The 143566-nt window shown below is 40.8% G+C and overlaps 2 protein-coding genes across 2 annotated transcripts; both read right to left on the reverse strand.

Annotated features, from left to right (window-relative positions):
- Positions 1-38056: 38056 nt before the first annotated feature.
- Positions 38057-55753, reverse strand: ints2 (integrator complex subunit 2). The gene is made up of 25 exons (XM_026372871.1): positions 55424-55753; positions 54357-54665; positions 54085-54223; positions 52738-52840; positions 51815-51928; positions 50609-50739; positions 49326-49496; positions 48443-48663; positions 48181-48306; positions 47986-48057; positions 46530-46644; positions 45987-46055; positions 45683-45817; positions 45402-45578; positions 44396-44501; positions 43568-43672; positions 43299-43463; positions 42452-42653; positions 41435-41560; positions 41056-41248; positions 40574-40855; positions 39934-40041; positions 39575-39680; positions 39224-39400; positions 38057-38852 (listed from the first exon to the last, which is right to left on the reverse strand). Exons 2-25 carry the CDS (start codon positions 54647-54649, stop codon positions 38671-38673), a joined length of 3618 nt encoding a protein of 1205 aa, XP_026228656.1. The 5' UTR covers positions 54650-54665; positions 55424-55753; the 3' UTR covers positions 38057-38670.
- A 978-nt stretch (positions 55754-56731) lies between these two features.
- On the reverse strand, positions 56732-119745 carry med13a (mediator complex subunit 13a). The gene is made up of 30 exons (XM_026372870.2): positions 119141-119745; positions 112151-112385; positions 101387-101555; positions 85919-86064; positions 81233-81433; positions 80955-81149; positions 80691-80853; positions 79353-79463; positions 76352-77101; positions 74965-75181; positions 72781-72811; positions 72210-72331; positions 71737-71827; positions 70727-70938; positions 69980-70176; positions 67048-67970; positions 66542-66709; positions 65764-65987; positions 65187-65376; positions 64482-64884; positions 63659-63890; positions 62669-62860; positions 61747-61970; positions 61085-61227; positions 60783-60941; positions 59697-59885; positions 59028-59164; positions 58763-58927; positions 58297-58397; positions 56732-57860 (listed from the first exon to the last, which is right to left on the reverse strand). The coding sequence occupies exons 1-30, from the start codon at positions 119204-119206 to the stop codon at positions 57728-57730; spliced, it is 6489 nt and encodes a 2162-aa protein (XP_026228655.1). The 5' UTR covers positions 119207-119745; the 3' UTR covers positions 56732-57727.
- Between the last annotated feature and the right edge of the window lie 23821 nt (positions 119746-143566).

Genomic DNA, 143566 nt, shown 5'->3' on the forward strand with positions numbered 1-143566 from the left:
AAAATCACACCGTCCAACAAAACACACTTTGTTTTGTGTAATTAATGTAATTAACAATTTTTTTTAACAATATTTTCTTTCTTTTTTTTGGTTTTGCATTATCTCTGTTCCATGATCTATTTTGAGTGTATAGCAGTAGATTCCCGCTGGCTGTGGCCACAGAGAGTGGGTTCACCTACCCCTTGTTAGTTAACGAGGAATATAACTGGCATAGACTATAGAAAACATATTTTCTAATTTTTGAAAAGTTTAGGATTCCAAGTTTGAGGTCTTTGTATTCATGTTTTAGGTTGAACAAAATTACTATTGGCAAATAATACTGTGAATCTTGTGTGATGTGATTACCTACAATCTGTACTTTCTCTGAATGAAAGCTCACAGTTACAGCTTTTATTTGAATGTATTTACACCTAGACACATTAAACATCATAGACCTTTTGTATGTAGACATGTGACTGACAGATGTTTGGAAGAGTGAGGCAAGTTCTTTTTTTGCAGCCAGATCTGCTGCAGACTGAAAACATTTAGGTTTCCCATCAAATGATGAATATGAGACAAGAGATCAACAAATGTTATTGGAAAATTGAAAATGCTAAATAATTAGTGGGAAACTGCCCATGTAATTTGTCACATTTACACTTAAAGATTGTGCTTCAGTAAGTCATAATTGACCTGTAGCTCACAAAGAAACACTGTTACTTGGACAAGTGACTGGCCAATCAACCTGTCCAACCTACTTTTTAACCGGCCCCAATGTGCATTAAGCCAGTATGGTGAACCCTGCAAAGTGGTAACCCTTTTACGTCGCAGTTGCATTCATTTTTGTTTAATCTCTTACTCTTTATACAGTTCAGTATATAAGTCACATAGCATAACACGTCACATAGCTTAACACGTAATAAGAAAAGCACTGTCTATTCTCTCCAGTCTGCTGTACTACATGTAGAGTCAAGTGTCTTGTTCTATGATGAAAGTACATGAAAAGAGAGAATGTGGATAATAACAGGCCTGCAGGTGAACATCAGTGTGTTGAAGATATACAGTATTCAGTGATTCCACATGGCAGCTGTGACTGCTGCCAGTGGGCCCAGATAAAGTATGGGGTGCAGAGTAATTGTTTTCTTAATGACATAAGACAGGTGAGGAATGCTCAACATGCTGACATGGAGAAAAAGTAAAAGTACCATGGCCTCTGAGCTTAAGAGCCATATACCAAGAATAAGGGCTGATTTTCTGGTTGGGCACCAGTGTAACCAGAAGTTGAATGCATTTGCACCTCTGCTCTCTCAGTCTATGAAGACATTTTATTTCCTGACAATTCTATTACAGAGCTATACCAACATACATACCAATTTACTGGGACGGATGTGTACCCTCTGTTATATATTACTGGCTCTCCAACTCCAGCAACAGATAAATAAATTTGATTTCCTTACTATACAGACGTACAGCTCTGACACATTATTTACAGTATCCTACTGAGTTATTGTATGGTATATGGACATTATTTCAATAACTTTTTCTTGACCTCAATATTGTTCATTGCGTTTACATGCAAGTTTGTTTGCATGAGAATAAATGTTATCAACTTTCATCATTCATGCTGCTATGTGTGACTGCACACAAAATGCTCGTCAACACTGGCAAAACAGGGAGCAGACAGAGTGGGCCCATAAGCTGGGCCCACTCTGTTTCTAGGTACAGTGGGCAAAAAAAAAAAAAAAAACAGCAGGTAGAGGTACAGTGCAGTGAACACAAAGTAGTTGGCAATAGCTGGACTCTGCATATTTGGGGGTATATAAGGGTATATTTGGTATTTATTTTCACTTACTGTTAATAACATTCTTAAAATATAAAGATACATGGCTTGTTGTAAGTTATACAAGTTTTAATGTCACTCCAACATCGGCACCTAACAGAGTGATGTCGGTGAGCAGACTATCAACATCCATTCATTCCACAATGAGTCAGCCCAGATAACCAGATGACCATCACATTGAAGCCCCAGACCCCTCTAAGCTGACTCCCATTAACCTAGACACAGGCTCAGTGAGACAGAGAAAAAGAGAGATCACAATCATTACCCTCTATCAGCACTATCCTCATGTCCTATCACTCATGTCTGGCCAGGGAAATATCACTCGCTCTCTCTCTTTCACTTTTTCTCTAACCTCTGCATGACTCTGTAAAATCGGGCCTGGTGGTTGGGTGAAGGCCAATTTGGTGGGTCAACTCCTCAAACTTCTCTCCCTCCCTCGTCTGTATAAAAAGTAAATTGTTCATATTTTGTTAGCCAAAGACTCATCTTTTCTCATATTACAGATATCTCATGTGGTGTTGTTACTGTGTGTGATGTGATCTGTGCATCTTAGAAGATTGATTCTAGGTAGGTACTAGAACTGCAAGAGAGGTCTGTTGTGAATCTGAGTGTATGTGGAGGCCTTTGCAGTATATAAGATGTTAGTGGCCAGTGATTTGTCAACCAACCTCCCACAAATTACACTCATTATGCATAGAAACTGTATTTATGCTCATGCAAGCCTTACTAAACACAGCATGCAGAAGAAAGGATTGTATCAGAAAATGAAATACAAACCATTATAAACTTGAAACTGAACTGAAAAACTGACAGAATGCTCAAAAATGTGTTTTTCATTTGCTATAAGCTCAGCCAGCCCACACAACTGAGAGCAGGCCATGTGTCTATATATTGTTAACAGGCACTTCTCTTACTCTGCCCCTCAGTGACCCTACTTAACAAATGAAGTTCAGTGCTAATGAACAGGCAGATGGTGGTGCTTGTTGACTTAGCATATAAGTTGTTTGACCCCACTCATCAAGTTAGAGAGTGTAAATGAAGGTTGCTTACTCTAAGCGGTGTCCTCTCTTCTAGAAACACAAGTGAGGGGAGGGGAGTGCCGGTTGCTTGACATGCTTGCTGTTTTGCACCTAAATCTGTCTCTATAGGTTTATTATTGTGCATCACTGACATGCAAAAAAGATCAAGTGACTGCACTAACGATTAACAGTGTTCAGTTGTTTTAAATACAGTATTGTATTACTATTCTTGCTTAAAGTGATAAACTCAGAGTTTATTCTGAAAATGTATACGATTTTCAAAGATGTACCATAACATTTTGAAGGAGAGCGTTCAGCCATCAGTTTGTAACCTTAAGCTCAGGAGCACTTGGTTTATGCAGCAAGTCAGTGATCTGAAATACACCAGCAGGTCCACCTCTGAATGACTATAAAAGATCTGTTTCCTATTGAAATGTTTGGCTTATCTTGAAGAAAAGGATCACACAACAGTGACTCTGGACTGTTGAGCAGCAGAAGTCTCGTATCTAACAAGAAGGGGCAAATATTCAACGTATAAATGAAATAATCAGTATCCTCAACTGATTAGAAATTGAACAGAATGTCCTGAAGGAGTGAGTGGTTAGTTTGTATTGCACCTTCTAATAATAGTAGCATTAATGATTAGGAAGCAGTAAATGTACATTTTTTAATTGGTGTTCCAGGTAATAGCATGAAATCAGTCAGAGAGTATGTCTACATGTAAATGTAATAAATTACTGGATATGCACACTTGTTTTTTTGTTTCCTGTCCTTCAGCTCTTGTCAGTTGCTAAAATAATTAAAAAAAATAATTATAATCATTTATTATTATTTATTGTTAAAGTAAATATACATTGTCTTTTTTTCAAGATATAATGGAAGATGTGAAGCAATATATTCAGAGCTGATACAGCTCCCTCTCCCCTCTGTCTTAATCTCTCTTCCTCCTTTTCTCTCCCACCTCCATTTGCAAGGACATACCCACACACTTGATCACTGTAACAGTTGTGTACATGTATTAAAATCTAAAATAAGTAGTTATGTTTATGTCTTATTAATAGTTTTTATGTAATCTGTTGTACAGACAGAAGTCAATTCAAACATTGGAATCAACTATTGCTACTAAGCTGCATTTTGTTAGCATCATCTAAATCATCTAAAAGTATACTTTACAGTAACAACTGTAACAAATGACTGCGCATTTACAAAAACTGTATTTGACAATATTTAATCGATTGCGCTACAGATTCACCAGATTTCTAAAGTTCGAAATTACCTGGGTGAGCCAACAAAGACATACCCCTCTACCACCAGGAAATGTTTGAATGTGATCTTCACTGTGTCATGTCATGAGTCCCGCTCACTTTACACATGCAAGTTTCTCTCCACGAGAGAACGTGTCTGACTTGGACAATAATCCACAGCTCTGCACAATTACCAGACCTGATTTTCCCAACAATATCCACAATTTCAACAATTTAACTTACTGAAGCCTTTACGTATGACCCATAATGTCCTGGGTTTCCAGGATAAGAAATTGTGATCACTTATCTGTCTCTAAATACAAATTCTAATTCTAGTTTACACAAATCAGTATATTGGTGAAGTGGAGCCTGACTGAAAAAAAAAACATATTTCATGGTCTGGGAGGAAAAAAGGCAAGGTCCTAGAAGAAACTGGTCAGATTACACGGGCTTTTGAATGGGTAACAATCTCCATGTGTGTTTGTCTCTATGTGCTCTCAGCAGAGACTGGTAGGAAATGGGATCCAGCAGTGACTTTTCACCACAGGAATGTTGAGGTTCCTGAGGAGAGGCATTAAAAACTGTTTGAAGGAGGACAGAGATGAGAGAAAAGACAAAGGACGAAAAGGCTACGCTCATCAGTTTCTCACTTTTTTTACTGTCAACAGGGAAATACAGCGTTTAAACCAAGCTCTCGTTTAAGCCTGGTTCCTTGATCTCAGATTTCCTGGAGTCGTTCTATCTTTAAATCCCTCCATCCATTCTGAACATCCACCAGGTCGAGCCAGGCTGTACAGATGGAGAGGCTTAAAGGAAGAATAAACTAAAAGAAGAGGAAAACAGTTCAGTAAAATATGTAAAATGAGAACATGTAAAATTTGATTTAGGTCTAATTAGTTTCATTTGAGACAACTGGAAGTGGTCTGTTCCAATATCCTGCCCTGTAATCATTCACAATTTCCTCAGTAATGTCTCTGAGAGGTTAAGCCACGTTACGCTTCGATCTAGACAGACACAAGTCAACCTGAGGTTATATACAACACAACGCTGACTATCACATCAAAGAACTCAGCATACCATTGTATTGCATAAGTCAAATGTAAATTATGAACATGTGATTTAGAGAAAATTCATCACATGCTAGACAGGACTTACAAGGAATATTTAGGAAGAAATCTATCCTACCAAGCTTGTTTCTCATTAGGAACCAAATGCACTGCAGGTAAAGCCTTTTGAAAATCCATTTGTGTGCATCTCTTTCCATCTAGCACTGGCAAACTAAATGTATGTGCTCTCTGTAAGTACTGGAGTGCACTGGGGTCATGTTTAATAAAACAAATTTTACACCTGCCCAACAGCAATGTGTGGTAATCAGAGGAGAGATGCCTCAGATTAGCTAGGGAACAGCACAACATATATGAATGGTTATTGTGAACAAAGACGAAAACCGGCCCGCCATGACAAACACTGAACCAGACCATGCTTACTCTCGCCCACTTCCACCTGTGCAACAGACCCGCATAAGAAGAGATTGCATAGCTTGTTCTGCTTCAAATAGGGGAAATTCCAGACTCACAATCTGACTCAATTACAGCCATAGCTATCTTCACAGCTGAAGGGGAGGAAAGAAGGCAAAGGATATGGTAAAAGTAAGTACAGAAAGGTGTGTCTGTCCTTTGGTTGTTTGTTAAAATGTCTGACCAAAATGCATTTCCTTATTTTAAAAATAATAGCTGTTCAAATATAGTGTGTGTTTACAATACACTTGACAATACTGCAGATTGAATCTATGCTGCAATGCCTGGCAACTGGAGGACACTTTATTTTGTGGTGTCTCTTTGCTTTGATGAAAATAAAACAGAATTGACTTTTTTTAAGGTTTGTTAAGCAATAAAGGACACATTTCAAGAAAGATATAAACATATGCCAATCAATAAACAATGCTGTTTTGCTGGAGTGGATGCTTCAGTCATAGGTTTTGGTTCATTTTATAAAATGCATGTGGAACTAATGTCAGAGTAACAATTCCCTAAACCTAAACATGTAACATTAAGCTTAGGCTTAAGACTTATTGACAGATAGCCAGCCGTCATTACCAAGACATTTCAGGATGAGCTCCACATGTGAACTATCTTTCAGATTAAAATAGGTTATTTTGAACAACCATTTTCGCTGAGATCATGCAGTTTAGTGGTACTCACTTAGTTATTTTCTGTTAACGGTGTAAGATAACAGGATCAAGTATCTTGAAACTGCATTGAAAAACCAAATTAACTCAAAGTGCAAAGACTTGTTTTTCAAACATGGCTTAACTAATTCAGCCTAAAATGATGTTATCAGGCAAAAAATATGCTATTTGAAGACTAAATTGTCAATCCTGGATACAGTTTTCTTAACTCATATGACAGACCAACATTATTATTACTGGTATTATTTTCTTCCTCATTGTGCAACACAAGGTTTTTACTGCGTCTTTATTGTCCAACAATTATATATTACTTGCAGATGAAGCTGAAACTGTGTCATTTGTTGTAATAGTGTGACTCACTGGTTAGTTTTTAATGGTTTTTACACAGCAATGTGGCACAGATGAGTAAGCTAAATCAGGTTTTTGGGTTTGTAGTTTGTAGATGTAATTGTTTTGAATGTGTTTAAATGTTAAAATAAATGTTGTAATTTCTGGCTCTACTACTTCAATGACTTCATTGAAGTAGTAGAGCCAGAAATTACAACATTTGTTGCTCTCACAGTATTTCTAGATTAATTTGAAAGCTTTGAACAACTGTCAGTTTTATGACATGGATAACTTGAAAATCGCATACAAGGAATGTAGCCCAGAGTCAATTTTACTCTGAACGTGTTGACAACTGTGGGCCTCTGTTGTGGCAAGAGGAAACATGGAGACCCAGCGTGGAAGATGCCTGCTGCATGCCTCTGCAGTAAACAAGTCAGCAAGTGAAGGGGGATTATGGAGAGGTTCGACGTGGAGGATGGAGGTGTGACAGGTGGTGCAACACTGCCCCCATGTGAAAAGATCTAGATGGTTAAGCGTGCACAATGTGACTCATCCTGTGACTCTTATTCTCTCCTGGCAGCCCTGTGTCTTCCTATCAGCAAAGAGCCATTACATGCATCTTCCTTGCTCAACAGGTGCTACGAAAAGCCATGCCCTTTTATTAGTAAGGCTTTATTGGGCTTTCAGACTAGATCCCTTGTCAAGCTTAAAGCCCCATTTCTTCAACCTTTGACACATTCCCCCCTTGAGGAAGCCTCTGCCAGTAAATTTAATGTCAGTCAGCAAAATAAAAGCAATAGGGGTGCCAAGAGTCTGTCAGGGCAAGAACAGGGAGGAGAGACAGCACTCACACATTACTGTAGAACTGATCCTTCCTTAAGAGTTACCTGCACAGATAGAAATAGATGGATGTCTTTGTTGGATGGTGGACACAAGTGGAAAAGAGGCACTGAAGATCTTTAATATTATTCAGATCCTGCTGACCTTTCTTGTAGCATGTTTGCTGGCTTTTTGAAAAGGGCAACCATGACAAATAGGAGCAACACTTTCTACACAGGCTGGAAGAACAGAGCTTTCATACGCTGACAGTATTTGCCATGCTTGCAGAGATGATTACAACACTGTAAAGTGACGTATGATTACACAATAAACATGTCATTACAGAAAAACATAATCACAAAGCAACCTATTTTTCAGTGATTGGAATAAAGGAGATTTCAACTAAATGGAACAAGTGCAGGTATAAGAGCAGACTTTCTTTCTCAGATACCCATATTTACATTGACACAGTCTGTGATAGGCATCTTATTTAAGATTTAAATGAACTATACTAAACTATGGCCACCTTAGGTAGCAGAGAGGGTAGAAATAAAAAAAGAGAATACAGGTATGAGCTGATTAAGAAGTGGTATCAGATGTAAGGATGAATAACTCTGAGAGGAGAGAGCCTCCCAAGCATGGGCCAGTGCTGTTGACATCTGTTGTAAAGTCTTCAGAATGTAATTAACTACTGTATAGATCATGCGGTCCTCAATAGCCTGATAGCATCCTGCAAACTCTGAGGGTCCATAAAAGCATGCACAGATCATGCTTACTGAATAAGCTCTGCCCCTTGAAGTAATGTACTCTACATGGCTCAATTGTTAGGAAATAGAAATAGAAATTAACATTTACAATTGACGCTGTGTTTATTTATTATTATGCACAGTAATTACTCCTATTAAATGTTTTTCTTTCACTGCATATTATCTAACTGTACAGCTATTACTGCCTTCTTATCTATTATTATATATTTCTAATCTCAAACGTTTTACATAGTAATAGGACAGTATTATGAGCACAACCCATGACTAACCTTACTTATTAATGTCACATGCTAATACACATTGTTTTTATATACATTAATGCAATGAACATCCATGCATGTCTATTATGAATAATTCAATAACCAAGAAAATTACTAGCATGTCTAAACATCTTAGTTGAAAAAGACTTGTCACAAATTATTCACCTGAAAGTCACAGAAGTAAAAAAAATCCATCACCAATAGCTTATTTCACTGCATATGTCCACAAGTGTCATTTTTGAAATGATGATGTGATAAAGTTAAATGACATACTAATAAATACACCTTCCCCAAATGTCTAGCAAATTTTATTCTGACAGGATACTAGGAGAAATAAAAGTGAGCTCCTCTTTTCCCTTGTTCAGCATGATGGCAGCTTTGTTCTTAAAATAGTCCGCCTTGTGATTTAAATTCAGACTGGAGTACTGAGAGCAATGAGACAAGATCAAAGAGGTCTCTTTAGACTCACTTACTGCAGAAGAGAGAGGGGGCGAGAGAAGAGCGGAGAGAAAATACAAGTCTCGCTGGATCACACAGGGAAATTGTTCTCTGTACACTTCTAGCAAATCATATTAGATAGAGTCACTGTGGCAACTAGAGAAGATAATCTTTAATGTGCTCTTTAATGAGAGGGAAAATGTTTGTCTCTTGTGATTGAAGCTCTCGCTGTGCAAATTATATCCAAATCAGTTCACCAGCATGGGCTCTCACTGATGAAAAGTGGATGAGGAATAGCATTCAATTAGCACACTAGATTGACACAATCAGATCTAATGGATTTTAAAGTATAATTTCAGTTATTCAGTTATTTGAATATTTTGCATAAAAATGGCTTTTATGGTGCTATGGGTTATGTTAACTTTGTACTCGCCACCACTGTGATAGAGATCAGACGAAAAGAAGATGCAAAATAGCGTCTATCAGGGCAACCAGAATGAGCTTCCTACAGATGTCCAGATAAAAAAAGATTTTTACATGAATCATTTCAAGAGGCGGTCTGGTGACGCTGCACAGTTACACCAACAAGCAGAGAATCTTGATCACAATAAGAAACATCCTTCTATCATTCTTCTCCATGGAGTGAGGAAGAGGAAGAGATCTAAACAAATAAAAACAACTAATCAGGTGTAAGAAGCTGGAACACATTACTTTGTTTTACTGTATATCATGTGGTCATTGAAATTTTATAGCCCCATGGCACTATTTCTTCTTCTTGAAAAATAAATATGCTATATTGTAACATGTAAAACCTTCTGGCTGTGACGTGAGGCAAACCAGGAATGCTTTGGATATGACTTTTTCGCTCAATTTTTATTTAGCATTTTATCAATGCTATATCTCGGAAACGCCTGGAAAGAATTTCATTACATCTGGGACAAACGTACGCTTGGACTTGTGTACAAGCTTATCAGAAAATGAATCTGGACAGACATATGTGTAAACTACAAAGTCACTGCTTTGCAGCAGCATAAGACTCTAGTTTTATCTGCTGTATTTCCAGTTTAGTCTTATAACTTCAGGCTGCCATTGTTGGATCTCCTATACAAAGTCTCAGTCCAGATCAGTGCAGGTTCTCAGTGCTGTGAACACCATGTTCGTGGGGAATACATTTGATCTGACACCAACACATCCACCACAGATGTCTTTAAGAATTGTGAATTCTGGGAATGAAGACTCAAGCTGTTGTGGAAAACAGCTAAACTCACAATTGATTAGACTGATTTACTCGTTTACGTAAAATATGAGGACAGTGAAGTTTAGGTTTTGAATGCAGTTGCTTTAGCTAGGTCATGTTCTGATCTGCCTCTAACACAAGCTTGTTAAATCTCTACAATTATCAAAATGTACATAAATCTACTCGGAACAGATGTGTGCACACATGAACAAACAAATGCACTCTGTTTACAGCAACAACAAAGCTCCAGCAATTATGGATCCTCTACACAATGCCTAATTAAAGCTCTTCAAATGTTGTTCTATCTGTTGTTTTTCTTTTCATCTCTAACATCGAAATTATGCAAATCTGGCAAATCAAACACCTCCTCAAACAAACTTGCACAAATAGAGACAATTAATTTAGATGACTTTATGACTATGGAATAATCATGTCAAGAGACATTTTTTACTCCTTGGCTCATGGTTTGAGCTTAGTCAACTGTAATGTGCTGATCAAAAGTAATGAGATTACTGAAGCAGAATTGTGCTGCAAAGAAAATACAAATATTCTGAAAGAGGTTGTGGGTGTTCTTCCAGTCGGCCATCATTTTGTGTCCAAATAGAAGACAAATAACCTTTGAGCACTCTGAAGTAGACAGTCACCTCTGAGAAAGCAGTCCGATTCCTGGTAAAAAAAAAAAACTTAAACAGCCTGACCAGATTATCCATCAGAAAGGTGTCAATACGTTTGGTTATCTATGTGACAGGTGAGAGCTTTTCACGGTAATGCTGGATGATATCAGTTCACCCGAGATGATTAACAGCAAGCTGTCAGCACAGTGCAATAATAGAGTGAAATCGATGCCTCACAGTTCGCCCTCTTTTGTCTTTGCCTGCGTCCTATTCTGCAGACCAGTCTTACAGGATAGTGACTTAAACACCACTTCAGTTTTCTGAAAGTATTTAAGTGCTGTGGTCAAGCTGTGCTGGCGGTGCTGGAAGGCTTTCAGATAATCAGCTTTAGGTTATTTCATGTCAAGCACACACAATCTTTACATTACATTATTTTCTTAACTTGCCATCAAGCTTATTTCACACTGTGCGCTACTACATTAAAAATTCATAGTGTCTGTTAAACCCCTGCTGTGACAACAGTGCCTAGAGCAGGGCATGAAAAGCTCATTTCTAGTTTGGATTGAGTGCTGAACGCGAACAAATACAATTCTTTTCATAAAGGCTGAGCATATCAGTGCTTAAATGAATCTCATCATACCAGCAGCTTTAGCCATCACTATTAATAATATCCACTTTTCATAAAGCTGCTGATTTCTTTTATTTACGCTCAGTCGTCTCTGCTGGCCGCCAGTGGAAAGTCGGCCTGCATAATCAATGCTAATAAATTAAGCCCAATAGAACTGTCACATCTCATTTGGACCCATTTGCACACGATTGTGTTTGTTTATATTCAGTCTGCGTGAAAAAAGAAGCTGCTTTGACTGGCAAATCGCTGGAATTAATGAATTTCACTGCGGTCTCTCTTCACCCTCCCCTCTCTCCCCACGCTGCATGAAAAAATCAAATGCTTTCTCTCAGTTTCCTCTGGCAGTAACTCAACATGGTGGAGTGATCCCGAGTCGAATACAGCTGTCAAATGCCAACAGACGTCAACAGACTGTGTGTGTGTGTGTGTGTGTGTGTGTGTGTTTGTGTGTCTTTCTCCTGAATTATTAGTGTGGCGCATGCAATAAAAAGCAATTAGCTGCCAGGGGAAAATGATTAGGCTGAAGATGATGACAGGCACTGAGCTGAACAGTGAATGACAGTGATCGTCAGCTCCTAACCACTCTCCCTTTATTCTCTCTGTGTCACACACATCTTTTTTACACACACACACACAAGTGTTTTATTCTAGCACCCTACTTGATGTCATTTTACTTTTTAGTCACATTCAGTTACTTTTACTCCAGTTTTAGCCAATAAAAACTAAAGATGTACTCTAGCTTTCATCTCACAAGTTTAATATTTATATCTATATCAAATAATTCAGAGACTACAGCTGTCTTCGTCACTGCTGTGTACTAGTGATGGGAAGATGAACTGATTCGTGTCGCTAAACGATAACATGCGCAGGCTTCATGCGAGTGCATTGGTAGAGCAGCTGTGAAAAGATGCATTTCAATTCATTCGTTATTACATGTCTGTATCAATCCAATTTGATATATTTGATTTTTAGATGTTTTATATATTTATTTAATGTCAAATGTGATGGATCCAATAGTTTCATATTTTAATATTTTATTCCTCATAAATTAGACCTACTTTACTTTTTTACACTGTGGATTTATACTATTGTATGAGGGCCACAGTTGAGCACAACAAATACATTTCCCATTTAATTGCAGTGATAAATCAGATTATGTTGAATCACATTGAATCTTGATTGGGGTGTTAATTGCATGGCACCAGAAGTTTCTGCATATGTATCTTTAATGTGTCAGATCAGAGATCGAGATACGAAACATATCAGCCTCACACCAGAGCTTGATTGTTAGAGTTCTAATCAATCAGCTGTGCTGAGACTTTGCCTCTTCTACATCTCCACAAATAACTTCTGAAAGCTGAAGAGCAGAGAGCATAAGCACAACTTACCACTGATTCTGAAAATAACTGATTTAATTCATAACTTAGTTCAATATATATCATATTTTGGTATTTGTTTTATTTGAGCACAGTAATTTGTGCTAAAACAATGTCTGAAGTGGCATTTATTATCTTTGCTTCTCAGTAAATAAACACTAGACTTGGTGAAATATTTATTTACACACTTATTTAATTATTTATTATTATATAATTATCATTTGAGGAACTGCTCTTTAATTTACTCAATGAAAAAGACAGACATTATCTTACTACTTTTGTCATCACAACTGAATCAAAGGTACCGTTACCAGACACCAAACCCTCCATACACTAACATGAAATATACATATTGTATATACAAAACATATACAAAACATACAGCCAACAAACTAAGCCCTGGATTATTAAAATAATAGAGCATAAGTGCAATTAGTAACTGAAATGTATGCTAAATATATTTTTTCGTTTGAATCTCCAGTCTCCCTAAATGTCATCCGTTTTTTTCAAAACATCAAATATCTTTTTTGAAGTACCATGAGGTTTATCAGAGTGTGGTGCTTCAGAAATCCTGCTTGGTGAAATGGTGGCAGAATCTTGCCTTTTATGACTGTTTATCAACTGTTCAGGTAAGACACAAACTGAAGCGACTTACTGTTGTGCTTCTTATTCTCAGAAAGGTTTTGGCTGTAAAGAAAAACATAATAATGTAATGCTTCACAACGTGAGGCATGTTTCCTGCCTAATCAACATGACTTCCTTTGATAGCTGACTATGTCAACAATCTCGCCTGCGCTATAAGTCTCGCTCTGCTGCTACATCTTCCTACGCAACACCTTCCCAATGCAGCATGGAAAAGCGAGAGACAAGATTAAAGAGGCCAGGAGAGAGAGGAAGCAGCGTTTTCCCTTAAAGGAAGGAAAACTGTGTTAATGAGCAGAAGCCCAACAGTAGATTCTCATTAGGATGTTGAAACCTCTGTAGCTTGTAAAGCCCTCCAAAAGTCCTATCCTCTATTTCTGCCTTGATTCTCCTCTGCTCTGCTGCCTGCTGGGCTGCCACACTGTGGGTAACAGCAAGAAAGCATTACTCAATCATTTTAAGGCAACATAGGACTTACCATAGATAAACTAAAGCACTGTCCTTAAGACTGAGAGCCAAGCTTCTACATCATTTTACATTGTGTGCAGCTGATATCATCTTCTGCTTGTATGTAAAATCTGATACTATTCCAAATTTAACAGTCATTTGACAGATTATTGAAAATATAATAAGTAAGTGTAAGTAACAGTCATAGAACTTGCATATGTCGATTTGGTAAAATAAAAAAAATTTAAAAATGCTAAATATAGTACCTTAAAATAACCAAGGTCCACTCAACATAAAACGGTGGGTACTTTTTGAAACAGATGCAAAGAAAGTGACAAGGTGCAACTACGATAGCAGGATAGTGTGTTTTGTTAAATCTGTGACAGAATTGTGTCAGAATTCATACTGTTTGTGAAGACCTGGCAGACAGATCCATCATATTGCAGATATCTCCCATCTCCTATCCAAAGATAGGTGGTACGTCTTTGAGGAAATCTTTAGAAGACTGTAAGCAAATGCTAATGTGTCACTGTCTTTAAATCTTATAAGTGTGGGGGACCTGTCACCACACAAGAAAAGAGCCAGTTAAGGTGTATCCCCAAGTGTGGTGGGGCTGGAAACTGCAACGTGCAGGGCTGTCATGCTCAGTTTAGGCTTTAGAGTGAGGCAGTATATGTTGTGCAATGGCAGGGAAATATGCCTTTTTCTGGTTAAGGATCACCTTGATCTCACTAGTGATCCAGGGTTTGAAACAGTGCACATACTTTGTAGGTATAAGTGTCTCTACAGAACTTGATGTAATCTGTGAAACAGTCAACCTGTCTGTCAATGTCTATGCTCTTCCCTTCTGCCCACAGCAATATGATCCAATCTGTGCATTTAAAGCAGTGTCTTAGAGACTCTGCAGCCTCAGGTTTCCTGACTGTGAGGCAGTAGAGGTACAGGCCTCCTTGACACTTGCATAAAGTAGATCCAGTGTTTTACCTTCTCTGGTAAAATCCAATAAGGTGTTAAAATCTCCTGATACTATAATTAGGGTATCAGAATGTTGAGTTTGTATCCTGGCAATAGTCTCATTGATGACTTCTCATGCAACATTAGTATTTGCTCTTGGTTAAATGTAAACAAATATTCCGATGATATGGCTGAATTTCCTGGGAACATAATACAGTCTGAGATCAACTGCCCAAAGCTCAATGTCCTGGCAACATATCCTCTCCTTGACAGTAATTACTTGCCAGTAAGAAAGCAAGAATCCCTATAAGTCCTGGGAGAAAACAAAATCTATTAACCAGAATCATGACATTGTATTGCTCACATGTTGAGTTTAATGAAACTGACAAATTCAAAACCTGAAGCCAAGTAGTAATACATTAACCAACTACTGACTGGATGGTTTGTAGTCTAAGCAAGTACTGTATCATTACACAACTGGACCTATATACACAATATACTGTACAGAGGGCAGTGGGTGTGTCAGTAGGTCTTCTCTTGTTAATTTAGAATACACCTGAGCAGATTGTCATCATGTGTAATCACAGAATATTCACAGGCAAACATCACCACCCTGTGGCCAAGGACAGGCTCCGCTCAGCAAAAAAGTAGGTAAATGACAGTAGAGAGAGTGGTTCCCACACTACATTACTCTATTAACAGAAAAGCACAGTCTTGATTGAGATTAGCTACTGCATCTTGCTGTAGGATTTCAGTTTGAGCACACATTCTGTGTATATACAGTAGTTATATGTGCTCTAGGCTCTAGGCTATAGTTATGATTTGTGTGGGTGGTTGTGTGTAACGGGGGGAACGGGAATTTAAGGTCAACATGGCCTTACTTTAAATTGATGAGAGCCTTCGGTGCTTTCCCAGCTGGGAGCTTTTGAGACATCTGCAGCTATGAATCAGTGCCACTGACACAGTCATTTGACCAGAAATGAGACATAGCTTAATGATAGTCTGGAAGCATTTAATGGCTAATGGAGACACTACTAAAAGATAGTTTAAACGATGACTCATTTTATGTGTGTAAAGTGCTAATTTTCTGTCGTGAGGGGAATGTGTTTAACAATGCTAATACATTCCTGTGATGTGGAAGATGAAATCAACTATTGATTTCACCCACCATCCTCACCTCTGTCAATTTAATCACAGGTTAAGGCACCAGAAAGCACATTTGAGCAGTGATTCTCATTCACTTGTTTCTACATTTCTTCACCATATGCTTTGGTTTAGCCAACTCACCAGTCAACACCAATATGGATATATTTGGTATATTATGTGCATGAGTGAAGAATAAACCTAGAACCTTGTGCCTTTAAGGGAGCAGGAGATGGAAACAAATAATTTGATAAGTATATTTGTGAGAAAATATCGATACACTTACGCTTATTAAAAACAATTAATTTTTAATTAATAGCTTTCACACAAAGAATTATGTCAGTGGTTCATAATGTGTTGTGTTTAAACCCCTCCCTGCTAGATGACAGTGTTGTACAAACAAAGTTTAACTAAGGTAAACTGAGATTTTTGAGTAGCTCAGGTTTTCCACATTTTTGAACTATGTGGTTTCTAAGTTGTTTTTTTTTTTTATCGCAAAATAATACTTTGCTTACAAAACCCATGGTGATACATGTAGCTAGATTCTGCCATTTAGACAACAGACAATTTGGACAGAATAAGATCTATGAACTCATCATGCCCCTCCCCCCAAAAAAAAAGGAAATAAAAAACTTCTACAGCATTTTAAATATCTCATAAAAAAACTTATTATGGGCTAAATAAGAGGTAATCATTTTTCATGTTAGCTTTGAACTAGTTTTTAATCTAGAGAATTTTGTGTTTGTCTTAACTGTAGTACTATCAAATCCTCTCTGAACCTTAACATATTGCTTTTTGTCATTGAGTAGCAGCACCTTCATTACACTCAAGGTTGTTCTCATGCTTTCATGAAATTAAGGTGTGTAAAATGTAAGTGAAACACCACTCCATCACACCATTTGTCAAAAGGACAAAGTGCTCTTTGATTAACACTGCTGTGAGTGATGCATTACAGTTGACAAATGGCCTCCCACTCGCCCCTCTGCACCAGCACTAAAGCTCCTCACACAACTTCCAACAGAAGCCACCGTCACTTTATAAAGATGCAATTTACCACATAATGTGTGGTGTAAATTGAATGATGATGGCTTTCTGACGGCCTTACAGTAATCCTAGTCTCAACAATCCCTCTATTTTGCTTTTTTTGTCGTGATCTGTGACTGTGGTGTGTTGGAATAAACTCAAACTCTAACATTTTATTAGCTTTAAACAGGAACAGGTTTTCCCATGTGTCACTGATATAAAAAAACAAGCAGAAAGCCGTGCAGTAGATTAGACAGAGAGTTTGTGTGTATTGATCTGTGTATTGACAGCCTTGCTTGTCATAACAGCAGAGGTGAAGAAGGATGGTGGAGAGCCGATGGGTGGAAGGTGACTGTTGTTATGAGTTTTACTGCTCAACTCCTTTATCAGTTTCCGTCTGTCTGAGTTTTTTCAGGTTATCTTAGTTGGCTGGAAGCAATGGAGACTGAGAAGTCAGATGGCAGCAGGGCCTGGTTTGTCTGTTCATCAGCACTGTATTCTTTTAGCCATGTCCTGTCTGGTCCACGATCAGCACGAATGACTCCTCCCAGTGGCTTTTCTCAGCACTTTTCTGCTGCTCCACTTCCACGTCCTCAGCTCCTGGTGGATTTCAGGTCTTCTACCTTAGATCAGACCTGTGTTCTGCAGGGCTGAAAGGTAGTACCTACTGTAATAGCGGGCTAGCTGTTGACATGTCCAAACATTGCCGTTTCCATGGTAATATATGCATACTGACAAAGTCACCAAAAGTCCTCTCACAAACGCAGGAGATCAGAAAGATCCTAGAAGATTTACTTCTGCCCATCACCCACCTCAGAAAAGCACACAATACAAGATGGTTGCGTTTCTATATCATCTTTTTTGCATAACAGAGCTTTAACTTACATTGTAAGTTCTGGGTTCTAGTAAAGATTTGTCTTGCAGTGCCTAATATTAAAGGTCATGCTCCACCATCAGGGCAACCTTAAATAAAAATGGTGTACATGGCAGAGCTGCAAGGACGCAGGAACTATTCTGAAAGATTCATGAATTGAATGAATCAAAGATTCAAAATACTTTTTATATTTATTAATCCCAGAAAAGTTATGTGTTGTTACAGTTGCTCTCAACTCAGACAGAGAGAAAGGAACCACCACCAGAATGGATCCACACCAACACAAATACTGAATGATATTAGGCACTGCAAGACCTGAGCCTCCTCAGAATACAGGGAACTCTGTATATATACAGAATATGTAAGATGGATGAAAATAGATGAATGAAAATGGGTCAATAGTCCAGGGTGGAATGACAACAGATATATGACAAGAAAGTGTCAGTTCCTCCTGGCCTTACAGAGGGGGGAGATGTATGGCCACAGGTAGAAAGGACCTCGTGTGACGTTCTATGGAGCACTTATTGTTGATCAGTCGGAAGATTACACAGGAGCCACAGACTCGTTGTTGAAGGACCTGAGCCTCCTCAGAATGCACATCTGTCTCTGAGCCTTTTTGTTCAGTGCTGATGAGTTCTTTGACCAGTCCAGTTTCACATTGCTGCCCATCTACAGTTTATTCAAAGAAAAGTGCATAAGTCAGCACACTATCAGAAGAATGTTGTGTGGAAGGACAAGGCTAAAATACAACTTTTTAACTTGAATAAGAAGCATTATTTTGAGAGATGAGCAAACACTCTCTCTGCATCTAGATCAGGACAGCTTTCCATTAATTGTAATGAAACTATGTTGTACAACACAAGTAGTACAAGGAAAATGTCACCCTAAACACACAAGTTGTTCTACCAAAAAAATTGTAAAAGCAGAGGAAATACTGTTTTTGCCAATGACCAAGCCACAGTTCAGACCTTAATCCTAGAGAAATGCTGTGAAAGGACCTGCAGGCAGTTCTTGCATCAACATCCCTGAGTTGAAGCTGATGTTGATGTAAGGAGAATGTGGTGTGCTGACAGTTACAGACAGTGTTTAGCTGAGTCAGCTGCAAAAGAGTTACAGCAGTTACCAAAGGGATTTCAACACATATAAATATTTAGGATTAGATCATTTCCTTCCTCCAAAAAATAAATGAATATGTTATGCTTTTGTTTGGATTATGTAATAGTAATTCCTTTATCTAGTTTTAGAACTTGGATTACATTTTAGCTCAAAATTTCAGGCACTGTGTATTATATGGTCTATAATTATATTGTTTTATTATTTCTGTCCCCTCTGTGTCTCTGTGACTAAGAGTGGGGCTCAGCTCCTCAACACAGAGCAGACAGCAGGCAGGACAGAAAAGGGAGCCCAGACTTCGTTATACCTAAATTATTTCTGTACACACGATAAAAGTGAGTAAAAAGCCAATAAAATGACTAATCATTATGAGCGACCGTATGTAGATCTGTACGGTAAATGTTCAGTCTGATTTGTTGCATAGCTGAAACTGAGCAAGTTCTGGTGGACTGCGTCTGACTGCAGCCCCACACACTGCCAGTTTGTAGGCCACCTGAGTAGTAGACAGGAGGATCAGTGAGTACAAACTTAAAAATTTCTATGTACTTTATTTGTTTTTAAACTTCATCCAATTCTTAACGTCAGGACTATTATGTGTTTTACTGAAGTGAGGATTTATTACACTGGATTATTTTAGCTATGTGTACCTAAAATTGTCAACTTAGTGTATTTGTCAGATATTCCTATATTTATGTTGTCTACAAATAATCTTTTTTTAAAGTGCAACAGAAACAGAAATGCTCAACAGAAGCACAAGCTACAGTGTGTAAAAATGACTGCAATTGAATTGAAAAAACACCTCTCAGTGTGAAAAACAAAACAAAACAAAACAAAAAAAAAACTAAATTATCACTTTCTTGAAGGATGTTTATTGCAGAATAGTTGTATTATAGTGCATTAGTTGTAAATTACAAAAACAGAACAGAACAGATTCTGTACTGTTCCCTAACACAAGGACACATTTGTTTCTATTAACAAAAAATGTTCAGATCATAATTTCTCTAAAGGACATGAATAATTAGTAATGAAGATAGAATCAGTGAAAATTTTCCCCACTCCCCACTCTCTCTCTCTGAACTCAGAGACCAGAGCCACAGGTGAAGATAGCTGTCACCCTGATCTACAGCCGCTGGCAGCCTCAGAAATGTAGGGCAAATTGCCTGAGTCTCTGCAAATCATGCAGTCATTGTGAAGGAAATTGGAAATCAATTCTTGTCATCACTGAACATAAATCCTTTTTCATAACAGCCAGGGCTCAAATATATTTGTATAGGCTACTGACGTTCTAACAAAAGGTACCACTAAGCTGCAAAATAGAAGTGGACAGGAGACAGATAAAGAAATGATAAAAGAAACAGTTGGAGGGATATCACAGTAACAGTCCTGAGTGGATGTACACATCATACATTACTAATTTAGCACATAAAATTATAAAAAAAAAATACTGATCACTTTTCATAAAAGTAAATAAGTGTATGAAGTATGAAAATTTAATGTCACAATTGAAGTGACTAAAATTATGATGGTTATCAGTATTATCAAAATATTTTAATGAATGTGCTGAAAATATTAATTTAGGGCTGTTATTATTATTCACCATCATACATATTATTATTACTAATAATAATAATAATAATAATAACAACAACAACATTTGTTCTTGTTATCTCTTGCTTAATCAAAAACACCTGTAAAATGTACAACTACGTGCAGCGCAGGTCACACTAGTATGACGTCGCTGTCTCAAGTGGAAATTAGACAATATGCATAATTACCCTCCTTAAAATGTAAACCAACATGTACAGTGAGCTAATATATTATTAATTACTTTAATCACTCAGCTCAACTGTGTTGATGCTTGATGTGGATTTTTACATAACAGTAAATAGAAATAAATAAATATGAATTAATAATTAAATAGATCTACCAGACTGTGTTTCACAGTTTGAAATGTTAATACTAAGCATCTAGAATTTCACCATTGTTTACTAGGAAAACAGTAACCATTCTTGTTTAGGTGCGTCACAAATTAGGAGGGGAACGAGGCAGGTATGAATTGAACACAGGATTTATTAGTGAAAATTACAAAACAGGGAAACTAAGGGGGGTGTCAACCGACACTACAAAAACAGGCAGAAAAACAGTCCAGGGGGGAAGCAGACAGGGCTGAGGAGGACGAGCAGGAGCAGGAGCAGGCAGGTTCAGTAACAGGCATGGAAGACAGGCTGGAAACAGGTTGGGGAATGATGACGATCAGACAGGGGAAAAGGACAGAGGAGAGTTTTATAGTGAGAGGGGGACACAGGTGAGTCCCATGTGCAGCTGATTGCTGGGAGCAGAGGGAGAGAAGTGGCTGGTGGGCGGAGTCCAGAGGGAGACGGAGAGAGGAAAATCCAAGGCCAGGGCCAGGCCGAAACCGTGACAAGGTGCTCCTTGTCTTCTGTTCTCCAAATCTCTGCACTGCAGTCGTACAAGAATTGTACATGAAGAGAGACATTATAGTAGAACAGCACAAAAACCTGTGGGTTTCGGAAGAACACCTATTCACCAAAATTAAAGAAAACGTTTGTGTTGTAACATCTATTACAAACTGAAACGTCCATAAAAAAAATATTTTTACTACAGTGAAAACAAAGTCTGTTGCATATTACATGAATTAAACTCAGCTTCGAGCTTTCTGTACAGTTATGTCCTGTAGACAACACTCAGTGGAGTGAGAGTTTCTGTGCACCACAACAGCAGTAGTTCATGATTCATTCATGATCATTAATTTGCTCAAAACAGTTTTTTTGTTGTTGTTTTAACATTTTCAGCAAAGATAGTTGACATCAATGAATTAAATGCAATGTTGTAACAGGTACTGTCAATGTGAATGCTAAAAAAGCTAAAGCAGACTATAATCACTTTATCTATTCTAATCTCTAAACCTCTAAAAAACTCAGAAATGCTGAGTAAGGGGAAGGAGGATGGTACACATCAACAAATAGAAGTCACATCTGGTGGCCCACATGAGGAAACATTTCCACATAGCCCACAACACACTGTGTGACCTGACCCCTGGTTTGGTCTGAGCAGAAGTCTCAGTGGTCAGTAATGACTTCAGATTTGCAGACTGCTCTAAGGCCGGTGGTAGTTTGTCGAAGGTCATCTTCATACAATTTCTTCAAAAAGACCGATACCGAATACCGATATCTAAACAAGAATGTTTTTATGGGGACAGTTACGTGGTAATATACTGCATATGTAGGTCATAGCATAAGGCATGACACAGTACGTTGATTCTGCATGCAAAGCACTTCCTAACAACATTCCCGAAGGCGCCTGGGCTTAATAACAAGCAATCAGCAAGCAACAGCAACACGCCCTCTCCAGCTCTCCTCCATCTTCCCACAAGACACTGCTCCGAATCAGCCCCCATCCATTATGCATCAAAACCTGCACTACAAATCTCCTCAAATAGAACAGAGTGTCAGGCATGATAAAGAACAATCGACTAAAGGGAGGGAATCAAAGCACCAGAATTCCCAGGATGAAAAATATTCCACTTTGCTTTTTGATGTCATTCTTTGTTTTTCTTTGTTTATGTTGTTATTCGACTTGTATGTTCATGTCTCTCATGGGATGCTTGACAATGCGCAAGTCATCCATCATCCTAATTGGTTGTGTTTAGAGAGCAACTATTGTGTGTGATAGTAAAGTTTTTTTCCACTGAGTCTGGTCAAAAATAAAGCTGCGGTTCTGCTATGAGACGTATAGCTATCTGTATGTAAATTGAAGTAGCCACAGATGTGAGTTTGAAAATCTTAATGGTTGGTTGCATCTGTGTTTTACACTGTTCTAATCTAGCATCTTTCATATATATATATGTCTGCAGCAAATATTCAGCTGGATGGAAGAAAGTAGTCACTGTAGCTGATTTAATGGGATTACATTAGTTAAGATGTAACTGGGTAAGAGTAACAAAACACAGAAAACAGTGTTAAATGCTGTAAAAATAGATTCCAAGAAGGTGAGAAAGTCAACAGGTAGGTAATAAACGGGACAAAGGTACTGTGTAGTTAGAAAGTTAGATCCCACATAGAGAAAATGTCATTCCTATGACAGCTCACACAGCCCTGCAAGGAAGACAACAATGTTTAATTAAAATAATATTTGTTCAAGAAAAAAATGCTTTTAAAATATGTCTAAATGTCAAGAAGCATAAATAAAGTGGAAAACATAACTAAGCAGATATTATTATTGCAAAAATGCAAACATTAGAATAGCAAAGTAGTTCAAATATTTCAATTAACTAAATAATTTTTTTGAACACAGTATGTGTGATGTTGGTCTTTAAGGTAGAGTGTACTTTACAGTTTACAGTGAAGAACAAAGTCAGCCCCTGGTGATACATTAGATAGCAGGGAACTATGGAAAATCCATCTTTGTCAGTCTACTACTTTACATTGTAAAAGTATTACTCATGATGGCCCATTTTTCACTCCATCTAATCTCTTCACATCTTCCATTTCCTCCCACCCTCCCTTGTCAAATGGACATTTAATGGCACTGACCTATCATCATTCATATTAATGTGTGTTATCAGAGAAATCACAGCAGTTTTCACAACCTGACTCTCATTTGGAGATTGAGAATTTAGGTTAATTCAGGTTTGGGAAAACCTTTATAAAATGTTTGGCAACTTGATAATAGTACAGACCATCACCATCAAATCTGTTTTCAGAATATCTGGTACATTTAGAGAATTATTCATTCATTTGCATTATCTTTACAATAGGTCACATCCTGGACTACTATCATGGACTTGCTCTCCCTCCTGATTTCCCATAGGTATATGGCTGAGCAGTATGGGTTGGCTGAAACTCCAGCCAGAACATGAGTACAAACAATTCTCATAATACACCTATGGGTGCAAACTCACAAAATGCTCCCCCAACACTCCCTGTTCATTCTGTAATGAATTAAAAAGGCTTGTTAGCCTTAGTGTATTACACTTGCATATATCCTCTTGCCTGCTAGCTGGCATAATAATGATTCATATTGTTTAATTTACATTTGATACAGGCATATTATGTTGTTGTGAACTACACTCTTGAAAGGTGTGCAAAGGTAAGCAGTGTTTCCCACAGATAGACTTTGCTTGGGAGGGCCACCTAGGTATTTAACAGCTGCCCAAGTACATTTGGTCACCTATTTTTTTTTTAATCTGTCCAAAAGAGTGACGCTAACAGTAAGCAACAACTAGAGTACAAATACCTCTTTACCTCTGTGCTTACTCTTAATTATGGACTGTAGAGGCAAAAGTCTGCCATAGTTTCAAAATGAACTGAAAGACAGACTGTACATAGATATCTACACCTACAGTAGATGCCACCTGACCCACTTCTGTCCATTGGTGTAAATGCATCAAGTCGGCCGCCCCTTAATGTATGTGTATGGAGGAATAGGTTTATCCACAACTAAAATCTTAATATAGTTAGCTTAACTTAGTATTCACTGTCACTAAATGTAACATCTGCCACTTGACTTAACAATTACTTAATCTGCTATATCGGTATATCAAATTCAACATGTTCTTAATAGCATGTTTGGCTTTGAAAAGACAAAGACAACAATTTTTTTCACCAAATGCCAAATAATGACAGAACACACAGAATATGAAGAACACAAAAAGCTTCAGGAGTCAGCTGTCCACGACAGGTCTAAACTAGCCAGTGTCCTGTAACAAAAACATACTAAGCCAATTGGAGCACAACCATTCTGCAAAAAAGTCCCTAATAACAAAAAGACAACAGATAGCAAGTCATAAATGCTGCCCTTCAGTGATTACATCACAAAGGACATGATGCCATTTCAAGATGGTTTTTAACAACTTTTGAAAACTTTATATACAAATTACATACTGACCAAAATATTAGTGAAGCAACTCTAATAACAACTAAATCTGTTAAAATGGTTTATGTTACCAAATTCTTGCAAATAAGCTGCTGAAGGTGTAAGTAGACTATAATGCTCTTTGCCAGTATCACCTACTAATTGTTATCGACAAAATGCAGGAAAGTCCTTTTTTGTCAATATCACATAGCTATCTACCTATCTAAGTCCTATCTAAATCTAATATCTAATAGGGATATTATATTGAAAATGCATTGTATTTTAAAGAGATAATTAAATGTTTTGATATTTTGTCATTTATATATATTATTTACATATAAATACACACACAAACACACACATACATTTATATAGTGGGCAACGAAGCAGACATTGAGGACAGCTACAACTACCTTGGAATCCGACAGGAAACCATGGCCAAAGAGGCCACAAAGGAAAGCAGCAACCACCAAATAGTGGTGCACAAACAGAGGAAGAATTCAGTAGTGATACATGTAACAACCCTCTTGAGCAATGATATTTTTCTTTTGTCAAATCTCAGTTTTATCATCCAATCCACACTGTCCAAACTGTGTGTTCTAGTTTTGCAACTTAACAACCACCTCATTTCTTCAGTCCACCCTGTAACTGACATGTAAAGTAAAACAGCAGCAGCCATCATTAGAGTGTCACACAAATGCAAAGCAGAACATCTGGAAAGCCACAGCAGTCATCCAGTTGAGTGTGACAGGTGTGTATGAAAATGCACATATAAAACAGAGAGAGAGGGGTTTAACACTGAAGCACTGGGGATCAAGGCCTGACTTTCCACCCAATATCACACACTCACACACACCACTGTTCGTCCTACCTATCCCAATCATCCTCCATCTGCTTGGCCTCATCTGCAGCTGCAGGTAAGAGCCACAGCAGCATATGTCAGTGTTTGAATTGGAAAGCTGAATCAAACTCCGTGGGTCAGCCTTTCATCTGGTCCTTTGATGGCCTAACTGGCTTTGCAGCTGTGGATGAGAAGGTGGATGGCACAGACACTTCTTCATACACTTCACAGGCACACACTGCACTTCACAGGCCAAATTATACAGTGTCCATCCAAAAAAACAAGTCACCACCTGGATTTAACTAAGCAAATAGGTAAGAGGTAAAGGTAATTACTGCATGGATGATTATGTTTCAGCTGGCAACAAGTTATTCAGCCCTAACTGACGCAGTGAGTAACTTCTCATTTCTTAAACAACCATGTCAGACACGTAAGACACATCCTGTTTTTGTTGTGGAAAAGATGTTTCAGAAGGGTCAAATTATTTGCTGCATCAAGCAAAGAAAACGTCTAAGGAGACTGATGAAACTACTAAAACTGGGTTAAGAACTGTTCAGATTTACCCTGTTCCAGAGTGATGGGTGCATCAGGGTAACAAGCGAGGTGGGGGAAGTGATGCACCCATCGGGCTCAAATTGTGAAAGAGTGGTTCAGGGAGCATGACACATCATTTCCACACATGGATTGGCTAACACAGACCTTAACCCTATTGAGAATCTTTGGGATGTGACTCTCATCATCAATACAAGATGTTGGAGAAAAATGAATGCAACTCTGGACAGGAATAAATGTTGCGACATTGTAGAAGCTTATTGAAACGATGCCCGGGGAATGTGTGCCGTAATCAAATCTAAAGGCAGTCCAACAAAATACTAGTGTGTGATTTTTTTTTTAACGGGCAATGTATCACATCAAAATAACTTTTCCTCGATATAACTTTTAGACATGGTCAGTATAACAGTCCAACGTTCAAAAGACAAAGGTCAAAGAAAAAGAATAGGTCAATTTAATAGGTCATCATTTTACTATCTGAAGCAGTATCATCCTGTAGAGCACACAGCAAGTGCTGATGGTTCCCCTAAAACAACTAGTCTGATATTAGCACAATAACAACAACAGACGTGACAGTGTCAACTTTCCAGTGGCACAACAAAAAACAAAAACCAAAACAAACAAAGAGACACAGTGATATCACACATATAAGTAATAGTCTGATTATTTTTAAAACACAGAAAACCTGTAAACACAGAAAACAATGACCACCTCCACATCTCACTTAGCAGTAAAAGGGTAGGTTTATAGATATGGATTGATATCAACTGATATGTAAAAATGTATTGTAATAAAACATTTTTCCATGTTGCATAGCCCTATGTTACAAAGTATTTCTCCATACATTTTGTTAATCCTCATCATAACTGCAGGTATGAAATATAAAATGAGTGCAGCTGAAGGTCACAGCATCAAAAGAGCAATTACACACTGGCCTGATTCATAATGGTAAACGCAGAGATGGGTACCAGAGACCGTGAACATGGTTTCATTGCGCCAAGGTCCCTGAATTCAATTAGTGACACGAGCATGCTCTCATGTTGTTGGTAGCTCAATCAGGTGGATCTTGCTGTCACTAAAAGAGCACAGTTCCTCTGTGTTGTGTCGCATAACGTCAGTACGCGTCCAAATTTACTGTACTCAACACACCGAGCTGTTACTCAGCCATCTTCTAAACCAACACTCTCATGTAGTGAGACACCTAGACAGAGTCTCCTGTCTTTCCTGAAGCTGCATTCCATTTAAGTGAGTTGTGGTTTCCTTCCAGATCAGAAAGATGAAAACATATAACAAACATCTTCAACGTTCTCTTGTGCAATTTGGATCTCTGAGTCCTTCTTGATGGACAGAACCATTTCATGTTTTATGCGCAAGGATCCAGGAATGATTGTTTAAGGGAACTGAGATGTACCCCTAGTGTACACTGAAACAATCTGCAGCTGAGTAGGAAGTGGGTAAACGGAGTTAAAACATTGTGCCATGTTTTTATCTGTAGGACAACAGTAGTGTTTCACGTAAATGTAGAAACTGATTTACTAAAAAAGTAAATAAAGTCTTTCTATAATCCTCCACTCAAGGCCAATTGTGATCCACTTTCATCCCTTGAGAAGGCAGAGAATACAGTCCTACCAGACCTAAAAGCTCAGTGCCATGATGAAAAACACCATCTGATTTACTATTGCAGCTAATTGGAACTCCAGTGTGCTAATTAAATCAAGGAGCCACCTGGCGTGTGACGATAGTGTGTGGCCGTACTAACAGATAAAAACTTCCCACTCCTGTTTATGTAGACTTTCCAGATGATATTCCATCTGAGTTTTTTATCCTCTCCATATGCACAAGCAGGCTGTCCCATACCTCATTTAAAAGCAACCGATAACATAAGAGCCTCAGCTGCCTGGGTGTTCCGAGCGTCCCACAATCAAGACCATTTAAAAATGTCAGGCTCCCTTGTTAGCAATTCCAGCAGGCAAAGAGGCAATTATACCATTTTCATGTTTCCACCAAGGCCCTGCTGCCGCAGACATCTCTGACACCATGCCTCTATGTTTTAATACAACTGACAGGGACATTATATTCCTCAGCTGCTATGAAAAACTAACTGAACTATATTAATGCCCCCCTAACCAACCTCCATTCCTGCCGCCTCTCTGTCCTATCTCTCTCAATCACCCTTATCTCCCTCTCTCTGCAGCCCTCACCTCCTCTTTCATTTCCGAGACAGTCTATCATTTGGGCAACATCGCTGTGTGATTGTGGCTTCTGCTAGAGGGGAAGAGCCGAATGCTATCATCACTCCCAGGGCCATAATCAATAGTGTCAGTAATGGCGATGGCGGGAGGGGAACAGTGGATTGCTAAGGGGTCCTTAGAGATCATGTTAGAGGGCTTTGTCTTTTCTCTGGCTCTCCACACATCCCTGTTAAATTATTCTGCAGGCAGTTCTGCTGTCAGCCTCATCCCACTGAGGGCTACAGGATTGGAAACAATATTCCATCATAAAGGATATGGAGCTTGTGCTGCTTGTTGAGAGGCATCCAAACACATAAAGTACTAGTCAAAAGTCTGCACACACCTTCCCCTTAATTTATTATTTTCAACATTGTACATCAATATTGAAGATGCTGAAATGATGACAATTATGAATTCCATAATGTTATAGGAAAATCAAGTGATGGTCTGAAGCACCTTTAGAAGGGGAGACATTAGGGCTGTTGTTATAATAATCTAGGATTCTTCAGTTATTACAGTAATTATTTATGGAATCAGATAATAAATCTTTTTACTTTATTAGGGGCACCAGTAAATATACAGTACAAAAAAGAAAATAAGACCTTTTTTTATGAATTAGACTAATTGGAAAAACATTTGTATTAAATTGAACTCTGTGTTAAATTTAGTGTATATAAGGGCCATTTTACATTTTGGGTTTTGATGAAAACATTTTTTAAAAAGTAATTAATAACTTCGGCTCAGGCATAACATGAGTTTACTGTCTCCTTGGATGCTTTGTGGCATGTGTAGGAGGCAAAAATGATTAAAAATGAAGGTTGCAACAAGACTCAACACAGACCGGAGTCACACACTGTACCCATTAATCGAGCTTATCTCTACATCAAAGTTGCACCCGGCTCATACACCAAAGTTAGTTAAACATGAAGGCGGTAAGCAGTTTATAGCAAGAGTTGCAGAATAAAGCTTCATTTTTACTCATAGTGAGATGTGAAGATATGATAAGTTTATTTCAGCTGCTTAAATCAGCAAAAATATCCCAAGTTACCATACCAAGCTCAACCTCACAAAGCCTGAACAATGTGCTCACTCTACCTTGTGATGTTAACAGATGGCACCTTTCTGCCATGTTTTTGTTACATCTCAGTTCAAATGTCCCCAGCTTTGGTTTTCTTTGAGTGTTCATCACAAAATGACATCAGCCCAGTCACTCAGTAATGTGAAGTCAGTCGCTCCTCTCATTACAGCAAAATATAGCTGATGTACTGCTTCCATGTCAAGATGTTTCTGCCGTCTCTTGTTATTAGCTGTGAGTGAGCCACGCAGAAGAATGCATCTGATTAATGTGGAGCAAAATGGACTCCCACATTCTTTTAAGACAAGGAAAAAATGCTTTGCCATTCTATCAGAGGATGAGGAAAGAAGCTTGTGGGAGAAGGTGGAAGGATCATAAAAGATACAATTTCACAGCTGAGCACACCCGCTTGGGTCTCCTGCATGAGCGAGGAAGGATCTCACACCTGAGGTAATAACAGAGTTAATATAAAAGAGGGGATCAAATTTTTACACTGCTACTCATCTGTTACTCTTCATCAGGGAAAACTGTGTTATCCTTTACATTGTCTTAAACTCGCATATGTTGGACCTTCGCACACACACCCATATGCACACATATACTGGTTTGTCCGCTTGTGTGAGGGCCGCTCCATCAAAAACAAATAAATCTACAGTTTGATCAAATCGTGAGAGATTGGAAGGAAGAAGAGAGACTTCTGTTTTCATCAATACACTCAAGTAAGAAACAATGGCTGACAATGACTATGAGTTTTGTTGTGTGGGGTGTTTGGACCGAGCCTGAGGAGAGATTGGGTGGTTTCAAGTGCAAATTGTGAATGGACTATTTGAGGACTGGTTTCCACAAAACAGGAAAATATCTAACATACTAGGTGTGTGTCTACAAACACCAGAGAGTCATGTGTACAAAAATGACCAAAAAGTGGATTTTGCATAATGGGATATATATCCCATTATGGGAATATGGGAAGTTTAAAAAACAAGTAGCCAAATATTCTTAGGTAGCCCGCCTGGAGTGAATTTCTTACACCGTGGTCTGCAGACGAGTCTCCAAATGTTTTCTTTATTAATCACCCAGCATGAGTGCAGACATTAAGTAATTAGCACTAGTCAATCGGTCAACCACTAATCTAGGCTCAAAATGAAGAGATAAACATCGCAGAGCATGTGTCATGTATGTACTTTCTGGTTTGGAGAGTGCTGTCCAGATGGCGATGGATGACAATAAACAGTCCAAGTTATGATAAATGCATGACAGCAAAAGAGCTGTCCCTAGTGTAGCAGGATAATGGACACCATTAGTAAAGAAGGACTTCAGAAATTGACACAACCTGAACAAGTGAGACCTGTTTTACTTATATCTGTGTTGAGCAATACAAAATCATCAGTAACTAGTGCATTTTCTTTCTGCTTTTTAGGGCATGTGAGGTAAAACATATTATTCTACAATACCTCTGAACAGCATATCATGTCAATAATCAACTGTTCTGAATCACAACCTTTGGTGCTTTAAGCAAATAGCTATTGTTAAATAATGTTTGTTAAAGTCCAGGTCCAATGAGTCCAACATTCTAAGAGCGAAGGCTGGGGAGGCAGGCACAGATCCAAACCATTAAACACAAACGTAGTACCAAGGGGCCAGGCAGAGGAAAGGACCAGGTCTGAAGGTGAATCAAATAACATGTTACACATTTTTGTGCAAATATATGCTTCACCGCCCCATTAGCACCTAAAGTGGTGAAGTCTGTGCAGGCAAACACAACCTGTAAGTTGATTCTTCAGTTTACCCTGAAAATGCACACATAAACACACAATCAGAGTTTTGCATCCACTCTCAAAAACAATAATGCATTTATGACAATCTTCATATTCTCATCTTTCAACATTTGATCCTGCTCCCTTCCATCATTATGCAGAAGCCATTTCAACTCATTAGGTGTCAGCCAGCAGGCTAAATACAGTCCTCAATGTGAGGAATTAATCTGCCATCTCTATGGGCCCACTGTCAAAGCAACACACACACACACACACACACACACACACACACACACACACACACACACACACACACACACACACACACACACACACACCTTATAGTTTGAAGAATAATCAAAACCCATAATTGTTTTTTTAAACAATTCGTTAATGACAAGATCTCTCAAATATAATGCATTGTAATCACACTATTGATATGGATATGACTGCAGCATTGTGGGCCATCTGTTAGGTGGAGGCAGCCCTGGACATTTTCCAACAGACCTAGCAATTTCAAGCACTGTATTTTGGCCAGCAAGCCCAGGCAACATAATCAATGTGAATGCTGCCACCAGCGCTGGGAAACGGGGGACCTAAATTGATCCATCAATCACCTATTCAGACAATATTTATTCAGCTTTGACTCACTTCACAGTTATTCACACTCGCAGATGAAAGCACCAATAAAAAAAGATGGCAAGGACTGGAGAGCAATAGCACGGCACAAAAACAAGCGCTCTTTACACAGGGATTTAGTGTTCGCTTTGGTGAGGTAGGTGATTGCCTTGGGTTACCTCTGGGTGGAATCAATTATACAAGCTTTTTAAAAGTCCCTCTTTGGTCTTCACAGGAGAAGCACGAAGCGAGCAAGCTCCCGAGGTATCTAGCATTATTCCTTTTTATGTTTTTACATCAAACTTTCTGTTTCTTCTCAAAGTTTTTCGTACTTACTGCCAGAGTGTAAATGTGGGGCATTTGAGATGTTATTGCCAAACTTCAATTGACCCCTCCCTTTTCCTCCCCTTATGACTAATGCATTGCCAGTACAAAAGCATATGTTGCTTTTAAAGACGCTCTGCAGAAACTCCTTGTTGCTGTCATCGTGTTTGTGGTCGCTCAGGGGAGAGGAGCCGACACAAAAATACTCCTTTTTTTCCCTTGGGGGATTTCTGACAGCTTTACTCTACAGTATGCTTAGCATTTAATGAATGAGAAAGCCTAAACTTGCTTTGTTCTGATTTGGGTATTCCATTGGCATTGATGCTCATACATGCTCGCTGTGAAAGTCTGGGGAGGCTAAGGCAGGGTAGAAAGGTGCATGGGTTGTTAGGGGCATGCTAAAGGAAACAAAAAAACAAAGAGTCCATCAAACTGTGTTTATCTAAAGTCTTCAGGACTCCAACTTATGAGAGAGGTATCAAGGAGATTTTGCCAAACAACCGTGCTTTATTGCATTGTTTCTTATACTGAAGTTTTACAATGTCTGTGTGCTTGTCTTTTGTTGATGCCAATGTTATAAATAGTCTAAGAGTCCAAACAGGGGAGGCTGTGTGATGTGAATGTAACTGCTCCCTTGATGATAATGATGAATGTCAGACTGACTACATGCGACTATAGACATGTTTTTCTGCTTAGTTAAACACTGAAGCAAAGCTCATTTGGCAACAAAAGCAGAAGCAATAGGAGCCTTTACTGCATATGGCACTTACAGTTTATGCCTTCCCTGCACCTAATTTGCAATACTTTCCTGGAGTTACAAAACTCTTGAAAGAGAACATTTTGTTAAATCTTCCTAGTCTAGCTTGAAGCACAAGAGTATGCAAACCACATGCTACTGTCTGTCTATTACATCTCCTGCCAGGCAATTTAAATGTGGGCCTTTTTACCTGCTGAAACATTGGAGCTTTGGGTCTTTTATAGTCTGTCGTTAATTGGCAAACCTGCCTACACTCCCTCAGAGCAGAAGACGGTCTGCGGGGAGGAGGGCAACCAACGCAACACATTTCATCTCTCTGCAGATTTCTTCATCTCTTGTAATTAATTGCATCTTTAAAAGAACAAAATGTAAATATGCTGCTGACATGCTGCCAATTAATTTCCAATAGCCGTCTTCCTGACGCTTTCTGCTCAACCAAGAGGGAAATCAAAAGTTTTAGAGGGTGTTACGAAAGCTTTAATAGTGTCCCTTTGTTCCTAACAACACATTGTGAAAAATGCATTCAGGCCTGACAAAGTGCTCCTGTTCTGTGTAATCAATTCCCTCAGCTTCTCCCAGCCAAAGAAGATGAGGTGGGGGAAAGATCTGAGAGAAACCAGCACCTCACTTGTCTCTTATTGTTCTTTGATCAGGCAAAACAAGCTTCTTCTTACATCGAAGAAATGTAGATAAAGAGAAAAAACATTTTATGTATGCAGGACAAAATTAACTTACTTAGTGGTGTAATTAAAAACCCAGTAACCATTTCAGCTGATTCCATATTACCAAATGTTTATATGTTCACTGCCCCACAACACCCATCAAGTACAGCACAGCACAATAACTTTGGGACAGACACCGTAGGAAGCAGCAGACTAACAATACTAGGTTTGCATTCATATTACAGGCTTTAATGCTCAGTTAAGTCTTTGTCAAGTGCAGTTTTTTATGGTGATGATTTACATTCATGTTTGTAAGTGACATGTCCGGCTACAGTGTGGATGCCACTGCATTCCCACTAATGTGTAGATTTAACTGTGAGCTACACGTTTACAATGACAACAACAGTGTAATTTGCAATTTCCCCAGTTTCCTGGGTTATAATATAATTTCCTTCCATTTTGGCATCTGTCCATCTGAAACTTCCTCTTTTCAACATTCACCTCTGTTATTGCTCTCCTGTTTATTTAACAATAACAATAATAAACAATAAAAAAGAAAAGATGGTGCAAGACAACAGGCATAGACTCAGTAGTGACACTGATTCTGTCTTTGGCACTATGGTCACCCTGGTGTGATGGTCCAAACACCACTTTAAGACCCAGAGTATGGAATAAGGGGCTCAATATTCGATTTATGACAGTTTATGATTCATTTTCTCCTGGTCGATATTTTACAACTATTTCTTGAGGTTGAGATTGTGTTTTTCAATCATTCACCTACTAATCACATCCAACAGTTACTGTTAATCAGTTAAGTTACTGCGCCACCCAATCGAAACAATCCACCACTCAGGTGACACTCTAAACGACATATTCCCTTAACTAGATGACTTCCCACCCATTTTACCAACAGTACATGGTCTAACCTAATCAACAGATCATTAACACCTTAAAATCCATATGGAAAATGATACAGTTTGTTCATACATACATGAAAAAATCTTAATCTTAAAATATAAAACTAGGTGAAAATGCTCCTGGGATGTTCATTTCAGATTAGGCATCTGGTACCTTCGTCTGTGGATGATAGACACTCCTTCCTTGATAAGTCCAAAATGAGATGCTCGAGACAAAGACAAAGATTGTTACTGTTGATGGCTTGGCAGTAGTCACAGCAGTATGTGGGTGTGTGTGTGTAATGGTGGGGTCTGTAGCGCTGCATTATACCTGAAGCTTTTCTCTGAAAGTGCTGATAAGGCCAACAGAGAAAGAATGCTCTGCTAACCTCAATGACTCTTGTAACAAGCTGAAGTGGGATTTTCTTGTGCCTCTTAAGGGCTTATCTATTTTGCTAGCAGGTAAACAGAAGCAACAGCAGCACCCATGATGTCAATTGAAAATGTTGAAGGAAAGGCTAAATGCATTAAGAACACGTTTGAGTGTTGCTTTTTGGAAAGAGACACATGTTGTTAAACTGCTTTAAATAGGTAAGTGTTCATATACCATTGGCTAACGCACAATACCTGGGACAAAAAAATGACACACTAAAAATAAGAGGTTTGGCTCAAAGACCCCACTACACTGAGTCCCAAATACCTAATAATCATAATCACATAATCATGTGTCCAAACAGATTTCCCTAATAATGAAATGAAGGTGTGGGTAATGCTGTGGACCTCAAACAACACTATCCCATGTTCTGCTACAGTGACAAGATTCAAGTAGACGGTTTTATCCAAGGCCACTCACAAGCGAGCAACGCATACACAGGAGAAACTCGAGGTTCATTGTCAAGGACACGTTGACATGTGGCTTATAGATGACTGTCCTCTGATGCACAACCACCACAAAGAATTAAGTTACATTTGATTAGAACACAGCACTATTACTGTAAGATGTTTTTAGATTATATGTATTATGTCTTTGTCTCTTACCTCTAAAGAGATATGTCTGTGCTGTTTACAGCAGGGAGTGACACGAATTTCACTTTTCTCTGTTTCTGCATAAAAGTGACCTAAAACATATCAGATTTTGACTCAAGTTCTAACACTAGATAAAAGCCTAATTAAAAAATTGAGACAACAATTAAATTTGAGAGAAGGGATGTTCTAGGCTGGTTTACAGGGTTGGTTCGAATGTACAAGGTACAATAAATAAACAATAAAATCAAGATCACTTTAGCCTACGGAAGCTGTTTTTATTTTCTTCGTGTTTTTTAATGCTGGGTACACATATCCTATATTTTCAAGTTGTATTCTAGTGAAGACGCTAAAAATATAATAAGTATATATATAGTCATAATAGCATTACCAAAACAAAAAATCTAATGGTGGTCTAAGGCTTTTGCACAGTATTTCATGTGCGCCTCTTGTTTTCTTGTTCTATCTTCATACCGAGTACACACAGTATATATTTAAGTTCCTTCTGTCTCCTCCTCAGCACTATTTCTGTGCAGGGGGTTGTATTTTGGGTGTTGGATGTTAGACGCACAGCAACAATGCAAGAAAACAAAACTGCTCTGTGATTTCACCCTCGCTTGCTTCAGGCATCTCTCACAGCACTGGAAAACCTCAGCAGCACAACAAACTCCTGCAGAGTGCTTCAAAAATGCCTCCACAACACAGACAAAGAAAGAGATGAAAAATCTACCTTGGATGTGAATGGAAGTCACTAGAACATCTTCCCATTAAAAACTAAAAATATGTATATTTTGGAGCAATTCAGATTTTAAAACATTAGCATTGGGAAGTTCAACACTAATGTTACATTAATAAGTAATATTAATGTAATTTAAGTATTAAATTAAGTAATGTTCATCATTACTTATTAAATTCACTGGTGATTATTCTTCAGCGTGTACAGTTCCAGAGAGATACATTAAATGTGAATGTAAAATATTCTATGTTATGTTGACCCTTGAATGTTTTTTAGTTAATGGTTTCAGCCTTTCAGAATGAATCTGTTATTTTTAGTGTGGCAAGACTGCCCTCTGGTGAATTACCAGGATATCTCGATACAGGTTTGTGAAGCCGCTACAATAATTTCTGTGGTAATAATAAGTTGAGTGAGTACAATATAAGAAAATAAGTCAGTTGTTTCAGGTAGGCTCTATAACTGTTAACAGGCTCAGTTATAGCAATGATTTGTATTTTTGACTGTGAGTACTGATTGACAATCTCAGAAAGACATAGCCCTTAAAAGACTTCAGAAGACAGTGTGCCCATTGTTAAAAAAGACCATACAGAATACAAACAGATAAAAAGGTTGCTGTCTTTCTTGCAGCAGATCATACCAATATGGAGTTGAAAAAGATGAATCACTGATACTGGTCCTTTAACAGTATTAGGCATTTTGGATGAAGCAAATTTAAGAGTTATAATGAGTAATGCTACAAATGAAAAAATAATTTCAAAAGACTGATTTGTGCAATAAGCTTTACAGTGTAAGTCTCAGGGATAAACAGAGGTTCTCTCTCAAGATGTCGAAAAGATTGTATTACACACAAAAACCGTTGTGTACAACCATCAAAACAGACCTCCCTTCCACACAACAACGACTGTCTATTTAAAATGTTAACATGAGTGGAAACAGTGACTGTTGGTTACCAGAAGGGCTGTAGACAGCACCAAGTTAAGTCTAAGTCAAGTTTACCACAGTGTGTTTGTTGACCACACACTCTCCAAAACAGAAGTCTCTCCAGACCAGACCAAGCCTGGGAAACTATCTTAGCTGCATCCATTCAATGTTTTTGTTGCTCCTCTGAGGTTAGTAGAAGTGTGAAACAATGTAAAGACTCTTTCAAAATAATGCACTGTGTGTATTTTTAAATTACAGCATTAACAGTGGGGTGATCTACTTCATAGGAAACAGGCTGTCAGTTTATACTTCATAAGGAAACTCTACTTCCTTATAAAATTCTAGCAACACAAGCTGCCCTGGAGAAACCACTACACATAGTCCTAAATAAATATACTGCAATGTGCAGGCAGTAGGTCATATTTTTGACATCGACATTATTTGAAACTATACGTTAGGTTAGTTATAACCTAACCATTTGTCTTTTAGTTAATTCTTAACTTTTATTCCTTGCTGACGTAAAAAATGACCACAGGCCTCTTCTCACCTGAACCTCTCACCAGCTCTGCTCCTGGTTTGCAGTGTTATTTCTCACGTTAACCATTGTTAGGTCTGTCTAACACTTCATTATAGTCCCATTGTGTTTAAATTCAAGTAAAAAAAATTAAAGCTTCAGATATGTTTTCCTAACTATTTCTTTATTCTGTTTTCTTCTTGGAGTTCATGCCAATTCGCGCCATTAGAAATTAGAAACAATTATGGCACAATAGCAAAAACAACAATGAACTAATTATTATATTATTCATGGATTCGTTCAGTGACACCATCAAATTCTTCTTAATCATCTGTAGGTCAGATCCAAAAATGTTTACAGACTAGATTTCTGACCAAAGTAATAAATGACTAGCATTAGAAATGTCATCTGTTTCCCATTTGTCTCAGAAACATTGCACCTGTGAAGGGTTTTCTTTGTTTTATTACAAACAAATACAGTACAAAAGCTATACATATATTTCAAGGCTAAATTCAATTGCTGAGGAAAATGGTTGCAGCATTTACAGCTTAGAAAATATGCCAGTAAGAAAATTGATCCTCTAACATTTTCAGTATTTGACTTTCTACAAACTGTAACACAGCATTTAAACAGTTTCAAAATTAAGTGGAAATTGTGATGTATTTACAGGGTATCAAAAAAAGCCTGATAAGAGATAATGTGTTTATCAATACTTGACTGCAGGGCAGATTGAACACATCAACTATAATGAATAAATAGTCCATGTCCCATTATGTGCTCAGAATAAGAGCAACAACCTTGACAATATGTATCAGTCCGAGTCCATTTGTTGAAGATAAACAGATATGTATTGACAGTACCCCTTGTCAGGACTGGAAATGTCAGAGGCTGTGCCTAAAGTTGTTGGTTTAAGCTCAGTCTCCCATGTTGCTCTAAAATGTATGCATGTGTGTGTGGGGTCTATAGTCCATGAAGGGTGGTGCTGACAATATCCATGAAGGTGGCTTCTACACAATAGCAGAGCTGAACATCAGGGTCAGTTCCACCTAGTTCTTGTGCTGTCTGCTGGGGAAGTGTCAGCTTTGAGGAACCTCCTCCTAAAGCTAGAGCCTCCTGAGGCTTCTCTTTCATATACTGCAGGCCTGAGGAAAAAAAGGGACAACTGCTTAAACATTTTATTGAACACTGGTAGATAATTTCAACAACTGTAATGGACCCAACAACTAGTGTCAAGAGAACACCAAGGGTGAAAATGTTGCACAAAATGAATCTGTAAGAAATTACAATTATTTAGTATTATAGAGTTGCATAAGCTTAATCTAAATGTAAAGCAGGCCTGCATTTGCATTACACAGTAACATTTCAAATCTGCAACTGAAATCTAAATATTAAAAAACACCAGTTGAGGGAAGAAGAGTTTCTACAATTCTTACTAATTATGTGCACTGATAAGTATAACATTAATAAAACTTCAACAGTGCCATTTAACAATTTATTAACCAACTTTACTTACGTGCAATGAGAGGGTCAATATCCCTGGCTTTGGTTGCTACATCAGAGGCACAAACTTGGCCCACTTGTACCAACAGAGCTGCTACGTCATCATAGAGTGGAGGAAAGGCCTGACAGAAGGCCACCAGACATGGCAGGGTGGGCATGAAGAAGGAGAAACGCTTGGGACGAGTCAGCACTAAAAAGCAGAACACACAATTACATAGACTGGTAAGCCCTTCTATGACACAGAAAGCTGCACTGACAGCCAAAGGCCAGATGGTGGCAGCCAAATATAGGGAGAGAAATGCATTGCTTGAGCTTGTGACAGCTTAAGCATATAAACTGTAAAGTTTAGGAGAGCTGCTCTAACCTGTGAGGAGCGTGCCCATCACGCTGATGGCCAACCTGGCCACAGTTAGGGACTTAGGTAAGGCATACTGGGTACAAAGGTATGACAGCAACTGGATGGCAAATATCTGTGGGGGCACAAAATCACAGCAGTGAAGCTTAGAGGAGAGGAGAGGAGAGGAGAGGAGAGGAGAGGAGAGGAGAGGAGAGGAGAGGAGAGGAGAGACTGTAGAGGAGAGGAGAGGAGAGACTGTAGAGGAGAGGAGAGGAGAGGAGAGACTGTAGAGGAGAGGAGAGGAGAGGAGAGGAGAGGAGAGGAGAGGAGAGGAGAGGAGAGGAGAGGAGAGGAGAGGAGAGGAGAGGAGAGACTGAAGTTGTCACCTGCTTTTCTAGCTGGGGCTGGGCCAGCAGCTCTGGGATGAAATCCAGACAGATATGGATGGAGGGAATGCCTGCCACAGTTAGAGGCAGCAGTGCTTGAGGGTAACCCTGAGAGAGAAACAGTGAATAGAGAGAACAGGAAAAGTAAAGCGTATTATAAAACCTGAACCTAAAGGGGAATATAGAGAAACTATTCAAAAAGTAGCTGAAGCACAGAATTAACAGAAATGTGTACAAATGCAAATTCACACAAGCAATGTTGACAAAGGTGGAATAGATTGACTGAGGAAACCTGGTATCATGACGTCAACCATATGGCCATCTGCTACTTGTGGGGGAGCTGTCAAGCCAATTACCAACTAAAGCCACATCAGAGTGTGATGATTAATAGAGTTGATATGACTTGATACCTTCTTGAAAGTGACTTTTCAGCAATATGGCACAGACAAATAAAGGGATTTGCATGATTACTGTCATGGCAAAATCAAAAAAAGGAAGAAAATCTATTTATGTTGGAACATTATACCCAAGCACCCACCCAAAGTGTTGACTAAAAACACAAGCTAAGGAGTACCTCTACATATATCTGAGACCGCTGTCTGACTCTTTAAACATGCTGCCCTTTCTCCCATTTTATTACCTGAAAGTGAACCAACTTGGCAATGTTGGGATCAGCAATGAACATCTGATGTAGCAGACAACAGATGAGACACTGCACCTCCCTCAAATCACTGAGCAGGCCGCCCTCTGGCTCAGCATTCTCCACATCCCCGCTCTCTCTTGGCACAAGGCTTCCCAGTTTCAATTTCCCTGGCATGGAGCCCCTGATGCTCCTTAGCAGGCTCTCTGTGTTGGTCCCCAGTTCCTGCTCTTCTGAGGTTGGCAGACACACCTCTAGGAGAATCTGGACTGCTGCGCTGTCCTGGGGTTAAACAGAAACGTGGTTACCATGGCTGTGTGTAAAGGTCCTCTCTTACATCTACATGTGTACTTTCCAGCCATACTATTTCTACATTCATTCTTTGTGAATCTCCAATAAAAATAAGAAAAATAACAGTTTTCCTTCTAATAGTGTGTGTGTGTGTGTGTGTGTGTGTGTGTGTGTATCAGTGGTTAAAATACCTGCGCAGCTAGAAGGGCATTCTTTAGCTCCTCTCTTGTGACTTCAGGTGTATCTGACACTCCCAGGTTTGAGACTGACTGGTTCTGCCGATCAAAATCAGCAGTCTCTTTCAGGTGACAGTGTAAGTAGGCTTTTGAGGCCAGCAGGTAGCCATTCAGCATGTGTAGGACAATGTCCATCAAAGGAGGACACCTGGGTCAAAAAAATTCAAGTTAAACTTCAATATATTTCTTTTAGACATCTGCCTGCAATCATCTGGTGCAATCTGAACTGTACAGTCAGCTGCACATTTACAAAACCTTCAAAAAACTAAAAGCCCCTTTTCTACTGTACAGCATGTGTCCCTATGAGTGTATTCCACTTTTTAGCTGTGGTTACCTGTATACCCTCTGATCACAGCGCAGGACAATGAGAGGATCCACCATCAGGTCATTCTGAGTGTACCTTTGCTGCCTAAGCAGCTTGGGTGAGGGCTGGAGGGCATTTACTGTCATCACCCACAATCTGTAACAAACATTTTTGCCATAGTTTTATCATTCATTTAAATCACACAAAAAATTTAAATATTGATTTTTTTTCTGTAAGTGAACTAACAAAAGTATTTGTGGAAGAGGAAATACAAAAGTCACAGTAAAGGTAACATGAAACTCTTCAGTAGATGTTTAATAATTAAATTAGTAACACAAATCAGTCTGTGGCTGCATTTCATCATCAAATCAATCTCTCTTATCAGGCTAATGTTAAGCTATAAAACAGCAGTGTACTCTCAGGGCTTGAAGTCTTCCTGCAGGTAGCGCACTAGCATCAATCAGTTGATCCGTGTGAAATCTGACACCACTGACCTCCTATACTTTGTACTTTGCCAGAGACTCTTGCCTAGCCCTCTACAACACCCAGTGCAATAGAGGAGAAATGAAAAGAGGGTGAGGGCAAGTATCCTTTACATCTCCCTCATGGTAAGTCTCCCTCAGTTTTTCTGGGCTTGAGCTCTTCTTATTAGAGCTTTTAGATCAATAGGATATCAGGTCAGAGATTTGGTAACTGCTCCTGCAGGTCTTGGTGCAGAGTGAGGGTCACTTTCCTCTCTCCTGAGTGTTCACACATGCTGACAGCGTTGCCTGCCTCAATATCTCTGATCTATTCACACAATAATCACTTAACAAGCAGCTTGGGTTTAATGGCAACAACTTCTTTTTTCATTTTAATTCATTTACTAAGTCCCACAACAACTTTACAGATATTTTGTAGAGGTGTCATGAAGTCAAGTACTGCTGTTGACCTATTACTGAAAAGAAGATTAAACCAGCAGCCAGAAAGACTTAAACTATGGATTCATATTTAGATTTTATTTTTTGGACTTTGTATTCAGATTCTAATGTGTAATCGGGTATGTACCTGCGGGGCATCACAGTATTGAGGCCCATCCAGAGTTTGTTGAGGGTCTGCAAAATGCGACGAGGCACAGCGGGCTCCAACAGCAATGCCATGCTGGCTGTGAGAGCCTCTGCATAAGGGATCAGGTCTCCAGGTGAAAGCAACGTTAGGTGCTCCAGGATGCGCATTAGCCTGTGACTGCTTGATGGCAATTTCTGGAAGGCTGTAGTCAAAACAAATAGTTGATTTAGGAGCTGTGAAGCTTTGTTGAGTTCTATAATTCTTCCATCACCAAATCCAGAAAGCCTGCATTTATATTTTTTACCATACTTTCCTATTCATAATGAATCCATTCATTTTCTTTGTCACAATTTTCCTTAAGATTAAAATGTAGAGGGATTCTAAAATCACACTCTCAGTTGTATTACAACAGTCTGGAATATATGCATAAATACATAAAATTATACATTTGTAAGGTTGTATATTGAACATGTTCAACCACATAATTGTGTGTGAAACTGATTATCTGTTACAACTTTGTATTTTGACAAGGATCTCTATTAAAGAATAGCCAATTGCAGCATAATCCTCTAAACCCCTTAGGGATTAACTACTGAGACAAGATTTCAGTTTTTACCCATCAATGTATTATACAGAGTTCCCATTTCTTCCCCTCTTCTGCCACCATGCTGCAATCTTTTTAGATTCACCTTCTCATGATTTAATCTAATTTATTTTCAATCTAAACTTTTTCACCATTCATTTTGACAGAAGTGCACAGGAGCTCTAAACTTACAACTCCTGGCTTTGACATTGTGCCCTAATCCTATTTGCTATTTCATCTAACCCTTATTGCCATCCTGCTTACCCTGGTGGAGCTGGCTTTGGGTGTATCTGCAGGTGTTGCTGGGGAGCATCATCCTCCTCAACAGGGGTAGGGTGCCTGTCACCTCCTCCTCACACACCCAGTCCTCCACCAGACATAGGTGGGGGTAGTTGGTGGCCAGCAGCCTCAGCAGGGCAGAGTGTAAACCTGCAAAGGAAAAGATTAATTAAATTGTAATTTATTAGCTATATCTAATTAGTAAAACATAACATGGATATACAAATGTAACCAAACACTAAACCAGCACTCACCCCCTAACTCCTGCTGCAGTCCCTGGGCCTGGGTAACCAAGTACTTAATGGGGATTTGGTCCATTAAAGCTGCTGAGTAGGACTTTGGCTTCCTCTGCATCAGGGCTTAAAAAGAGAAAAAGATACAAAATGATAGGATACTAAATACATAGGGTGAGAATATGAAGCAAGAATAGGACAAGAAAGAGCGTAAGTGTTTTATTTGGCTGTGTAAGGACGCCAGACCTAGTGTTCCGACGCATTCGAGGAGTGGAGGTGATTTTTCATTAACTTGGGTTCATTACCACTGCTGATGGGCACCATTACTCCTTCCTTGAAGGCTGAGGGAGCACTTGGGTAAACACAGCAATTAAAGAGATGGGCATAAAATCTCACATAAATCTGGCCTAATGAAGGACAAGAGGAGAGCTCATCATGGGAGAGAATAAACACTGACTAGGCTAACTGCTAATGCTCAGTCTAACCTAGAGCTGTCCTAGTTAGCTTAGCTCCCACAGCCACTGTACTTGGCTCTTTGTCAGCTATCCATTTATTCTCTACAAAGCGGCCAACTTTCGGTGCCAAGAGAGAAAAGAATGAATGACTGCACATCCAGAGTGAGAGTGTCTCCTACAACTTAACAGAGGACAAAAGCTGCCTTTCTCCTTTCATTGCCAGATAAATCCCCTCCATATCACATACAATGCCTTCTTCAATGGAGGAGATGACAATGGATGCACTTTAGGAATGCAACCAAAAGAAAATAAGAAGTACAAAGAAAGTAAGCCAACAGTACAGAGGAACGTGCAATGTTAAACGGGACACAATAATTGTCCTTGTTGTATATACCTAGTTGTTTGGTGCTGGCCAACAGGTTCTCCTCATAAGACAGGATGTAGTAGAGGATGAGGAGTTGAGTGGTGATGGAGTAGCGCTGTCGCCTACCCTCTCCTTGCTAAACAACAGAGAGAGAGAAGCAAAGATCACAGTTATAGCCCAGGGTTAAGCATCACAATAAAGTTCTGCATCATTAGATGTGGGGATGGATAATTTCAACCACAAGATATCCTGGAATCCTTGATGCTGGTAGCAAAGTGCTGGCAATTTCCTTTACAACAACCCCATTTACAATAATTTCAACATAAAATTATATCATCCATAATTAACTAATTTTTGTCATTAACATTACTTTGCTTAAGACCATTATGTTAAAAACAAGGTTTTATAGAAAGAACTTCATTTTGGTATTACCACTGCTGACGGTTAGTGATAATCATAAATGTTTTCTTATTTTCTTATTTAAAAATCTACTTATTAAATAACCAGTAGACTGATTGCATTTTTGATGGCACCAGACAGCTTACTCACTCAGCTCATTTAACTCTGTTGCCTGTCCTCCAAAAGAAAAGCAATTTTACTTTTCTTAGGTTTAAAATTTCTGTGTGACAGCCCTATGTGCACACAGCCCTGCAGACTCATGCCCTTTCATGGGAACAGGTGGGGCGTTTACCCTGTCCTAAACAGGAACAACTAGAACACGCTTTCAGCTACAAGACCGATGGGATTCACAAACATAAGAACAGAGGTACAAGAAAAATCTGCAGTTTAACAACATATCATGAATCAGATGTAGATTTCTTTTAGGAATTTCCTTTAAAAAATCTAAGAAAAAACCTTGGCTGATTATTACTGAATTGTATCTATGCTTACAAACTGCTTAATATCACTAATTAAGTTACTCAAATCAGGGAAGTAGAAAGACTGAAAGACACACTCCTTTGAGTTGTATTGAGGTAACAGTCATGGTGCAGTTTTAGGTTTCTGTCGTTTCTGTAAAGACTTAGAACTGACTGACCCCAGCAGAGATCTGGAAGACATTGAGGATCTCCTGCTCGGTGATAGGCTGGTTGGTGGCTTCTGGGTTGGCCTTAGATGCTGGAGTGAGGATGGAGTTTATGTAGGCATCAATTAGGGGAATCAGTTGGGTGTGTATAGGAGTGGTTGTTTCACACAGCTGACGATAGATCCAATCCTGGAAAAATCACAAAAGAACAGCAAAAGAGACAAATTTGTAAGGAGATGTAGGATCCAGTCCAGTTATAAGTATGAGCTATGTATAGAGTGCACATATCACACCTTGATTGACACTTTATGCTTGGTGAAGGCTCGGCTCCGAAGCAGCTGGTAGATGCAGTGAATAGGGAGGAACCCTGTGATGTTGGCACTTAAGTTGTTGGTCACAGCAACCCTAACTGCATGGGCTGTAACCACCTACACACCAGAAATAATAAACAAGTTATCAATACAGAAACAATATAAAACAGACAAAGATTAATTCATTTAAGAAGCATGTTAGACATCTTTGTCTGACAACCTGATAGTAAGTAAGATGTGCCATGTAGGAAGGCATAAAGTAGAAAATATATTGCAGCATATGTACCTGTTCTGTAAATATCTCCTGCGTGAAGATAGTCTTCATCTTGCTTAGAGAGCTGGGCTTGATGGCAATCTGTGGAAAGTTGAGCATGGGCAAAAATAAGAAGAAGAACATCAGCAGTGGTGGGTTTACTCTGAGTGAAAACAAGCTACAGGCAATTGTGCTGGTATTTTGTAATTCCCTCCTTTCATATTTCATAAGAAAAATTCTACATGGCAGGCACAACACTGAACAGAGAGGATTGCCCTAGAGGTGGAAACAGACACACTCTGAATCCAATTACATTACACATCTTAGTGGAAAATACACTGAGACGGAGAAACTATTTAGTACACAGACAGGACACAATAGTGCACTTCATAAGTAATAAAACAGCAAATTGGCCACAGGGTATAAGAGTGTCTTGGTAGATATGTGTATGCTGCAAGTGTTTTATCAGTGATATAGCCTTTATATGTTCCACTGCTACAGTGGAGGAGTGGGGGCAGGAGCTGGTCAGCCAGACTGATGTATTGATCAGCGCCTCCCTTCCACCTACCACCTTACCTTCATTCCCAAAGTAGAGCACACCAACTCAATAATGGAGCTGAGCTGGTTGCTATGGAAATACATGGCAACCAGTAATAGCATCTCTCCAAAAGAAGCAGATACGCCTGCAGCACTGTAAGGAGGAAGACACACACACATAAGGCGAGTGAGAAAAGGCACAGACAATTTTAATAAACTAATTATGCTAGTTTTATCAACCAACACACACATGCCCCACACCTTCCACTATCAGCCTATGTCCCATTAGTCTGCCCTAAAGTCACTTAAGACTCTTCTGATTTATTTTTATTGGGTACAGTGTCTCTAGCCAACACACATAGGCCATAATAAGTTACTACTTAATTTTTAAAAATGAACAAACAAATAACGAGTTGATCATAGATTTGTTGGCTATTTTCATGAACAACAAAAATTTACATAGCAGCCCCTAAAGCCTCCAAAGAACAAAGACAATGATTCCAGAAAATTATAAAGCTTTCAACTTAGCTAATAAATCCCATTTACATCCCACATGCTGGCTGGATAGTGTAGTGTTAACTTTTCCGCTCTTCGAATACCAGCTGTGGCTTACACTTACCTTTATATTGTACATTGTAAGTTGCCCTATATCTGGCTCGGTGTCTATTCTACCAGTATTAGTATTAGTTGCAGCCCTTCCTCCCACTTACAAAGTTTCAATAAACTCTGCAGCTGGCGTTGCCAACAAAATAATCAAGCATGTGCTTAGCACAGAAATACAGTTCTAGCAAGCTAAAATTATTTGAGTTACTAGAGATAAACTGTAGAAATTTGAAAATTCTAAAAGTTCAATAATACATTACATTAACGTCTTAATAATAAGACAAAGACCTTGTCTTTTTAAAATCAGCATTACACATCATGTACTAAGGTTATATGGACATTTTAATTGTACTTTCCTATATTGGCATTGACATATCATAAACACATTACTAATTCTTCAAGAGCAGCATAAATGTATTTACAGTCCCATTTCAGAGACTTTCATAAGTGATATAACATCATAAAATAATAGGGGTTGGCGTTTAATGATTTTAATTCAGCTTCTGCATTTGAGAGAGTGTTTAGCCTGTCGATCAAGGTCGGCATATAAACACTTGGCTTAAAGCAAAATGCATGCAAACCCAGACACAACATCTAGGTACTAATGAATTTTAGAGTGACAAAATCAAGTCTTAATATCTTAAGTTATTGCATGGGGTAGACAGAGCTTCACCATGTAATCATGTAATGTAATAATTATCACAGGATAATTTAAATTTTCATAAATAAATATTGCTTAGCAATTTAAATAGCATAAAGCTTGCATAATTCAAGTAAAACTGGAAAAATTACAAAAAATTTGAAATGGATCGCAACTGTGACAGACTCTGATCAAATAATCTGTGTTTGGTAATGAATGGCCCGTTATAATAGATACAGAGATTCTCCTTACCTCTCAAAGTATTCTTCCTCTTTGATCATCCAGCTGAGCCACATGACCATCAGCTGCTCCTGCTCTGGAGTACTGCATACACACAAACACGCACGCACAGGATAATGTTCACATTAGCTATCCAATCTTCATGTGTTTGCTAAATGTAAAAAATAATTAAATAAACAAAAATTCAAAGCAAGTAGATTTATTTACCTGACTAGAGTAGGGAAAGCCAGCAGCTTGCAGAAGGACAAGGAGACAAAGCGAACACCAGCAGGAGTGGCTGGAGGCCGACTGGTCATTAGCTGTAGCAACTGCTCTGCCTCTTCATCTGTAGGTCTGCAGGAAGACCATAAAAGGCATACGAAAGACACAAACATTTAAATGTTTGCGCTAGAATGTGTGTACATTTGTAGTATTTGTTGTGGCTTAATAGAGCATTCTGTCCTGTGCAGGTCAGTCCTCTTTAACCTACCTGAGGCCTGCAATACCCATGAGGGCACAGTACAGTCGGAGCAGAGCACTAGCCTTCACCACATGCTCCTCTCTGAGGCCAGAGTACCCCGAGCTGCCCTCCTCTTCCATATCACCATCATTGGGCATGTGGGTGCTGCGTGAGCGTGGCAGAATGGCAACCAGTTCCAGCAGCAGCTGTCTGCGCATCTGCCACAGCACAGAGCTGCTTTCTCTCTTTCGCTGGTAGTGTGAACAAAAAGAGACAGAAAGACATTCATCAACATGCTTCCATCATAGTGTTTACTTTTAAGGGCCACAAGCAGCACAGTTTGCATTGTGGCTTTATACATAATGTAATTTAATAAAATGTAATTCTCTCTTGATCAATTAAACTAATAATTTCAGAACCAGATTAGACCAGATTACAATGTACAGGATAAAAATATTTATATAAGGAAAGAACATGTCAAAAGAGAGATGCTTTTCCACACAGCTGAGAGCATCATTATGTGTAAATAATAAATAAAACATAAAGGGAAATGTATCCAAATGATGGCATTTTCAGTGAAAGGCCAATTATGAAAAATACCCATAAACTGAAGGAAATGCCAGTAATTGGAAATTAAGATATTCAATTTCCTTTTTATCTTGTGTAACATTTCAAATGATACCTTATATTTTGGACTATTCAAATTAAGAGCGGACAACTCAGAAGATACAGAAAAGAATTGGGTGACAGTCAAACTTAACTTAAGGCATAAACTGTTACTATGAAATCACCGGTACGTGTGTATGTTTTTATACTTACTTACTTATACTACGGACCAAGGTAAATATATTGCTAATTCAATTAAAGACAAAAAAAAAACATATTTATACATACATATTTACTTGCCCCTCACCTGTTGTCCATTGCGAATGAACATGCTGAACCAGGTACGGACTTTGCTGTTGGTACCCAGCAGTAAACCACTGACATAAGAGACTAAGGGGCTGACTGCCTCATCTGCTGTAACTGGTTTATAGTCCAGAGTAAGAGCCACACCTAGGCCAGGTAGGTGGCACTCCTCCACCTGAAGATACACAGATTAAAAAGAAACACTTAATAATATTGGTGACATCCAAATTTTTCTTAAGGTGTATTTTTGTTGTTTATAGCACCTTTGAAATGATTCTTGACCCACCCTGAAATGCTGGTGCATTTTAGTGTGTTCTTCCTTTAAAGTAAATCACCAAATGTCACTGGCTACCACTGTCCCCGTTCACCTTACCATTAAACCTTCTCAGCATAATTCCTTGGCATCTTATGCCACTTGTCTGTCCTTATATGTTTTCTTTTGTCTGAACATTGAACATGAAAACAATAATGGGTCTAATTTAAAGTAGAAAGTATAGTCTCTGAAGATCTGAATTTCTGGGTAAAATAAACAATTCCCACGCTCTATTGTCTAAGACCACAAAGTACAGCAAAGTATGAGTTCTACTGAGAAATTATTCAACAAGGCAATAAATTTCTACTACCTCCTGAGGCCTTGTTCGATAACTGACCTAGCTCTGTAACCTTCTTGAGAGAAGTGTGGATGTAAGAAGACAAATTCTTCCCTTCAGGGACTGTCTCACAAAATATATCACAAAATAAATCAGTAGAGACAAAAAACGTCTGTTTTTAACAATTACGACGTGAGTATTTGTGTAAAAGAACTAAAGAATACATTTTTCCTTCTCAAATAGAGAACTAGTCCATTCAGTTGAGTACACAGTTATAAGGTGGTAAAAAGTGTTGTGAAATAGTTGACACAATTTGTACAACCCTAACCCTAACCCATTGTACAATTTGGTAGCTGGTTTAAATGTAGTTAATAATAAATAAATAAATAATATGTAATATAGAAAATCACAATTTTTGACATTACTAATGTTAAAGATACTGCAAGTGTGAAAATTTGGTGGCACAAGATTGATGAGGCATGGCTGCAATGTTTAATTTCCTAGTTTTAAGAAAACTTCTGAATAATTTAAGGTAGGCTATGAGCAAATAGCTATGTTTAGATCAACATCTTTTAACATGTTTCTAGCTACTATGAGACTGCAAACACAGCCATTCTTTAACATAAATGTCACACAAATTCAGGATGCCAGAAACTACAGCACCACAAATTAATCTTTAATCAGCAGTATCACTGACCGCCATAGCTCTGATGTTGAGGGCCTGGGAAGGGTTCATTTGACAAAGCTGCCTTAGGGCTTCTGTCCTGCGTCGACCACCTACACTCTCCTCATCCTGACGCTCTCCATTCTTGATCAAACCTCTGCAAACTGCAAAGACAAAAATGTACTTAAATTAAAATGAACAAAATATAAAATTCACCAAAACCTGATCTGAATCATCTGATAAGCCATCTATTTGCAACTTCCAGATTTTTATTTTCATACATAGTAAGAGTGAAACTATGCACTTAGTACTATTTAAATTTTGCACGTCATGCTTGTTCAATAATGTAATCCTAAGCTAAATATTTCTTGCCTTTTATGTGCATCGTTAACAGACAACAGTGTATATTTTTTTACAACTCCAGGAACAAGTCATGTTCCTCCTTTACCACCCTAAACAACATAATCATTTATTCACATCATTATTTGTTTGCCTGTAAATAAGCCACTGAGGACAGCACTTCCAAAGCCTGATCACATTGTCCCTCTGCTTTTCAACAGCTAAGATTTACAAGGGAAACCACCTATGTCTGATTGAGACTATAACATGCACTGAAATAATATTATTTTCCATTTCTGCCATGAAAGAGCTGGTGGAGTCAGGCCTGGTTACCAGCTTGTGTTCAACGTGACAGATCTTGATGTTTCTAGACACACTTCACCCTGAGATCACTTAATTTTACTTTCAATTCAATTAAAGTATTTTCGTATAATAAACCCAAGATTCCTTGACAGTGACTGCTATAAAACACAAACAAATGAGCCATTGCCTTAGCTCTGACCCTCAGTGTGATAAGGAGGCACAAGAGACAGCAGGCATTTTCTTATAACGAATCTCTCAAAGTGCACAATGCACTCTCTGTGAGCCAGAGCGAGACAATAATGTTGATCATCAATCAAGACAAATATATGCACCCTTGGGCCAGTGGTGTGGCTAGAATTATAGGAGGGAAATATCTAAACTCAGAATGAAAACATGCGATGGCTACTCAATAGCAGTCTGCTTATATTTATAATGAAGTCTTTACAGAAAACGTCTAAGGTAATGACAAGTAAAGGCCTATCTCTCTTACAGAACACACTCATTAACCATATGAAGCTGGTACTAGCACTTAACCAGCCACTTTATCTCACATTATCAGTTGACATTATGTGCAGTATTGTGACATAGATGTATTACCTTCATTGAAGCTGTCAGGAACATTGGCAACCAACAGACATAGAAACCAGTCACCATTGCGAACATGAAGCAAAGCTTCCGCCACATCCACAATGGGCAGCAAGGAAGGGAGCTCTAGAGAAAACAAACAAACAAAAAAACATTATATATATATATATATATATATATATATATATATATATATATATATATATATATATATATATACACACTAATAAACACTGCTCAAAAAATAGCTCAAATTTGTGAAGAAAAAAATGTCATAACATTTTAAATCACAGGCTCGTCTATTCAGCTATTCAACTCATACTCATACCTATACCTATCTTATTTGGCTAAGGGGAATGCCCCATGCTACAGGTAATTACAAGAATACTAGCAAAACACAACACTTGAGAAAGATGTCATGATGAAGGAAGGGATTGCCCTTCCATTGCACCCATTGTCATTTTCATTTAGACCAAAGCAAGTGAAACTGATCACTTGTGCTTCCTGGACAAACTGATATTCCCAAAGTTGAACAAACTTGATGACCCTCACAGGATAACATATCTTCACTGTGTTCCTATAACTGGGACTACCCCTTTGCGTCACAGTTGCAGGAATTTATCAGTCCTCTAGTAGCAAGCAAGCAAGCCCATAAATAATAACAAAAAGCTTCAGATTCTTACCAGTCTTATCAATTGTTAGAAAGGTCAAAACCATAAATATCTACAAAACTGCATGGTACAGATTCAAATTCAACTTAATTTAATTAGCATAATGTCACAAACCTTTGTATATAAGCTCTATTGAGATCCATTTTGGATCCTATAGTTCTCATACTAAAGAAGGATACTTTAGAATAGAAAGTGCTGCATTAAGTATAAACCCACTTGTCACTACAAAGCAGAACTATTAAAAAGATTAAAGGAGTTGGGTACCTGCTTGTAAAATGCATAAGACATCCGCAACCTCTTCCAAGTAAACAGGGCTTTCAAAGAGTTCGGAAGACTTTAGGAAAAACTCTCCATTTGAGTCTGCAACCTGAAAAACAAATGCATAAGACATCCGCAACCTCTTCCAAGTAAACAGGGCTTTCAAAGAGTTCGGAAGACTTTAGGAAAAACTCTCCATTTGAGTCTGCAACCTGAAAAACAACAAGGGAATCAAAACAGTGTGGATTAATCACCCTAATCTGTGAGATGTAAGTTAAGAATGGCCACTACAATACTTAGAAACATCTAACTTGTCAGAAAATTTGAAAGCAGTTGCCAGAATTTTGGGACTAATGTCTTTTGCCAAAGTAAGAAAGCTGTGCACTTAAGAGATATGTTGTCAATATTCCAGTAATATGTATGTGCTCATTTACGTTTAAAGTTTTAATATTTAGATTGCTCTATGTCTCTATATTCAACCATCAATCAGATGTCTCTCTCCTTGAAAAAAGGGCAGCAGCCCAGACTTGCTGTTAATAATTATCAAAGTCCCAATTTCTATGGTGTCTTGGCAACTTATCAACAATAGTACAATAAGTACTTGATAAGTATCAACAATAGTACAATATCTATAATATCTACAATACAATATCTGTATAGTTAGCATATACAGTATTGCCTTCAAAGTGAACTGTTAACAACTGCCATGATTCAACTTCCAGTCTCCTCTCCTCTATTTTTCCAAATGCCACCACTGCATGTCAATCATTTTGTGTTGTTATTGACATGTTGTGAGTCTGGTGGCTCAAAGTGATAGAGCATCTGCATGGGATGCAGAGTATTCCTGGTGAAGGAAAAGAAATTGCTTCAAATACAGTCTCTGTTGTGTCACCAGGTGCATCCTGGAGCAATACACTCCACGCTAGCTCCCTGGGCACTGTATGTGCTGCCCATTGCTCTCCCTAGGGAGTAACAGTACCATATAATAAATAAAGGCAGATTTCTCTCCTCTTCCTCCTCTCTGTCTCCCTTTCTCGCAGTTTTGCTGCTTGTTGTTGTTGTTGTTGTTTTTGGTTGCCTGCTGTTCTGTTCTCTCCCATTTCCATTTACCCCAACCGGTCGAAACAGATGGCCAGCTATGCTGAGCCTGGTTCTGGTGGTGGTTAAAGGGAATTCTTCCTCTCCCCCGTTGCACAGTGCTTGCTTAAGTGGGATTGTTGGGTTTCGATTTCTGTTTACAGTTATATTTTGTAAGGTCTTAGACCCTACACTTTGCTTTGAGATTACCTTTGTTGTGATTTGGCACTATATAAATAAAATTGAATTGAATTATGTGTACACATCTGACTCTACCTTATTCATAATGGCCAGCAGTTCACTGAGGGTCAGACGGAGCCTCCTGAGGGGATCACTGTGTTCAAACTCCAGGGTCAGGCCATGCTGTAGCTGTGACACCAAGATGCTCTCTCCATTAGAGCCACCTGCCTTGTGCCTGACAGAATAAACAGTACAATGTGTATATGACTTAAATTAACTCCCAATAGGACTTTAAAAAGCATTGATCCGTTGGGTTTCGTTAAAAAAAAAAAAGCAATAAATGTACAACTTGAGTAATTCAACTGTACCTAAGTTGCTGCTCCTTTCGTGCATCCTGCTCCAAAGCGTGAAAGTCCACAGACAGAAGTGCTACAATGGAGTTGACAGCTTCCACTCCAGAGAGCAGGCGGAGGATAAGCTTCTTGTCCTGTGCCCAGGACTGGCTCTGATCAGCTGGAGCACACAGAGCCATCCTCACTAGGCAGGGCAGCAGCAGCCTCAGCTCTGGGTCACTCAGGGCAGCCAGGCGCACTACATCCACCTTCTGCATAGCTTCAAAGGCATAGGGGCTGACAAACTGCAGCCCTGTGCTGTCTCCCATCTCTCTGCAACTAAACCTTGTGGAAATAACCGATTTAAAGGGCAGAGTGTGAGAAAATAAAGTGGAGTCTTCAAGTCCTGAGACATGAGCTAATTTAACTATGGAGTTAGCAAACAAACACAACAAAACTGCAAGACTGTACAAAGACCGGCAAGTTTAGAGCTGTGCTCACACAAGAAGCTTCAGATGACGGGAGTCAAAATGACAATATATTATTTTCTTCATCTACTAGCGTTTTATTCGGGTTTCCATTGAGTAATGTATCAGTAATTAATCACACTACATGTTTAGTTAGCTACGTTTAACAAAATAATGCGACTGTCGATACAATGAGGTGGCTTTAGGGAGTTCATAGCACCGCAAGTGCTAATGCTAACGTTAGCAAAGACGGGGAAGATTAAATATTATTACTTTTAACAGAATATGAAGTTATTTGACCTAGCTTAGAAATAAATTTAATTCAGGTGCAGCTCTCAAAAAGTCCCGTATGTCCTTTTAAAAAGCGACGAAGGTCTTAAGATACATCTGGGTTCACTCTATTGAGTTGATTAACGCTAGCTTCGAGCTAGCTAGCAGCAATTAGCTTACACCCATCGCCGTCCCCATTGTTTTGGCAGCGACCGTTAGCACACCATGACCAACATGCTAACAGCTAAGGCTACGCTATGCTAGGGCAACACCACAGACAATAATATTCGCGTTAGCCGCCTGTCTGTCCCAGCCATGTGAACATTTAGCATAGCATACACAGTAATGCAACAAGAATCAACTCACCTCGCGTTTTAGAATAATGTCTCTTTTAAAAAGCTAATTCACCATCGAGGCCTTCAGACCTCGGGCTCGGGTGCGCACCGACAAGCTCTACCGTCCCTCAGCCAATGACAGTGGAAGGACTGGTCCTAGCTTTGCCGGCAGGTTTATGGAAATGTCTCAGTGTTGTGTTCACCGTCCTGTCTGCGGTAGCCGCTGCATGTCCATCTAGGTCTGACCTTAGCTTTATCTAGAGAGCACATCCAGTGCAGTTAGCTGCATGTGTCAGTGTGTGAGTTAGGGAACTGGTCCTGTCATCACAGCGTGTCAGCTCCGCTCAGTCCCACACTCCGGTCCTGCCCTCGACTGCAGGCAGCGCGGCGATACTGAGAGGATATAGATGAAAGATTAAAGCTGTGGTTTCTACATATTAATTTCTTCTTTCTTCGCCTACTTGGATAAGAACAGAAGACATACGGGAAAACTACCTAAAAACTAAAAAATGACCTGCTAAACTATGATAATTAACTAAATACAACCTAGATGCCCAAGCTCTTGTAGCAGACAGGCATCAATTGTAGAAATCAATATATTTTCATAAAAACAAGCCTATAAATGATGTGATACTGCGAGCTATAAACTGCTCATCAATCAGACAACAGAAGATGGACATCAGACTATAGCAGAGTCTCTGTACCTGCCCATGATGATGGAGGACACAAGGACACAAACAGTAACAGACAAGGAAAAACATTCAAGCAGGACCTCTGTGTTTTCAAAGACAGCAACGAGCAGAACAATCTCACAAGACTGATTTGCCGGCTGTCACTACACAAGCCCAGGGCAACTCAGCAATTTAACAGTAAGATATCCCACTCCATTATTTAGAGGGTTATTTCAATGCCTGTCACACGACAAACTTCCCCACAGTGTGGTAACAAGCTTGTGGATCTATTGTGTATCAGGGGATATTACTCCAAACACCATGATTTCCCAACAAGAAAACATGGCACTGAAGTGAAAATACATTTCCAGGGATTTTATTCAATACTGAATGTATTCATCCACAATCAAAAATAAGACCAGTTACATTGTGGTGGTGCCAAAAGAGCCAGAACTCAGCCAATCAGAGTAAGGAGAGGTACAGTAAATTAAAGGGATGTGCTGGAGAGGACACGGCACATCTTCATGGTCTAGCTCGTATTCTTCCAAAAAAAATGTAAATAAAATCAAACCTGAGGTCAGCTACTTCCAAGGGATGCCAATAGTTCTTCTTCCACTTCATTACTGGTGCTCCCCCTCCCCAAAGCAATAAACACAAGCACAGGAATATATGTTGACACACTTTATTCCTAAAACAGAAGCCACACCACCAACTGCTGGCATGGCATTCATATATAATTATTTATATATATTGCCGTTTGGTTTTTGTGTCTAAATGTGTGGTATAAAATACTATATACAACAATGTACCTCTTTTGAACACAGTGAAGTTCATTGCTGTACAAGTCCTCTGTAGCTACAGCTTTGCTGTAAGTCCTTCATGCTTAAAGGCATGGAACATAATTCTCCACTCTAATTCTTCTGTACATTGTGACAATACAAATATTCTGTCTCCGTTACAAAAAATAATACTCTAAAAGCAACCTACTGGGACTTCATTTTTCTGGGATTTTTTTCCTGGTTGTTTTTTTAATTAAGACGATTACATATATCTTAGACCAATTGCTTTAAAGCAGGAAGGCAATATAAACCTTCTCCATTTTTATATATAAAAGAGGTTAACAAATAAGACAAATTATACATTTAAAAACTTACAATAAATAAGATAGATGCAGGCATTTCATTTGGATACAATTTCATCCAAAGGAATAAAAAGTAATTTCACGTCTTAAAACCAAAGATCCATTCTTGAGTTTCTTTCCTTGATTAAATACATACGTCCCTTTTCTCCCACTAACTTCACAGATACACTTGTCTCTCCAATACAGACTGGCCAGTGACTGTGCTGCCATCTTACAAACCATGACAACCAATCTGTCACTATCACGTTCATTAATTGCAATTCAACTTCTGTTTACCCCCCCCCCCCCCCTTTATTCCCTTGTCCCTATGAGCATTTCTTTGAATCACAGCGGCACGACTGTCCCACACTGTAGCAGCCGTGGTGGACAGGACCGTCTCAGCTTTAAAACAGCCGTCTTATCCCGTCTTGGTGAAGGATCCAGCGTCTGGGTCTGGTCCTTGTGGTTTTCTTCAGTCTTGGACTTGTGGCTTTCTTCTTCTGTGAAAAGTTTCCCCTACACCCCTTCTGTAACAGGCTGTCGGTTACAACATGTTCATGATGAAGTTGTACATCTGGTTGAGCACCACAAAGTGAATGGGTAAACACGATCGTCGGTCCTGTGTGGCAGGGTCACACGTCAGCCAGGAGAGGGCGTTGTACTGCTCCAGCACAAATCTGTCCAAGCATACAAAATAACAGTTATAAGTTAAGTTATAAGTATAAGAGTTCGCACGCAGAGTTATTTAAAAAAGTATATTTATAAAGACTTCATAAGCATCTCAACATCAGAATATTGAATTCCATATTATATGTTCTGTTAAATTTGAATAAAAAAATACTTTATAAAGATTAAAGATATAAGTTTATAAAGATTCCTTTATTTTGGTAAATCATTTCCTTTTTCTAATATTAACCCATAAACATAAAAAACTGAGTGCATACATATGATTATAAGCTTAAAACATGTGTCATTGTTCTTTGTTACCATTTGTATCCAAAAAACATTTTATTCTCAATAATGTCTGCAAATACAAAAATGACCCTGGAAACGCAACAGGGTGCAAACAGTGTTTTGTGCATGTGCAGCGCAGTGTGTTCTGGTGTTGTTTACCTGAGTACATCTGAGGTCTGATTAGAGTCGAGGGGGTGGGAGTGTTTGCTGTGCAGTAGTTCATCTGATTGCGCTGAAGACACGTGGAGGTGCAAAGAGGCCTGAGAGGGGGAGCACAGGGGGAGAGGTGGTGTCAGCAGCATTATAATGAAGTTATTAACCTTTTATTACGTCTCATCTGAATAACTACAGCTCTTTTCACAGCAGAGAGACAGCAGCACTGAGTCTGGAGCTAATTCCAAAAGCAAGGGAAAAACCAAACCAAACTAAAACCAGTGAAGTGGTTTTTAGTGCTCATTTAGTAGACTACCACATGTCTAATTTGTTTGCTGTGGTTGCCTTGCTACAGTTCACCCTCTTGTGCTCCAACCTACAATTTAATAATGGTATGAACCAAAACAGTTATGTCGCTGTGTCCTTGTATAAAAAACTATCTCAAAAAATGTGGCACATAAGAACTTGGTACCTTGAGGAAAAGTGGACACTGGTTCTGAGCCTGCGGACAGGCTGACCAGAACCAGTCAGGCAGCGGGCCGGCTTTAGCTGTGGAGACAAAGTAACCAAGGGCTAATGGCTGTTGCAGGAGGTTAGGAACCTCCTCATGGGACTCCATGCGATCCGTACTTTGGCCCTGCCACAACGTGGGAAATCAAAGTTAGCTCTGTTTCCATGTGTCAAATAACAAGTTGTACTGAAAGTCATTTGACAGACTGTGGGTGTGCACGTCTCACCTTACTGCCATCACCCCCGTGGTGGTAATGAGAACCAGGGGAGTGTACTGGTGAAGTAGTGGGTGAAATGTTGATGATGTCTGGATCCACCAACTCGTTCTCCTGGTCCAGCAGGTCAAAGATAGAGTCTGACCCATCTGTGGAGAGCAGGAGAATAATTCAACAGGTTATGAAGTGGTAAGTTGATTTAACCCTGACAAGCATAAGAAATGCTCAAAAACAAATGTTCTTCTCCTTCTGATCTCAAAAATCTGTATTTTTGTGATACAGTAGTAAGCTGCATGGTATGGGTCAGAAAATGAAATTCAAAGAATGTGGGTGATCATAATTCATATTTCTGCCAACAAATATGTCTGCACGAACGCAATAGGTTGAATATACCAACCATGCAAGCACACACATTCACACACACATTCACACACACACACACACACACACACACACACACAGCAACACAGATTTATAACAGACTGGAAAAGTAAACAGGAAGAATTTGGAAACAAACAGTAGAGATTAGAGAGGAAACCACAGTAATTGCTGCATTTCCCTTGAAGACCAGAGGGTTTGTTTAAGGTCCAGCAAATAGGATGCTGTAGGAGCCGCACAGGTTTAAAAACACAAGAGGATCCCAGTGAATGAGAGCAAGATAGATGAAAGAGCGCTACTGACCTGTGGTGGCATTGAGAATGTCGATGTTGGGGTCGATGTTGGTGTAATTGGAGCTAGCCACTTGGACGAAGGCAGAGGTGGGAAAAACTAGGATGTGGGTGCAGGAGGTGTCCTGTGGGGTGCTCAGCTGGGACGTCTGCATGTTCAGGGTGGTGCTTCGGCCAAACACTGAGCCGGTTGACACTGAGTCTGATGGGATGCACAGAGGAAAGAGAGAGTGACAGGTCAGTAAACGGCACAGCTCGGCAGAACGAAACTAACTAGGAATCTTTGTCACAAAATCATTTAACTAGTCTCTGAGCAAATTCTCTATCTTATTATTTAAACCGGTAACTCTGCAAAAGACAAACCCTGCTTCAATCTATACGTAATATAACTGCAACTTATTTGTAGTTTGCTGTATATTAGCTGAGTGCAGTGACAGCTTTACATGTGACAAAATAGCAACATCTTTAACAGGAGCGTGCAAGCGCACGCCAAGTCAGTGAAATGACTGCAAATGAATGAATTATAATTACTGTAAAACATATCAAAATGTGCAATTTAGTGTCTCGCTAAGTTCTATATTTTACAACAATGTAAAAAAACAACAACAAAAAAAACGTAGTCATAGTTCGTCATGTTTGTACATCTGATGTTAACACTGTCTTTCTAATCTCTTTCATCATGAAGAGCATTTTAGGAAGGAGATGTCCTCAGCCAAGCGTCGCTCAACACAATCCTGGTATGATGCACTGACAATCCTCCACTCATTTCCCAAGATAAACCCATTGATCTGGCTCTCCATCACACCGCATTGAGATCAATGGGCATCTGAGAGGTAGTGCTTTATGAGAGAAAGGTACATGATCTTCCCTGCCATCAATCTGCTCTGGACAAGGAGGGGACACACACTGTAATATGCTGCTGCCATCAATCTCTCTCTCTCTCTCTCTCACACTCACACTCACACAGGCAGGCACAGACAGACATGAACACACATCAACGCTGCCTTACTTGGAAGAGTAATGCTACTCAGATGGGAACTGTATGTTAGGAAAGGATAGTAAGTGTATTTATAATCTTCCTCGTGTGCACATATTGTACCTGGCATGATGATAAAGGATCCCTGGGGTTCCATGGCAACTAGGCACACGCTGAGGATGCTGGGAGTATCTGAGGCAGAGATGCCGCACATTCGACACATTTCCTTCAGTCGGCGACTCAGTGACTGGAGGTTTCTCCCTCTCAGCAGAATACTCCAGTCTGCAGCATCCAGACAAAACAACAAGTGAGGATGATTCCACAAGTGCAAATGGTTATGGGAATGAAAGGGAAAACAGTTTTAATGCTTTAAATGCTCAAGTCTTCTGTCCTGAAATGCATTTGAGCATGACAGTCATTCTCACCTTTTAACTCCCCGTGCCCTATCCTGCCTAGTCGGCCAATCACCACCCTCCAGGGGACTGATGTCATCTGCACCAGTCCTAAGCACCAATCCCACAGCTTCTGCAGGCCGAGCCGACGAACTGAGCCTTTTTTCCTCCGTGCCCTGTAGAACGTGCATGGACACACACACGTCAGAATCACTTTTCATCAAGTGCCGTTAGTGACAAAAGTATTTAAAAAAAACATTATATTGTGAGTGCAAGCTTTTCTGATGAAGATCAACCACCTATGAGGAAAATGTGGACCCATGCAGATCATGCTTCACTGGCAGCTATGCACTTATCCTAAGTGGAATTTATATTTCAGGGAAAAGTGTAATTTCACAGCTAGCATGACAAAATTGACACAGAAATCACAGTTTTGATATCGAGCAGACTCATAGTAAGACTTAGTGACAGCTGCCACACACCTTTTGTAAGAGCACAGACAACTGTTGTGCAGCTGTGACTGAATGTGCGATATTGGCAGAAGTTGAGAGTTTTCAAGTCATCCTCAAATATTTTCATAACAAGTGAGTAACATGTCAAAACTTTGTGCTGTGTAGCTACAGTAGAACTGCTTCATGACAAATTTCATGTTGGCTCTGCGTAATTCCTTAATATAGTATTCATAGTGGTCCTACCTGTTGGGAACATCAATGCTGATGATGCAGGTCTCAAGGAGTTCACCATACAGGTCAGTGCACGTGGCCAGGAGCCATCGTTGGTCATGGGACAGACAGTATCCTACAAACAGCACATTGTATTTCTGCGATGCTTCGCCAAATGTCTCCCCGAGCTCCGTCTGCTTGTCCTTTACTGGTGCCAGGATGAATGGAGGTGTATATAGACGCAGACACTCTGGCCTCTGAAAATTGGTGAGGTGAAGATGTCAAGATAAATAATTTAAAATACATGTTCAGAAAAAAAAATAAATAAATAAAAAAAATATAAATAAAAAAAAAACTGGAAATGTTCCAAATATGCTCAGTTTGTACACAGACTGCTCGACTTTCACCGTCACAGGAAATCCTTTCTTTCAATCCTAATATCTGCTGAGTTTACATTCTAAGTATCCCTTCAAGCAAAGCTGGGCCTCGTGTCACTCCCCATCTATATCCCGGATCCCCAGAAAGGCAGCTCAAGGTTTGTCACTGTGTTTAAAAGGTAGCGCTGGCTCCAACGAAGGAAGTCAACTGAATTAGGTCCTGATCTGAAGTGCCTCTTTGTCTAAACCTGGAGATGAGATCCCATTATGGAGGTCTCACAGAGTTAGCCAAGCAGATAATGGAAAGAAAACTCTAGACTAGCGGAGGGTTACAAGTTCCCTTGGACCTGTTCCAGTAAGAAAAACTATGAGAATGGTTAGCACTAAAAACTCTTTCTTTTCAGTGGCAGACAGAACACAGCAGGAGCAAAAGGCTGGGTCATATCAGGCGGGGTCATGTCTGGCTGCAGAGCTAAAAGCAACTGAAATACTGCTGCTAGGCCCACGGTGTTAGCCTCTGCTTGCTTGCCTATCAAATATAGGGCTACTTTTACAGCCTGGCTATTTGTTGAATTTACCTCTGGGCTCTTGAGTGCAGTGTCAATGGCCAAGCCTGGGCCAAAGCCTGTTAGTGACTTGACGTTGGTGGAGATGGGCAGTGGCCGTCTACATTGAGCAAAGACAGAGAACGCTAGAGACTTGAGGTGCTGGGCGTAGATATGACGGCCTTCACCTCGCACTGGCTGAAGCAGGTACTGGCAGGGCACAATCTGCAATAAAAAGTAGGGGTTTTATTTACAATAACAATTAAAACTAAACAAACATTAAAAACAAACAGCAGAACTACAATACCTTTTTTGTCACCACATAAAAACAATAATGACAAAACAGACGAACAAAAGCATATGAAGTAATTAGACTCTTAATGCAAAGTTTCATTCCACACCTGAAGCATCTGTAGAATTGCAAACTGTACCTCCTGGTGAGTAAAACACTTTCCTCCACTGCCCAAATAACCTGTTGTACAAAGCCTGATTTAGCAGTTTGACCTGCTGCACTACTCTTTGCTGTGGAAGAAGCATCGTACATTCAGTGATGTCCTGTCTCTTTCATTTGGTGTTATCTGTTCTTAAAAATAGCAGGTTTACAAACTAATCTACAGTTCACTGAAAGTTAGACTACACGACACTAAGAAATACTTAAGACTCCTTTTATGTAGGTATGACAAGGAATGAGTAAGTTCCAGGATGAATGCTCAGTGTTTTCCTAACTGAACTAAAGCTACAATGTGCTCTAGCATGAAACTCTGCCCTTCTGTTGTCTGCTACGATCCACCACCGTGTCACTGTTTTTTTCCTGGTAATACACAGCATTCAGTTGGTAATCATGAACAATCTGCCATTTGTGATGGAGATTGATACGTCAGTGACGATGCCACTGGGTATAGTCCAGTAACCAAGTAATTCACACACACTTAAACTTAATGTGTTTGCTCATGTAGATACTGTCACGAATAAAAAATGTAAAGTGGTCAGCTGTAAAGACATGGCTCTGGAAATTTGACTTACCTGTACGGAAATAGAATTGCGGATTTGGAGGGGCAGGAACTGAAGCATTTCAAGGTAGCAGCGGAGCAAACCCAACGTCCACACACTGGAGTGGGCTGGCACTGGGCCTGGAGCACCGTCTGCCTCCTCATAGCTAAAGGGATCCACGATGTAAACAACAATGGCAGGTGGATATGTGATGGCATGGGACTCCCCATCTGTGGGCACACCCACCTTCTCTCTTTCCAAAGTGCTGGAGAAAGCACAGGAACAGCACAAACATAGTATTAAAAAACTTGTCTTGTCCTCAGCTCAGTTCATAGTTAATGTCCACAGCTTCTGATCATCAGAGTTACGTGTGAAAAACCAAACATTTTTAATGATGTAATGATGACGGTACTGAAATGCTGGTTTTTATTTAAGGACTAATGTACTGTACAGCAGTCCAGGACATTTCACACTCACACACACACTCACACACACACTCTCACACACACACACACACACGTATACTATGCTGCATATACATCTTTTCCACGACCACAGGATGTGTCTTCCAACATTGTTTCAGAGATAAGAAGCTACTCACTGCATCAGTTAGGGTTGAATAACTTGTTTCAGTAATTATCCAGTGTGTGTGTGTGTGTGTGTGTGTGTGTGTATATATATATATATATATATATATATATATATATATATATATATATATATATATATATATATATATATGTAAATTGTCAAAGTGGTAAGAGCCTTTTATTCCACTTCTTCGACCAACAAATGTTTTTTTTGCTGTTTTTCCAGAGTTGACTATGTGTGGGTAGCTTTGTGTGACCTGCGGTACCTTTCAGGTGGCTCAGTGGGTCCCTGGGCCTGACTGCTGGAATTGTCCCCTGAGGTGCTAGTATTCTGGGTTCCAGTCTGCTGTCCCTGCTGTCCACTCTGGGGGCCACTTCCCTGGCCCTGACTGCCCATGCTCCCAAAGGGGGGGAAAGAGCTGGGCTTGGCAGCCGGCATCCCGCTGCCAGGCTGGCCTGAGGATGTCACCAGGCTGTTGGATGACACGGAGCCAGAACCGCCGTTGTTGTTGGGAACGGAGGAGCCTGCAGCGTTCGCTGAGCCCTGCTGGCTGGCTGAGCTGGAGGTGGAACTAGACAGCTGTGTAGAAAATGACTGGCTGGATGAGGGAGGGGGACTGGGCTGTGTGAGGAGAGAACTGTCCAGTGGCTGTGATGCGAGGTATGGAGCTACAGTGGAGAAAAAAAAAAAAAAAAACATTTATTGACGACATGAACCACGCTGGGAGAATTTAAAAAGATACTTATTTCAACTTGACCTCCTCCTACAATGATCACTCTGCTGTCACATTTCAAAGCTAGACTCTCTTTCAAGCATTCAAGGCTCTCAAGCTAGCCTTTTTATAAACTACACCAAGTGGTATTGAAGGTGGAAATTCAGCAACAAAGAGTGAGTGAATGAAGCCTCATGTTACAGAAAAACCAAGGATTAAAAATGCACATGTACACAGCAGGCTGTAAATGGCACATACCAAGGTTGTGGCGGCACACTTGTGCATAGAGTTTGAGCTTATTGAAGGCGTCGCTGTTGCCACTGGAAGCCTTGAGGAACCAGTCACTGACAGGCTGATCCACAAGGTTCTTGGCTCCATTGCCGCCAACGAGGACTATGCCATCAGGGTAGCCTTTGGAAATGGGCCGATGCTGTCCCAGTCGACAAGACTGTAGAGACACAGAGAAGAGAAACTTCAGTGTTTGAACTGGTAACAGTTTTCATTATTCATTTCAACACTTGAACTGCTTTAATAACTCTTTGTAGCCCAGACTCACTTTAAACTTTGTATGCATTCATTGTTGCTTACACGCTTTTAACTATCCTTACCCAGCATTCTTAGCATCCTTTTCCTGACACATGACTCTGTCTAAGTATAAAGCTCCATGTGTCTATATAATTGCACAAATCATAGTCATAATCACTCAAAGTCTTATACAAACAGTTCAAGGCTGTAATAATTATTTGCCAAACCTGAGGTGGAGATAAGAAAAGCAAAGTTACATTTTGAGTTTAACAGACATTGAAGGTTTTTCAACCTTTTTCAGTGTCTCTACCTCATAGACAGCTGTGAGGTCTCTAAAGAAGGTCTTGGCGCCACTGAGCATCGCCTCATTGTCAGGGCAAACCACCAGGTATCCAACGTCCCTTTGGGAGCCAAAGGGTTCCAGCAACAGTTTCTCCCAGTATGGCAGACCAAAGGGAGACAGTACCACAAAGTCATACTCATAACCAACCAGAAAGGTGGGGATGGGCAGTGGTTCTGGGGACTCGTCTGTGCCTGTGGGAGTGAGATGGAGGGAAGAAAAAAAAAAAAAAACAAGAACAAATGGAAGGTTAGACAGAAACAAAAAGGAAGAAAGAACAGTGAGCCAGTGGTGTTAACAGGTACAGTGTCAGCTCCCCTCTCTCTTCTCTCTGCCCTCAACTGTGCATCAGCGTGTGAGGTCACCAAACAATCTGACAGCTCCTCCCAACAGAGCTGACATCTGGACCACAGCAGTGGGACCACGCTGCCTATTGATCTGACAACACCCTGAGTTTTGTCTGCTTCCAGGCACACACATCCCAAAATGTCACACACATAAACACCACATGCTGTCATCACAGTCCCAGTTAGAACTTGGATTTGACAAGTGATTTTATTTTTCTCTAAAAAAAGAAATATTTTTTAAGCACAACACATAAAGCTGGGTATTTTGTGCTTTGTTTTTCAAACAGTGTCTGTCATCTCCACTGTATATGTCACAGAAAACGCTTACTCAGCGATATCTAGTTTTTAATACAGTCACACTAAACTGCGTATTTAATTTCCCCAGCTTGTCCCAGCTTTACCGTAAGAGCCACGTCCAGCCATCTTATGGAACTGTTGCCAGGTGAGAGGACCTTGAACCCCCCACGACCGCACCGTCCTTTTCTTTTGGATTGCGTCCTGGAGTACGGGCTGGAGGGACATGAGCACCCGCAAGACATCCTGAGAACATAGCGCGCTCACGTCCACTGCTGGAGAGCAGATAAGTAAATGGGAAAACTGATGATAAATCACAACACGCTGCTTGCAAAAAGAAGAAACATGCCAGTCTTCTGAACGTATCTTTTAGTCCTATCCTAAATCTTAGTTTAGCTTTACTTATACTCATCAGTATACAACTATTAGGACCAATAAAACTAAATGCTTCATATTAATTAATGAAATTAATGCCATTTCTTCCACCACTAGTAAATGATGATTTAACCTAGTTTTGATTTAAAAATAAATGATACATACAAATTATGATTACAGCAATGTTTATGGTTAAATAAACACTGACTTTTAACTCAAACACAAGGTTACTTCTCACCGTTTTGTTTACCCCAGTGATGCAGGCAGGTGCTCTTGACCTGTGCCTCATCCACCTTGCCACCTGACATGTTGTCCATGAACTGCCTGCCATGCTCCAGGGCCATGTAGCAGTCGCTGCGGTAATCTCTTTCATCCACCCTCACACAGGGTGGTACAGGGGCCCCGCTTGGCCCCCGTGTCACCACATCTTGCTCCAGGACAGAAATGGGTGAAAAAGGGTTGGTACACTGGTCCTGCAGTAGAAGAATCAGTTCTTCTGGTACACGGTCACTCCTTCCACCTCCAGTTCTCTCCAGCGAGGAGAGTCGCAGCTCCTCAAAGCGCTTTTCTGCCTCTCTGCTAATGTCTGAACCACGGCCGATGATATCCAGCTCGTCTTCAAGGAAGAGGCCTGAGCCGTTCCCGTAGCGTCGGTTAACGACGGAGCTAAAACCGCAGCTGCAGGGCTCCTGGGCCTCACCAATAGGGTCGCTCAGGTACACGCCCACGTCAGCTCCTTTTATGTTCATGTTACACACACAGATGCAGCAGCTGTCGAAGTTGCAGTCCTTGAAGAGGTTCATGACTGATTCGGAGAGGATGAGGGTGACATAGAGACTGTGGGCTTCTGGAATGGAGGGTACTGTGGCTGGCTCAACCGAGTTCAACGGTCGGCAGGTGGAAGGGGTGGAAGCTGGTGAGTACAGTTCAGAGTTCTCGTACTTAAGTGAGCCCTGAACACTGGAAGGGCCCCGAGGTGTGCGTGGGGTGCGTGGCGTACGTGGGGTGGGGGCAGAGAAACGCGGGGTCGCGGGTGAAGGCAGGATGCCCGCGCCACTGTTACTTGGTGGAGCACTGTTTGACATGAAGGGCGTATGGGTCTGGGGGGTGTAGGTCTGGCTGTAGTCCTGGTCCATGGTGCTGCCCACGCTGGGGATGTTACTGAAAACAGAAAGATGTAAGGACATGAATCAGAGAGGGCATCAGAGTATTTCTGAGGGTGCTAATGGTGGCACATGTTATAGTTTTAAAGTGGGGCCAAGGGTCGTAAAGGAGTTCTTAAGAGGATTACTGCAAGCCTCAACAAGGCCACATGGACACACTGAGGAAAAGAATCTCTGTTAGACAGTTAATGAATATTCAAATCCCAGCTTCAGAACACTAAAAAAGAACATTTCAAATTTTATTAGATGTACAGTACAGTACATCTCCTGATGTCTCATAGTGGCATAGAAATACCGCAGATGCCCTGCACTGGCACATACTTGTTTTCTCTTTTGTTCAGTATGCTGCTTCAAATAACATATCGTTGTCCAACTGACTTAATTTTGTAAAGAGTTTTTGAGTAAGAAGACAGCAAACCACATTTACTACCAATGGAATGCAGGGTGGGCTTAAACGGCACACATGTTTACACATGATTGAACAAGAATGCAAAGAGAGGGAGAGAGAGAGAGAGGGACAGAGAGAGAGAGCGCGCGAGAGAGAGAAAAACTGGTAGCGAAAAGAAGCAGTAGGAGGAAGACAGACATTCAATAAACACTTCAACAAGCATCCCTCTGAGGTAAGGTTTATTTTTGGGCTGGCAAGCAACTGTGAGGAAGCAGTCAGAGAGTGTGTGAGAGGAGAGGAGGGAGAGAGGGGCAGGGGAGGGGGGAGGAAGGAAAAGGTGGGCACATCGTGCCCCTTGCTTTATGTGGGGAACTCCTGGCACAGATCCACTACAAGGCAGTCCCAGCACTCAGTGAACACACTCTCCTGCAGCCAGGGCACGTTCAAGATGGAATGCTGATGCAAAGACAGCGCCAGCACATTATGAGGACCCGTGACTCTGAAAGACACTGGCCAAGTTTAGCTAAGTGTAGACACCTCTCTCTTACAAGAAAATAATGCGCCCTAGTCATATTACAGTTATTAAAAGTGACCACATTTGTTGCTTTGTCTGCTCCACATTTTCCGTCACGCTTCACTGTACTCTAATAAAAAGATAAATGTTCCAAAAATAGTCTTAATCAGGTAAAAAGGAGCGCTCCACAGTTGCACTGATTTTTGTTTTTTTTTCTATTAGAAAATTCTGATGTTTCCAGCTGACCCTGAAGCTGCTACATAAACTGTGCTTTTTGGGATTTGCTCCAGTGGTTTATTAGTTCAAAGGGTTCATAATGCATTTTATACATTTCAATTCAGCTGAGCACACAAAGTCAGTTTGGCATCGTTCAAAAACCCAAATAAGAAGTGCATCATTGCAAGATGCAGATTTGCAGGATTAGATACAGATCAATGAAACCTATTTGTTTTATGATCCTGACAGATATCATGTTCCCAGTTCAGTGCAATACATGGGTATAATAAATGTAGGTCCAAATAAATTTAATAAGCCTGAACTGCCCTTAACAGAGATTAGCGAAAGTTTGGAGATTGTCCTGATCAACTCAGCGTCCTATGTGCATGGACAGTAGCAGATGTTTATCTACAGTATGTGTAGTTATGAGTGACTGTGACGGACATACAAGAGACTCAGAGAAGCTGAGCACTGAAGAGCGCATGGAGCCACTGTGGGGGCCTCATCTCACCACACCAGTGATATCTTCAACCAAGAAAGCCTTTTACACTCATTTCCCTGCTGAGGCGGTCATGCATGTGAAATTGAGCAGCCTGCTAAAGGGCTGTCCAGGGAGAGACCAGAGGGTGTGTGGACAGAAAGTGAGCAGAGTATGAGTATATGCTTCCGTGCACACAAAACACAGACCAGCCACCACAGCCTTGCCATGTTTTCTGCAAATCTAAATTAGAATGCCTCAGCAACGTCCTGCCCAGAACATCATGATAAGTTATAAACAGGCAAAAAAAAATCTGAATAATTTACACAGACTTCAGAAACTCCGACATGCTGGGATGAAATCTATCCACATAATGGAAATAATGTGAAGGAATCTATTACAGTGGCATACCTATCTTTGTTGAGGAAGGTCATGACAGGCGTAGGGTTGAGCATCTCCCGGCCCATGGTCCAGCTTGGTCTGTAGCTGCAATCCTCTGGCATTTTGATAGGTGGGAGACACTGGCTGGGTAATGTTTTCAGAGGAGCAAACATGGAGCAGCCTACAAAGACCTGGCATAGATCCGGCTTGTACACAAATGAGTAGTCCTGAAAGATAAACAGGAAATAAAGCATAGTAAAGTAGAAATGATCTCTAGAAAGTATTTATAAGTAACATTAAACCTAAATTTATGTTTTCTGTTTGGAGTTAATGCATGCCACAGAAATGCAGTGACATTATCTACTCATGGTGATTTACAGTCAGTAAAAAGTGCACCAAATTAGCTGTGAACTGTTCACGTTAGCAGTTTACCCATGGATACAGATGGCTGTATCCGTGGGTAACTAAAGCAGAAAATATTATCTTTGTGTATATTGTAGAAGGGCGCAAGAACTAGTCAGGAATTGGTGTTTACTTTGGTACTTCAGCTACTTAGCAGTGGAAATAAACCCTGGATCCCTAATCAGAATGGCAGTCTCTGACCACATATCCTGCCTCAACACAAGTACAATAAAGAAAATCTATCCTCCAATAAACTGGATCACTTTGACTTATAACAACTACTGGTTGTGGTAGCAGTAAATTTCACTTTCTGGTTCAGTTGACTGTAAATGATCCTGCAATAGCACCTGACAGCTTTACTGAGTCTAGGCCCACCTTGATCTCAGATGGCTTGGGGCTGCAGAAACTTTCCTCCACCTCAATCCTGAAGTGACCACCCAGAGATGAGGTGCCATCCAGTGTGGTCATGCCTGGGTTGGGCTCCATGCTGCCATATTCCTTGCTGCACATGTTCATAGGCGAGTAGCCCATGATATGCTGCTCCAGTGAGGGAGGCGTGGGAAACATCTGGTGTAAGTCTGCTGAACCTGGCAGGAGAGAGAAACATCACAATATGAAGCGCTTGGAATATAGTGTGAGGAGGACTGAGAGTAACATCAACATCCACCACTGTACATATAGTTCATATGTTTAATGGTTACTGTTATTGCCTGCAGTAAGGTTTTGCAGAAGATAACAAGACAGCAGCTACAGGATCATTAAAGGTCCTCAGACAGACATGCACACCAGTGTTCAACACATGCTACATCGAGTAAAGAAATAGAATATTTTCATATCGTACCATCAGTATGGCTACTAACACAATTAAAAAAGCTTCACATGACCAGTGTAAAGGATGTTAGAATAAACTCTACCTTTAATGAATGACAGAAGTGTACTTTTCTAATTTACTTTTGGTGCACTGCAACTGTTTACGGTACGTGTGTAAACACAGTTTTGAGCAGCACAGACATCCAACATTGATTCTGTCCTGACCCTCACAGACTTAGGAGCTGATGAAGGTTTACATTTTGTCAGATACTGTAGCAGTGGAAAGTATGAACTGGCCTTTAGGATGTCAGTTATGAGCCAAACACTGATGCACTGGGGATAATTATGGCTATATTCACATTTGCCTTTGCTACCACTAGGTGGCAAAGGCAAATGTGCAGGAAGAATACTACAGTTAAAACTCAAGTGGCTTCTGGCAAGATCTCAGTAACGATTCTTAATTTAAGAATCTCACAGGTGTGATTAATCTGATTCTAGATGAACACTTCAGGAATATCAGTGTTCAGGGAAATGAGAGAGAAGAGATATGTAGAGACAGATGCTGAGATACATACTAATGCAGGATACTGGGTCCAAAGTGGATGGCTTTGGTTCCTTGCTGCCAAATTTTTCTTCTGTTCCATTCACCGGTCGCCTGGAACCAGGCTGTGGATTTAAAGACGTAAATAAATAAACAAATGAAATAAATTAGTGAGTATTTTAGCACCGGGTGATTTTGATAACTCAAAATGTTAGTTCATAATACAGCTCTATTTCCAATCCTGTTATATTTCAAAAACCTGCAACCTCGAGATCACTATCACACATGACATCATCAGTAGGTACTTAAAGTTGTCAGCCAATTATGAGCTGACTGTTCTGCTCTGGCAGGTGGTCGCCAGTAAAAAACACACACAAGCACACACACACACAGACACAGACACAGACACACACACACACACAGACACAGACACACACACAGAGTGTGCCAGATCACACCCTGTGTAATGAGACATTCATTGCAGTGTGGGCCAAGGTCTCAACTGACCGCCAGATCATCTTCGTCTGAGTTGAAGAGGTTGTCCAGGTCCTTGATGGACACCACCAGGTCTGTCACATGGATCAGGCTGGTAGAAGCGATGCGGTTGTGAGCAGCTGCCCGCTGAGCATCTGCAGACACAAATACACAAGCACACACCTAATGTTAATATTAACATGTTTTTGGGGTTTCGAGTCAATGAAATATAAGAATGTAGCTTCAAGCTATTTTTATGCTAACAGCTAATAGCTATACTGATTGGCCTCACTGTATTTAATCAAGACAGGAAAAAGATTTTTCTTCCAAATTCAATTACTGAAATACTTGTGGCATGACAAATGTGTTATATGAGATTTAAATAAAAAATTAGTGAAACTGAATGCTTCTTATTCAGTGAATAATGTAGTTCTTATGGACATAAAGGCAAGACTAAATTAAAGTGTAACTGACATGTTTTATTCATTATGCCGCTTCCTTGGATCTGAATGACCTCCATAATGTAACACGTACACTTTGGCTTCACTGTCAAGGTTTTCTCAAGGTTGCAGTAGGTGTGTGAGGAAATAAATTGATTCCCTACCATCTGATGGACATGTCCCTCCATCTTCACCCTGGGAGGACAAGAACGACAGCATGGTTAATACAGAAGACTAATAGCATCAACATACACACAGCACCAGAGAGATCTGTCAAACTGTGACTATTCCAATGATTCTAAAAATTTATGGAAAGATAAATAGTTTCAAAAAAAAAAAAAAAATCTTATCCTTGGTTGATGAATCTTTCTGTTTTTAATAACAGGATGTGAGTCGATAGTACAATGCTAGCCAAGGTCTCACGGTGAATAAAATCCTTTACCTTTACCTGTTATTAAGAAGTATACATCGAAATGTAAGTGGAACCGAGTTGGAATAAAAACAGAATACGGAAATACATAAAAATATCTGCAATCAAGGAGCCGGACAGAGCTTTCAACAAGGTCACTTTGTCCAATCAAAGAAAATAAATAAACTATAAAGGACTGTTTGCTTCTGCTGTGGCAAATGACATTTCCAGTGTGGAACACGGTGTAATCATGATCCTAGGACTGGCTTCTTGGGCTCCCACTCAAGCATTAATATCTGGGCTGGAGTTCTGTCTCTCTCTCTCTCTCTCTCTGTGTGTGTGTCCCATGAACAGTTGGGTGTACACTGTGTGCAGAACAGTTGTAGCTGGGAAACAAGAATGTTATGTCCTAACCACTGATTTCATTACTCACACCTTAAAGGGCCTGTCCAAAGCAAAACTCTACATCCGCACCAAGGCCACAATCTATAATGATGGTAATGATGCAGTAACTTCCTACGACTAATGCAAAACCTTGTGAAACTCAAATAATGCCTGTGTAAAAGCACCCCATCACAGTCTTCTAGGACTTTGACTTAAACTAAATTCAGAAAGTTTTTGTACAATGGCCCAGAGATCAGATGACAGCATGCGTCACATGGAGAAGAGTTGACAACTGTCCAGGTTAAAGGTTTCACAGTGGCCACGATATGTGCTTTAATAATCAACTCACATAAAAGAGGCCAAATGGTTACGATTATTTACAGAAATCTCTACATTTGTTACTAATATACTAAGTTTATCAAGGGTATCTTGGAGGTGCAGAAATGAGCCAATGACAAAGTTATTAAGCTAAAGCAAAAATCGAGGAGGAAAGGGGACCCCCCCCACATGTCTGCACACACAAGCACACCCACAAGCCCCCATGGGAGATACACATACACCACACAAAGCAGACAGATTGTTGCAGGGCTCCATTGCACAGACTGCTCTTCAGGGACTCTGCACTCCACTGAGAGCTGCGTTCACCCCTTCAGTCCAACACAGACCGGGGGCGTGCAGCAGGGCCTTCAGCAGACAGAGGAGAAGGAAAATATTTGAGTGTGCATTTTAAGCTTAATGGTTCAGTGAGCCAGGTTTGTTGATGCAGTTCGACTCCAGGCTCCAAAAAGCCTGAAATCTGCAAATATGCAGACCAGGACACACACACGCACGCACACACGCACATACTCCTTTTCAATGCTGGGGGCAATTCACAGCTAACAGGTGGCCCTTGTCTGGAACCAGAGCCAGAAATCCCAGAAACAGAGGCAGAGCAGAGGAGAACAGTTAGAGGTAGAAGCAGAGAGAGGGCAGATCAGATGGGAAAAACATAACTTAAAAGGAAATTGGACAGGCTAACTATTTGGTGTTCCTTTGGGATCAACTAACAATGGGGATTCAGGGATTGCTTCCTGTTCAGTTACATTTGGGCAGTGAAAGCGGATGTATGTGCAAAGTGGTTGCACTGATATTTTATGCTGATGGCCTATTTTCTACCTCGCCTGCTCCTAGATCTTAAAATCAGCCCTCTTGTGCAGTTTTTACCCTGGGCATCTAGGAGGAAGGTATGGATCAAGTGGTTACACTCTTTGCTGCCTTTCAGAAAGCACTCACGCCATGTAACATTTGGTAACTGTTAACCGTCATTGCCTTTTTTGTTTTGAATCTAACGGAGCGTGGTTGAAAACCAGAATCAAAGCAGCTCAATACCCCATAATACCCCACCATAACATGAGTTATGTTACTATCGTCTTAATCCAAGACACTTCATGGTGCCTAAAATCTAGTGATAATCTACACATAACTGGTGTTTTTGGGGTTCACATTCATTAAAACCTGTATGACCGGGACAACTTGCACTAAGAAATACTCATACACACCTATTGACTTCTCTTACCTTATGTTTTTTTCCTGGCTCCCGCTCCCCGCCTGCTTTATCCTTCTTGTTGGAGAAAGTGAACTTGACATCTCCTTCCTCGAAGGCATAGGGGTCCACTTCTGGCTCGTGATCTCCATCAGTTATGGCAGCAGATAGGTACTGGTTTCTCCTGGCTTGATACATCTGAACACGTTCTTCAGACACCTTCAGTGACAATTTAGATGTGGACATTACCCTGGGAAGAGGAAAATGTAAAAAAGGTGAGGACTCAGAGATTTACAGTTAACAGATCATCTATACCAACTATTTATTCTTAGGGTGAATTATTGGAAGATTTCCTCTCCTGCTCTGTGTTAACCTGGTGCTGCCTGATATTTTCATGTCAACGTTCACCTCTCTTTAGATTTATAGTTATAGTGTACTGACTTAAAAGATAAAGATCTGTTTATCAACTGTTGCTATGACTGTAGACTACTTGTTCTTCACGTGTAACAGAAAAGGGAAAGAAGAAGCAGAACAAGAAAACCTGTGGCTGCTCAGCAGCACAGCAGGGACTGATCCAACTGTATGTGTTATCCCTCCCTTCCACTGCCTCCAACAGTTCTCTGTACTTCTGTTCTCCCGTCATGCCTGTCCAGCTCTGATGTGAGGTGATGGTGTGCAGCGGCCTGACCCGCAGATTATCCACCATTCAGGGTTGGGAGGATTACAGCTTACTAGAATAGCCCATCCAAGTGGTGGACCCTTGGGATTGCTTAACCTCACCAATAATTCCTTCTAGGGCAACCCTGCAGCCTGCTGGTCACCCCTGCCTGCATTCACAAAGGACAAACCCCCATATTCTGTCCATCTGTGATCCCCTGCCTTGCTAGCAGCTTCCTCTTGGTACAGCCTTTTTGCAATGCATGCCAAACTGATAACCAGCAGACAGTATTTCTATCAGCCGAAATTCTGCAACAATAGCAGAGGTTCATCTTTATCTATCTTTATCTTATCCTACATCACTTCTCCTCTTTCCAGCTCTAAGTGTTTGCGTGTGCCTGTGTCTTTATGCGAGTGTGTGTAGGAATGGCCTTGCACGTTGGTGATGTCAAAAGGGCACATAGCGAAACATTAGCATGCAGTGTGCAGCTAAGTGCCAAACATTCTGACACTAAGAAATGAGTGAGGGGGGGCTAAAGTGGGGTGACCTGAGAAAGAGAAGAGCAAGAAATTGTGTTTTGTTTCCCTACTCTTTAAAATCAATTTTTTTTGCCAACTGCTCCAAAGTGACCCAGGGCCTCTGTAACAATAGGAGTGTTAGAAGCCTTTGGATGCCTGCTTAGCCAGTATACAGTGAATGTGTAAGAGTGTGTGTGTGAGTGAGAGAGGGGGCATTGAATAGTGACTGGCAGGTGTCACTCACTCTGTGATTGAGACTATGTTGTCTTGTGACGCAGAGGTCTCGTCCCTCAGCTTGTCCCCTGGCAGCAGTGGCGTGGGCAGCTCGGCTTCTTTCCTGCGGGGAAGGTTGAATAACCTCCATGGAGCGTGGGAGCTGTCCTCCTCCACGTTGACAGCAGCGCCCACATACACAGTGGGCTCAGGAGGCTCCGAGTAGGCCGAGGCTGCAGGGCGCGGGTGGGGGTGATGGGAATGGAAGTGCTGATTGAGACCCTCTGTCCCTCCGAGCTCATCGCCACCACCCTTTACCAGGCAAGGCTCTGGAGGTGGCTGATAAAAGTGTTGGCTGTTGGGAGTTGAAGGGTTCTTCATGCCTTCCCCTGACTCTTCGCTACGCTCGCAGGGGTGGGGGCTAAGTGGTGGTGGTTGGGGGGAGTTGGCCTGTTCAGATGGTCCAGCACTGACTGTCCCACTGTGGAGCTGGGGGGCTTTTTGGATGGCAGACACTTCTGCTGAGCGAATACTAGGGAATCTTCCTCCATCCTGGCCCCTCATGGCCAACCTTTGGCCGGCTGCTGCCTCGGTTTCTATTGAGGTCTCATCACTAGTCAGGCTGCGATGATGAAAGGGTGTCTGTGGTCTTTTTTGCTGCTTGTCACCTTTCTCTGGCTTCTCTCCTCCAGCTTTGTGCTTAGTAGGAGGCTGGGAAGGCTGGCCTGATGACGGAGCTTGGCCTGTGGTGCTGCCTGTTCGCTGCTTCATTGATTTGTATCTGCAGGGGAGATGACAAACAGGGAAATATGCTAAGACTATGAGGCACCACTGACACAAGACAAGAAAGGAGCAGAAGCACACACAGTCTATCAAAGCATGAAGATGCACATATTTCATGTTGATGCACAGAGATCATGTGCAGCTCTCTAAAACCTCATATTGCTTTCTTCTGGAAAACATCAATTACCTAAAGTGCTCACTGCTGCATCATGGCAGCTGCACTACTGGATCTCACATCAATTAACAATACAAACACATCAGATAACAATGAAGTTGCTTAAAAATGCAGCAACGCATTAACAAATGTTTCTCCTCATTTATATTTTTAGTGACTGTCCATCTTAACACACACTTAGAAATGTACTTTCATCGTACTTTTTCAAAATTTGGAAGAAAAACAAAAAAACTACAGCGATTTATAAATAGGAACAAATAATAGGCTGCTGACCACCTGTTCTGTGACCACCTAACCTGCTGAGAGTCGAGCAGCAATCCTTCCAGTACACTGAAAAAACCTCTATTCTATGCCCATGTGTGTCATTGTCTCAGGTCAAAATGGCAGTTTCATGAGCCTCTCAGCTGTCAGGTCACTACATAGCCTACTGTTGTGTTTGCACATTATTAGGTGTAGATGACAGAAGTGTTCCTCTTTAATGGCTAGGGTAAACACCATTAAATAGACACATACAGGAGGCTTTAATCTAAAAAACAATGCTGATGGCCTTTAAAACTGGCAATAGACACGGCCTCCCATTTCTGTGTCGCCAAAGTACTGGGTGGCTTCCAACAAATTAACATGATCCAGCTGACTGGTCCAATCCACTTTGCTCTCGTCTACGGTCCAAGTCAGCTCTCCCTGGCTAGGCGGGAAAAAAAATTCCTGGTGCACGGATTCCCCTTACAGAATTTTACATGCATTTGTACAAGTTCTAATGCTCACAAAAATCACTGCATCACTGCAAAACTGCGAAGGCCAGTGAATGGCACAGACTGGTGCTCTTGTAAGTGCAACAGCTGGTTGGTGGAGACGGATGAAAAGCTGAAAACCAGGACAAATGATCTGCTGTTTAACTCAAAGATGAGGCTCCAAAGATGGGCATTAATCGTAAATGTGACTAGTCAGACTAATGAGAGTGTCATTAAGTCAACAAATTATATACCTGCATGAAAGGCTATTTGTGTGTTCCTAGTGTGGAAGCTGATATTGTAATACAGAGGAGATTTGTGCTCATTATAGTCTTTCCCTGTATGACCCTGCTGACAGAATGCATCAGCAGTAATTGTACCTCTGTCCTAGTATATAAAACAAGAGACACTTTGGTTGCTTTATGTCCTGCCTGATCTCCATGACAAAAGAATACATGCGCACACTAGTAGCAGTTTGTCATAAAGACATCTAACACAAGCTAAAACAAAATATAGACATTGTGAAGCAAGGAACGCCAAAGTCTATTAAATCACGTACTCAATATAGGGCAGCTGTGGTCTAAGTATTCATTTCATCCTTATGCCTATTACATATGTCCTCCTAATTTACTCATTAATATGCTAATTCGCTTACACATTCTCTTCACGTACTTCAGTACATGCACAATACCAGGGTAAAGACAGTTAACACTGACAAATCAATGTTCCTTCATTAACATGCTCATATATGCAGAAAGACGCTCCAAAAACTAATCACATCATCTACCTCTGTGTTAGCTGTGGTGCAAGTCAGACGTTTCAACTATGTCATGTTCTGTGTTACTATGTTTGCATAAATGAGTCTATGACGCCAGCATGATGGCATCATGTCCTGCAAACCGTGTGACATGAAAACTGTAGCATTTCAACACGCACGCACGCACGCACACAGAAACTTATCTGACAGGTGTTGAGCTCATTTGTCAACATTAGGGGTGTGCGACAGGCATGCGCCTTTTAGCAGCACACTATCCCTTAAGTGCTCCATCAGTGGTCAAACTATTCTGTTCCCCACAAATGACTCCCACCAGTGTGGGAATAAAAACTTGTGACTTACAGAAACACACAATGCCGCAGAGGTTTGGGCACAAGCACTGCTGTCATTTACACAAAATGGTGATAAATTGAAAAACATTAACAATAACAAGCTTGTCAAAGTCTAGAGTGAACACAACTTGTAGATATATTGCTGACTATGTCCCTCAAAGCTCCACAATCTCTACACTTTGAAAAGTGCACATTTGAGCAGGATCTGTACATACTCTACATGAAAAGTGACTGACCTCGAACAACTGCAGTATGACCTCTGTGTAGGCTCCACGAAATCCCAAGCTCCCACTTTCTCCGTCAGCTCCTCTTCACAGGTACCGTTTGTAGCAGCTGAGAACTTCCGTCTATGGAGGTAAAAAACAAAACACAGGCTTTAAACACATGCTCTTATTTACAGGAAGACTAAGTCCTCTACTCTACTATATTTCAAACATAAATCCTCAAATTGTGACACAAATCCCCAAAAGTTTACGACCTCGTCTCGTCTTTCTTTAGAATACGGTGACAATAGGCAAATGCTTTTGTGCTCAGGCTGACTTCACAGCCCTGCTTGAAGCAATTATATTTTGGCTGACAAGCCAACAGCTAACTACAGCTGACATTCTGTGCTTGGTCAAGGGGCAACAGATCCCAGGGTGCTCTCAATGTGTCAGATTCACTGATGCTGAACATTACAAAAGAGCTAGGGACAAAACTACAAGATACTCTCACTTTAATTACTTGTAATCATTATTTTCATCTGTGTTTCTTGTAAGGTTTCTGCCTGAATAATAACACATAATAGAAAATGGTTTGACACTTCACATGTGACAAATGTGCTACCACACTCTATTCAAAGTTGTTGTTTTTTTTAAACTGGATAACTTCACTAAGCCCAGCCTGAGGTTCTGGCAGACCAGATGTATGCGCAGGACACTGGACTAGCTGAAGCAGGCTGTTGTAAATTGAAAATGAGATGGTTAACGTTTCCAAACTGCGTAAACACTGTCCACAAACATGCCCTTCTTTACACATTACATCTACAACATGAGTGCACGTAAAATAAAAACCCAAAGAGCATATTGTTAGGAGAGAAAACTGTTTATCCAGCCAGCCTCTCGTGACTGACAAGGTTGTCTTGGTGTCTCATTTGTATGATTACATGCTTCATTTTCATAAGCTACAACCCTCCTACATAACAACTCCAACTCTCATCCAACATTGACAGCAATATATTTTTGAGTAAAGGTGTTTATTTATAACATTTCTGATGATTTTTACCCATTTATTACACTGTTCCATATTTAAACACCATAAAAATCCCACATTGAAGCAGCACAAGACAACAAGCCCTCAACTGTGGGTGCTGGAAGACCAATGTAAGCAGTTGATAATAAATGACAAGATAAATAACTGATGGAAGAAAGACTTTCTCCGCAGGCTGATAAAAGGGACATAGGGATCTTTCAAAGCTTCTTTAATCTTTCACTGTCCTGGTCAATACACAGAAAATATCTGGGGCATGGCATTTTTCACTTATAGTGAGGTTAATCAATTTGTGCTGCTTTCTAGAGAGACAATAACAGACTTACTTGTTCTGGGCTCGGTTCATATTGCACTCTTGCCAGACACGCTCCACCACCTGACTAGCTAGCCGCCGTGGAATCTTCCCTCCATGGTGACTTGTTCTGTCGACGCTAAACGCATCAGATGATGAAGGCATCTTTACCCACTTCTGGGCCGAGTGAGAGTCCACTGAAGAGAGGAAGAGTGAGGTTAACAGACATTGACTTTGAATATTGAAATGAATCTTTGTTTCTGCAGTGTACCAATCTGTGTTGTGTTTGTACTGTTACCTGTCTGTGCCTCCTCAGGCGATGTGGGAGGGGTGAGGGTCACCAAAGACATGGCGGGCTCTCGCTGGGAAGCAGGCACTTGGTGGCCACCAGAGTAGATGGCAGTGCAGTGGGATGACCCCACAGGGGCCACAACAGGGATGTCTGACTGGGGTACCAGGACTAGGCAGGCTGGGTACACCATCCGCACACCACCTGAACACAAACAGGATAGCCCAAAACATTTTAAACGCGGCCACTACATGAAGGTTAAACTTAATAATATATTCTCAACTCACCGACGAGGACTTCTACAGAGGCCAGAGAGTCATCTTCCCAGTCCATGTCCTCCACCTTGTCCTCCGACACACCCTCCTTGGCGCTGGGACTGATAGGGTAGAACTGGTTCCACTCTTCGATCAGCTTCTGGGTGGGTGGGTCTGACATCTTGAACGACTGGCCAGTCAGAGTCCCATTCAGGCCGAAAGGACTCAAGATCACTAGCAAAATGAAAAGGTGGAGAAGGGAGGAGAGGAGAGAAGAGGAGAGGAGAGGAGAGGAAAGACACAATGTTGTTAGTTTGCATGCTTAGACTGTTGATTCTGAACAGCAGAGCAGCGATAAGCGATCTTCTTTTTCCTGACAACACAAATCATCCACATGTTCTTCTGTCTGTATTATTGTCCTTTGTCTCTTCCTTTCTGGTTACTCTTCAACTTCTGTGTTCTTCTCGTCCGTCTTTGTTTCTTCTGCTTCGAGTTTTATCATTTTCATCCCTAAGCTTCTCTTAAAATCCTCTAGATCCTCCTTAGTTCCACAGTTATCTTTATTCTGTCCTTCATTTTCCTCTGGTGGTCTATATTATCTCTCTTCTTATTTTGAGCCTTTTAATCCATTTCTTCTCATCTTTATCATCTTTCCTTCCTTCATTCTCCTTGCCCATCATTCAGCCATCACTGAATCAGCAGCGTGCTGACCTTTCCAGAGCACCACTGGACCCAGCTGGTCCCGAATGACTTGGCAAATACTTACGGAGCAATCCAGACACCAATTATTGGCACGCAGTGGCCTCTCAATGCCCATAAACAGAGGCTTTAAAAAGGGCCACTCCTCAGCAAACAAATTTGGCTGCACAGACGGGAGTCACACAGTCAAACTAACAGACTGCCTATACAACAGACCTATGTCCATCTGAGAATGCAGATAATACCATAAGCCAACATGCATAATGCATGAATATCAGCCCAGAAACTATATGCACATCAAGTCAACACATAACAAGCTGACACAAACCAACAGCTTATTATGCCTCCACTCTGTTTCTATGTAATCATGCATTTGAAAGTGAAGCGAGGAATATAAATAGTTCTACAAACAGATTGGGTGGGTTAGTGAGAGATTAAGCTTTTGGTAACGTCCCTCTCTGTGCCGTTTTTCTACTATATCATCACTAAACTGAATAGCCTCTGTCTCCATGTATTGATCCTGTGGCTGAACCATAGAACAGCCTCCGTGATGAGAAAACGGGGGTAACAACGGAAAGAAAGGGTACAAAAAGGAAGACGATGAACAAGCAGTGTCTTAGTAGAGAGGGCTCGGGGATTTGGGTGCTTTCTGATAAAGCGCCCTGCAGATGGTGAGCTTCACCAATTAAAGTTGTAATCCTGAAGATTTTACTGAAATCAATGGCCCATTCTGGATATTATTTGTGGCCTTTATCCACATTAGCCATTTAATATGTTAATTGTTGATTCTGATGCCCTACCTAAATACAGAATCACAGGAAACAATCAAAGGCAGTCATTTCTCACTGATATCAGCATCACTGTAGTTCACATTCCTTACATCATGCCACTGCTGTATAGATCACTGCTAATGCAAACCAATACTACAACATACTTCCAATGTTTCACATTAATAGCATTTGACTGACAAAAGGCCCTGTCAAATGCTGCGATGTGTGCATGCACAGGAAACTCAGTGTATTTGACACCATGTTTCTGGCAGCTGGTGGCATTGGAAAAGTAGAAGAGAAGAAGTACTGTTGAGCATAACCACACACAGTTGGGCAACTAGTGATAGATGATATTCTTTACTTTCAGGTGGCAGAACCTGTGTAGCATTCAAAACACCTAAATATGCAGCATAAGGAATTTCAAGCTAAACACGAAACATATTGTGTAGACAAAATTAGTCATCAGTGCTCCACTGCATAATGCTTCACCTCAGCCTACAGAACATAGTAACTTAGCAAAAATAGCCCAACACTGGATTATTTACACTGTGGAACATCATTGGTATCATCCTTCACTTATTGCAAATCATATTAATTAAAACTGAACCTCACTCCTTTTCACTTTCTTTTCTGCCTTTCTTGCTGCTCACTCTCCTCCGTCCATCCCTTATGCCTCTCTCTCTCTGTCTGTGAGTCTATCTCTGGCTCCCTGAAGACATGTCAAATGTGCTCAGATCAGTGTAATGGGCTGCGAGTTCATTACATTCACTCTGCGCCCTTTTATGAGGTCACATCCTGGAGAGGTCTGCTTGCCGGAGCGCTCTGCTGCACAGTAAACCAAGCTTGGCAGAGGTGAGGGGGAGGAGGGTGGGTGCAAGGAGAGGATGGGAAGGAGATGGATGGATGAAAGGGGATGGAAGTCTGCCCTTCGCAGTTTCTATGCTTGGTTAGCCAGGAGGAGATACAATGCAGCAGAGGGAAAAAATACACACCTGCACACAAACACACACCATACAGTACCTGATTGTAAAAGAAAAGGCATGTGCATATATGTATGGAGGAACCTAACATGAAAATCCTTAAACTACAAAACTGGGAAAGGAGAATAAAGACAGTTGAGTAGGCATTTATAGACCAATAAAATGAGTCATAAGTAACTAACCACTAGTTGGTGACTGGGGAGCAGTATGATCATCTTAAATTACTAGCAAAAGCTATTACGATCCCTATAGGAATCCATACACCAAGTTCCAATAATCGTTTTATTTTTATCAAAGGCACTAGTGCTTAACTAGATGGGACATTATCAACTCCCATCAGGAGAGCTGTACAGGAATTACTGTAGTGAACGGAGGATGTGATCACTGTTATTACTCTGGATGGGGCCTAACTATAAATGAGAGGATAAAAGAGGACAACCTTTCCGCTGGGCGTTTTTGTCACTCAACTTACAAGAGCTATCATCATTCATTGTCCAACACTAATCAAAAGTCTCACAAAGTTCTGCTTTGTGTTTTCTAGGAAGCACTTGCTTCAGTTAAGAAACACGTAGCTTTCAAATTTGTGCTTCAAGCCGCAGTCTGGAGCAGTTGGTACGCTGCTGTGCAGTCAAAAGGTCCATTTATGTGCCAATACTACAGCTAGAGAGGGAATGATCATGGGAGGGCAGCCAAGTATAAGAAAGCAGCTTGGTAATGTTTGGTACAGCTAGCCCTACCTTACGTTTGATATAAATGCCAACAGACTGGATGTGTGATACTTGTCTGAAATCATTTTATTCTGTATTAGTGTTATTCACTAAACAAACCATTTCCTTCCCCATACACTATAAGAAAAAATAAAGTTGTTACATTAACATCTTGACGGGCAAGAGGAGATGTGAGCAAACAATGATTTTGAGATTACACAGTATTTGGTCTAGGGTGGGGTAATGCATCTAGAGCCAATGGTGGATAATCATTAGGGCCACAGATTTTTCTGCACTACACTGTAATTTAAAGCGACTACGGCGGCTGATCTCTTAAACTGGTTGCAAGCCAATCTGTCATCAAAGACAGTCTGACAGAAGATTGCACTGTATATGCATTAGCTTGGCACCAGCACAGCACAAGCACTGCTTACTAATATTTTTTCATTCAAACATTATGCACTTGCACACAGCATAACTTATATTTTTTATGAGAAGATAAATACTTGCACATTTCTCTCCTTTATTCAAGTATACTCAACCTTATCTGCTTTAGTCAACAGGTTGCATGCTTGGCTCAACAACCTAATGTAGTCTGAGCTAAATTGAGTACTGAATCCTTGATGATTAGACTCAGCAGCCTTTGCTCTTATCATTTGAAAATTAAAAAACAAGAAAAGCCAGAGCATGTACAGTTGCTTTGTAATTACATTTAAGTTTTGCACTCAAAGCAGCTTGAGTGCCATAAAGCAAACTGTTCACACACTTTCGGGCGTATCTACTACTGCAAACTGTTTGACGTACTTTCATTGATTAGGAGAAACATTTTTGCCAGAATAAATAAACATTTTGTGCCTCATTAAAATGTGTTTCCACTAGGCTGTAGGACATGAAGGCTGTCCTCAGCTGAACTCTGGCCTGGCTGCCTGACTGCATGTGTACAAACATGCAAATTTCACAGGGCTTTTACTGGACCGTGCCAGCTGATTATGGTCTTTTATTCTGGAATTCCGAGGCAGCCTTGAAGCAAAACGTTACAAGAGAAGACAAGAAGTGAGTGAAATATTGTAGCAGTAATTATTTTAACCCACAAACAAAGTCCCCTTGTACTGGGCTCTGTTTGTTCATCTGTCACATACAATATTTCACCACTCACCCACTGCAATTTAGCAAAACTTGAGTGTAATGACGTGTCCTCACTATAACTGTGTGAGACACTCCACTTGAGGGTCAAATCAAAGCGACACATTAGAGGATGACACTGTTTATTCGCTTATCTAACTACTGTGGCACTCGGATTTTTAGGAAACATGTGGCTACAATGTGAACCAGTACTGAACTGTTTCAAATCGTGTCTGAAGGCAAACCTGCCAGTATAATCACGCTGTATATCAGGTTGTATATGATATGTTTTTAACTGGCTGCCTAATTCACAAACGATGCAGTGTTTACTGTTGTTGTGTAACATGTTGGCGTCAATAGTGTCAGCTGAAACAATGCTTTTGTGAGCAGCTCAGAATTCACTGGTACAAGCTCATAGCTGCACGGTGCATAGAGACCCACCTTGAAAGGGGCTGGACGCCTGCTGAGCCAGAGTGAGGTGCTCCTCCGTCAGATGGTAGACGGGCTGGTGCTGGTTGATCTCCACACTGGTGCATACGTTGCTCTCACCATGCAGGAAGAATGTGAAGGCGCAGGACAGGTGCTCACTGTGTGGTACAGGGAGAGAGAAGAAAAGAGCGAGATGAGTCATTTGGGATCACACTGCTTTAATATGCACATGTGAAAAGAAATATGGCTTGCATTGAATAACTCCAGTAGAGTGTGAGGTGGAGAAGTGACGGCTGTGGGAGGAGGGGGAAAAAAGGAAGCATATCAGAAAGTCCAATTCATGTTTCTTTTGACAGAGAAAGGAAAGAGCTGGCAGGGAGAAGAAAGGCAGAGACAGAATGTGATCATGAAAACCTGTGTATTTCATTGTCAAAGGCTGCAATAGAATCGTTCCTCTCACTCATATCCTGCTTCCACATGAGATCATCTTAACAGACACATGCAAAATGAGGAATTAAGCAGCTACTCATACAACCATGCACTATAGGGTGACTGCTGGACAGCTCTATCTTCTTCTACCACTACAAACAACAATCTGCTGCATCCTACTATAAAGTTAAACACTGAAGTGGAGTTTATATACTTAAACTGTGTTTAGGATGGAGGAATAGTGCAAACAGGTGGTTTGAGTGTGTTTTTATGCTTTTGTGTACCTAGTGTGGATCGTGCTGTGTGTAAAACAAAGGGACAGGCCCGGACTAACCCTTGCCTTGTAGCTACTGTGCTCAGTTACAACAGTACCTTTTCTCTCTCTCTGTCCGTCTCACACACACAAAAGCTCTTCTGCTTACAACAGCGCCTGCCTGTGCCAGTTTGTCCTCAACAGAACATAACAAGAGTGACAAGTTGAAGAAGAAATGGAGAGCAAGGACGAGGCAGATGGAAGGAGAGAGCGGACAGAGCAAAAAAGCCATTGTCTGAGGGCTCTCCTCTTTGTCCAGCCTAACCTCACCCAACATTAACATCCTTACAGAGACACACACACACGCACAAACGCAGAGAGCACGCACGCAGAGAGCTCGGGAGAGTGACGGATGACCAAATAAAAGTGGATGCGGTGAATTTCGAAGAGGATCAGAGAGGGTTGCCTCCAACAGGATTTGGTTAAACAAATATCTGTCTTCTCTCGCTGTCGCTCTCGCGCTCTGGCACACCTACTCTGCAGAGGATTAAAGAAAAGGGAACAGAGAGGGAGAGCCAGGCAGACAGAGATGACGAGAGAGCGTACACTTCAGTAACATAATACCACCTATGTAGAGGGGTAGCTGCCCTAAGCCCCCAGTGCTTGACATTCATCTTACTTTCCATCCAAAGATGAGGTGGCACTAGTTAGGGAATGGCTATAAATGTCATTCATGTTTTATAACTGGTAGCAAGGGGGGCTAAAGAAGGTGTGTCAAAGCAAGAGATTAGACTAGATTACCTCAGCACGTCAACCACAATATCCACATTTTTTTAAGTGCAGTATATTGTTGCTCCCTTGCAATAGGAAGGTGTGTTTAAAACACATGTACACAGACTTAACGGTAAGTGTAATCATTCCTCCTCTCAATACACAAAAACTTGCACTAATAAGACCACCCACTTGATTTGATTAGTCTAAGGCTGTGTTCAGAGGACATGAGCACTGTGGGGGAAAAGAACGGCCCACTCGTTCATTAAAATTCAGTTGTCATGTTGATGTTTCAGGGGTATCTGCACAGAAGTCTCCAGATGTCTCCTAAATGCAGGATCATCCTGCAGCAAGGTTGAACCTGGCTCAACATCTGCCTGAAGGCAACGTAACCTTGTCCTCAAAAGTGTTGCACTGCACAATCTAAGAATTGCAAGCGAACATCCCCTGTGGTTTGTTTAGTTACACAAATGCCATGTTTCTGTTTACACCGTTGATGAATGAATGACAAAATGAGTGCCACTATGATAAATTCCCAAAGCAGTAGAGTCATCAGTTAAATTCCTGTCCCATGTTACAGCTCAGCAGCCCAGTGGGAGAGAAAAAATACAATGCAAGAAGGAAATAAACAGTTAGTAAAATACTTATTAACATCAGTCAGCTAAGGAGAGCCAGAGCTATAAATGCAAACAGAGGAAGAAAACACTGGTGAGGAGCCAGGTGAGCCAGGAAAAGACAACTGGGGAATTAGGCCACATGCTGGCACAGTGAGCAAAGACGCCTTTGTTTGGGAGGTGTGTCACAACTGCTCCGGTGCTGATGCAGTAAATTACACTCGGCTCCTTTGAATCACCAAAACCACCTGGAGGGTGTGTGAGAAACAGCAAGTAAAGCAATAAAGATGGGGGTAGAACGGTACGCAGGCATGAGCCCTTCTCATATACACCACATGGAGCTGAACAGTGAAACACTGGCAAACCTGGGCGGCCAGTGGGTGGTAGTGGTGGTGGAGGGGTTTCCCCCCCCCCCATGTTCTCCTGAAGGAAATAAACCGATTTCCAGGAAATTAATGAGCTCTTTAGATTGTCAAGCAATGGGAATGCTGCTGTCTATGTTGTGGTTAGAATAATATACATGCTCCTACTTTGATGTAGTGCTCATGTCCTCTTTTCTTATTTTGTGGAGTGCATTGAGATAATTCTGTTTTGATTTGGCTCTATATAAATAAACTTGAATTGAATTCAATGCACTTGTATACTCTGAGGAAAAAGGGGATAACGTCTGACAGAAAGACAACTGGAGAGATGGGAAAAGCAAATGAGAAGTAGATCACAGCAGAGGGAGACTGAATGCGTTGTGTTCTGCAGACATCAACACAACTGCAGCCTATGATTCTGCTCTCACATGCAAGAAAACCCTTACACTACACATTCACACACATCTGCGTTTGCAGGGCACTTGTAAGCTTGAGGTAGAGGGCTGCCATCTGTGGCTCAGCAGGCAGAAGTACAGCCCAATTCTCCTTTACACACGCAGCATCATACATCGTACAAATACAAATCAATTCTCCACAAATGTTATTGTACAGATAAATCCCTCTGAGTCAGCCTATTGGCTGTGAATATCTGATATGCAAGTTGTTGACATTAGGCAGTCTCATGCTAAATGATCACATTACAACACAGCAGTATCTCAATGATGTACAGTAGACTAATCTCCAGTTGTAGCATAAAAGACCTGTTGCTTTTGTCATTTTACTGTTTCAGGTTAACACTGAAGTGAATGATATGATTTTTGTGCCCCATGAACACTTAGTGTTGTAACCACTGAGTGGAAAGGTTATTAATGATAGAGATATGGTTCAAATGTCAGCAGATGCTTAGTCTGCACTTTTTCAAGTAAGTCAAACATCAATAACAACAGCACCAGTACATCACACATTTCCTCACCACTGCTTCTCTCACTGACACACAAAAGGAAAAGGATTTGGTGACAAACAAGCCCAAGATGCATCCGTTTGTGTGTTCACTGTCCTGTCCACACATGGCGCATGCAAACACAGCATCACGCGATATTAGATTCTTCTGCAAACATCGATGGCCTGCTGGTGTGTCAAACACAACCACACACGTCTCAGCATGTGGGCTTAACATACAACCCTAACCTGCAAACATCAGCCGCTCAGCATGGTGAGAAAGTGTGTGTGTGGCAGCTGTAAGAAGGTGAGGAGGTCAAGTGCAGCCACAACACTGATTTCTCTCTCTATGTTTACACACTATTTGTTAATGATAGAAATGTCAGGGGTGTGAAGTAATAAAGTTGCAGTTTTGGGGACACAATGTGCTCAGTTTCTAGACTTTCTAAATGATAACATTCATCTTCTGCTTTCACCAAAATCAGTCATAATAAAATTATGATTTCAATTGAGAACCTTTTCTTGTTTTGCCTAAGGGTCTCCAGGAACCCCAGGGGTCCTACTCCACAAAACACTGTGTCTGTAAAAGTATGTCAAACCTGCCTCAAGACTCAGGCTCTCAGGGATTTTAGAATGTCATCTTCCCTGCAGCGAGATACTGCTTGCACTTCAAAAAAGGCCAAAAACCAAGGCAAGCGTTGAGCGTGTACACGAGTAAAACACCACCTGTCAGCAGCACATGAGCTAATGGAAACAGAAATTCCTTTTTAAACAACTACATATTTCTCATGTATAGTTTGAATTCAATAACTGCTGCTAGTTCATAAAGATAATCTCATTAATATGTGTATTAATGATAATATTATTTATATTAGCAATCCAATACAATAATGCAATACATGACTCAAACTGGCTTCAAAACAACCAGATACTTGTTAGAACATTATGTTCATTAATTATGTTTGTGGGATCTCACTTCACTTGTGTTGTTCTGCCTCTCTGTCTCCGTCATGTTGAGAGAGTATGAAGAGGTGTGGGGGGGGGTGTAGCCTGACAAAAAGCCACAGATCTTTTAATCATCTTTTCTTTCCGTCTCCACCTTTCCTCCCACTGCCCTCTCCTCGGCTCTTCATCTGTTACCCAGCAAATAGACTGGGCTTCTCTCTGATCCACTCTCTGCTTTTCCTCTCCTCGCTGTCACACACACTGAACGCTCGCTCTACTGCCGCTGTGATAGTCCACAGAGGCGCTCCCGTGCTCCACCTCTCAGATGCAAATGGCTTGTGGCCTTTGGCTTGGTAAAGAGACAATAAGATAATCCAGTGAGGATTTGGAGCGAGGCTACATACAAAGAAGGGCAGGTGGACACATTTGCCTTCAGCTGGCATGCCATGGAAATGAGGTGCCAAAAGCCAGCAGCGACCTGTGCAGTGGCAGGGGGAGCGAGGGAGGGAGCCGACGGGGGCTGACAGGCTCTATCACTATCACATGGATGGTCTGCTGTGCAGCAAACAGATGACAAGCCATTTCTCCACCCTATGTTTGCATATGACTTTAAAAACAATGATCAAAGTTTCTGCTGATTAATCTCCTGTCGAACAGTTAATCAATCGACTCTGATCAGCCAGAGAAAAGGAAAGCTTTAAACAACAATCTCATACCTTGAAGATTTCTGAACTGTTCATAACCTTTAACTGTTTCCTAAGTGACAAAACTAGTAAACAATGAAACAAGATTGTTGTTTCTTAGTTTCACAACTACTGTGACACCATCTGATAATCTGCCGTGTGTTATCTGTGCCCAGGCTTCCCAGCAGATGAGTTTGTGGCTTGTTGTTAACAGCAGAGGGCAAGAAAAGTGGTTTGTGCATGTAGACCTCAAGGGACAAAACATTGACATTCACTGACTGCAGGAGCTACTATAAATTAATAAGCACTGTAATTCTTTTTTTTTTTAAATCATAAGATTATAGTGTTGCTGCCACTTTTTCCACACTGCATTGTTTGCTTTTGTTGTTTAAATATATTTATATTTTTATGTATTATAACCAGATTTTAGGAAGTATTCTTTTGTAAGGTGTTTTGTTAATGCACAGTAGAATTAAATAGCATTGCCATTTGTGCTACTTTATATTTTGTTTTATTTTTTAATCACTGAAAAAAAAAAAAAAATGAAATGAGTGGTGTAAAGTAAAATTGCTCCAGTTGTCGTTACTAGTAGCTAAATAAATAAATATATATAAATATGACAGGGAAACATAAAGGTAATAAGAAGCTTGATTTGGTGTGATTCACAAGTCTGTTGCAGGCCATGGAGCCTGAAGAGGTAAGACCAGTTTGGGGAAGATATGAAAACAGAGAAAGGAGAAAAGGAAAGAGGCTGCAGAGCTGTGACATTCCACAGATGTTTGCTGGGGTTGGCTACGCTCTAAGAACTTAGCTTCCGTTTAGCCGATGTACCCTTCATCAGCACAATAACAACAACAACAACAGCAGCAGCAGCAGCAACAAGTGTGCCTTCCACTGAGAAGAATCACTCCTTCATCTCTGTATAGCAATCACCTCTGGTTTGTCTTGTACATGGACAGTTGCCATTTGTAGCAGCTTGTTATTATGATCTGGGGCACGTAAACATGTTTTGACTGGTCATGCGCCTCTGTAGTGACAGGGCTGGCACTGGCACAGTTTCTGGCAAAGCATTAATAAACAAATTTCTGGAATTGAAGCTTACAATAACAATCAGTTGCCACATGAACAAGAATAAATACTTCTGCTTTAACTATAAACAGCAACATACAAGGGAGAGGCCACAACAGTCAGATTAAAGAGTATCACTGATTGATGTCATTGATCTCCCAGGTTCAAATGACATGGTATCTAGTATTTTCTACATTAGGTTTGGGACACAAAACATTTGTTAAATTCCTCCCACTAAGTAAGTAAGTAAGTGGTATCTCTGAGTCAGCCCAGTATTTTTCTTGTTGTTATCACATCCCTCAATTATTTAAATCCTAATCTGCGCCTTATAAGACATGGAACATGGTTTATGTCTGCGTCTATCCAGTGTCTTGAAAAAAAACAAGCAATCGACAAAAGCATTCCACAAACATCCCCAGAGACCTCCTGCAAGCAGCATATTGTGGCAGACAGGGGTCAGAGTGGACACAAATAGATAGTTTGCTATGCTAAGAGAATGATGTGATCATGGCGTCTTTGTCAGTGGATGATTAGCACAGCAGGAGCGCTGTTGTTAGAGAAAATCTGACGGCTGCGCTGTCAAAAGTTCTGTCTTTCTAAAAGCGCTGCAATGGTTACAGTCCGTTACAGTCACAGTCAGCAGCTTACTAACGATGACATGCGCCTCAGTACATGCATCAATATTACATAAGAGTGTAAAGAAAAGTGTAAGGATAAAAGAAAACATGTCCCCCTGTGCATGTACGGTTCACCAAACCATTTGAATATCTCCAAAGTCCAACTCAACTAACTAAGTACTGTACTTTCATGATTTAGTCTAACATAAGACCAATAAACCTGTTGCAGGGACATATCTACATGCAGTTACTAGAAACTAGCAGTAGTGGGACTGCCAAAGCTTCATATGAGCCTCAGCTTAACTCCTGAGCTTGTTCGTGCACTAATGAAGGCTGCACACTTTTGACCTCACTTCTCACTGTGTGGTCATGTTGCAGGTGAAAAGCTTCCAGGTCGGTGTGAATTGCACCAAACATTTTCTTCCGTACACATGAGGACATCAATATTGTTTAAAGACTGACTTGAAAAAAATCCTGAACCTATCCTTTAAGACCGGTGCATTCACTTACACATACTGTGAGCTCTATTACTTTGAATTGATTTCCCTCTGCCACAAATGGAGAGGGGGTGAGCCTCTTTATATATGTCAGATTAAACTTGGAAGACAGAGAGAAATGGAAAGAGATGGAACGACGAGGCCATAAAAAGAGAAGAAATCCGATCCTTTGCAAGTGTATCACAGGCGCACACTGATACAGAGCTGACTAAAGATAATACTGACATAACCCTGACAGCGAGTCAGGTTCCAGCTCCCACCCCGTTTAGGCTGGATCACACACAAATGCAGACGCAAACATGCACAACATGGTTCCTGTAATACACCTGCTGTCAAATAAAACACGGACTGTCTCAATCTGAGCCAGATTGCTTAGTGTTTCAGGGAAGACAACATATTTTCAGCACTTGTGCGCGTTACCATAATCACTTTGCAAGTGCACAGTGATTGTGATGTCACACCTGTTCCTTCTTGTGAAAAGTGTGTGAGTGATACATGATATGCAGTAAACTGTCAAAAAAAAGCACCGTATCATACATCTATTGCATCATGTAAACCTGTGAGATAACATTTATATTACTGTAAATATATTATGGTAGGATGTCATAATTATGGGCTTTTGAGCCTGTTTGAAGTTATGTGAGTCATTAGGTTATCATGTCATTAGTAATATAGGCTGTTCAGTTGTAATAATAAAGCTTCATTACCCAGAGCCATGGCCAATTAGTCAGCCTCATCCCGGATTAAAGCTGGCTTTCTGCAGGAACCCACAAATACAAATACTTTAGCCCTTTTTTTTTTGTTCAAATTAGCATTTTAGCGAATCATGTTAGAATCATTATAGTGATTTAAAAACTCAACTGTGAAACAAGTGCCGCGGCCAAATTTGTAACAGGTTAACATGAGAAAATAGTCTCTTTGTTTTACTGAATAAATTAAACCTGCGTAATAAATGTCAGAGACCTTAAGTGCATTGAAAGTAGGATGCTTTAACATCAGGTTAACAGTTAATGGTGGACGTACATCTTTACATAAACAAAGACACCTTAAATAAACTTTACAAAATTTAAAGCTCAACAGAAGTAGCTCAGATAATTAGTGGAAATGTCTATATTGTCTTATACCACTACATAAACCTATATTGTTTTTTGTGAGTCAGCTGTGTGTGTTCCTGTTCAATGCAGGAATGCCTAAAAACAACATTTGTTTCTAACTTTTAAATTTAATTTAGTGTCTACTTCTCTTGGTAGAGAAATAAGCTGTTCTTCACGCTTTGTGAAGTTTACTTGTTCAGACTCAAAGCATCTGTTACACAAATCACACTCAGACAACGCTGAGCAGAACACAGTGCTGAAACCAGTGTGTAGCGGAGAGGTACCACGGATTTGTAATCGAGCAGTGTATTCAGCAGCACATCAGAACAACTTGTGCTTCACAAAACCTTAAACCCTGACATTTTCCTGTATTGTGTAGCTGTGCTAACAAAGCTCTGCTATATATGTATATATATGTTCAACTGACTTTAAACCTGAACACTCAAAATAAAACAGAGATGCTGAGGGAGACACCTGAACAGTATAACGCTACATTAACACTACAAACAAGAAATCACTGGTGCAGCGACAGATGTCATTCATTGCCACAAACTGAGAAAAGCTAAACTTTATGCAGATTTGCTGTGACAGAGGTCAGCGACAGCAGAGGATCATCTTGATTCCAGCAGAACGCAAAGCTGAGAGTCACTTTACTACCTGACTGGAATGAATTTTAAACAAAACAGACACCGGGACTTCTGCTTTACATTTTAAACTGACAGTTTTAAACAGACTCAGCTTCCAGTGTCTGGCGGTGGCAGAAACAACCAGCCAGTCACAGCATAACATGCAAATAAATGTATCCAACACATCATATCCCATAACTAGAGCTTCTACAGAGTCCAGCAAATTGTCATTGTTAGTGTGAACGTAGTGGAACTTCTTCAGTCCTCTGCCTGGTCCTTTACTCTTACATAGCCTCTGTTCATGTGATCAGATGGTAGGAATGGGAAGAATGCTGGGTACTGCAGCTGTGCAGGTGGGAGCCTGAGAAAAATAGGGAAACTAAGAGGATGAAGAGAAAATGTAAGAACACAGGACTCCCCCTCCACGAATTGTGAAATCTGTCTGTGCTTCTACCCTTGAATTCCACTGCTAACACTGATACAAGTTGCCTCAGTACTATGACGCACAAAAAGAAAATGACGCCTGTTAATTTAGTAATGAGATAATTTTCTGATCTCTTAGGCTCTCTATCTAGTTTCAGAGGAAATAAGGAAGACACTGAGGAGCGGAAATTAGTGGAATAATCTTACGGCAAGGTGCGTTTTACTAGTGGGCTCTTGTTTCCTCACACTAGCTGTAATGTTGTAACTATTTTGTTCTCAGTGTCATGAGATATGTTCAAGTCATATTGGCCTCTGTTAGAAATGCTACACCTTGTTCACCACTTTGATAGAACGCCATGATCCATTCCTGTGAACTGAGGTGATGACTTACATATTTCTCTAAGGAAACTCTGTGAATAAATATTGTTTTAACCAGTTCAGTCAACATAAATAAAACAGTTTGCCTGTTGCCTGAGGAGGAGAAAAGAAGAGGGTATATATAGTTAAAAATGGGCATATTAGCAGATAACTCCAAAATGTATGGTCTCTGTAAGGTCTGTGATGCAAATTCTAACATTAAAGTGGTGCAATGGGAAATGGACTATTAATAATGTATAATTGCGCAGCAATTAAGGAAATGACCCATGCCAATGAAAACCACTGGTATTTTCCTTTAAGAGCCATATTTATCATCTGGACAGGATCTCTCCAGCAACATGATATATCCAGAGCGCCCGGTCACATGGTCCCCTAGCCCAGGCTCCCTGGAGTTCTTGTTGCTAGAGAGACCAAGACCAAGGTGTATGGGAGGGGAGGGGGTCAAGTGTTGAGGACGGGTGTTTAGAAGAACTGCTGAGTTGTGCTGTTTGTCGACATCGGTGCTGCTAATTTACATGCACAGCGCATGTTACATATGCAGTTTTGTCTGGCTGCATTTCTTGTGTCTCACATCAATAATTCTAATGAAGAGCGTGTGTGCCAACTCTGACTGCCCTCAGTGTGGACTGGCTTGTACGCCGATTGTTGACAAGCATGTTTGTGTGCTTGTGTCCCTGTGTGTTTGTGTAGTGCTGGGAGCAGGGAGGGGATAAATTTAGCGCTTTAGCCCCAGACTGGAGGCAGTGGCCCTTTATCCTGCACTGTCCTACTTAACAGAGTGCTGCTCTCTGCTTCCGCCTGCCACAGCGCACCAGGACTCCCACATTCACCTCCCAACACTGGGCCAAAACAATAGAGGAAGAATGTGCTCAGCCACATAACACACAGTCACGCAGAAATGTGCAGACAGTTGCATCTGTTTATGTGGGCATATTTGTTATTGTATAACTATGTTTTGCATTCATTCATTATAATTCACTATAGGAATATGAGCTGCTGCACACTGGCCTCATTTTATAACAGCTTGATTTGTTAATGATGTTTTCAGTCAGACAACAACAACTAAATGCACAGCAGACGACGCATATTTAAATACATTGGAGTGGTAATCTAACACTCCTGATTGCAGCACAGTAGGAGTGCATCGCAGATCTTGTAAATGCTGCTTTAAATACAGAGCGTGCACCAAGCAGACAAAAAGAAATGAGATCCCTTTTGTCCTGATCAAATTGAAACATCAAAGCAGGCTTGATTTAATGTTGCTCTGAATTTTGGTAACACAGCCAATTAGGAGCAAGTCAACGAGTCAGTCTGCTTTAAGCTGACCAATAGAGCACAAGCATCCCGCTTCACCTTGGAAACACACGATCCCAGGGTGCATTTCCCTGCTGCCATGACAACCAAGAGGAGCTCTCCCGTGCTCGATCCTTCACTCCCTCCCTCCCTCTCTCCCTCCCTCATGTTTCCTCCTGCTCTCTCTGTTTCTTGAAGCCAGTCTACCTAGCAGCATAAGGTCCAGAGAAAAAACCAGGTTGCACAACTTGGAGGCACCAGCACCCGAGACAAAGAGACGTAGCGTATCAACACATACTGCTGCATCTGCAGTTTGTGTTGAAAGCAACAACCTTTTACCAATCACTGAGAAAGGATTTCTTTAAAGAAATATATAAGCCATTCTTACAAGTTTTGAATATTTCCTTCCAACATAAATATTGAAATATATCTTTTTTATGTAGATTAAATATTGTTAATTCCTCATTATATCTGATTAAAAAGGAATCATAGAAACTACTGGAATCCCCAATAGACGTAATTATTAAAGGAAAATTCACTTTGCTGCCTACTGCTTACCACACACATCGGGCTAAAATGAGAAAAGAGGCAGGGAGGGAGGGGGCAGAGATGATGTAAGCATTTCAACACAGGCTGAGGTCTGAGGTTATAAACACAGTCAGCTGGCTACAGCTTCCACCAACTGGAGACTCTGGATGCTGCACAGGAGTTGACCAATGATCAGACAGCTTGTCCAGTGTTTAACATATTTTGATATGAGCATTCCACCCCAGAGATTGTTTAGTATTTATTATTTCTGGCTTTAAAAAAGGCCGTGGGTAACAAGATTGGAAAGTTGGGACTGATGACGGCAGGTGTCTCACAATAGTGCATTCACGTGAGCCATTTAATTGATTTATCAATGAAAAACTAATTTAAATGATCCATTAGAGGTGACATCAAGAATGACTTTTTCCACCAGGAAACTGTGAAGAGTTTATCACAATGTCATAGATCCAAATGTGATATCAAATATCTTATTTTGTCCAGACCAAAGTCCAAAAAAAGATTCAATTTGGTGAAATGGTTTGAATTTCAGCCTCTGAAATGCTCATTTTACCTTCATTTTCATGTGATAGTACATGGAATATATTCAGTCTATCAGAAAAAAAATCTATGTAGACATGTTTTACAACTTTCATAAACAAAATAATGAAGTTATTTAATCACGATCTGTCAAATTAGCTGCCGGTTAAAGCAACTGTCATCCCTAGCTCCAACTTTTTCCATTAGCAGCTAAACCGAGACCTTGGTTGCTTGGTCATTAAATAAATTGTTAGACTACATGACACAAGCTCTAAAAAGAACAAATTTAGTATAGAAATGCATTTTATGAGAATTTGATTGTCAATCAAAAAAAAAAAAAGAAATCCACTAAATAACACCTGAGCCACTAACTGATGAAAGAAGGACCAGGGTGCTTAGAGGAGCCCGATGAGCAGACGTGTTAGCAAACACTGTTAACTAATGAGTTTAGTGTGCGTTTCTCTGTTTGTGAAGGGGAGGTAAACAATGACGGTTGTGAAACAATGTTAGATGGAGTTGTCACTGGACAATAATATTGGGAATTCCCTGGAAACCTTCTGTCTCGATCTATGTGATCATCTAATCACTGAGAATGGTGTGTGATGTGAGCACCAGCATAAAAGCCATCGTCATGCTCCTCGTGAGGATCAAGTCTCCCTGAGGGTGAACACTCACTTCTCTTCAGCAGTGCTGGTGGGACAAACTTGAGCATCTCCACGGTGACAAGATACAAAGGAGGAGTAGGAGTTTTGGATCAACATTACTCTATCTTGGAGAAATGAAAAGCTACATTTCTTAAGCTGTTTATTAATTACAACCAACACAACTCTGTATCAATAGCATTCCAAGAAATGTCTCACTGTCACAGAGGTGGTTAATGGGCTAGCAAATTTCTGTCACAGGTTTGCGGTGCTTTGTTTGTCGAAATCCCAGCACGGCTGGGGCACAACGGAACACACCAAAGGGAGAGGAAAAACACTGTTGACGACAACTGCGATTCGGAGTGGTTGCACCACTATTTATAAACTACCCAGTCTGCTCTGTGACAGCAGAAAGGGATGAAGAGAAGGGGAGAGAGAGTGTGAGAGAGAAAAGGGAGACAAGAGAGGGAGGAGAGACAGAAGCAGATACACAGACAGAGGGCGGCCTGTGAATTCCAGAGGAAAGGAAAAGACCATTGTTTATTTTCCCCTTGACCGGGGCCCTTTGTGATTAGCGTACTGGGTAAAGAGGCAACAGCACTAAAAACAAGGTGTGAGTGTAGCTGGAAAGAACGCCGGTTCTTCAGTATTATTTTGTCTATTCTTTTGTTGTTCTGCCAGTTGAATGAAAATCTACCGTGTGTTCAGAGATTGGAAACGCTGTCAACCCTGAATGTGCCATCCCCACATTGTAGCCATGATAAAGCCGATTTGAGAGTAGAGTTCTGGCCATTTCTAACCTGGACAGTGCAAATGGGTTGCAAACACATGCGTCTGTGCACCCACAACATTATGTCACATGTCACAAACTGATAGCACCAGAACAACTCCAAAAACAATAACACACTGACATATCCACAAACATAATAAAACAGGTCTGCAAGCTGGGGAATGATTGTTTTTTAAAGTTCACTTTTGTTTCTGGTCCTCGACCTCGACGTGAACTGTCAAACACTAGTAGTCTGAAGTGTGGATACAGTGTGAGGTAGACAGAGTCAAAGTGTTGGTGGCAGAGTACTGCTACGGTCATTTTCTCCTCACAACACGTCTGCATCTCTTATCAATAAAACCAGACACAGACGGCAAGAAATCCAGCTCAGCAGATAGCAAAGGGGTGGTGGAGGATGGCTCACTCATACACAAACACACTCAGAGAGAGAACAGACAGAGGTAACACACAGTGCTAGCAAAACAAAACCTCTTTCAGTCTGAAACTCTCATATCACAGCTGTAATGTAGAGTACAACGCAGGCCAGGCCCAGACTCATCCATAAGACTGCGGTGGGGGCCATGCAGACTTTTATTGATACATCAATAATGTTATATAAAGCCAGATCCATTCACAATCCTTTGTTTGTTAGCCTTAGGTAGCTGTCAAAAGTACTGCTCTCCATTAAAAAGCTAACCGCGAAGCAACCTGCAAGCAAGTGACCCATAAGTTAACTGTGGAGAACACAGAACAAATAAACAGCAGCAGCAGCTTCCACTGAACTAATAATGTGACAATGTGCAACCAAGCTCATCTGCTCTGGATTTGTTTTGCATATATTTCATCATTTCACATTTTGCAGGTGAACCACAAATCTACACTGCTACGCTGAATTTGAACATCAGTAATTTGTTGATGGTGGGGAATCACAGCAGGGCACAAAACTATAGGGACCACAAGGTGAAAGCTGAGCAGACTATGGTTTCTAAATGTGGAGCTATCTGGTTATAAATACTGTACATTCCTTTACCATTTTGTTCCTGAATTCTTCAGAAAGGGTGGGGGGCACAGCAAAGCATGTTGGAGATGTTGACCTATATGTTTTGTTACTGTGCATTTTATTTCTCTTAGGAGAAACTGATATTTGTGTCTCAGGGCAGATGTTATGTTCCTGTTTACATATTTACAACAGCTTATGTTAAAATTCATGCTGCAAAACTCCTACACACAAATGTATGCTTGCTGTTGGAGTTTCAAGCGACTTAAAGTTATTGATAAGTTATCCACCTTCAATAAACAGCAACCAGTTTCATTTATGGTTAAATCAAAGTAACACTGCTGCCTTCAAAGACCTTTGATTTTCAATCAGCACGCCATGTCTATTAAATATTTGTGTTTGAGATGCAAAGCACTGATTATAATCAGATGTTACAAGGTCGTGTTTATTAAATTTTACACGAGCCTTGTAATGACATTGTTACCTACAGCAGGAAAAATATGCAAACTGTAATAGGGAAAACTTTAGTCTTTGCTGGGTGGGGCAAATATATTTGGTAGAGGGTCAGATTTGGTACATGGTTTACTATTTGTTAAGTACTGCTCTAGGGTATGTGTGCACTGTACAACCATAAGGACAGAACAAACAATTCTAATTTGTCCTGTATGTGACTTTATTGGACACAGTACCATTACATCCTAAATTCAGCAAAAAATGGCGGGAGATCTCTTGATAGTACATGCTATTATCAATTTCTGCCCAAAGCACAATCCTAACTCTGGAAGTGTTGCTTCAGTCTACATACAGAATAACTGTTGCAGCAGTGCTCAGCTCACTGAACTACACCAGGCCACATCACAGCCAGCAACAAGAAACACAGCACGTCTGGAAGAGGAATAGTAGGAGAGAAGGTCCAGAAAATATCTATTTCCACAGTGCAGGTGCCTGCGCAGAGCACCACCATAAGGAAAATAAACCTGGACAAGAGCTTGATAGGAGAAGTGGTGCCAGTTTACCTCTTGTTAATGGGCTTCTCATCCTTCTCGTAGGGTTTGACGAACCACTTTCCTATACGAACGAAGCTGCGATTCATGAGGCAGCGCTCCAGCAAGTTGTGGATGGCTTTGAATAGCAGCGTGCGACACTCATAGGAAAGGCCGTTCTCCCACAGCCCGTCATCCTCGGCTGGGGGAAAAAGACATCAAATAAAAAAAGAGCAGAGAGTTAGAAAATGATGAGAGGAGTGAAAAAACCTTAAGAGTTTGTGCCATTTTATTCAAAACAGTAAAAACTCTCAAGGGCAAACAGTGCCAATCTAGACAGCACAAAAACTCAATTACAATTACAGCAGGGATGGTGCATGTTGCAGCTGTGGCTGGTAGAAGTGCACCATGACGCAGCTTTAAACATCAAGTAGCACGGTTACCAAAAGGGATACAGAAGCTTTAACTGCCATACTAAACCTACCGTCACATTATATTGTACCATCAATATCAAGTTAGTTAGTTTTACAACCACACTTTACTTTAAGTAATGCTATGTTTTGTTGTTACTAATAATAAAAAGATCAAGTGTTTATGTATTTCTTCAAGAAAAGCATGAATCAGTTTATTTCAGAATTTTATTTTTTTCAAAAACTGGCAAAAGAGACAGTTAAGGCTGAGCTTAAACACAGTGTTTGACATGAACCCTGAGCATAGTTTCACAATGACAATCTCCCAGACTGAAGACCTACAGACAACATTATGAATCACCTTGCAATTGCAGTCTGGCAAAATTGCTAATAACATCTAGCTGTGAGCAACTACAACAACTAATGAAACACACCAGTAATTCTCACAAGGACCTTGTACATTCATTTAATGCACAATAATCACAAAAGGAGAGTTGTGGCAAGGCTCTGGCAGTCTGATGAGCATGACGAGACAATTTCAAGGACCTGCCAGTTAATGCTGAATGCTCTAATATAGAAATTCACATTTCCTGTAATGCAAATCAGTAGGGCATATCTAAAATGACATCTGGAAATTATATCATAAAGACGGCAAACAAAACATGTAAATGCAAACACGGGTGTGCTCACTGAGACAGAAAGAGACGTTCAGTGGAAACCTGTGACTGTCTGCTTTTAGGTTGTGGAGGTTTCAGGTGCTTACTGCTCCTTCACAGACTGAGTTTTAATACCGATGCGTTTTGGAGTCCAGCAGTACACAAACTCACATTTCAGGGGTGCTGATGTTTTGTTTTTCGGTATAGTGGGGAAAGCCAAGATTTTCTTGTTATTTGGAAATAATCAGTAAGTGACACTGCAGAAAACAAAAGTACACATGTAGGAACATTAAAATTTTGCTCACATTGTTACAGCATACAATGCATAAATGCATGCATAAATGTGAATATCTGCATCTACTTTGTGAGACAGTCATTGCTTCCTTGGCAGTAAGTGGCAGCTTTAACACTAAGACTTAAACCTGCATCTCATGATGCTTTCCAACAGGGAGGCATCCCATTGCTTCCCATTCTCTTTTGCATTTTCATGCAGGCTGGACTAACCAACAGCATCGACAAACCGTTAAGAACTGGAACTTTCAAGTTTCTGTTTTACATCTGCAAACACCGCAAAGACTATAATTTGCATTATACTTATTTGCTTCATATGAAATACCCTAAGTGAAATAAGTAACATATCAAACTATACAAAGCTGATTGGAAGGGATAAATGTATGGTTAAAACCAGAGTTGCTTTCTGAATCACATTCCACACTGGCCTGAGCACTGGAATAATCTCATTAACAGCCACTGCTCACATCTTACAGCACTTAAGCTTCTTTCAGTCAATTCTCCAACAAACAAATTCCCATGAGTGCTGTCTTTGCCTGAGAACAGACTGAATAAATACAGAGCAGGACCTACCTTTTGTGACAGCTTGACATGCGCCAGCTAGGCACACTGCAACCCAGAAGCAGGTTAATCATTATTAAATTATTAGTTGAACCTTTGGCTTACTTTGGTAATATAACGCTAAGCACAATTTAAAATTTAGATTATTCCAAAGCAATCAAAATATGACATCACATTTTCTTCCTTGGACAAGAGAGACACCGTGGGTCCTCTGCCAACATGGCAGGTCTTAAAATCTTGTTAAGTGAGATGCTGGGAGCTTTCATGCATTTCCTGAATTTAAGCAAACAGCCAGCTATGCTGCTCAAACATCTGCTGGAAAAATCTAAAAGTAGGAAGTGTCATTTTGAATTTCAAAAGGAAAAACTATATAAGGCCATTAAAACTATCCAGACACAGCAAAGCTAGCATTTAAAACATGTCATCCATCCAAAGGAACCTCAGGCTAGCTGCCATACAAAGCGGGTACATGTCCGATAATATTGAGAGCAACAGACTAATTCAACAGATCTACACACATTTTGAGGGATAAGATCAGGAATACAGAAAGAAAGCCAGGGCAAAGGCTGAAGAATTTACTCTGTAACAATTATAGCAACTGCAGAATAAAAAATAAATCCACAACCGTTAAAAGCAATCCATCTTTTATATGAATATGCACTGGATTGAGTAGGTTTTTTTTATCCAAGTGAGTGGTGTATCAGCTGGTCTGGCCATCCTGAGAGCAACAGCAGGCGGTCAAGAGGGCAAAAAAGTCACTAAGAAAAGAAAGCCATCCCACTAAAGGGACAGGGGGACAGAAGAGAAAAAAGAAAACAAAATAGGATTTAGGTCAAACCCTAATGCTAAAGAGACAGATCCGTGTGACTGATAATGTCTGAAACACTGGGGAATATAAGGACAGCAGAAGGGTATAAATCTAATGTAAAGAGACATCTAAGCAGCTTGTGTTTTCCAGGTAAACCTGCAGTCCTACTTCAGTGCTCTACTGTAGAAAAAACTTTTTTTTTTTAACTTGCCGAAACCTTCCTACCTCATGGCAATCCTATCTACTTTCTTCTGCCAAGATCACATCTGCCCAGTACTTTGTCTGTGTCTGCTTTACATCAAGTGCTCCCAGTAACTCCATGCTCATCATGTCTTTCCTGCTGCAAAACTCCCCGCTTCAGAAAAACAGCATTCCAAGTGGAAATCTAGCATTTGTTCCAGGGTAAACAATGTGGCACTCACTCAATTAAACATTTTAACACTCATTTTCAAAACAAAAACCATCAGGGCCGGGTTGACTCCGGGAAAGACGGCACTTGGCTGTGCTAATCTTAGAGGAGGAATCCCCACATTCAGTGTCACTGGCCTCATTGATGGGGTCACTGCAGAATGATTTCAGTAGGAGGGAAAACTCACACTCTGTCGCACAAAGGCTCCAATATATACAGTTTAGATAACCCTGGAAATGGTTTGAGTTTCTTGTTGTACCCATCTATCCAGATGATTAAGAGAAACCCGTTAGCATTAGACATTACTCCTCATCCAGCATCTACTGTAAGACACAGAGCTTTGGCAATACAGTATCTGAATATGGTCATGCCACTAAAGCCGTTTCAATTTGAATCAGGATATTTTTTCTAGAATTTCCGCAAATAAAAGTTAAATATACACAAAAACATGCAGTTTTAAAGTGTAGCTTTCAGTAACATTTGTGACTGCAAATTAAGAGTGTGCTAATGTGAAGTTATTTGGATGAAAGCATAAGAGCTCTTTGGGATGCTGATTCTAAACCAATTTGTAAAGAGCACTAAGATGTTACGAACAAGCTTAAATAAAAGTTGACTGTACACAGCCTTAATGTTCAGCCTAATCGACCACGCATCTTAAAACTTTGCAAATAAATTGAGATTATATTTAACATATAAAAAATGAAAACATTCTGAGAATGTATTTGAGTTTATTATTTTATTGTTTTTTTATTTAAGTAATATTCTTAGAATTAGCAGTAAAGGATGTGACGGTGACAGTTGTCACCAAGTACCTTTATAAATAACACTAACTTGATACTGGATTCAAATTTGGTAAACACTATCATACCCCTCCTCCGGAGACCATTGTGTGCACCGGTCAGTACACAGGGTGAAAGACAAGTGACCTCATTTAGACTTATTGGTTCAGCTGACGGTTAGTACACTTTCATATTTCTGTTTCGTGTATAACACGACCAGATGAGTTGACCTTTATATGAACTCTTAAGCGAGTGTTCAGCTGTTTTACTACTAATACAACCTATCTCTAGCAGGGACGAAAATATCAAGATATAGTCCAGCATCAGTTCTCTCCTAATCTTAACAACAAAGTTAAACACTCAGAAATTTTGTAAAAGCCAAGAAAACACTTTTAGAGGTGGTCCCCCCCCCCCCCAGTTCCTTGTCTGTGTATGCGCAATTAGAGCATCAGTCGGTCATTAAACAGCAGGATTAATGCCTTGTGATCGACTGCGCTCAGGGGGATTGTACCAAGCCTGGCCAGAAGGTTCTCTCCTCTCATCCATTTCCTCCTCCTCTTCCTCTTTATCTGCAAGGAATGGGAGAGAGAACCAGTGGTGCTCTGTAAAGTCTCCATTACTAATTAATGAATATTCCTTGAGCAGAGAGGGAAAAGAGAGATGGATAGAGAGAGAAGAGAGGGAGACTGCACCCATGAGACAGAGTTGCACGCATGGCCGAGTTCCTGCACTGTGCCAGCCAATGGAGATCCATCAAGAGAGCGCGAGAGAGGGAGATGGAGACGCAGGAAGAGATGAAAGCAGAGGGTGGTTCACAGGCAAGAGATTAGCCCTGTAAAATTGATCCCCAAGCACAAAAGCCATCGGCCTCCTCTACTTTTTCCTCCTAAAAGCTGGTCTGGTTTTATGTATTTATCGTTCTCTGCATTGCAACACTGAAGTTTAAAACTATCTTTAAAGGTAAAAAAAACAGAGAGAAGGCATTACAAATCCGAAGTCAAGGTTAACAAAGTGAATCACTAATTATTTTTGATACAGATCCACAGCCTTGTGACTCCAGTGTGTAGTCCCAGCAAGCCTTTACCACAAGTGAGCATTTCTAGGGTTGTTTGGTCAGCATCAAACAGCGTGAAAGTGAGAACCTGCAATTTTTTAGATAAATTAATAACAAAATGCAGCTTTCACAGTATCTCTGGTTTTCTGGAAGGCTCATTCCAGAAAACAGAGCTATAGTCCCACTGATATATATAAGGCAGTTTCTTAAATGTTAAAGCCATCAGCAGAACTTGGTGTTTTAGACTTCACTCTCCAGTTTAAAGCTTCTGGACACTCTTTGTCTGTGTTTCTAGCTAAAGATTGGAGATTTCAAAATTCAGTTTGACTTTCACAGGCTGCCGAAGTCAATAACATTTGGAAATCCTAAGGAGTGAGTGGCATTTCTCCTTTCTGAATCCTTGCCTCGGGCACCCACTGGCCTACAGTACTTACAACAACAAGCCTTACGTCAGTGTGGGTCTGGATTTTTTTGTGTCATCACTGCTGTCACAATCCAAGAGAGCAAATACACCATTACAATCTTTAAAACAGGATTCCAAGTGCAGAGTCAGACATCCACACAATGGATGCTTTCACATTTTGCTGCAAGAATATGGCTCCTAGGCTAATATCTTCATTTGCTACGTTTTCCTTTTTGTCAGAATGTGTCACACCATAAAGGTGAAGGCATAAAAACCACAGGCACATTTCTAAGTACAGGCCACTGGGAAAAATAAACAGATGTTAGTACTGATGGGCTTCAGGCTGATGGAAAGAAGCACCAGGAAACCGAAGAAAATAGTGGTGCTTGGGAGTAGCATCAATCAAATAGACATCATTTATTGGATTTACTACAACTGCTGTTTGAAAATCAAAGCCGTGTAACAAAACAGATTTACTAGCAAAAAAGTTTAAATTCTACCATGTGCAACGCATAAGCAAGCCCACAACAAATAAGTCAACCCAGTCGTTTTGAAAGAATTCTTGTCAACGTCTGTACTTTTAACCAGTCACATGTGGGCAAGATCAGATCTTTTTGCATTTCTAAATGTAGTAGAATCATCTGCAGCAGCTTAAGCTGTAGGAGTTTTATTTTAGATTCACAAACAGTTTCCTGTATTGGTTACAAGAAGGCAGAAACAGTTCTATGATTATACAGATCTTTTCTTTTTTCACTACAGGCTCACTGACGAACAATGCAAGCTTGTCTCACAAATATGTCTGAATCCCAAAATGCCAATAAGCTCATTTTTCCCATGCAAATTTTTTCACCAGTTAAAAAAAATGCTGACCATCAACAAGGATCCCTTAGTTCTAAGTCTGGTTTATACAAAATCAACAACAGATTAGATTTTTCACCTATGTCCAGTGACCCTTCATATGCTCAATGTATTAACGACAAGTCCAGCTTTAATCAGATGTTTTGATGTTTCAATGATTTCAACATTTGTTGCCAACACACTTCTGTGTTCCACAGTGTGTTTCGAATGGAGCATCTCTTACAGATATGAGGGAGGTTATATCATTTTGAAGCTGTGAGACATCTTTTACCACAGAAGACAGGAAAAAAGGCTGACCTGTAAAAAAGTGAAACTTTTAGCCAACACAGCACTCACGGACTACTGAATTGTGCCCCTTGGAACTGGATATTCTGCCCTGAGGTGCAAAGAAGGGTTGTTTTTATTTCACCTTTGATTTAAATAGGCACAGACGGCAGGGGTCAAAAAAGTGGGGGAAAAAAAATACAAAAACTAAGAACTTGACAAAGCTAGAAAAATTCCAAAAATGACTGCATACCAGCAGCAAAAAGGACTTTCAGAAGATCACTGTGAAAACAAGGCTAGGGAGTGCTGCTACATTAAGCTTTTTTTTTTTTGTTTGTTCAATCAGTGGATGGATCCCAAGAAATGTGTTTATCATCAATTGGCGGATGAGATGGACATTTTTAATGCAATCATCTTCTTTTCTCCTCCAACATTTCTCTCTCTGTCATTCTCTAGAGACTTAAGCCAACATTCAGTAATGACTAGATGTGTGAGCTCCAGAGACCAAGGTGGAGATAACTCGCTGATAACCTGTTCTGGGTGGCAGATGACCAGCTTTTTCTTCCACCTCTCTTCTGTGTAACTAATAACCCCAGCCATCTATCCCAAGGATGTTTATATGGTTACATACATACAGAACAGCCACACTCAAATTAAACCTATTGATCACATCAGATTATTCCAGAAATCTCCTAGAGTCACAAGTAGCTGAGGGATCAGCAAGCTGGGAAAGATGGAAGAGGGGAAACGTGTTGCCACACTGTTAGCGATGGCTGGCCCAGTGGGACATGCAGTGCCGGCAAAAGGCATAAGGACCTACTGGTAATAACTTCAGAAGAAGAAGAAATGCACCCCTGAGCAATTACCCTCACATACAGACATCCATTCCTAATTTCTGTGCAAAAAAGATTAGTGAGTCTTTGAGAGGAGGAAAAGGCAGCCATTTATCTTTTGCTTTGGATGCCCCTGGTCAGGAGATTCCACCCGCTTTTGGAGGGTAAAGGATGATGAAGGGAGCATGACATTTGCATAAGAATACATGCCTGTGCTCAACCACAGGGAGAGGAGAGGCAAGCCGTTTATTTCAGCGGTGGTATCCGCTTGTTGAGAATAATTTCTGTGCATGGCCAGGGGAAGATTAGAATTGGTTTTCTCGTTGTGTCACAAGCAAGGCATGTTGTCCAACAGTATAGAAAAGGGACTTGGTGGTTTGTTAGTCTTACATCCCTTCAATGGTGATTAATTGTCAGACATTAAAAAGATCCCTGAAGTTTTCCGCCCTTCACTACTCTCATCTCTCCAGCTCACTCCTTCTCCCCTCATCTCCCTGGAGAGAAGGGATTACTGGCACACTGGTATACAGAAATGGCACTTGCTCAAAATTAAAAGACTTTCACAGGCCGCTAATCTAATGAGGATGGAGTAGGGTGGGGTGGGGGGGGCGTGTTGAGCAAGCATCATTTCAGCTGCCGAAATTAAAGTAAAAGAGCGGATTTTCATGTTTACCGCCAACATTGCACTAAAGACTAAAACACAAAAAGAAAAGAAAGCTTTTTCAAATTCCCCAAGCTGAGACTAAAGGCAAAAAGTAAAAAAAACTTCAAACTCGTGAGGCAGTTAAAAGGCAACAACAGTTCCAACATTCCAGTTGAGTGTACAAGTTGGGCTGGCCTTGCCACAGTCGGTCCTGCCAACACTATTTGTCAATTTGCACCTCCACAAGCAGAGCACCCAGGAGAGTCCATAAACGCCACCGGCTGTCAATCATCATCCTACTTCTTGGGATACACACACAAACATTGTGCCAAAGCAATGTTCCTCAACCCTGGTGCTCACAACCCATAAAACCGATATTTTTCTATTCTATCAGCATTGAAATGAGATCCCACTTAATCACCAATTACTAGGTCTCAGTAAAAAACAGCTGAGTGGAACACACACCTTCACAGATACAGGTAAAGCCATCTGCACAGATCCTGACATTCCTTCATGTCTCAGCTGTGTTATCGGGTCTCAGGACACAACACCCTGAACAGATTGATCAGCAGCTGCACAAAGAAGATTGTGGGAAGGAACAGGACAGTAAGAAGCCCTCCGGCTGACTTTAGATCCATCCAGAGAGGCTGCTATGCTTCATTTCACTGGCAGAGCCCCACAGCAGCTACAGGAGGGGGGAAAGCTCCAAGAGGGAGGAGGGAGAAATCTTCCACTAGAGAGATGGGAGCAGCAGCCTCCAAAACAGGAAACACAGATTACGACATGACCCATCTGGGAACTATTCACACTGAGACACAGCTGAGTCAGGGTGCAAACACTTGAGGAACACGGCGAGTGGGGAATGTGGAAAGAAAACTTATGAGGAGCTCAGGATCCAAGTCTCTGTCTGTGGGCACAGAGAAAAAGAAATGGACTGTGCTCGTTTTCTTAGAAATTTGGGAAACGTGATCTAAAATAAAACCTGCCAAGAGTCGTAACAGTCATCATTTTGTGTTACCTGAGAGATCCACTAATCATTTGATTTCAATCTCCTGAAGCATGTTTAATCTTCCCCAAGTCTATTTACGAACATAACAGTGACTCCAACAATTTCCAAATATAGATTCTCCATACCACTGCCTCCTACTAGAAATGTAGCACACTCCATTAGAGGCCCCGAGCGAGAAGCTTCAGGTTATTACCAAGACCCGTTAGGCCTGAATGAGCTGCCCATCGTAGCCTTCAACTGCCATTCTGGGTCCATTTCAAGCACAATGTCCCATAATGAAGGAGGGTCACAGTCGGCTCATACTCCGAAGTTCAATCTACATGGCAGAGAGCATGAATAAAAATGGCCTTTTCCCATCTTCCCCCACTAATGTTACTGGAGAGGGGAAAAGAAAAAAATGGAGGGGGTAGATGCATTTGCCTTATTCCTGCATGACTGCTCCTGCACATTGTTTCTTGCTGAAGTTATGATAGGGCTGAGTTCAGTTTCTGGCCTTCTTGTGCACTCTCTGTATTTTGGCGAAGTGGCTTTAGCCTGCATGTTTGTCTTTGAGAAAAGCCCTGCCTCATCTGCTGTAGGGCAGCAGTCACTTCAATCTGATAACCTGCTACCAGACACACATGCAGTAATGATATAGTGCAATGCCCGCTGTCTTCAGAGACACAAAGTTTCCCTACAGGTGTTGGCACTAGCAGCCATGCTGTCTGGAGGCATCAGGTTACAGATTTTAACACATCGCTCTCACACTTACAGGGCATCTCCCGTGTGCCAAGATGTCAATCAAGCACTGATATCTGTATCATTTTTCATTGTACAACCAATAATACATCTTGACAATGACTTATGTTCAACTGCCTCTGTCACAAAAGCTGCAAGCCATCTGCACTTCTAGTTGTCTTTTACAGCTATCAGTCTTTAGTTAGTTATACAGTGTTGAGTTGGTCCAACAAAAGATGCACTGGTAGTGGAGGCATACAGTGGCAAGAAAAAGTATGTGAACCTCATTGAATCATGGTTTTCTGCATTAATTTGTCATAAAATGTGATCTGATCTTTATCTAAGTCAAGAGTATTAACAAATATAATGTGCCTAAAATAATAACACAAAATAATTCTGATTGATTGGTCTTTATTGAGAACAACTCTAAAAAAAACCTCACATTGCAAGTGGAAAAAAGTATGTGAACCCTATGAATAAGGACCTCAAAAAAGCTAATTGGAGTCAGGTGTTAGCATAAGTTAAGAAAATGAGTTTGGAGCTGTGGACTAGAGCTACTTTGATTGACAAAAACCACTAACTTTTTCCAGTTTGCTCCACACAAGAAGAATATGTTAATGTAAACCGTGCCTCGCCAAAAGAAGCTTTCAGAGGATCTACGATCAAGAATTGTTGATTTACATGAAGCTGTCAAAGACTTTAGTAATTCACCAGTCTACAGTTAGACAAACAATCTACGAATGAAAACACTTTGGGACTGTGGCTACTCTATCAAAAGGTTGACCACTACTCATCAAAGTAGCTTCTTCTGTCTGTATACATAGGTTGTTTTTCTTGCCAGAGTAGTAAATCATACCTACACTAACAGAGCTCTCCCTCTCTAATAAAATACATTTTCACAATAACAAGAAGGTAGTATCAGACACACCTCTGTGTCTGGGAGCACTTGGACTGTTCCCTTGAACTCACTCACTGAATCTCTACTAGCACCCTGGGTGTCGTTTTGTAGCTGACCCTGACCTCCGATCTTAATGTAGCCAGTATGCCTTATGAAAGGTATGTGTTCGCACAACTTCATAAAACAATGCCAAGGTTTCCCCACCTGCAAGCTCATGGTGGATGAGATCGGCGAAGTTGGGGTCGTCCCCCCACCAGAAGAGCCAAAGTTCCCTCCGGCCCTGCCGCTGACTGCGCCGCCATACGCTTAGCACGTCGGCTTTCAGGCAGCGGCTGAAGCTGCATAGGATGGGATCCTCCTCTGTCACGGGGAAGAGGATGGGTGCAGAGGTGGGACCCTGCCACACAAACCTCTTCCATTTGATCCCTGTCAAGTCAGCCTGCAACACAAAGGAGGGGAGAGAAGGAGGGCGTTAGTCAGCACACTCACTGCTTCAGAATCCACTCTGCACCAAACATAAGCTAAAAAGAGAGTAAAAGTAGATATTAATCCTCTTTGGGCAGGAAGTTCACCCTTCCCCTGCTTCTGACACCTGGACTTTCAAATTTTGCAAAACAGAACAAGGTATGAAGAGAAATGCAGAGATTGAAAGATAACACAGAAGACAAGTAGAGAATTAAGCTAGAGAACTAAATGTTGCTACAAAACAGAAACTGCCTCTAACAAATTGGGACATTTGTTTGCTTCTGCAGAGAACTGCATGCTTATGCTTCAGGTGCTTTCAATATCACCATGAACAACATGTTCAAAGCACAATTAGTAACAAACTAATGCTGGTAAATGTAGTCTCGCCACCTCAATCCTCATTACTGGTGAGTGCTGGGGTGGGGGGGAACTTTGCCTTTCTATAAACGCTGCCTGGCTTTTATAGAGAGAACAAAACATACATGAAAAAGCCTCATAGGCAGTAAATCACTGGCAGGGTTATTAAGTGTTCAAGCAGGAGCATTAGGGTCCACTGCTAGCTAGCACTGCTGCTTATCACCCTAGCGCCAATGGGCTACCCATGTCTATTTAAACACATGCACGCACACACTGTAAAGTGTACATCCTCATTTCCGCCTGGCAATCTTGGTCCTCTATCTATTCTCGAAGACATTTCAAGTAATCTGAGTGAACATGGACAGCTCATTTTCATGCTGTTTAGTCGGATTTCGTTCAGGCTGAGTTGGCAAGCAGTCCCTCTATATATACCGCCAATTAATCTATTACAGTTCAGGGGATATCTTAACTGAAGTGCAGAGGCACTGAGCCTGAACAATTGATTACCCATGGTTGCGGTGGTGCAATGGTGTTTTGCCGAGCTATGGATAAGCCAGGAGATTTGTGGCGTTAGTTGTGGTGGTGGCGGTGAAGCTTTGGTCAAAACAGACAGCATTGTATAGCATCAGAGCTAAACAACAAGTTTGTCAAGACGTAGTGAGCTCAAACAAATAATCAAAAACTCAAGATAAAAATTAAAAATGGCAATGATAACACAAATGAAATTGTTATTCAATAGTTATTAATTTTTATTGATACTTCATTAACAAATATAAATGTGTTTTTTTATCAACACCTCAGAAAGAAAGTGTCTGGCAATCATAAAAAAATGCATCATCATCAACTTAAAATTTTAGGATGCACCATCAAAACATCATGATCTCTCATGAACAATCTGGCTCCTAAAGGCATTCAAAAGCTGCTAAGCATTATGAGGACCACTTTCCAGGTGCAAACAGCAGAACTATATTTGTGTGTAACGGCAAAGCTGCAGCAGTTAGGCTTCTCCTTCCTGCTGGAGTGTGAGAAGTACTACATTACACCTGCATCTCGCTCGGAAACATCTGTGCACACAATGCAAAGGGAGGGTGGGGACAACGGTTAACTGTGAAACCAGATCATAAGTAGCACACATATGCAATTAGCAAGGGTACACCCCCATCATCTTTCTGACCACAGCCAGTTGTCCACAGTGGTATTATATGTTTCACTGTAGAAAAGGTTTTGCTCATAAGTGCCCAACAGATTTTATTAAAGGCCTCTCCTGCTCGTAGGGATTGCTTTCACACTTTTGTGCACAGCCCGGCATCAAGCTAGTCACAGTGCACCGATACTTTGGTCTGAAATGCATGACCCTTATTCAAATGAGTGTTTCAGTAGCTGTTGCTGTTTCGAGCCACAGTGATCTTTATAAGTATTTTACTTGAATTAATTATAACTAGTTCAATCCAAATGTAATTTGTCTGAAACATTAATTCATGAATTAATGTCATAGTTTCAGGTGACTAAAGTGAAAGACACACACATATCACAGGCCACATCTAATACACCAGTAAACAAGTTACATTTACAAGAAAAAAAACTATTGGCCAAAGCAAACTGTTCTGTATCCTAAAATTAGAAGTTTCAATCTGTTCTAACAATGAGACCATTAATCAATTAGTCAATCCACTAAAGACTTACTTCTTGGATTATTCATTTATAGTAAACATGTTGGTTACAGACCTTCTCACTTAACAAACACAAACTCAGCGGTTTTTGCATAGATCTCTAAAAAAAGCACTACGAGATGTGTGTGGTCATAAGAACGTTAAATAGTTTCATTAACTGTCAGCCTCAAATCGGCTGACTTCTAAAACGGCACAGAGCTTTTTATTATCTATGGTTACTACAGTACAACTATATATGCAGGGCAACGTGAACCAAGTGACCACATCTTGTGAGCACTGAACTGTTGACTTTGTTCATTTCTGAGATTTGCACTCACTGTTAATGCATGAATCAAATACAACAGCACAGCCTTCATCTTACATTACAAATCTATTCATCACCTTTTTGTGACTGTTTCTATTGCTACCAGGATGTTTGCATCTATGCAGCAGTTTCTCTGCCAAGTAGGCAACTGAATACATTATGAATACCTCCTGTGGAAAATGTGCCACAAAAAACCTTCACTAGAGGAAAAAGGTATAATCAATTGCTCTGTGCTACTTTCTGCAAGCAATTATGCTTAGTAATAAATGACTCATCGAATGAAATATGTTTACTACTGTTAATCTACATCTCACATCTTTATCCTCAATATTTAAATTTAGCAGTAACAGCCACTTCAGCACCTTATTACTCTGCAATAAATGATCACAGCAAATTAATTACTCACAACACTAAACAAGGGTTTCATCATCAGAGATAAATCCCCATCTAAAGTGTGACAATAACATTATGAAATCTATTCAATATTGGAAATCACATAAGTGCCATTTGTGACACCATCACCCTGAGTTTGATCAATACCTCATCCTAGAACAAAAAGTTTCCAGATGTAGAAGGACTACATTGAAGAAAAGACTGGTACATGAGAGGGTTAACAGTGTAATGACAATCTATACACTGTGGAGTTAAAAAGTGTTCAATGACTTTTCTGAAGTGCTTAAAAGTTAGTGAGAGGACAGGGCCAACAAGTTTTAAGTCCCAACACTTCGAGTAAGCGGGATAAGTTCATTTTAAACCTTGTGTGCAAAGAAACCAATCACTTTCCGCGAGACTTCAAGCAGAATCAGTTTTGTTTACACAGGAAGTGAGCCAAGTATTTGCTCTGCTGATTCATTTAACTATTGGTGAAGACTAAAAATTTGTTTATGCACTCTATGAGTCTACAAACAATATAATAAGATCTAATGTCCCTGTTGAAATACTAAACGTTAATCCTTGTATCAGCAAACTATCAGCTGCACACAGATAATAAGATAAAGATTTGTACAGCGTTGCTGGATGGAAACATTCTGGCTTTGAAACATAAAATGTAAGACTGATAGCAAGTATTGTATTAAAGGTGTACTTTATAGATGACCATCAATACAATGCACCTTATACAACGTCATAATAACAAATACTGCAATCAACAACATATAGCTGAATGATTTATGATTTTAAAAACAAATTCTTCTTCTTTCTTCTTTGCTCAGATGTTCAACAGGCTCGTTTGTTTAGGGATTAAACTGGCATTAAACTGCACCTGAAACTTTACTTACTGTAAATCACCTTACTCATAGCTGCTGTGTTGCTGTTTTTTCACCATGATTTTCTTTAATCAGATGTTGCACCCTGTACAGTACATGTGACAGTGTATTTAACCAAACTGTGGGCTGGATTTAATCCCCGCCACACATAAAAACATTTACTTCTGTCTTTACATACTCCTGTCTGAACAGACAGCGCTGAATAGTCCTTCTGTCAAAAGTCTAGACACATCAGTACTCCACTCTTCATCAACAATATCCAAGAAGCTGACTGCTCTATCAAGGATAAATGGGCCTTCTGCAGTTGTTCAGTCTGTCCTTTCAAAATAAATTAGTGGCAGCCTGTGTGCAAAAGCAGAAGGTGCCAAGGATATTTGTATTTCCTTCCAACTTGCATTACACATGCAGTCTGTGTGCAAGAGTGTGCCTCAAACACTTTGGCCACTGCTATGATTCTGTACACCCCCCCTTCTCTGTCTTAGTAAACACTCAGGTATTTGAACAACTGCTTATAAAGTGTCTTGGCACAGCAAGCAATGACGGCCATGAGCTTTTTTCTTTCATTTGTCAAAGCCAAAAATCACACTGCTGCAATAAGAGGGAATCTAAGGCCAAAGCCACTATATGGATATGGGCAAGAAGTTTTCCTGAGGTGACGCCTGCCCTGGTGGGTGGTGGTTACAACCCCTGACTTTGCCAGCTGCTCACCTTCCCTCTGGCCACTCAGGGGTCTGGTTCTCAGTAGGGAACACTGTGCGTAAACAGCCGCCTTCCAGCCTTTCAAGATATGCGACAAGCAACAGGTGAAGCTGCTCAAATCATGTTGCAGAGGCTCTTTTTCTACAAAGTCTCACTGTCACTGTTCCTGTCTGTCACCTCTTTCCCTCAGTTAACCCCGTCATGAAGCAATTGTGAAACTAACAACTGTGTGTTTACATTTTTGCAAATTCTACTCCAGTTTCATTCCAGTTGGTTTATACACAGCTTTTGTTAATTTACTGTATCCCGCATGCCTTTGCAACAGTTATAACTTTTCTTTTTTATGACACTGATTTCCACTGCAGCTTAAACTACATACTTAGGGGCACTTTAGCCGCACATTATGAGTTACCCAACAAGCCCACTTATAAATGCTATATTCAAACACAACATAGTGCAAAAAGTAGTATTATACTCTGGTTGAGCCTATGCACTGAAAAACGAACGAGGGAAAAACTACCACAATGTGTTCACATTCTTTCACCATAAAACCACAAAGTGGAGTCTGTTCAGTGAGTGAGTCATAACAGCAGTGGTGTTATGCTTAGTCTCACTGTGCAGGAAAATGTTAACCAGACAAGCATAGCACCACAACTACCAGCCTCTACCTTGTCTGTCCACTGTAGCCAACGCTGCCTTCAAGTGCTGTCGTAAACATTGTAATTACGAGTTCAGCACACACACATCGATCCAGCTGAGTAGTATTGAGAGAGTAGGGATTTTCTGCGAAGAAATGTTACCTCTAGGAGGAGGACAGTTTGGAGGCTTTCTCATCCTGATGTAAAAGCAGTGTAGCATTTCACTTTGGTGTTATTATACTACATTTAAAACAGCATCAGTGTTGATGCAGTTCTACTCTCACTCCTAATTTAATGATTTTGCATAGATGTGCTAACAAATCAATGTACAGTTTGTGCACTCTGTGGTCTTTTCCTTCTGCCACTGCACCACAAAGTGGTTTTGTGTAGTTTGATCTATAAGAAATATCTACTTTTTTTAAAGGGTTACCTTTCAGCACTTGACAAATCACATAAACAACTTCCAACTGTGAAAGTAAGATGTTTAAATGAGCATGTGAAGGCAGCATTACACTCCTCTGCTGACCTACAAGTGAAACTGTAGTTAAGCCTACTGACAAGCCAATTAACTGCAACAACAAACACATTCAGGCCATGTTTCTGATTATCCAGCCAGAGGAGGTACTCCACAATCAAGCAACACCTTTACATTTGCTGCACTGGCTGTGGATTAAACAGTGGACGCTCACAGTACTATTTATCTCACAAGGGATTTTAAAAAAATACCTGTGAACTCTAAGCGGGTAGAATCCCAACCACAACTATGTAGGGTGATGTCAACAAGCCACAACCAACAACATGATATGATGAAAAAGACATTCAGAGGCAGACAAGCAAACAGAGAAGCACACTAGATGCTTCCTCACAGTGTAGTTGATAATAACAAAAAGTGTAACTGAGATATGTAGCTACCTAGATGTTGGTAATGCCCAGGAATGCATGCCAGAGATTATATAATCAGCCTGGGGCCTGTGCCCTAGTTGGTGTGAACACTACAAAATGAAGTCCAAGGAGATTAAGCCACTGACAAACAAGACGATGACATATTACATAAATTATTGGCGTCTGCAAAGAAAAACTGCGACCACAAACAATCTTGCTGCATGTTTCCTGCAAAAAGGAGCTTCCTAGCCAACACACATATGGTTTCTCAACGAGCTGTGCAAGTCGGGCTTTGACATTCGCTCCTCCTGGAGTTTACAGTGTTGTACAACAACAACAACAACAGTATTTCACAGCAAATGCACCATGGTTGTCCAAACTCAATTATAAGTGGAGTGCATGAAGTGTTTCGTTTACAGGTGACCACTTGATAGAAGATAGTGGAAATGCAGTGAGAACTAGATAGCAAGTTAATAATAAACAGGGCGCTGAGGCGAAAGGGGAGAAAAGTGCTACAACAACTGTGTCTTTGGGAAACATAAGTGGGCTTTTTGGCTGTAAGATGCACAACACTTGTTTCCGTGCTAACAGGCGATTTGTTGCTGTCTGTCATGTTACATGTAGTAAGTGAAGCTTAACAGCCGAGTGGCGTTAAGCTAGCGTGTTTTTTGTTAGCGCACAGGAAAATACTACTGTAGCAAAATGTAAAAAATGAACAAAGTGACCAAGTGTTACAATAAGGGGCTCATAGTAACACTGGAGAACTGGGGTAGCTTGTCCTGAAATGATGTCAGCTCGACAGGGCCGTAAGCCTAGCTAAGCTACTATCAACTGATGCCTCAGTGGCTAACGTTAGCTTAGCCCTGCTCAGCTAGTTAAAAATGGCTGCTTTCCTTTAGTTTTAAATCTCTTACCAGACAGAATAGATTGGAATGGCAATCCTCCAAGCTGGCCCCGTTTGGTACAAAACAAGAACTCATCCTTCCTCACTGCGAGATCCAACTCTCCATCATTTCACTTCCCGGTAAATAAAGAACAATTCGTGGATTTGTGTTTTCAAAGATGTGCAGGCTTAATCAACGAGAAATATTTTTTGCAACATTTGGCTGGAAGATAGTTAATTCTACAACCTTCCGATTGCAGTTCCCCGCCGGAGCTAAAAGCGGATAAAAGACCGTGTGCTCTTTATGTCGACATCTCAAAAGCATACAGTAAAAGCAAATTGAAGGGAGCGACAAATGTTTATAAAACAAAAAGAAAAGGAGAGCAAAAGAGGCAACTCTCCCCCTCCCCCTTAGCCCTAAAACGGTGTCTGCTTAAAAAAACAAAAACGTCCTGTCTTACTCCTCCATCGCAAAATTCAGCCTAAAAACGAAATACATCCTGTAAAAACCTCTCGAAATCCGGCATCGGCCTATATTTGAACGAGTATTTCGATCATAATTTCAGCCTCGGTTCCTTTTGGTTTCCATTTGAATTCATGGATTCCTTTCTTTAATGGCGGCCACAGGGACAACTCTGCCTTCCACAGCCTATTGGCTCATTCGTGGCCGAAGCTTCGTCAAGCTCGCCGCACACAGACAGATACACGGCAGACAGCAGGTTTACACTTCCGGTGAAGTAAAAGTACAGAATTGCTTCCTATAATATTAGGAACAACACCATGGACATAACTAAATGGAAAGCTAAAGCTGATATTTACATTTAATTATCTAATAAGACTTTTGCTTTACATTGGGAACCACGTGTTAGTAAAAGATGCTGCAAAGTGTTGGTCCCGGCCGGCGCTTTATTTTGACAGTCCTACTAAGAGGCTCCACATGTTATGGCTGCACGCTTGACGCTGTCGTGGTCATGAGGGCTGTAATAACACTAGACTGATAGGTATTGCCGCTAGGCCAAGCGCAAGTGGCGCTACTGAGCAACAGATTTCGTTACTAATGATCAAACCCTCTAAACTTGCTCACTTACACAGTGCACCACCTAGCGCATGTGATGTTGCACTGGAAATTGAAATGTGCAACCAAGACGCACAAAACGCTCTCTGTTTTATTTCAATCAGACGCATTCACTTGACCTCGGTTTAACAGGCAAACTTGGTTGTGTTGAAGCGCGGAAAGAAAGCAAAAGGATATTATTGAGGAAAATGTTTAAAGTGCCTACATAAAGAGGACACTCTGAGAACACTTTACCAGATAAATAAATGAAAATGTCATCGCTGACAACCTTTCAATAGCAGGAGCTGTACCACCAGTGTTCTTCAAAGCCTGACTAGAAGCATAATTCATGTTTACAAGGGCAGTCAAAGCTGAATCAAATAAAAGACAGGGGTAAATGAACTGTAAACTTCACTGTCAAAAAGGAAATGGAGTTAAATGTCAACTGCCTCAGAGGGCAATAGTTTTTTGTAAGCTCATAAAACAATTTAATTTGAACCTTCACAAAACCAAGCACATCCTTTTATGACTTTAACGTGGTATCAGTTACTAGTTATTCACCGACTGAACTGAATCACAGACATTTATCCGCCTCTTCACCTGCAGGACAGAGACATGGTGCCAGTTTTCTTTCAACCTTACACAGACTTTTTTGAGGGAGAGGGGTTACATTTAAATCCATCAGTACAGAAAGACCCAACAGTGTCTCAGCTGATCATTGCTCAGGTGCATAATTTAGGCTGACAGTCAAAAAACACAAACTGCTCACAGAATTCCAAATAACTTCTTTTTATTTGTGCAAACCACTGTTTAATGAAGTTGTATATCTGGGGATAACAAAAGCTTCCTTTATATTGTTTATTGGATTCTGGATACTGTTCACAGGTGATGGTGTTCCACATCAGTTGCCTGCAGCTTGGCTTCAGATAACAGACATGATCTATCAGGAAGTTTTGCTGTGTCAGATGTTTACAGAGTATTGTTGTAGTCATTCTTTCATAATTGTTTCCAGGTTACAATTTATTTATATTTTACTGCAACTGTAAGGAACAAAAGATATTAGTCCAACTTATATGATCACGTACCATCAGCGGAACCTTCACAGCTTCCACATTTGATTTATCTGTTCTCCTTTGCATGTATTTTCCCCCTGCATCACTGCCTGAGAGCAGCAAATATACAATCGGCTTGTTGATCAGACTGTTTAGCAGGGTGGAGAAAAATACTTAAAATGGACTGAATTAGGCCTGGTCATTGATAATCTCTGTGATAATCACAGTGCATTGTTGCCCCGACAGTGTTCAATCTCAGACTAAAGTAGAAATATGCAGCAGTGCAAAAATAAATGGCTGCTATCCCATTTTGAAAGTGAGTTTGCATATGTGTAGCAATAAATAACAGTACAACCATTTTCAAGAGCTTCTCCTTTGTTTGCACTGAATGTTTGTTGCAGGACTGTAATAAAACTAATGAATTTAGTTTTTTCCAGGTTATGATGGACATGCTTTTAATATGAGCACAGGCATATACAGTATAAAGATTTTTTTCCAAAATAGTGCGAAACATTTCCCTAACTGAAAGCTGCTATTGATCTCATACAACCAGCATCCCAGCTGGTGTGTAGCCAAACCAAAAGGGCTCAAATTACAGCAGCAAACTGTTAGAAATAAAGCACAGAAAGCCATTTACCTGCCTGATTCTTTTGGTTTTTATGAAGTCTAGTTTGCATTACGCTTAAGGTCAGCTGAATGGTCAGTTTTCTTTGTAGGCTGTGTAGCTGGCAGTTATACAGAATTTCAACGATTCATCAAAACCAGTAATGTGAACTATATATGCACTATCATATGATCCAATATTATTAGCCACGGCCATACAAAATAGTTCAAATAGTACATATTCCACCTGTCTTGATTTTTTTGTTGTTGTTGTTGTTTTTTGGTTTAAATGTTTTACTGGAATTCTTCTAGTAAGCCAGGATTTTAAATTCATCCAACTTTCCTTCATCACTGAAGGAAACTGTGCAGTGTCTGCTAATATTAATACAGTATGAGCTGTTTTTAGTCACGGTGCTTTCTTACTTTACTAATTAACTGTATTTTCTTCGTTATCCTGTGTTTCACTTGAGTCGCAGCTTCTATGTAATAGTTCTTGTGTGCATTTTTTCAAGTGGGAGCTGGGAAAAACTGGTTTATAAAGGTGTTGATGGCAGCATGTCCTGAGGCTAGAAAATGTATTGCTGCACCTGAAATGCTGATAAAGTCATGAACCTGTGTTTGCATGAAGACCAACAACACTGTACCAAACAGCAACACGAGGAGATCAGTTTGATCCAAGATTTCTTTTTGAAGGGGTCAGGGGGTCACCAACATGACCTCTGGAAGATGAAACCATTGTGGAACATGAAAAACAATTGTTCATGCAATAACTAAGAGGCACACTATGCCTGCTCAGTGTCCCTTCACAGCTGTGGTTGGTACTTTTGCTTGTTGTTTGACTTTTCTCAAGTAGAAGAAGCATCTGTTCCTCACAAGAAAAAAAAAAACAAAACAGGAAAATTGTCACATCTAAATGCACTCTCATATTAATTATGCAAGCACTATAAACTCATTACAAATACAATGTGTAACAAGAGTTTTCTGCTTGTATCGTGCACTCTCCAAGGCCCTACGAAATCAGCTGTGTGGCTTCCATCTGATCCTGAAGGACTGAGCAGCTTTCTGAACCTTAAGTCTCCCCACAGGAATGAATGATAATCTCACATTCACTGCTTCCCTCCCTTTATCACCACCCTCCTTGATAGAAAAAACAATTGTGGCACGATACCATCTGTATAAGACAGTTTAAGAGAAAGAAACATCTAATGGTGCAGACAATGAGCGCAGTTGTCATAACAGAGTAACTAATCTGCTCGTGGTTTTCTCTCACTTATCTCCTGCTCCTTCTTATCTAATCTCACAGAGATATTCTGTCATATATAGCAGCACTAAAGAATATTGGGGAAATGCAAGTGTAAGATAGTTTAAAGCTCGCTAACTTGCTCTTTTGACATTTGATTTGACATGCTCTGTGGTCCCTGCAAGTTCGCTATACGAGCATTTGTCAGGTGGCTCTGGATCCCTTCTATGTGATGAAAGCACGGTGAAGTGAATAACAAGTCCAAGATTTAGCTGTAAAGAGAACCCGACCTGAATTTAATGATGGCCAGTGGTCAGAAATGACAAAAAAAGCAACACATCTAATATAAAATTCAACTCAGTTGTTATTTACCATGCTCAAGTATTGACTCAAGGTGAAAATGCACTGTGGAGAAATGTGTGGCTTCAGGCTCTGATAGCTGTTCATGCATGTGTAGCTGTGTGTGTGCCCCGTGACCTTAGACACAGGACAAGAAACAGGACAAACATCTGTGCCACAAAAAACCTTTCTATTAATCAATAAAATTGATCAGCCAGGGAGGAAAGGTTGTTCTTTCACTGGCAGACACAGCTGAGGCATCCACCGGTTCAGAGTGTGACTCCAAGGTCCACAGATCAACAGCATAACTTGCGTTTACAGAGGACAAGTGGCAATATCCCATCCCTAGTTTTATGATGAAAAGGGACAAGTGTGCCAAATAAATTAGCCCTCCTTTCAGTCTTAATGTGAAAGCACACAGAAATGTGCTTTACACTTTCCCTCCCTCCTTCCCTATATAAACATATAGTAGACACACACTGCTTATTGAGGTAGTACCCATAAACCTCATTGTGATGGATTGTTGAGAGCTTTTGAAAATAATGAGAACAAGCACTTATTCTATTCATTTGCTCACATAATGGCACTTGGCAGAGACTTGAAATTATTAAAAAGTGGAATAAAAAGATCTTGAGAGTGAAGGTTACGCCTGAATTATAATAGGATAATGCAGTAAGAGTCACGGGGTGACGTGAACTATTAAAGCTCATACCATTCAAATGCTTACTATGTTTCATTATACTCAGTCTACATGGTCATTACCATTCCTGTAATAGACCCTGAGCAAAAGCTGACATTAAATAAATAAGTTCAATGATCAGCACTTTTTATTTCTTAATAATAATAATGCAGTTGGCTAGTTAGTCAGGCAATGACTATAAAGCTGTAGGAAGCAGAACATCACGCACGGCACTTTACGGGCTCTTGGTTGTCCTGAGTTCATATAAATGTAAAATTGTGTTCTTTGAATTTTAGAGGAGAACACATTTCACCAGGAATAGTGCATTAGGGGTCACTGGAGCACTCGTGGTGCAGTGTCTGTAGCTATTACATAATGCTTTAGTTTAGACAAGTGAGTGACGTGCATGACAACAAATGAATACTGTGCAGACATCTTATCTTTACCCCATGCAGAATAACCTGCTTCTACATACAGACACGCATAGAAATGCCGAATTAAGAGTTTCTCGTACGACAAAGTGGGAGCAGACCCCTCCTCAATAGCTTGAGAGGGCTGCAGAGTGCTGTCCTCATCCTGCATTTGAGCAGGCCGGCCTAGAGTGTGTAAAGGTTCATTGAGTGAGGGGTCATGCAAAGCAGACCTCTGGCCAAAAAAAATCCCATTGTACTGTTTTCTTTGCAAGGTAATCAAGTTAATATAGCATGAAACATTTTTAAATAACTGCTGTCTGCTTGTTGACTGTCTTCACAGGGAAAGAATAAACCTCAGTTCTTTGTCAGCTGTCACATATCCACCTGCTTTATTACAGGAGCAGTGTGCCACAACACGGGTCTCTTCAGAACAGCATCCAACAGTGCTATTCAGAGGCAGTTAAGCAGAGAGCTGGTCTTTGTTGAGTCACTGCCATAGTTAAATTCTGTGAAGTGCTTGTCAGCTCAGTTGTTGCAACACTGCTTTGCTTCTCTATCTGGGATGAGGTCTGGCTGAGGATAGCGTCATGTTCCCTCCTTTGATGGAGCTGAGGGCTAGTGATTCGGGTGCTGCCCCTGTGCACACAGGAACATTCCAGGCACACAAATAACGCCATGGCTGTGCCTTTGTTGCAGTGCTGACTAGACAAGAGCCTTTCTGCAGGGCTGCTGCCTTTAAAAAGACGGAGTTGTGCATCCCCGCTGGTAAATGATCTGACACACTTTTTCCCGCTGCAGTCTTTTCACAAGCCCTTGTTGTTAGGCTGTCGTAGTTATTCTTCCTCTCCCTTCCCGCCCTCTCGGTTCCTTCCCCCCCAACCCCGCACACCCACCCTATACACTTTTGCACACACATTGCAAGCAGATGGAGGAAAAGGTGTCTACATGGAAGAGATTTTCCCCTTTCCTATGCAGCCTTCTATCCCTCAGAAACAGCATGGGATTAATAAATTCAATAAGAATTGAAAGCTAATGAAATATGCACCCCCACCTCCCTCCTGACTGCCAGCCACTGGGAAGAAGGCTGAGCACAGAGCTCCTTGAGACGAGGCAAAGAAAGCTAGAGAATGAGATCATTGTCACAATTACACCATCAAAAGCAGCAGTCAGCAAAACCATAAAACTGGCCTGCTTTCAGGAGTCTGACCTGGGTGACTGGCTACAACATACCCAGCATTCCTTTGTGACACAGTGCTTTGTCATTTTCTTCACAGTGACACCAAGGGTTGGGACACATCCGAGGAAGAAGCATTCACTTAGCAATCTCTTCTGTGGGGTTGCTTTTCTAGTATTTACTATCATAGTTCTCTGGGAACATAAGGAAAATAAGAAAGAGGACACATGCTAGAAGTTACACCCACTGTCAATCTGAGTCAACATATAGATATATATACACACAAGGAGACTGGTGTACTGTATTCCTGAACCCAGCTTGTTCCATAATAATGGGCAACGAAACCACAGGAAATGCATCCAGGTTTGCAGACACAGCAGTTTTCCCACTATGCATAAGGACTGCTGCAATTAGATCAGAAACAGAAGCATAGCAGAGAGAAGGAGGGGGAAGTGAAACAGAGAGTGGCGGGGATGTTAGAGTTCAACTCAAGGGCATGCTGAGTGGCATGGAGTAGGCCGGCTGAAGGGCTGTTGATGTAGTGGAGGCCCTTGTGCAGCAGGACCAGCCCTGTTTCCAATTAGAGCAGCTTTTGCACCTAATTGTTTAATTGGAAGCAGTGTGTGGGATGGAGAGGGCTGAGCCCATTTGTTCTCCTCTGCTCCTCAGCCAGTTGTTGCAGAGTCCTGTTTACCACCCAGTAGACTCCCACTCCACACGATAGGATTCGACTGCCCCATCAGCATCAACACCAGTACACCCCCGCCCTCCAGCCTCTGTACAACCTCATCCCTTAGCTGCTTCCATTGAACCCATTGAACATGAGCTGATCATGCTGGAAACAATTTGCAGATATGTGGAAATTTAAGTATCACTGTGGTTATATTGCCAAACTATTCCAAGAAAACAGCTGATGTGAGAAGTAGAGGCCTTTGTTTGTGTCACTTCACTCGTAAGGTCTCATAAATGTCAAGAGATGCATTCAAGTGTGACTTTCATAAAATAAACTTAACAAAATTAGTTTCAGTAACCGTTTTAATTTTTAATTTATTTTTTATGTAACAAAAAAATATTATTCAAAAGTACATTTGAATAAATCTAAAAAAAACTTCAACATTTTCTTTTATTTGATATTTAAACATTTATCTATTTTTATTATTGGAATCCTTTATTAAAATTGCCTTCTAATCAATATTAATGAATAGAGGCATAACAAACTATTAATGTTTTATTTGTGCAGTTAGTTTTAACAGTTTTGTCTGTTTGAAATATTTACAATATGAAAGGCTATGACATCGCATAGAAGAAATGTTTCATGCAGGTTTCGAAACATCTCAAGGTATGAGTCACAGCCAGGAGTGTGACTCGAATGATGATTTTTCTTTTAGTTTTCATCTTTTCATTTAGGTTCAGAATGAGTTTTAGGCTGTAACTTTTGTACATTTGTATAAAAGTATTTGAAAAGATTTTTATGCTTGCATGCATCCACAGGGAAACAAACAAAAACACACAACCGAGGATCCAGCAAACAACGCACTTGTAAATATTTTATGGGATGTCCGTCAATATTCATGAGTAGGGTTTATTTGAACATGCGGGTTACTGGTCAATAAGTTTACCAAGTGCAGCATTGAAGGTCTCGGTAAACAGGCTCTTCCCAGTAGAGAATACTGACAGACGCCGTTTCCTCCTTTGCTCTGTGATCAATACGTGCACTACACTAAATCTGTTGTGGATGTAAACAACAGTAAAGCAATTATCATTATTCACACTGAATAAAACTGACACAACATAGTAGATGAGTGTAGATCTCTGTTACATGAATGCAGCCAATAATACTTTGTATTTATTCAGTTTAAGCCATGCAGGTAGTTAGATACAGATTATAGTTTATATTACACATTATCAACTGCCAATGAGACATCCAGCCATCAGAGACGAGTCTATTCAGCATGTGTGTGCAGGTATGTGTGCAGCAGTATTTAGAGTTACTATTCAAGATACAATATGTCATAAATACTCACAACATACTGTAGCGCACTCGCATCGCAATGTGAACAGTCATGCATTATGCATCTCTGCATCTGTGGCTTACATTCACTGTGTAGAGTGTCTTTTTCTGAGGGCCAATATGGTTGGCATAATGTAAATGATCAGTCTGCACTGTTTGCCGCACTGAATTTCTCAGACATAAATTTGGACTCTCAGCTTGAATGCATCGCTTATATCACTAACCCAACAGTCCTGACTGTGCAGTTAGTTAGTTAATTTTAAGAATGCATGTTTTTGATTTGTCAGTGATGATCATTTGCACTTTCACTTTGCAGGACCTGGGATATACATCATGTTTACAGCAGCAATAATCTCTGTCTCAAAACTTCCACCACCCTCATCTGAGGACAGCACATTGGAAATTGTGGAACTTATCACATGTGCAGCTTGTGGCAGCTGCAAAAAAAAGTCTGCGTATACTATATTGTGAGTGATAACACCTCATCCAGCCTCATCCTCATCACCACAGCTCTGACCTCTCCGCCCCTGTGCCACTAAACCTAAAGATGCTCGGTCAGTGGTCGTGCACCACAGCATGTGCAGAGTGGAGCAGTATATTTGCTGGAGCCATGCTGTAACAGATGACATATGATAAGACTCAGCTGTAATTTCTTTGTGTTCATATTGATTAGAGATAAACATCTGCCCTGTAGTATCAGCCAGAGTGGCTCTGTGTTTATGTGATTTTGAGGACATATTAAAGTCTTTTATTGTACTCCTGGAGCCTCCATCTACTGCCCACACACACACACACACACACACACACACCATGCACACATTACAGTACACACACACACACACACACACACACACACACACACCATGCACACATTACAGAACACACACCACCAACTCTGGCCTTTTCTCTCTGATTCATGACAGTGTGACCTGATGAGTCAGATTTGGCCTCAGTAGAGCATGAATGAGGGGTGGGAGTAATCTGTGGCCTTTTAACCTGACAACAACTACATCACATCTCTGCCTCATCCCATGTTTTTATAGCATGGAATTGATCGCGTTGCTACAGTGCCACCTAAATGCCATCAAATTATGCAGACTATTCAGATGGTTGTAATCAAATGTTTGGGGAAACAATACATCATATCAGGGAAAGGTTTTTGGAAAATCAAAATATATTATCTATCACATTTGGTCTATGTGAGTTTGTGAATGCTATACTCATGTTCCTCCAACCATCAGTCAAAGCAGGGGGCCATGTATAGTGGATGCCCAATACCTGCATTCATCAGGTTGTGCACCCACTGAGAATTTAAAAATCGTTGCTCACTGGCCTTTTCATGTGTCTTTGGACTAGTTAGGCAATGAAAAGTGCAGTGTTGCACAAAGAATTGCACAAAGAAATTTCAAAGCAAAATAAGGTAAAGAAGCTAACATGACCCAAAGACACAATAGAAAGGGCTTAGTCCAACAATGAGCCAGACACCTGTTTGCATGGCTCATAATAATTATTTGGTGGCGATATCTTTTTCACACCTCTGACCTGGGTTTAAATTCACCGGCTGGCTGGGAGCTTTTCTTTGTGTTTTCACTGGTTTATTTGGCTTCCTCCCGCAGACATGCAGGTGGGGGTAAGCTCAGGTTGTTTTAGTTTGAGGAATTACAGTCAAATTAGCTGGCATTGGTTAAAGCAAACATGCATGTGCAGGGTGTCTTTAAAGGCCATTTGAAGTCGTGCCCCTGTTTAGGTGGGTAGGTGCTCATTACTAGTCATTGTAGCACCTCCAGGCTGTGTGAACAGGTAAATGAACACAGTGAGAGCCCCTCTGAAACAGTGCTACGCTTAGTTTAACTGTGAATACTGTAATTAGGCTTAGATATTAATGAGTGTGAGTCGTGGAGCTGTGTGCAATCTCATGTGTCACACGTGCTACAGTTATTTTACTCCGTAGCTTTCGCTGGAAAGAAAAATCTGAAGTTACACTTGGTTAACAATGCTCCCATTCATGTTTCACTGCATTTACGATTGTCTACTTTAACGCTTAATTAAAGCTACATTAACCCCGGAACATTTCTATTGTACTTGTTTCTTATTTCTGCCACACACTTTCTCCTGCATTCTCTCTATGACTACGTGTCTCTCTCCCTTTTGTGTCTAGGTTCCCTCATACAGCATACAGAGGATACCAGTTCAGTGTCAGTTCAGGGAGTGTGTTTTACTGCTGAAGAACATACATATTTAATGTTTCATCCATAATGTGTCTCTTTCAACCTCACCCTCACCCTACCTCCACCTTCCTTCAGCTTTATGGGGCTGGTGGAAGTCCCTTGCTACTTCTCCCTCCATCACTCTACACAACACGGTGGGGAAACAAAAACCTCATGCACTTGCCTGTGTTTTACAACTAAGACTTCAGCAGCAGTCAGGCTCACAAAATGCAGGAGCATACGTCCAGGCTAGATTAGATTTGCAGTGCGCTTTTATTTATTTATTAGCCTTTCAACAACTGATTAGTCTCCCATGGCCCTGGAGTTTCATGCTAGACTTAGCATTTCAATTCAGCACACATCGAGCTTTACCCCGCAGCCAAATAAGTGTCTGTCTCCAGTGGGCCTTTCAGCCCACAAGAGCGCAACCACTTCTGCCAGCTGTGGAGGGGCGTGTGCGGAGGGGGGGTGTCACTGCACCCTCACTCGCAAAGATGAGAAATGACAATGAGTGATCGCCGTGAGGGGAACAATGTCTTCTGGTGTAGACGCCAATGCAATTACAACAGACAAACTGGGCAACGTATAATACCCCACCCTTCAGTGGGAGCTACACACAGCTGGAGAGGCGGCAAGGCTCCTCTCTTCTCTTCTTTTCCCTCCACTGCTCTCCACCAGCAGTAGTAGGACAAGTGCTGAGAGAGCTGAGAGGGGGGTTATAGGGTGGGGGTGGGGGGCTATTTGTAACAGGAAAACACCTTACCAGTACATCTTAATGACAGGTGACAAATGAGCCTCAAGTTTGACTGGGTTATTCGCTGTTCATAAATCAAGGTAAACTGCAGACAGGGGTGTATGTAAGAAGACTGGTTTACTCACTGCTCCAGAACAAACCTAAATGACACCAATGAAGCAAGCAATCTGGATCACAGATGTAGGCACTGGGAGGTAAAAATTCTGCCTGTAAGCACTTGTCACGTCGACAGTAGCTCACCTTTTACAGCCAACAGGGTGCAGGTCCAAGTAAAACATGCTATACAACCACGAAAAAACCTCTAATCGCTGGCATGCTGCTGTTACCGTTAGAAGATTTGTGGGGGATTTGTGGGCAAGTTCACATTATTAAATAAGAACCCCCTCTGAAACACCTAAGAATTTGTCCTTTAATCGCCATGTTTATCCCTGCATCTAGGGTTGTGGTTATGAACATCTGGAGCACACAGCTCTCTAATACACCAAAAATAAACAGGCTTAAAAACCTCGCTTGTGATTTAAGGTCTGTTGGTTTGGCCATCTATCCTCTCGGAGCCCCATTTTTACTCTTCTCTTGTCCTCTTACTCCAGGCTGTGTTGGATGAGACGGATGCTTTTTGCCGGTCTTTTCATTTGCCAGTGAGCTTGGCACAGGAATAATTACCTGTCTGTATGATCAATTACCTGATTACTCACCAGAGACACACAAGATGTCTGAAGAGCAGAGCCTGGGCCTGTGCTGTAGTGGAGGACAGGGTTACTGCATAGCCTGCACACACACTGCAGACACACAAACACAGGTAAAAAGTGATTGACATATACTCAGTGCATGCATATAATCTCTATATAGACATAGTCAGGAAGCTCTCTCTTGAAAGCACACACACACACACACACACACAAGCACGCACAGGTCCTTATGTTCTCCAGGCAGCAAAGCAGCCTACAGAGTCAAGGACATACTCACTGGTGGGCCACTGAAAACACAAGGAAATTATTCAGAATGATCCTAACACACATAGCAGCAAGAAAGTGTCCCTGTGCAGGGCAGAATAATGCCTACAAACTGCCTTGTTATGATGAGAAATGTTTACCTGAGGGCAATACGTGACGAGAGAATAAGCTGCAAGGAGGAGGCAGTGGATGTCGTTATGTCCTATTCAGATATTATCCCCATGCTCTGAATAAACACTTGAGTCAGATTATCATCGTATTGTGCAAAGGCCCCAGCAGTCGTCCTCATGAGCTTTACAGCTTGACCTCTAAATAACACTCAGATATACAAGTAAGCTCAGCATCTTCCCGGTTTAAAGAGCGATCACCCACACGCTCACACAAACAACACAGGAGGAATCACCATGACATCCCCTCCATCCACCACCACGTCACATCTAATCCCTCACATGGCATACACAAGTAGCTTGCCTAATGCTTGGCTGTGAAGCAATGTGTAAAGAGGCCTTCCCTGAGACCACTAAGGCAGAATAAGTGCTCGGGTACTGTGCACATATTTGTCTTCTGCTCAGCATGTGAAACACCACACAATCTGCTTCTCTTAATTGCACAATAAGACATAAAACCCAATAACACATCTATTGAGCAGATCAGATTACATGTTCCCCTCTCGGGAAATGTATACACACACACTCACACTCACACACAGGGAGTCCTGGTTTGAAATTTGTCAATGGCATTTCAGTCTGAATGTATTTGCAGGCTTTTAGGGTGTCTCGATATATATATATATATAAATATATGGGTTACAAAAGGAGTTCACGCAAACAAACTTAACAAACTTAACAAGATGAAGGTAAACTGGTAATTTATTCGAATGTATTATTAGATTTTTTTTTAAATAGGAAGCTTCTGCGCATGTGCTCGTCATGTCTCACACAAACAAATGAAGAGACGCTGGCTGTGAGATCAGCTCTTTCAGAGAAAATCTATCCAATCAATTTACTTCATTTCAGCCAGTAATGGGGATTGGCAGGCTTGGAGACAGCAACTTGCCTTCCAGTCATTGTTAAAGGAACAAAAATCCAGAGGTCTGTGTGGAAAAGGAGCTGCATTCACACGCAGTCTCTTGCAGAGCTTAAATTAATGTCACTCCCAGTTCCTAAAAGGAAAAACTAAAAATGATTATTTAAAATTCTCACACACAAAATAAAAAAAAAAAAGAGTCAGTCAGACAAACAAAGCCGTGCTCAGGGGCAATCAAAGCTATGAATAGATCTAGTTAGTACCTTCAAGTTGTCTGCTTTCATGAGATGCAGACTGAGTGGCAGGAAAACACAAATACCAGTGCACTGTTTCTCCTTCTCTTCTATCAAACACCACATTAACATAATACAGTCTGCTTGGATTCCTTCATCTCCACTCTATTATGAATTCTCATTTAAATGCGTGCTAGTGAATAAATCCACAGGAGCGAGTCACAGCCACTCACTCTGGCTCGTACTGTAGATATGCAGATGTTGTGATCCAGAGGTTTCTCTTACGTTCCTCTGTGGGAAAAGCCAATGACCTTTTCCAGGCCCTGCATGTGTCACCACAAATAACAACAAAGCAGCGGCTTGGCAGAGAGGCACTGTGGCCCACACATTCAGGTTAGATCATGGAGGAATTCATTGCACATGAACAGTGGCACCCTTGTAGTGAGGCTACAGAATACAGAAACAGTGGCGCTAAAGGTGTTAGGAAAGACCACTGAGCTGTTTCTGAGTGAGGGGGCATAGGCATTAGGTTCCAGTAACCAGTAACTCATTCTGCTGAAGTGAATATTAAGACGTGAACCCAACCTTAACTGAATTTGTTTGTAACTATTGACCAACTTGTCCACAAAATAGGCATTATTGCAGTTCTACATGTCTTCCTGTGTGATGAACTAGACATTTTTAAAAAGACAAATACCCTGCAACCCACGTTATGTTTATTATGGCTCATTATTAATCTATAATATATTAACAAAGTCATGCAATAACTATCTGTAAAAAATAAGATGCTAGATAATCTAGATAAGTAATTATGGACTTTTTATATTTTTTAAACACTACCTTAGTAGAAAGTTGGAATCTGTGAGATGTCTCTCAGGATTAATCAACGAAGGCAGAGATCAACACCACACTTGTCCTTTCTGGTCTGTATTCACTGCTAAATCACTGGGACTTACATAACACAGTACAGTCTGTAAGTTGAAGTTCAACTGGGTGATACAGTGAGATAGTGGTCTGAAGAGTAAGTCAACCTCTGAAGAGGGCTTAAGTCTGGACCTGAACTAGCTATTCAGTTCAGATACATACTCACATACTGTTGAAAATGCTATGTTTGCTCAGATCTTAAATACTTTGGTAAAAAAAAAAAAAAGGGAAGAAACCACAAGGGTGTTGGATTTTTTTTTTTTACAGAGCTGAAAATAAAGAAATCCAGGCTGCCCTGAAACGTTTGTATGTCACAGCCTGTAAAGTGGGAGGTTACCGTTACTGTTCACTACACAGTAATTACAGATCTTTCATTACTACGTCTCACTACAAGCTACCTTTCTTTTGAGGCTGTACATTTCCAGACAACTCTTTTGATCACTTAACACAGATGCAGTGTCTTTACATTCCAGTCCTGGCAGCACTGCTTATTTTCTAAATGGAAGCTGTTCTCTGTAGTTTTGAAGCGGTGTGAGGTTTGCTTTCATGTCACGCTATACTGCACTACATCTTAACCAACTTTTTTCCTCTTGTCTTAGCAACCTCACTGTGAGGGTGAAGTGTGTGTCTAATAATGATCAGGGTAGAGTAGGTAGCGTTATTCTAATAGATGCTGCATCTGCGAACAGCGTGAGTCACTGCAGTTCCATGGTGAAGGTGGCGGTGCTTAATTATACAGAGACCCAGGAAGGGGTGTGTGGGGGTGATGGTGAGAGCTTGGCGCCTGTTACACAGCATGTCGTATGCCTTCCTGGGAGCTTTCCGCCTGCTTTGATTCCTGACACTGCGAGATGCCAGCGAGAACCTGCCATCGGGAGACAGAACGAGAGCAGGGGTAAGGAGGGAGTGAAGGAAACAGGGAGGGAGAAGGTGAGCAAGATTTGAAGAGTGGAAGAGCGCAAGGAGGGGTGAAGAGAGAGGGTGAAGAAAGACAGGAGATCATAGACGTAAAAAAATTAAAATGTAAATAAAACACCTCCTTGTACCTTGCGGCTCTCTAACCAGGGTGTTAATACTGATTTCATTATCACAGATTTCATTTGAAAAAACGACACATTTCTGCATCGGGTGGTGTCTGATAAAGCAACAGGTGCACTGCAACAGCAAAGCTATTTGAAGTCACGCTCGGCTAGTATCCCTTGTTGTGCTGCCATGAAATTATGAACAGCCTACTGTCCTTGGTGTTCGATTGACTTTTCCTGCAGAGTCTCTGTGAGTCTGACTTTTGTGGTTCAGAGTGAAATATCTATATAGGATGGATTGCCATGAAATCAAAGACATTCAGGGCCTTTAGAGGATAAATTCTAATGAGTCTGATACCCTCTAAGTTTTCCTTTAGTTTCACTTATTCCACAAAATATCTCATCTACTTAAGGCTCTCCGCCCATTTTTTGTAGACAGTGGTTTCAAGACCAAGACATGTTTGTTTAGAGTGAGAGGTCTGGCTAATGGGATGGATGAAATTTAGTACAGATATACTTCAGATAATACTTCAGTTTCTGACCAAATACCAGAACAAATCATCAGCCTTAGCTGTACTTAATGTTCCCAAGACTGCACATATTGTACCTGATGTACACTAATCACATCACCACAACACTGATGGAGATAAAAAAGGACAGAGGAGGGGTTAAGTTGAGGACTGATTGCACAAGGCAGTGATACAAGCAGCTGCACAGGCAGATCCCCCCCTGGCACTGTTGGTTCTGTCTGATTATTTAACAGGAGCAACTGGAAGTGGTTGACATGGTTTCATGGGCTTTGTGCAGTGCACACTCCTCAATTATGGATGGGAAAAGTGACACTGTGACAGCTGTAGCACTCAGGGGGTCGGAGAGAGAGGCAAAGTGAGAGATGGAGAGTGAATATGTAAGGAGTAATTCTTTCCTCCTCAAGCAGAAAGATAGGAGACAGTCTTCAGCTTAGACAGGACACACACACAAAGACTTGCATGCACAAATACACACACATATATGCAAACATGCATACACATACACACAAGCCCTCTCCCCCCATCTTGTTAAATTAAATATGCTCTGAAAATGATGGGAGGGGTAGGGGTAATGAGGAAATTATTCACAATTCCTGACATGCTTTAAATCAGATTATGTTCTCCTGCCTGGCCCAGTCTAAAGACACAGAGCAATCCATTTCTTGCTTAAGGCATACTGCCTCCTACACACACACGCGCACACACGCACATACAGACACACGCACACGCACACACACACACACACGCACACAATTGTACAGAAAAGCTCATCTGCATCCATCTCAGTTAGAGACAGGGGAAAGAGGAAAGGTGAATTATCCACAGCTTTTTTTGTGGCTGGGTGGAAAGTGGGCTTGAACCTGCTGCCATCTCGGAGAACCATTACGCCTGAGCCTGGAGGGAGCCGTGCTGCAAGTGGAGGAGGAGAGCCAAAAGAGCATGGTTCCCCAACAGCCGGCCCTCTAATGAAATGCATATTAAGCAGCTGAGAGGGATGGAGGCAGGCACAGGAAAAGGGGAAGGAGACATCACTGGCTCCAGCTCACTCCCCTTTTTACCAGCTCACATGCCATTACATACCTCCACAGAGGAAAGAGAGGGTCCATTGTTTAGCATTGAGGGCTCTTGTGCTAAGAGAGACATCCTCACTGGTGCACCCTGCAATTATGTGATAATGAGATCTATGCATTTCACATGTCTACTTGAGCGGTTAGTGCAGGTAGCAGCAACAGCGAAAGGACAGAAATCTCTAGAACTGTTAGCTTCTGAAATAAATCAAGCATATAGTGTTGTAGCTGTCACCCCCACCCGCCCCCACATAAAGAAGACTAAGAGTGGTTCAGTAGTGACCTTGCAAGCATCCTCGATCTATGGTAATGAATGTAAATCGAGACCAGTTATTGCATTAATTAGAGCTTAAGTTGTATGTTTAGGGATGCACACAAGTGTGTGTGTGTGTGTGTGTGTGTGTGGTGTGTGTGTGTGTGTGTGTGCTCGCGTGTTTCATGTGGTGGGTCACCCATGCGTCTGAATCCAGGGTTAAAGCCCACAGCTGGAGGCGCTGGATGGGCCAGGTCACAGAGGCAACAACATTCAGCTTATATCCAAGCACAGCCAGGCAAGAGAAATCAAACACACACACACACACACACACACACACACACACACACACACACACACACACACACACACACCTAATCACTCCTTTTTTTGCTGTGTGGGCTCATTTGCAAACACACTCTCACTATTTATACAGCGGTGTAATGCTGCTGCATTCCTTTACACAGTTAACCAACGACGAAGCATTATCCTCCTGCTGCTGATGCATTTCAAATTCATTCTAGTTGGGGATTCATCTTACAAAATAAATACTCTAAGTAGTCTTTATCTGTTCGAGAGGTAAGCTGCACTAACATGAATGTCTGCTATCCTGCTCGGCAGTGTTTTCCAGGGCCAGGAGCATCAGTCTGTGTTTGTCCCTGAGGATGGAGGAGGAGAGATGGGGTAAGCTGTTATCTCAGTGATATCTACCACCACAGCTGAGGCCAAGGGCAATAGCAACAATTATGATGGAAAAAACGGTATAGACAGAAGGAGACTGAAGCATGGAGAGAAATGGATGGAACACAAACAGAATGGAAAAGAAAGGGGTACAGAGAGAAGGTGGAAGGTGTCTCTTTAATGTGTACAGTTAAGATGCCAGTGGAAGGGAGAGATTCAATAACACCCACTCTTTTGGGACTAAAAAAATAAAGCTATTGCAACATGACTCAAAATTGAAAATCTGTTTGTTTGATTATTTCTTTCGTATCCGTCTCAAAAACAGATTCTACTATGTTTTTCTTATTGGTGGTAAATAGTTTTTTGATAAATAAGCAGCTCTGCATTTCTCCTGTCTACTATATTTGTAAAAGATTGACTGGAAAGTGATTTCAGATCAATTCCTAATTGTATTAAAATGTAAACTTTATTGAAGTTTGACACTGTGACACTCTGTATCCTGCTGAAAATGTAGGGCACATCATGAAGAAGAGATTTAGACAATGAGGAATGACTGTTGAACAGCTGCTGTCTTACATCCAGCAAGAACGGGCAAATATTCTACTTGAGAAAGTAACTGATATCACCTACATTCTGTAGTGGTGTTGAATGTGGAGCGTCTGAACCTGTCCACTATGGTGAAATGGAAAAAGAGGTGTATATAGCATGTACACCACTTTCTAGAGATAAGAAAATTAGAGTTGCACGGCTCAAACTGCTATTAGTGATATAAGCAAGTGTCTGAAATCTCTATTTACTGCCCACTGTAGAGTGGACTACTTAGTGTACGTTATATAGGAGAGTGAGTGAATAGGGAGTGATTTTAGGCGCTCCATGGAGAGCAGAACAACAGGGTTGCTCAGCTAAAAGCTCTTCAGCTATACCTGTATGGCTGTACACAGAAATCAGTGCAGGACTGGCTATTGTAATTAGCTGTTGGCAATCAACATAAGACTATCCGTTTAATGACTGCGAAAAACAAATGGTATGCATCCTACTGGCAGAGGAGCTCATAACATCATTAAGAAGCCTGCTTTACACCTCGAAATAGCACGAAACAGCTCGAAGATAATTAAGGCAAGGTGGAGGTTAGGTCTGCTGGAGATTTGTGAACAAACAATCACGCTCGCTTAGTAATGAGGCATAAGCTTTCCAAAGTTGGATATCTTTTCCATATAGCAGGATGATTCATGCTTGAGTGATCCGCATATTTTGAGCTAAAAGGAGCATTCAAGTCCAATCAAGGACTCAAATGAAGGTAAAGAGGCATGGTGTAGAGGTACCAGTCCCATTTACAACCTCTTAAGTGGACATTTCAGGTCTTGAACCTGGTTAAAAAAAGACCTGGGACCAACTTCTTTGCAGTCTGGGATTGAATAGAAAGAACCCAAAAGGGTGACATGTATTGCTAATGAATTTTGCAATCAATCGTTATACAACATGAGTCCTGGTTTAGGGATTAATACGGAGCTGATACATGTCAGAAACTGACCCCATGATTTCTATGTTTATAATCTGGTGTCTTTAATGTACACAAAGGTGGATGGTGTGTCTACCCTCAGTACTTTGACACAGATGAGATGAAAGACAGAAAGGGAGAGAGAGTGATGGTGAGTGGTGGTGCTCAGCTGTATACAACGAATACATCAAAGCATCATTTACTGTACATTCACTAAAGACCAGCAGTGGTGGGACACCGAACCATTCCTACCACCACCATGGCCCATAGGAGGAAGCTGTCTATTATTTTCTTTATGCTATGAGGACATTAACTCATTTGTTCACCTACCATCTCCATAGCAGTTCACAGGTTTCACAGTTGCCTTATGCCAATAATATGTTACTCCTCAGGACAGTCCTAACAACAAGACAATCAAAACATGCTTTTAAAATCATGCATTTCTTAAAATATACTCTTTTTTTTTTTACACTTTTTAGGACATAAAGTGTAGAAGTTTGCTTTCCAACACACTGAATGTTTGTACTGTAGTTGAGAACCAGTACTAGACAATGAAAAATGACCTAAGTAAAAAAACTGAATTTGGAAGTGGTCAGCAGGATTAAACATAGTAAAACAGACAGCTGTCAGTCATCCAGACGGATTTCTCTCACTTCTTTTTATATAATCTTAACCTTCATTCACTAGGTGAAGTATGGGAATATCTTCCACTACCACACACTGTCTCTTCTGATCCCAGTGTAGCAGAGCTCAAATAACAAGGTCAAACACTGGGATTCATGGTATTTAGGTTTCAAAAAAATCTGGTGACTTCTCTTAGCCAGGAAGGCATTAAGTTAAGTCCTGGCCCTGTTTCACTGTGGGTAGAGGTGTCAGAGGATGCCAAGCACAGTTGCGGATCCTCCCACTTCTGCAGCCTCCTGCTGGGCTGCACAGTGTCATCCACTGCAGTAATTAAACACAGCCTGTACACACACACTTACACACACACACACACACACACACATATCCACACATGCACTAATTGCAGGCAGGAGGCATCCTACTCATTATAGGCCAAATTAAAGCAATCAATTGAAACTAGAGACCAGCAGAGAGGAATTCATTCATGGTGGCCTAATCTCCTCTATAAAGACCACACGGGCTGTGTCAGCTATATAACGAGACAAACCCATGCCTGACCAGAGTCTACCACATGATCAGCCTGTTAATCACCTTCACAGCCAGCTAATGGGAAACATTTACAGGACAGATCTAAATGCATTTCAGCTATTCGTTGCTGTTTATGAAGCCCTTCAAACCCATTTCTATCACAGAATTATGCTTTTTTATGCGCCAACAAACATCTCTTGGCCGACACTGCTGGCTACTATGCTGCACACATCTGCAAGGCATTTCCCAGTCCAGTGCCTCTCTCACTGAGCTAAGTCTAAGTTTCCTTCTCCCTTTCCTTGCCTTTGCCTTCTCCAACACAAATACACACACCAGAGGGGATCAAAGTGTCGAACATCATGGAAAAACCAAATGTGGCAGGTAAGGTAACACAGGACGCTGGAGAAAAAAAAAAAGACGTTTGCCAAAATCAGCTTCTGCATCTCTACACAAACCTGCTTAAGGGAGAGTGAAAGTGTGAGCATATCCAATTCCAACATTCTCTGTGTTTTTACAAACACATCATGCTCCCGTCACCAGGGAGCCCCCCTCTTTCTCCCTACTCCTCCCCCCTCCCCTCCCCGCTAGCCAAGCCAACTGTTGCTCCATCTCCGGGGCAGATTAGGGGAAGTGCTGAGTGCTGAGGATTTATTTGGACTGGCATGCTGGCCCAGGCTTTTGGCCTCCAGCTAGTAGGGGAGCGAGGAGGAGAGGGCAGGGGAAGAGAAGGACTTCTGCTGAGATATTACATGCCATCAATAGAAAACATCATGGTGCCTCTTAAAGGTGCCGCTCCTCATTGCTCTTTAGTGTTGAAGTGGAACAACAACGCTGTTTCACAAAGTACAGGTAAGTTGTTTATAGGTGAATCTGCCACTGTGTTTCTGATCACGATGACACGGACTGAGCAGGTCATGGACATTAAGCTGACCGGTACTATATGATTATTCAAATGGACACTGTGTTACACCTAGTCTGAGTCTCAATAACAAAACACTTCCACACAACAGCAACTAGATGTGAGCGGAGCATGTGTATCCATGGTGAGTGACTAACGCAGTGGCCTACATCTAGGCTGCACGCATCGATCAGATTGACAGTTTAGAGATGATGAAGCTGTTGTTTTTCTTTACTATGGCTGCTGAGGAGCTCATCTGTTAACATAATATAAAATGGGAAAGAACAGCAACTGTGTAGCTTTGCCAGTGGAATTGTAGCAAACTAGTGTGAATGGATACCAGGTCTGAAGAGCAGGGAGATGGACTGGAGGACAGGGGAGGCGGGGCATGTATAGAATAAGCAATGGCACGCAGAGGTCACAGTGAAACGATTCTTTTCTCCTTGGCGGCCACGAGTGTTGTATGTTGATGTGCAAAGCGCTCAGCACAAAATGGTTCTTCACCTCTCTCTGGAGCTGATATCATGGACTTACGCTCTTCAGCTGTTCAGTTCATTTATATGATTTATGATGCCTGATTAAAGACAGTCCATTGTAAGAAGAAACACATTATTCTCCCACATGAACAATATCTCACAGTGCCTTGATGAGTTTCTCATCTTAAAATTATATTAATCACTAATGTATTACACTCATAAGCTAGGAGCAGAGTTGCAAAATATGAGCATGTGCTGCAGAGCACATCTGTTGTCAGAGTACGCCTCCTTTCATCACTTATCACACAGCACCACCTGCTGAATGGTAAGAAAAAGAGCGACTGGTGTAAAGCATCAGGGAAACGTTCTGTCCTTCAGTGTCTTTGACACTCTGCAGTTCTGTCTTAATGATGCATACAGTATAAGTGGAAGACCTGAGGTAATAGTTGATGCTGCAGCACAGGGTGACGCTGCCCTCTATGTTTGTATGGGATGACATCATTTTGTATGTTAACCTCAGCTGCATTTCTAAAAACAGGTTAATGAGGGATTAATGATCAATTTAAAAAAAATGCAAATGCAAATGTCATTATTTCATGGATGAAGAACATATTACCAGCTTTTCAACAATCTGCCCAACCTCACTGTCACACATTTGGTTTGGACCAAGGCACACACACTCCCAGACACACACACACAAACACCAGAAGGACTGCAGACTCCTGTGGGGACATACAGTCATAAATCAGGGCTGCAGAGGAGAGAATTGTTCCTCCCACACACTCATTCTCATGACAGGAATTTTTTCTCATTGACACTAAATGGACAGACCTGTCAAGTGTGGAAATTTTTAAATGCCTAAATTAAAACAAACTAAAGAAAGAAACACAGTAAAAAATAAAACCAAATAAATAGAGAAAAACAAAAGGAATTATTTGTAGAACTTTTAAAGAACGTATGTTAATTGACATTTTTTCACATTAAAGAGCTTTTGACAACTAAGCTAATCAGTGTGAGTCAGCTATAGTTCATGATGTCCAAGAGGAAGATAACTTGACTTTTCTGACACTACAGGATGGACAGAAGCTGCAGTGCATAACAGAACGATGAGAGAGACAGGATATTTGTTTAGAACTTCAGTACTTCAAGTTACTATTCAAATACACTATGTAACAATTAGAAAGAAGCCACAAAAAGACGCTCAGAACAGGAGCAGGGGGAGCTTTGCCAAAAGACAGCGTTACACCTGATCTGTTATCATCTAAGATGTGCAGTCCAACCACCATTAGGTTAAAACAGAAGATACTTGCACAGAGCCCACAGGCACACAAAGACAAGACAGTGGTACTACTGAGACTTTGGCAGCTCCAGTAAGACATCAGAAAAAAGCAGCAGCTGGCATCATGTACTGAGAAAGAAAGGGAGAAAGATGATGGGGGATGTACGGAGTCTGTCAGAAGCGATGTCAGGTCACTGCTCTTCTTATCTGCTCTCTGGTGAGCTCCATTCATCTTGGCAGATAGCAATTTATATGTCAAGTTAACCTTCCTCCACAGACTGCTCCGATGTCTTCACAGGGGCAGTACAAATCCACTGACAATTCCATAGTGCAATAACACAATTACAGGGCTAAAGCCGCGGAGCAGCTCTCACAGCCATAGTACATTAACCTCCACTCACCACAACCACCACTGCTCCTATTTTCAGAAATGCTCAGACTTCCTTCCTGCTTTTCGACTGTTCTAAACATGATCTAAATATGTGTTTTGTTAACAACTGCGACTTTATAAAGCCTGTAAAATACAGACATCGATCCTGCCTATACAGTGGTAAGATAAAGTATGTGAACCTTTTGGAGTTTCATGTTTTTTTTTTTTGTTATTTTGATCTGATCTTCATCTAAGTCAAGAGTATTAAAAAATATATAATGTTCCTAAAAAGATAACACACAAAAAACAATTATGTGAGCCATACCTTGCAAAAAGAAGCTTTCAGAGGATCTACGTTCTACGATTTACAAAAAGCTGAAAAGGGTTACAAAGTGATGTCAAAGACTTTAGAAATTCACCAGTCTTCAGTTAGACAAACATTCTACGAATGGAGACAATCCATGGAGAAGGCTGCAGCCTGCCATCACTCCAGGATCACTCCAAGATTGCAACCGACCCTTCTCACCCTGGAAATGTACTCCTTTAGTCCCGACCCCCTGGCAAGAGAC

Source organism: Anabas testudineus, chromosome 14 (assembly GCF_900324465.2).
Source record: "Anabas testudineus chromosome 14, fAnaTes1.2, whole genome shotgun sequence".
In the NCBI taxonomy this organism is placed as follows: domain Eukaryota; kingdom Metazoa; phylum Chordata; class Actinopteri; order Anabantiformes; family Anabantidae; genus Anabas; species Anabas testudineus.

Excerpts from the sequence above, each read along its gene's own strand:
- ints2 (XM_026372871.1), bottom strand. The coding sequence starts at position 54,649 with ATGGGAGACAGCACAGGGCTGCAGTTTGTCAGCCCCTATGCCTTTGAA. Across the intron at positions 49,497-50,608 it reads TCAACATCAGAGCTATGGCG|GTGGAGGAGTGCCACCTACC; the intron begins GTCAGTGATACT and ends GTGTATCTTCAG. Across the intron at positions 40,856-41,055 it reads ATGCCCTTCTAGCTGCGCAG|GACAGCGCAGCAGTCCAGAT; the intron begins GTATTTTAACCA and ends GTTTAACCCCAG.
- med13a (XM_026372870.2), bottom strand. The coding sequence starts at position 119,206 with ATGAGTTCTTGTTTTGTACCAAACGGGGCCAGCTTGGAGGATTGCCAT. Across the intron at positions 79,464-80,690 it reads ATGAACCGAGCCCAGAACAA|ACGGAAGTTCTCAGCTGCTA; the intron begins GTAAGTCTGTTA and ends TTACCTCCATAG. Across the intron at positions 72,332-72,780 it reads AGGGACATGTCCATCAGATG|ATGCTCAGCGGGCAGCTGCT; the intron begins GTAGGGAATCAA and ends TTGTGTCTGCAG.